The sequence below is a fragment of the Sinohyriopsis cumingii genome, chromosome 6 (assembly GCF_028554795.1).
Source record: "Sinohyriopsis cumingii isolate HCF-2022 chromosome 6, ASM2855479v2, whole genome shotgun sequence".
In the NCBI taxonomy this organism is placed as follows: Eukaryota; Metazoa; Mollusca; class Bivalvia; order Unionida; family Unionidae; genus Sinohyriopsis; species Sinohyriopsis cumingii.
This window is the reverse complement of record NC_142966.1, coordinates 18184798-18328976: the sequence shown is the minus strand read 5'-3', so window position 1 is coordinate 18328976 and position 144179 is coordinate 18184798. Positions and strand designations below refer to the sequence as shown.

The window sequence follows — 144179 nt, the reverse complement described above, 5'->3', positions numbered from 1 at the left end:
GTAGGGCACCTGCAATTGTTCACGGAACACATCGACCTGAAAAACATTCGACAATACGAAGGCTTGATCAAGTGTAAAGTTTTGCCTCCCACGAACCTATACCATCCCGTGTTACCTCACCATTGTCAAGGCAAACTGATGTTTCCATTGTGCCGTACTTGTGCCGAAACGTGCAACCAAGATCAGCCTTGTCAGCACACCCAGGAAGAACGGACCTTGACGGGAACCTGGGTCAGCGTAGAATTGTTCAAAGCTCTGGACATGGGATACCAACTGTTAGAAGTGTACGAAATTTGCCACTTTCCCAAGACACAACAATACCACAAGGGTGATCCGAGTCAGAAAGGCATTTTCGCTGACTACGTGGATGCCTTTTTGAAACTGAAACAAGAAGCCAGCGGCTATCCTTCCTGGTGTCACACTCCCGAAGACCAAATACAATTCAAAGAGAAATACTATGAACAAGAAGGCATCTCTTTAGACCACATCGAGAAAAACGAAGGCAGGCGATCGTTTGCCAAAGTGATGTTAAACTGCTTGTGGGGTAAAATGGCACAACGACCGTGTTTACCCAAGACGGAATATTTGACAGAACCTTCCCGCTACTTCCAGATGATTCACGACAAAACCAAATACATGAAACACGTGGACGTCGTTCGCGAGGATTTGATCTTGGTCAATTGCGACAAAGATCTGGACTTTGTACAAAACTTTGGTTGTAAGCGGATAGCCACCCAGCAGAAGGATGACTTCGCCACAGCAAGAATCGAGTGAGAAACCCGATGAGAACTCCAAGTTCAAACCCTACCATTTTCCAGTCTTCTTACCTGACTATTGTGATTGTGCCCGTCGATTGGACACGTTTCAAGCATGGCCTACGGATAGGAAAGGATTACCTTCTTCGCATATTTTAGCTAGAACAGGATTTGTCTACTTGGGACCTGAGTCAGGATTGGGATATGAAGTACAGTGTTTCGCTTGTGGCCTGAAGTTACGAATGGATCTATGTATCTATAAAGATTCAGCTATTCTGGAACATACTCGATGGTCTCCGCACTGCCCTTACCTTTCTATGGCCTTTTCACCCATGACATTACGGTACAATGATGACGGTACCTTAGAGACGGTACCTTCCAAAACAAGACATAAAAAACGTAAAAAAGGAACGATGTACAAGCTTGAGACTGCATTGCGACTAGTATAAAAAGGGGCTATGGTCAAGATCGATAGTTCACTGGGACTACCAAGACCGAGCGAACAAGATGAATACTTTCAGAGAAACACAAAACAAGTTTAGACAGGCACAATTCAAGTGTGGGGCTTCTGAAGTGGAATGTGATTGTGAGCCTTGCGATGGGTACGATGCTGTACGTTGTGACCTTAGCGATGCCGTAAAGCATCATGGGAACTTTGTTCTCACTACCCCTATCATGGAAAGTGATGCTGTGCGTGTCAAACCTGAGGGATGCGAAAGCGATGCCGCTCGTCCTCTTGGACACTTTACTGGGTTTCGTTTTAAAGGGGAATGTTCACCTTCACGTCTACCCCCCTACGGATGTCATCCAGCCCTGAACAAACTCCTGTTCATGTCACCCAACCCTCATCGAAACGAACCTGTGAAAGACGAATATTCGTTTCCTGTGCGTTTGTCGGAATACTGCGACTTTGAAAATCGTCGTCAATCGTTCAATGGAAAATGACCTAAGTATCTGGGAGGACCGACCCCCGAAGAATTAGCCAGAGCCGGATTTTTCTACTTGGGCGAAGGAGATAAAGTCAAGTGCTTCAGTTGCGGTGTGTCACTTCACCACTGGGAACCGCAAGATTCGGCCTACGTAGAACATGCTCGATGGTCACCGAATTGTCATTACTTACCCTTAGTGGGACCGAGACATTGAAGTAACTTACCATAATCTGTTCATGGATACTTTACACGAGAACATTCGTGCTTTGCCTGTGGAGTTGAGAGAACGCATTTACCGAGAGCTGGTGAAAATACAAGTGAAACGTAAAGAACAGTTGCATCCGTTACGTCACCGGTGTTTGAACCACTGGTACCTGAATGCTATACAAGGACTGATTCAGTTGAAAGTGTTCCATTGGACAGACATTGATCAACGATCCCCTAGTTTTAAAAAGGATTGATTTGCTCTGGATGATTCTATCTACTACATTGTAAACTTACTGCATCGAATTCCAGAGGAAGAGTTAACGAATTACCAACATCTTGTTCACAATGTCAACTTAGTGAAAGAGGAAACTTCTGAACGAATTGTAATGTGTAAATTAGAAACTAAACGATTTAAATTCGACACTGAAGTAAAACCATGTCTGTGCAAACGATACATTTCTTGTGTCAGACAAAAGAGGATTTAGTATGACCTATTCATGGATACTTTGCTAGAGAACATTCGTGCCTTGCCTGTGGAGTTGAGAGAACGCATTTACCGAGAACTGATCAAAATACAAGTGAAACGCAAACGCAAAGTTATTCAACCGTTTTTAAATTATGCTCTGTTCCAAAGTATAAGAAGACTGATTATGAGTGGATATTACATCAGGCACAAAGGTAAACGAGGCTATTGGCCACCACCCAAGGATTCCAAAAACAGTGTATATACTTATGGATACTTTACAAGAGAACATTTTGGGCTTGCCTGAGGAGTTGAGAGAAAGGATTTACCGAGAGCTGGTGAAAATACAAGTCAAACGTAAAGAACAATTGCATCCGTTACGTCACCAGATCTTTAACCACTGGTACCTGAATGGTATAGGAGGACTGATTCGTCAGAAATTCTTTCAGTGGTCAGACCTTGTTGAACACTTTCAGTTTGTGAATGATGAACTAGACGTTAGTAATTTTGGTTACTTCGAGATTCACCTACTGCAACGTATTGAGGAAGACGAGTTAAAGGATTACCAACATTTGTTATGTGGAATCTGCTTAGCGAAAGACGAAACATCTAGACAACTCTGACGTTTCGGTTACAGTATGTAACATTTAAATTCCCTACTGGAGAACGAACATGTCTAGTTAGAAATTACCTTTATTGCTTCCGAAACAAAGAGACTATAAAATCAGGCTGCCATGCCACGGATTATGTCACATATTATTGAACAGATTCCGTGGAAGGAACTCAATGACCATATTCAAACCGTGGATCATTACCATCGATTATTACAAGAACTGTATCCATTCAATTTGGGTCGACAAGTGGTGTGTGTCTTAGTGACTTGTTTTCTGGGATTTCGTTTACCAGCCGATTCTTTGTGGACTCTTTACGATCAGTACTTACCACATCCTCCATGGCCTTAAATGGTCACGAAAAACTCCTTTTGCTCAAAGCCTTGCGTTTTCATCTGGATACTTCTCGACCTCAACAGGAAAAAAAGATTCGTCAACTTTTAGCTACCCAAGACGTGTATGACGATGTGTGTGTAGCTTGTGACTTACATCCCCATTGGACAGATGTCCGTGCCTGGAAAGAATGGGATTTTGAGGCTTGGACCCAAGAAGTGGCCCAGTATGCACGAGAGTTGTTCAAGGAAAAAAGTTACTTTTCAACCCGTGTTAGTGACGGTACCAGAAGAACCCGTCACCCAGGACAGGACTGTCGTGGACAGGCCTGAAAGACCCTTTCGGGAGGACACTTGTGTGACCTTACCCCCTACTATAGAACTGGTTAGAACATTACCCAAAACATGTTGTACAGACACCTGTGTTTATTCCACGTTAATGGTTATCATGTGCATTTTATCCTTGTACTTAAGCCTTTGGCTTTTATGTATTTTTGTCTTTCGTATTCATGTTTGAAACATTCAATAAACGTGTTCTGAAAAAAGTATATAAACTCTCGTCTTGTTTGTTTTCGTGTCACAAGTGACATTTCTCACACTATGGCTACCTCTGCTGTCTCTGCTCCCTCTTCCTCTACTGTCAAAGTCATCGACGAACACATAGATCGTGCCAGTTGGGAGGCTTTGTATCTTCGCCATCCCTTTAACATGCTCATTGCTGGACCTAGCGGTTCAGGCAAAACTGAATTCGTCAAACGTTTGATCGAACATAAACATCATTTGATCGATCGGCCACCTCAGCGGATCGTGTGGTGTTACAAAGAGTGGCAATCGGCGTACAGCCTCTTGCGAGAAAGTCAAGGCGATTCCATCGTGTTTGTGGAAGGCATTCCTAAAGAAGACGACGGCATCGTCTCTGACTCCCGTCAAACCCATTTGGTCATTTTCGACGACATGTTAGGAGAAGACGAAGAAGAAATTTAACTGTGGTTCACGCGCAAAGGGCATCACCGTAATGCCAGTGTCGTTTACATCACCCAAAATTTGTTTCAACAAAGTAAAGCCCATCGCACCATCAGTCTCAATGCGCATTACGTGGTCTTGTTTAAAAGCCCTCGAGATAAATCGCAAGTGCAAGTCTTAGCCAAACAGTTAGGAACGCCTTGGCTAACTCAGGCGTACGACGATGCCACTCAAACTCCACACGCCTATTTACTCGTCGATTTGAAACCTACGACCCCCGAGGATTTGCGATTTCGTACCCACTTGTTTCACCACTGGTGCCAAGACGGAGGGCCTGTCCTGTACACGTCTCCGTCCTCGACTTAATTTCACTCCACAAAAAAAATCTATAAAAACCTCAGACCCTTTTCGTCTGTCTCACACAACGTCAACATGACGTCCTTTCAGTCGCATCTTCCCGTCAAATTGATTCGTGCCTTGTATGGCATCAGTCGAGAAAAAAATCCACAAACACGAGCTCGTGTCTTAGAAGCTAGTCTCAAAGAAGTCTTACGATGGTTCACGGTGACGGCACGTCAATTACTCCAAGGAATCATTCAGATTCCTCATCAAACCAAACGCTTTTTTGATCGAACCAAAGTCGCTTTGGTCCAACTGGCCGATCCCTGCATCGACACTCAAACCAAAAAACAAATCATTTTGAAACCTGGAGGGAGCGGTACTCTAGGAGGGGTCATCATTCGCTCTCTCTTAAGATGGGATCCTAATGCCCCCAAACTTCTCCCCAAGAAAAAAGTCAAACGAAGCCCCAAGAAGAAGAAAAAGACCAGGTCCCCAAGGAGAACTTCTCCAGTGGCGGGACCCTCCTCTTACCAGACGCCACCCCGGAAAAAGAAAAGAAGCCCCCAGAAAAAGAAACAGAGAAAAAGTCCCCAGAAAAAGAAAAGCCCACAGAAGAAAACTAGTCGCAAGAGAGGCACTTCTTCTTCGGCCAGGACGCAACCTTACACTCGCAAACCACGACCTGCCACGGCGGTGACTGCGTCTCCGACAGCCTCACGTTCATCCACTTCTCCGTTGATGACACCAAGAACTGAAGAGTACTTGGAGACGTTGATCACACCAAGAACTTCTCCGTTGATGACCCCAAAAAGAACTTCCCCAGTGGCAGGACCCTCCAATTTAGCGGCAGTGGCTGCTGCTCACAAAGTACCTTCTCCCAAAATCAAAGTCCAAGAAAGATCGGGCATGTTACAAAGTTTACTGGATTTGTCCAAGCAAGAACTGGCTCGATTTAGTCCGTTGCGTACCCCTGCACGACGTGTCATGCCTGTCCTCAAATTGATACGACGTAAAGACAATCAGTGGCGACGCGTTCCAGTATAAAAAAGGTGTGTGACCAAGTAGGGTATCAGTGTTTTTTTGGTGCTCCTGAAGACTCAAAGATGTCACCCTCCAGAAAACATCCCTCTTCTAAACATCCCCAAGGAAAGAAAAGGAAAGGACTGCCTCCTCGTTTGGTCAAACATGGGGACATGTTATCTGTCCTGTCCAAAGCTTCTCCACCTCTACGAAAAAAACTCATTCAATCGGCCTCCAAAGTGGTCATCGATACCGTGTGCGAATGTTGTTTGAACGTCTTGAAAGGCACGATCCCTTTGTCCAAACACCAGAAACAATGCTTAGGCAAATATCGTCACGTTCTTCGCCAAATGGTTCAAAAGAAAATTCCCATTCGTCAAAAGAAGAAGATGTTGGTCCAACGTGGAGGCATTTTACCTCTCTTGTTAGGCCGCTTACTGAAAGGAGTCTTGGGAACCATGTTGGGAGGACTGGTGGGAGCAAGATAAAAAGGCCCTCGGAAGTCCCAAGATCTCAGAATCGACCCCTGACAACCCCATGGAAGGACGAAAACTAGCTTTAGTGCCTTACAAACGATGGATGGAATACCATCGGTGGCTAGAACAACGCACCCCGCATTTACCTCCCAATCCCAATTTGAGCGAGATGTCCCAGTTACAACACGAATTGCAGTCCTTGATGGATCGCCAAGATTTGTCCGAAACAGAAAAATCGCAAAAGTACGGTCAACTCTTGCAACGACTGCAACTCTTTCACCAGAAAGCTTTAGACGAAACAGCTCTACCCACTCTGAAAGATTTTAAGACCTTGATGAAAAGTCCAGCACCATCACCAGTACCAGTACCAGTACCACCACTACCAGTGACCAAGACAGAAAAAGGAAAAGAAGAAGAAGAAGAAGGGTTTCAAACTCCACCAGAAAAAGTACGCAAGTTAACAACACCACCTACCTCCAGAATTGGATGGATTAAAAAGATGATGGCCACCCCTTCTTCATCACAAGAGAAAAAGAAAGTGAAGACAAAAGTGAAGACAGAAGTGAAACAAGAACCGATATCCCCCGCTCAGACATCCTCCTCTTCAACACCTATTGCCGGTCGCACACGCAAAGCATTGCAATCCAAGAAAATACCCCAAGAGAAAAAGAGTAGCATCTTCCAAGAGTGGGTGCCTTATTAACACACAAACAAACACAAAAAAATGGAAAAAGTCTTAGCCAGCATTTACTACGATCCCTCGTATCCTGCAGGTTACGCAGGAGTTCAAAAATTGTATCGTGCTGCCAAAACTCGACTGAAAAGTCTCCGTTTACCTCAAGTGCAACGATGGTTACAAGAACAAGCTACCTACACTTTACACAAACCCATTCGACGCAAGTTTGCCAGAAGTCGCACCCGAGTGGAAGGCATCGATCATCAATGGCAAGCCGATTTAGCCGATGTCTCTCATTTGGCCAGCTACAATCGTGGCTACAAATATTTGTTTTGTGTCATCGACGTCTTTTCCAAATTTGCCTGGGTCGTGCCCTTGACTTCCAAATCGAGAAGCGAGTTAGTGCGAGCCCTGCAACGGGTGTTGAAACAAAGCGGTCGTCACCCTCTTCGATGGCAAACGGACAAAGGCACCGAATTTCTGAACCAAGCTTTCCAAAAAGAATTAAAGAAACGTGACATTCATTTTTTTACCACCGAGAATCCCGAAACCAAAGTCAGCATCGTGGAACGTTTTCAACGCACTTTGAAAGAACGCATGTGGAAATATTTTACGCATCACCACACTCTGAAGTACATCGACATCTTACCGCACCTGGTGCAAGCGTACAACCAATCTTACCATCGAAGCATCGGACGTGCCCCGCAAGAAGTGACTCCCGACAACGAAGTGCTGGTGTTTGAGCGCGTGTTTGGTACGTCCCCGACGAGGGCTGTCCCCAAGAAAAGTGGAGAGTTGGCCGTAGGAGATTGGGTGCACATTGGTAAAACCAAACGCACTTTCGACAAAGGTTACTTACCTAACTGGACGACCGAATTGTTTCGCATCACTGGACGAGTGCATGATCGTCATCCTGCCGTCTATAAATTGGAAGACATGAACGGAGAAGTGCTCAAAGGAACGTTTTATTTGCCCGAGTTACAACGTGTCACCAAAAAAGAAGACGACGTGTACGACATCGAAAGCATTCTCGAGCGCAGAACCCGTAAAGTGGGTAAACGACGTGTCAAAGAAATCAAAGTACGTTGGAAAGGATATCCACCCAGTTTTGATTCTTGGATCGACGCTTCGCAAGTCATCGACTATAAAAAGAAGTGACCATCATGCCTTTTCACACAGACGCAGCTACGTCGACCACTCCTTCACCCAGTTCTTCTGTGCAAGATTTACAAAAACAACCCTTGTGGGTGTGGTGCGGAGAACGTGTGCCTAAAACGCAAATCGTCTTTTTCTGCCAAATCTTCGTGGTGTATTGTGTCATCGGGGCAGCCATCGCCAATTTGAGTTTGCAACAAGGAGACAAACAATTGTGGACCATTTTATTGAGCAGTTGCATCGGTTACCTTCTTCCCAATCGCTCCCTGAAATTCTCTTCGAACGGAAACCACGGGAACCTTGTGTCCAGTGCCAGTGCCAGTCACCACTCCAACAACAACAACAACCCTATTTTGGGCGGAGACACGCCTCTGACGTCCAGTAACCCCTCGGACAGCCACAGAACTCTGGAATTATGAGTCACCAAAACCAATTTTACTTAACCTTACCCAGTGACAGTTCCATGGAGGTGTTTCCCCACAACACGTTGTGCTGTTACACGGCCAAATTACCTCAGGCCATCCCCTTAGATCACGAAGCCCATTGGGAAGTGGCTTTAGTGGAAATCATTCACCCGACTCAAGTCCTCAATGTCCTTCCCAATCAAAATTTTTTTACGGTGCAAGTTCATGACGAGCAAGTGCAAGAGTACTTGGATAAGAATGTCAAATATGACAATAAAACCCGTAACAAAGAAAATCCAAACTGGACCGACTATCACTTGTTCATTCCCCCAGGCTATTATTTTAGTGGTCAACATTTGGTCAACACCATAGCCTCCAGGTTTAATGTCGTGTTTCTTAAAGCTTTGGAGAATGCCAGAAAAAGTGTCACCCTGGAATACCACAAAACAGCTCGTCGCTTCCTGATGAAATTTCCTGAGGGGGGTAAAATCCTGTCCATTTTATTTTGTTCTGAATTGTTTGACATGTTGGGTGGTGACATGGAGATGAAGAAGAAAGTAGAAAAAGAAAAAGGCGAATTACTAGTCATTTCTGACAACGATACTTTTGCCAAGTATTTTCGTACCCCGGTAGAACTGAACCAAGGACTGAATATGATGTTCGTGTACTCCGATGTGGTGGAGTATAACGTGGTGGGACACACCTCTGTACCGTTACTGCGTGTCATTCCTTTCAAAGTGGATTCTGCCACGAACGCTGACGAGGAAGGTGGAAACACTTACCACGTCCACCGCGAATTTGTACATCCTCACTATTTGCCTGTCAGCAAGTCGTATTTGGACACGGTCAACATTGCTATAAAAGGAGATTTGGGACAAAATATTCCATTCACCAAAGGAAAAGTCACGGTGAAACTCCATTTTAGAAAACGGTTCTCTCACGATTCTTAAGTCATGTATCCAGTGTACCGAGGGGTTGCTCGACAGCGAGGACACGGTTTAGGAGATATGTTAAAATCGGCCTTTCGTTCGGTGGCCCCGGTGTTAAAACCGATGGTGACACGTGGATTGCACGCCTTGAAAGATGCGGCACTGACGCAAGGCAAAGAATTTCTCCAAAATGTCATTATCGACAAACAAAACCCTAAAGAAGCCTTCATGAGGGCTGGCAAAAATGTCTTGCTGCAAACGGGCAAAGACATTTTGGGTCACCGAGAAACACCTATAAATGCCCTGCACGCTACCGAGTCAGGCATTCAGCAAGGACAAGGCAGAAAGAGACGACGAAGAAAACACCCTTTCACCAGACTTCACACGTCTAAAGCGAGAAAGACAAAGAAAAGAAGAACCGTTCGAGACTTAGACGTTTTCGATTATTGAGACACAGAGAAAAAATGATGCACCGAGAATCTTGCGCTTGTTCCAAGACGAAACTGGACCTGTTTGTCATGCCCCCTACGATGATGACGATGCAAGAATTCCAATGGGTGGAATTTCACCCCGTCTCCTCTTTGACGGATTCCGCTCCCATCGAGTTTGAAATCAAAGGACAGCCCGAAGATTACATCGATCTGAATAGCAGTTACTTGTACTTGAAAGTCAAAGTTCTAGATAAGGATGGTAATGGAGCAGAAGACACTGAGAATATAGCTCCCGTCAACAATTTCATGCATTCCTTGTTCAGCTCAGTGGACTTGTACTTGAATAACAAACTGGTCAGCAGCAGCATGGATACTTACCCTTACCGTGCCTACCTGGAAAATCTCTTGACGTACGGAATAGATGCCAAGAACACTCATCTCAATGCTTGTGTGCTATGGGAACCTGACGAAGCGACCAAGTTTGACCTACTAGATAAAGCCCATGACGGCTTTGATGAAAGACGAAACAAAATCACAGGTGGAAAGAGTTTAGAACTGATGGATCGTTTGCATTTGGACATGTGGTTGCAAGAGAAATATTTGCTGAACGGGGTAAATGTCCGCTTGAGACTGAATCGCAGCAGTACCGCTTTCCATTTGTTGGCTGATCCTGATGCTACTAAGACTGGCAATCCTAAAAGCAAAATCGAGGAGGCCAAACTCTACGTACGACGCGTGGAAGTGTTACCCAAAGTGGGAAACGACATCAGTCAGACGTTGAGCAGAACGACCGCCAAGTATCCGATACGTCGCGTGGAAGTGAAAACCTTCACCATTCCCAAGGGACAGCGATCCATGATCGAAGATCATCTGTTTCAAGGACAGTTACCCAAACGTTTAATCCTTGGTATGGTCTTGAATACAGCCTTCAACGGAGCCTTCGGTGAAAATCCTTTCAATTTTCAACCCTTTAGCGTGTCCAAGATCGAAGTCAGTCGCGATGGCAAGACCTTGTGTACCCGACCTTTCGAACCTGACTTTACCAAAATGAATTACTTGAGATCGTACTTGTCCCTGTACGAAGCCACTGGACAATTAGGGACCAACACCAGTCACGGCATTACGTACGAAGATTACGCAGGAGGTTATGCTTTGTGGGCTTTCGATTTCACTCCAGACCAAGGCAGCGACGAGGGACATTTCCACCCTATAAAATCCGGCCAGATTCGTGTGGAACTTCAGTTTACAAAGCCACTGGACGATACAGTGAACGTCATCCTGTATGCAGAATTCGATAATACAGTAGAAATCAACAGTTTGAGAGAAGTCATTCTAGATTATTAGAAGCCATGGAAGACTGTTATCCCTCTTTACCTAGTGGAGAAACTTTGGACATGAAATGTGAGGAGACTGTGGAAGAAGAAGTTATCATGATGAAGTCCCGATGGCCAGAACAAGAAGCCCATTTAGTCTCCTGTTTTGCCAAACACTTGGTCGAAAAAATGACGGAACTGATCAAGAAAAATTGCTATGGATGTCAAAACGATCATCCCAGTCAAATTCAACACGACAAATGTCTGATGCTGAGTCAAGAAGAAAAATTGGATGAGCATCTGGACGAAGCTTGGAGTCTCATTTCGGACGAAGTCGTGTTGCACCAGTGGTATAAAGACTTGCGTGAACATTCTTGTCCAACATTAACCACTCAAGAGATCCATCGTATCGAAGCTCTCCTGAATCAGAGTGAGGAGACGAAACGAAGAAACGGTTATTTGTCAGACATTTTCAAGCAAAAAGTCAGGATCGAATTGATGACTTATTATTACCTGTGAAGAAAAAAAAGAAAAAAAAAACATACAAAATATGGATACCTGGGAACTTTATTACCTTTTGAACCACAGTTCGTACACTGCTTCTTGGAATCCTGTCGTCTGTGCTAAAGATGAACTCCCTCATCGCAAACCTCAAGACCATCAAGCTTACGTGATCAACACGGACGACAGTCATCTCCCAGGAACTCACTGGGTAGCCGTCTACTTTCCTCAAGAAGGATGTGTGGAATATTTCGATTCTTATGGATTGCCCCCTTTGGAAGACGATATCATTGCCTTTATGAGAAGAAATGCTCAGACCACCCGATTCAATAATGTGAAATTACAAGGCACAGATTCCTTGGTGTGTGGACAATATTGTGTGTATTTTCTGCATCATCGCAGCCTGGGCTATTCCTTAGAACATTTAGTGACTCATTTTGATCCTCGTTCTTCTTCTAGAAATGATGTGAAAGTAGATCGATGGTTTTGTGACCATTATGCTTATCTTTTGTCTCAAGCTAGGAAACGTAGTGTCCATTAATGGCCTAATGACTTCCAACAGTGGAAATCACAATTTCATTCACAACGTTGTCAGCCCTGTTTAAAGTAGATTGTAAATTGAAAAAAATGTTTGTGATTTGAAAAAAAATGTTTGATGTTATAGGGTTGGATTATTGTTAAAAAAATGTTAGAGTTGATGGTTAGTGTTAAGTGATTTTTGAATAAAAAATGTTGTGTTTTGAAAAAAAATGCCTTTGTCTTTTGTTTGGCTATAAGAATGTTGATTCATGCTCTTTAACTTCTTACTATCCCTCTCATGACACCCATTGAACGTTGCGGCTCGACGTGATGTTTTCCTTCACGTCCGCGCTTTGACTTTAAGAACCGGGGTAGTTTCCAGTCTAACCATCCATTGTCGACTCATCCTCCTACGAAGATGTGCTCCAAACTAGCTAAGCTAAACGAAGCCTACGTGAATTTGCATAGGGTCAGACACAGTCTAATACCGAAAGCTGAAGAGATAGAGAATGTGAGAATGTTAAAAGTCACTGAAGACCTGATAGAAGAGCTCTTCAGAGAAGAAGTGAACAGGGAGAAAGAAGAATGGACAGAGAAGTACAGACTTCAGAGACAGCAGCAACAGCAGCAACAACAACAACAGCAGCAGCAGGAACCTGAACATGACAGAGGCTTTGTCGATTGTCGTATCGACACCAAAGAGTTCTTCTTCTCTTTCCGAAGAAGCAGACCTATCGTCAGAAAGTCTATCCTCAGAGGACGTCGCATTCTTAGAAACTAACAGATTGCCATAGCAAACAAAAAAAAACAGCCCTTTTCAGGGCTACCCAATACTCTAGAAAAGAAATAACAATAGCTTTGCCAATGTGAGTAGGTAGAGTAGTGTGAATATAAACACTAACTCTTTTTTTAATAGTGCGAGTGTATGTGTTTGTGTGTTTGTGTTTGTAACCGCTCACGTACGTTGGTGTGTATAGTAAATTAAGATGATGTTTTTTTGGGCTGTTTGTGGTGTGGGGAGAGTAGATTTTGGTGTTTGATTGGATTGCTTTGCGTATGTGAATAGTATATTGAAGTGATTAATGAAAAAATTTTCAGAATAGGAATGGGTAGTATAAAAAAGTGAGTGAGTGTTTCTTTTAGGTCCGCGGGTTTTTTTTTGGTCATGATCTATTTTATGTTTTTAGGGGGTGTTTTCCTTCACGTCCGCACTTTTAGTATAAATTGAAACTCGTTCGGCAGTCCAGCTACCCTTGTTGATTGATCAACACCAGAATGAACACCAGACTAGCGAAACTGTTGGAACTTCATGTGCATCTGAAATATGCCAGGCGCCTGTTAAACGAACTGGCCGCGGAGGCCATTGTCGAAGAGGGAAGGATGAGAGAGGAGGAGGAAAGAAGAAACAAAGAAGAGGAGGAGAGAAGATACAAAGAAGAGGCGGAGAGAAGATACAAAGAAGAGGAAGAGGAGAGAAGAAACAAAGAAAAGGAGGAAAAGGAGAGAAGAAATTTCAGAATCCCAGAGACAGAAAATTGGGATTCTGAAGCTATTTATCCCGCCACTGCTCTCTCCCCAAAAAAAGTAAAAAGCAACTGGGGAACAAGATGTGTATGTGGCGCCAGGCCTGGAAGGTGCCATCATTAACCAGGTGTCCATGAAGTTCCAAAAAAAACAGCCCTTTTCAGGGCTACCCAATACTCTAGAAAAGAAATAACAATCGATTTGCCAATGTGAGTAGGTAGAGTAGTGTGAATATAAACACTGACTCTTTTTTTATAGTGCGAGTGTATGTGTTTGTGTTCGTAAGCGCTCACGTACGTTTGTGTGAATAGTAGATTATGGGTTAGTTTATTGTTTCTTAGCGTATGTGGAGAGTATAGTTAGGGTTATGTAACGAATCATGTAAGATTGTGTGGATAGTAGATTATGGATTTTGTTTTAATGATTTGCGTGTGTAAATAGTAGATTTGGGGTTTGTTTATTGCTGGTTCACGTATGTGGATAGTATATTATATGACATGAGAAAGTAGAGGGGATGTTTTCCTTCACGTCCGCGCGTTGTTCGGTCATGAACTAGGTAATATCAATTTTATGTCTTGGGGGATGTTTTTCATCACGTCCGCGCTTTTCGTATAAGAACCCACAGTATTCGTCGTTCAAACCATTCTACAGAGAAGATGGCTTCAAACCACCTGGATAAAATGCAAACATTACAAGACGTCCTGGACAATTTGGGCATGATGGAACAAATGCTAGTGAGACTAAATGAAGACCACTATTCTTATAGAACCCATCGAGTAAAGATGGAGATTAATAACTTAAGAAAAGTAAAGGACATGATAAGTGGTGTGATGAAAGAAATAAAGGAGGAGAAGGAGGATGAAGAGGAAAGGATAAGGATAAGAGAATGGAATGAAAAAATTGAAAAAGAAGAAGAAAATGAGAAGAGGAAGAAAGAAAAGGAGGAGAAGAAGAAAGAAGAGGAGGAGAAAAAAAGAAGAGAAAGAGTGTAGGAGAGAAAATAAGAAGTTGGTGGAGAAAAAGAAGAAATTAGAAGCAGAAGAAAACCAAAGGCCCTTTTCAGGGCCACCCACATTTCTCGAAAAGAGAATGACTTTCGATTGCCTACCCTTTTTTTATTTTTTATTTTTTATTTTTTTTTAAAAAAAAAAAATCCCATGTTCAATTTCCCTTGTCGCTAAACAGTCCCACGATTTTTCTCCATGTTAATTTCCCTTGTCGCTCAACAGTCCCACGATTTTTCTCCATGTTAATTTCCCTTGTCGCTCAACAGTCCCACGATTTTTCTCCATGTTAATTTCCCTTGTCGCCAGATTGTCCCACGATTTTTCTCCATGTTAATTTTCCATTGTCGCCAGATTGTCCTGGGGGGGGGGGTCTGTAATGCTAATTCCCATTGTCGCTAGGGTATCCCACTTCACTACTACCGGTTACACTTCCATCAACAGCGACAGTGTCTGTCCCGGTTAGTCCAGTCATCAATGAAGCTGCTCTACAGTGTTAGTCTGATTCAGTGATTGTAAATCTGTCAGTGGGATGCAGATTACAGTTGTCTTGCAAAAGGTATTAGACGAAACCATTACAACGTATTTATATATTTATGAACATGGCTCAGTTTAACGATGTATTATCTGATCCTGCGTTCGACATGGACGCGACTGAGCTGCGAGATCGAAACAATAAAAATTAACAAAATTACTCGTACGGAGTAAGGCATTACAACGAGTAAGGGCCAGTATAATTTCATGTTCATGACACACACGGTATACATTTTTTGAAGTCCAAGGAAAGCTTGTACAAGACAAGAATGCTGAATACATTGTAACGATATAGTCGGATTTGTTGACAACGGCATCATGTCGCTGTTCAACAGTCCGGTCAGTGGAAGTTATCTCATCGATGAAAAGAAGATCAAAGCGATTCTTCACAACGTTGACGTTGCTACAGAAATTCTTGGACTCATCCGTTACAGTGACCATTTCGCAAGGTCTGCTGGCCTGTCTATGATATTCATCAATATATCAAACACACTGGAGATAATATTAATATTAACAGAGGATTTGCATAGAGTCGAATCAAGCTACTTACGCGTGGAGTTTTTCTGCGCGATTCCACTCTTACAAATATTCAACTTTTGTATCAAGTTTCATAAGGTTATTTTCGCAATTGAACATAGTCAAGTTAAATTGAAAGGCAACGCGAATGATGTTATTATGCATGATTTTTGGTATAGCTGACGGTGAAGTGAGCCCATCAGTGGTCAGAGACACTTTCAAATTATTTATGGCGTCTGGCGAAACATCAACAGTTTCATTTCTCGCGATGACCACAGATCCCCACCAAAGCAATGCTCGAGGAGAAATCTCATGGGAATTAGGAGTTCAACAAAGTATTAGCGCACTGTGTCGCATGTTTATAGCATTTGAAATGGCAGATAATAATATCAAAATACCCAAATGGAACGTCCAATGATATTTTCATTAAATATGAGTGAGCGAGGTCTAGCGAAGATTTAAACGATGAACCCAACAAAACCATTTTACTCGACTTTGGCAACCATCATCAGGCTCCTGTATATCAAAGACTGCTAAATGACCTAGATCGAGACCAAAATGCTGATTTCCCAGAACGACCTTTATACGTTGTATCCGATTTATACTTTTACCTTTGACTAGCTAGTCCTGGTTAAACAGACCAGAGAGGACATGTACTTTCTAGCACGCATAGAGCAGATTATAAATGCATTCTTGTAATCCTTTCCGACGATACTATGTTGTTGCAGAGCAGAGAATTATTTACGCCCCTGTAAAATGTTTATAGAATTCATACTTTTAAAGATGCACATTTTTTTTCATTAATAATATTGGATCACGAAGTATAGGTTGACCATAATCCCAAGAAAAAACGAAGCGATTACTGAGGTCACACGGAGGTTTTATCCAGCAAAGTCAACTGGAATTATTCCCGTGTTGTTAACCCAAACACAACCTAATCAGATTAATGTAGCCACAGAAAACACAAACACACACACACACACACACACACACACACAAATAAAACCCAACTCCATGATATCAAAATTATCGCAGTCAGAGGTGACATAAATGAAAAAAAACGGTGGGATATTTCCATTCCTCGCGTCCATTCCAGGGCTGTTAGCAGCTGTGGATCCAGCGGTTGAAAAAGCGGCCACGTTATGATCTGTCGGAAATGCATCCGGGATGGCTCTGAAAAAGGCGAATGGAGGCAGCGTAAATATGGAAAAAGTCTTCGAATATCCAAAGTGGGAATCAAAGGCATCGAGTGGAAGTGGTCTTCGGTTGTGGCCTCGCCCTTGACACGTCCATTGATTAATTTTGTTTTACTAGCGATAACAAAGTCAGTCAAACGTTTCCAAAGTGTCTTTATCGAGTTGAACTTGCATCAGTAATTCCACGTGCAAGGGAAAATGACACCCTCAACCTGAATTTAATAGCAAGACCTTAAACGCATTGTATAGCACACGTAACGACGCTCAAACATATTTTATATTTTGACTCGTATCGACTTGCGTCACTTGGTGAAGCTGTTGATTATTTAATCCGGACGAACGCTGTTTTTATTCAACTTTGAAGTTGCAAACTAGACTGGACGGTCGCGGATGCAGAGATCTTAATAGTATAGCGTTGTGTGCATTGGGCGTTCACCAACTGTTCAAACGCTTATTCGTTTTACCTTGTCACTTAGAGAGTGCACCTAATAGTATACAAAATTCCTATTAACATTTACAGAAGACCAATCGTGTCACGACGCAGCCCTGATATTGATTTCACCAGGTTTCCCATCAAAGCAAATTTGACTGAGTTTACCAGCCGGGTTGTTGTTGACGTCGAGCTTGTGATTTTTAAAAGATTGACCTGGAAAACTACGAACATCGTAGACATTCATGATGTTGTTACAAAGCTGCGAGGCGTTATTGCAAAGGGCCTGGCCGAAATCAACGAACTCGGCATAATCAGAGATTGTGGTGTGTCATTTGCTTCGTGAAAGACTACGTAAATGCAAAGGCCACTCAGGTGCTATCACAACTCCGTATGTGGGAACTTAATTTACAATATACTACAAATTGCTAACCAGCGAAGGAGAGGAAAAAATGGATATAAAAAAGAAATGGTTATTTATTTTCACTGACATATGTGGCTTTGTGTTATGTATAGCTGTTTTTGTAACTCCTGGTGCATGAATTTGTCTAATGTTTGTAATTTTTATTCATTCCTGTAAATTGTATTCGTTATATATAGCGGGATTTGGCGTTCGTGCATAGGGTCCATTTTAAGATATTAAGGACTGGATGATACGAGTCTAGACAGGGTCTGCCTGCCACACAATAATATTATGCCTTTATGTTATTAATAGAATAACTTTGATAGATCATCAAGGTTACCAACTTGAGAAAATAATCGAAACGGAACAACAAAAACAAGATGAAATCACCCAGAAAACCGTGCAACTTGTGAAATACACGCGCATGTGTGTGGTCGTCGATGCTATCTGCAGTATCGCCTAGGCAACCACTGTTGACCTTAGTGTGGCGGGAATCACACTAAATTAGCTATTATCGGTACACTAATAAAAATTGTTATTGGAGACTTATCAGTAGTAATCGGCGTGAATATATTACAGGTACACCAATCAAAATTGTTGTTGGAGTGATATCAGTAGTAACTGGCGTGAATCTGTTACAGGTACACCAATCAAAATTATTATTGGAGTCATATTAGTAGTAACAGGTGTGACTCGTGTCACGGATAATAATCTCGCCACGACTGCATTCGTACAAACATGTATATTTAGAACTTCTTGTGGCAGCACGAAGCAGTCTCATTACAATTAGTAAACTCAATTTGATGGCCGTTGACGATAAAACAATTTACATGGCTGAGTTGGACACCACGTTGGCGGCAATATGTAATTTTCGTAAGACTTACGGGAACATCGTAAGAGTTGGCAGAAATAGAAAACCACTGACAATTACAATCATATATACCAACCCTGGGGTTATAGATTTACCAGAAGTGCAAACCACTGCACTTAGTAGGTTCCATAATCATCAGTCGTATGATTTTGCAATCGAATGATAGAGTAATATCTTTATACCGGTTTTGTTAATTACTGATCTCAGCCACGTCATTCTATCCTATACGATTTTCGTCTTATATGGTACCTGTGGGGAACGTTCACGCGTGGGCAGACACGCGTGATATTAGGACAAAGTTACAGAAGGTTAAAGTCTGTGACCTAGATTATTCAACAGACATAAAACCACTATTATCATGCAATTATTTATATATGCGGCGCCATCCACGTCACGCTGGCAAAATCCAAGCTCCTGGTGGACTCGCAGTACATGCATTCCGAGCCGAAAATATAACTACATGTTTCGTAAATGGACTACATAGTTCTCTTAGCCCGAAGATTCTAGACAAGCTTGGCGCATTCGATAAACCTGCGTTGGATTAGTTCACTATCTGACGCTGATACGTGGATAACCACCAATGTTTCTGGCACCAGCGGATATTTGTTATGGGAGGTGTCTGGTGAATCTCGTTTGGATACTCCAGATCATCTTTAAAGAAGTATCCATATTCGCTGTAGCTGTCTTACTTACGAAAGTGTTTGTGGTCTGTATCATTGGCTATTCATGCAAAGTTTATATGTCAAGATATATGATACAACTGTTTGGGACAGCGGGATCGTATCGATCCACTGGCCGATTGCTGGCTGTAGGGAAGGTGTCGGCAACCTAGCCAAGAGTGTCATAAGGTGGCACGTCAAGAGGTTTTGTGGGTCAGGCGAAGTGCAGCCAAAAATCTCGATTTTAACAGTGTCACTAACTTACTTGTGGAATGCGCTCGTACATTTTGTAATTAATCCGGAATCGATAGTTTTGCCATAGACATCTAACCGTTCCACAAACAGTTGCAGATCAATAACGGTGAACAGTTCCATCTCCACCTTGGTTTTTGACAGCAGTGCATGACACACCATTTCCGGGAACGAGAAGTAGTACACAGTGTCGAGCATGGCTGTATCACAAATCGTTTGAAAGATATTCGCGAGCAGAAGCTCCTTTCTTCTGAAGTACAATTCGTCATAATCGCCAATGTTTTCACAACGAAATGTGGACTAGACATTGTTTGTATTTGCATAGTCTTTTACGGAAATACCTTCTCAAGACAACAACAATCGGAACGACCTATCTAGGATAATTGGGTTTCGGCAGACTTCTTCCAATCGCTATTGTTCATAGTAATATATTCATGTATGAGTAAGCAAGGTAGATGTTCCATCATCAACATCATCACTCTATCGACGAGTAATTGTCAAACGGTCATTGCCACTCGGTGAAAGTTGCTCAATCGTTTCTTAAGGCTGGAATTGAGAAACTGCATGGGGATTACGCGTTTATGTGCATTCGATGCTTTTACGATTGCTTACATTACGTGACCATCATACTCATGCAGGTTATGAAGCACTTCCGGAATTTATGTTTTGTTTGGATAAATTCGAAACTATAGATTACGTGTGCTGTTCGTGGCGAATCGTGGACCGTGAATATGGCAGCGTATTTGCACTTTTTCTTCGGTGCAGCTGAGAGCGCTATCACAGATTCAGATATGACCAGACGCGGAAAGTTTGTGAATGTCATCGTATGTCCTAATCACGTCTGTGTGGGAGGAGAGCTGCTCCCGAATTCATTTCATGGCAACCTCGGGCAATTTAAGAAAGACCTCAACTGAGTCCTGCCTACGATAGAACATTGGTGGCTCAGTCGCTCCATTGGATCTAACTACAGAGTAGCAAAATCCATATTGGACTGGTTTAGAAGCTTGTATTGTATTTGTTTGATTGATTGAAAGCGAAGCTTCCTCTGAAGACTCTGGTCGTTCACAGGAACGTTCAAAAACGGTGACTTCATTTTTCGTTACACTGCTTTAAATTTCAACATATTTCTTATCAGGTACTAGCATTATCGTTCCTCGGTGGTTTCTCGCTGATTCCAACTCAGTACAATTCATGGTCCACGACCACTCCACTTGTTGCGTGCTAAGCACATGCATATATCGTCTGTAGGGAACCTTTTAATATTGTGTTTGCTGAGACGGATTACCATTCGTGGTAAATCTTGTATTCACACATAATTATACACCACTGAACCGTCCCATTCGCTAAACAATAGTGATCAAGGAAGCTACTAATCATTCCTACTAATCATTCCAAGACAATCAAGACTCAAGACACCTCAAATTATGCGGTACAGCTGAAATTCTTTTTCTGAATTGGACATAAATCGTTTAATTTGACCGCTCCGGTGACCTAGTGGTTAGAGCGTCCGCCTCAGATGCAAGAGGTCGTGGGTTCGATCCCCGGCCGAGTCATACCAAAGACTTACATAAATGGTACTAATAGCTGCCTCGCTTGGCGTTCAGCATTAAGAGGTTAGTGTTAGGACTGGTCGGCCCGGTATCAGGATAATGTGACTGGGTGGGACATCATGCAACATGTCTGCGACATGATGCCCCAGTGCTAGACATCACTATAAACTGTCATACTGCAGACATCGTAGCGATATGACTGAAAAATTGTTAAAGCAATGTTATAAAATCCAAATATCTCTCTCTCTCTCTCTCTCTCTCTCTCTCTCTCTCTCACACACACACACACACACACATACACACACAGTCCTTTAATTTAACCCTAAATACCCCAAAATTGAAAATTAAAAACCCAAGAAATATTTTTATAAAGCTGATTACCTAGTCCCGCACAGTGACGATTGTTTGTGTATTTGTGAATAAGAGCGTTAGATCAGGTGTGCACAACCTTTTCCGGCCAAGGGCCAGATTGCATTTTCTAAGACCAATGGAGGGCCGCAAACACTTATTTCTTTAATATAATTACTGTTCACGGGATATATTTCTGTGCTGTTTTAATTTGCCCCAAGGGCCTGACAGAACATATAGATAAACGAATACAAAATGCGCTGCATCACAGATTTTGTAAAGAATGTAGAATTATCAGCTTAGCATAACAGAGTTAAGATTTGTCATACCAGTCTTTGTCATTAAAAATATTCATGTGTATAGTAAATAATAAAAACAAATATAACAAATGAAAAATTTAAAGTTGCACTCTATGATTCTGTCTTGTACGTCGCGCTTTTCACCGTGAATAGTTGATTTGGATGCAGACCTTTATTCGAAACAAACATAAACCGCGACATGAGGGTTGAGTCGCTCAAATATACGGCATTAAACCGTTCGTGAAATTCGATGTTCACAAACCGAAGTTCGTCCAGGTAGTGTTTGTATTTTGTTGATTGATCTTAAGTATCGCTCGCGATGCAGCGCAAGCAAGATAACCCATTCATAACATCGATTCTCATCCTTTACCACCTTACTGACTCTGGTGGAATACTCGCTGGTGTTGGGATATAACTAGTACTAATATTAGTACCCTTAATCCTACCTCGTGGACAAAATTCCCAAGTAAGAGAATTTGATTTTGCTGGGCGACTTCAATTCTAGGGTGAGTGCCGACCATGACTCTTGGCCCTCCTGTCTTGGCAAGTTTGGCGTTGGGAAGATGAATGAGAATGGGCAGCGCCTTCTAGAGATGTGCTCATACCACGACCTCATCATCGCCAATTCATTCTTTCAGACAAAGCCACAGCATAAAGTGTCTTGGAGGCATCCCCAGTCTAAACACTGGCACCAGCTGGACTTGATCATTACAAGACGGTCAGCCATGAAGGGTGTGCTTCTTACCCGTACCTTCCACAGTGCTGACTGAGACACCGACCACTCGCTGGTGTGCTTCAGAATGAAGCTTCAGCCGAAGAAGATCCACCGCTCTAAGCAAGAGGGTAAACCACGCATAGATGTGAGCAAAACGTCATATCCAGACAATGCTGAGGAATTCACATATGTTTTTCTAAGACGTTTGATTCAGAACCTCCCAACGGCAGTGCCAAAGAAAGATGAGAGACTGTGTACAGCACAGCCAAACGGATCTTTGGTGAGAAGCAATCAATGAACAATGACTGGTTTGAGGCTAACTCCGCCACACTCATGCCCGCCATAGAAGAGATTCGCAGTGCTCACCTGCAATACAAGCGATCCCACTGCCAGAAGACACTACAGGCATACAGGTCTACCAGAAGCAAAGTGCAGAGATTAGCACGGCAGTGTCCCAAGGAATACTGGCTTCAGCTCTATCAGAGCATCCAGTCAGCAGCAGATTTCGGAAACATCAGAGGCAAGTACGATGGCATAAAGAAAGCAATAGGTCCCACGAAGAAACTGACAGCACCACTGAAGTCTGCCACATGCGATACCATCCACAACAAGGGCAAGCAGATGGAGCGTTGGGTGGAATATTACTCTAAACTGTACTCCAGAGAGAACCACATGACCAATGATGCCTTCAAGGTCATTGAAAACCTCCCTCTCATGGCCGAACTAGACGAGAAACCTACTGTAGCCGAACTAAAGAAGACCTTAAAGAAACTGTCCTTATGTAAAGCACCAGGGAAGCATGGCATCCCAGCAGAAGTCATCAAGTGCGGATGTAGCGTACTGCTCACACACCTGCACGACCTCCTCTGCCAGTCCTGGGATGAGGGTGTAGTGCCTCAGGGCATGAGAGACGCGAACATCGTAACCATGTACAAGAACAAGGGCGACAGAAGCGACTGCAACAACTACAGGGGCATATCCCTTCTCAGCATCGTGAGTAAAGTTTTCGCACGCGTCATCCTGAACAGACTGCAGATGCTTGCTGACAGAGTGTATCGAGAGTGGCAGTGCGGGTTCCGCGCAGAGAGGTCCACAATCGACATGATTTTCTCCGTCAGGCAACTGCAGGAAACATGCAGAGAACAACACAGACCCCTCTTCCTGGCCTTTATAGACCTCACCAAGGCGTTCGATCTGGTCAGCAGAGACGAAATCTACACAATCCTGGCGAAAATTGGATGCCCTCCAAAGCTGCTAAGCATGATCCAGTCCTTCCACGACGACATGAAAGGCACAGTGCAGTACGATGGCTCGGCATCTGACCCCTTTGACATCCGCAGTGGAGTGAAACATGGCTGCGTCCTTGCCCCCACTCTCTTCGGCATCTTCTTCGCAGTCCTGCTCAAGCACAACTTTGGGACGTCCACATGAAGGATCTACCTGCACACGGAATCAGACGGCAGATTGTTCAACCTTTTACTAGTGACGGCAAAGAGCAAAGTGTGTGAAGTCACCATCAGGGACATGCTCTTCGCAGACGATGCTGATCTAGCCACCCACACGGAAGCTGAGCTACAGCGCCTGATGGACCGCTTTTCTAAAGCATGCATTGAGTTTAGGTTGACCATAAGCCTAAAGAAAACAAACGTAAAGGTTCAGGACGCGGACTCCCCATGCATCATCATCAACAACTACGAACTTGAGGTGGTCAGTCAGTTCATGTACCTCGGCTCTACCATCACCAACATCCTCTTGCTCGATGCTGAGCTCAACAAGCGGTTCGGAGAGGCTTCAACAACTCTCTCCAGGTTGTCGCAGAGAGTGTGGAACAACAGAAATGTTGACCCTGAACACTAAGATCACAGTGTACCGTGTCTGCGTGCTAAGCACTCTCCTGTACGCCAGCGAAACCTGGACTCTATACGCTTCACAAGAGAAAAGACTAAGCGCCTTTCACATGCGATGCCTTAGAGGCATACTCGGGATCACCTGGAGAGATCGAGTAACAAACAACGAGGTGCTTGAACGCGCCAAGATTCTCAGCATGGTCACACTCCTCCGCCAACGTCGCATCAGATGGCTGGGCCATGTACGTCGGATGGATGACGGACGGATCCCCAAAGACATTTTTTATTCGAAACTCCCCTCTGGCAAAAGGTAGATTGGACGGCCACATCTCCGCTTCAAGGATATCTGCAAGCGCGACATGAAAGCCCTTGACATTGATGTCAACACCTGGGAAGAGCTCGCTCTAGACAGATCAAGCTGGCGACATGCTCTGAGCACTGGTCTGAAAGCCGGCGAGGACAAGCTACGCTTGCTAGCTGATAAAAAACGATCGCAGAGGAAGAAGAAACAGCTCCAACCAACACCAGACGCAACCTCCAAGCTCAGCAAGTGCAGAAAGGACTGTCACTCTCGTGTTTGACTACAGAGCCACGGCAGACGCTGCTTAACCACCAACCAGGACATCTCTCATGAGTGTACTTCCATCGTCTCTCAAGACTAACGGATGCGAACAACTCCTACCTCGTGGGCAGGGTACTAACATGAGCATGGAGCTAGCTGGGTGTGATTCACATCCGGCGCTCTTTTAGCCTGATATCAATAATTTGAACAGATTCCTTGTACATAATCCAATAAATTGAATAGTCCTCTTATTTAATACCGGAAGTATCGAAAATCATTGTAGTTGTAAAATCTCTTTTACCTTTCTTATCCGATATTTTCGTTTAGATCCTCCGCCATATTAGTTTAAATAATGATTACTTCCGTTCTCAGGTCGTTTGTTTGTGTGCCATATAAGGACATTGAGGCCTTATTTGGAAACATAAACAAATCATAGTAAAAATTTGGCGCGGTTTGAGTCAGAAATTCTGCGCATTAAAGGTAAATACGGTTTGTCGGCAACTTTGAAATTCCCCCAAGAAGCCATTATTCCCCACTTGATTGATAATAAAAAAGCGTAGAATATCCAAATATGGTCTAGCAAGCCTTACGTGGAAAAGGGGTCACGGCGAGAGTCTCGCTTTATCTGTCATGGCGGACACGGTGAGGTTGGTGTAACCATTGCCCTTTTTTTTTAATCGTGTAAGGGCTTGATAAATTCAAAATAAGCCAAACTTCTTTCACAACATGATTTTACTTATGTAGTAGATTTCTACACTGTTTGTTTTTCTGACTTTAGTGATGATTTTGTTTGCTCCATTACATGATCTGCTATCAGTTCGTAGCATCAACCACAACTAATCAAGTTGAGCCTACGACATCGTAGCTAGAATGCAACTCATCCTATAAACGGTTTGCATAAGAAAATAAGAATCTAAACTTCCAAAACATCTGGTAATCATCCACCCTATTGCAAAGTAAATGACCGTTGAAAGAAATGTACAAAGATATTTTTAAAAAAAAAAAAGAAAGTGACCATTGAATCAAGAACATTACACCCATATTACTATTATATTAATAATGGACCGCCTTGGGGTTTCGGAGTTCGTTATGGGCCATGAATATTAATGGTCCGACTCCGCTATGGGCAAATTGTTCCGGAATCTTAAAATACCGGATTAAGAAAGTAGTTGATAAACATGCATATACATACAAATGCAACTCAAATGCAGTGTTTAATGAAATTAACCTTGATGAACATATATAAATATATTAATTATTAACATACAAAAGGTATTAAATAACGAAATCAGTTCACACGGATTCAACTGCAAGTTTAAACTCTATTTAATTTGATAACATCCATCGTCACTAGGTAAGTAAAACGCTGATAGTTACAGATTATATTTAATATTAATCAATAATATTTGACAAAATATAGCTTCATTTTTGTTTACATACACCGATAATACAATATAAATATACTTTAAGATTACAAATTATGTATTTGAATGTATTTGAGAATATTTGAGTGTATTTGAATGTCCTAATAACTCAGGTATGCCGGTTTTTCGCATGCTGTTTTTTTTTTGGGTATCCTATGCTAACGCGCTAGTTGCCTAGTCGAATCTAAATTGGAATATTAGTATATAAGGGGAACTCGTTGTCGTCCGGTCTTTCCTCAGTGGTGTTGATATCATCGATTATTATTTTGATGCACTATGAAAAATCTTTCATTGGCGATCGTTCGCAAGGTTATAGGGCAAATATCAGAAAGGTCCATTTAGTGTAAGTTATGAAATATCCGACTTTAGTACGATATATATGCAATTGTGTTTAGCAGGTGCAGATCGTTGCTGTTCATTTTTGCCAACCCCGTGTTTCCCGATCACACCACTCCACTACGCTTGGTCCATGCCAACTCTGACGTTGAAATGACAGAAAATTTATTAGTAATATAACTCTTCACAAAGAAGATAGAATTGCTTTGAAAAAAGGAGCTGAGTTTGTGGTTTGTATATACCAAAATTAACGCATTTTCTCTTTAATTGAGAATTAATATCATTGTGTTTTGGTAGATTAAAATGAAAAATATGTCATTAATATTTAATTACATTTGAATTTGAAGATTCGAGACAAATTGGGTTAAATCTCAGTTACTTTTATTGTTCAATGCATTGTCACCTGTGTCGTCCGGCTACCCGCCATTTTTCAGTTGTAGAGGAATTATTTATTGTCGGTCCATGTCCCAAAAAGCACTGATTTAATAATAGTGTAGAATTCCAATTTTTTCTTACTTGGCCTTATATTTTACCATAGAAATGAGCACAAATCCCATTACGGATTTTGATCTGGGGTGGGTGGTTGTGGTGGTAATGTTAATTTAGTTTTTTTTTGTGTTCTCCCACTTCATTAATCCTTTGTAGATTCTGAAGATGATACTTAGAAGCAAGTTTAGCATTGGCATAATAATCTGAATCAGAAAACCCAAAGTTACTGTTAGGTTCACATTTGTGTCACATTCTTTGTAAAGTTAAAATTACTTTCTCTATAGCTAAGTTCCAGATTTAAATAGCATCTCTATGACAACTGTAAAAAATCAGTGATATTTCAAGCCCTTCCTAGACTCAGTGATGCCTGCCACTATTACCCCATGACATGTTTGCTTACAGTTTCAAACTGATTTTATAAAAGAAAATACAAACACTGCAGCTAAGATTTTTGTTGGTTTGTTTAAATTTGAAAGTGCTTTTCACTGATTTTATCCTTAAAACACAAATTGCTATTTTACATTTTGATGTTTTAAGTTTCAAGACACAAGTTGGTATGTTTTCATCTTCAAATGGTATGACTTGTGGAAATTGGGCAGCAATAACTTGCTCAGTAGACATAATGGTCAGTCTGTTATTAAAACACTAATGTGATTATTCAGGAGTTTGTGCGCTTGGTATGATTCTATGAACACCACATGCAATACATGCAACAATGTGCCAGGACTATATACCTGGCTTGGGTGATGGAGCATCTCAAAAGGCATAAACTACTGTCACTCACTGTGAGTCAGTTGATTTGCTTTCATAACAGAAGGCAAGGTTTACATTCATTAGACACCCATTTTGCCAGGTAACATGGCCCCTGCAACTTGCAATTTCTCAGAAATACGAATCACTGTCCATTTGACTTCATGCATGTATGACTCGATTTAACATCATTTAAGTTGCTGGTAAAGTGGCTGCCCTATGCCCACCGCATGGTGGCAGCAAATTCTAACATCTCAATAGGCAATTGACTCTGACCCTACATCCCAACATAAATGTCCAGATATCAGAAATAGGGTGGGAAAGGTAAGGTGAAACTTAGACAATGATTTATCATTTAAATTGGTATAAATGTCAAGCATTATTGATATTAATGGATTTAATTATGAAAAATGGTAAGTTTTCAATTTATTTGTGACATGTTCCACTCAATAGTATCATTGCATTTTTGTCTTAAAATCTATCTAGTTGGGCTTATTATTTTCCAAAGTGCAACTCTCACTGATGACAAGTCACCCATTCAGGCTGATCTTAATTGCAAAACACACCTGGACTTATACGAGGATCAAAGACAAATTGGCTTTTTGTAGCCTTGAAAAGGGGCTGGACTTACTATCATATTTACCTTTGATACTTTCATTGTTTCATTAAGTTTTATTTGCTCAGGTAACTCATGAAAATATTAATTTGCTTGAATATCTGGTTAATCATAAAGCTGCACCATGGAATTTCATGCTTTGGATCTTGCTCTCATTTGACATTAGTGTACACCCAAAAGTCTTGGAAATGCTTAATCATGCATATTTGCAATTCAGGTTTTGTATCTGTGATGCAAAAAATCACTTACACAGGAGTCCTGCATACGCTTGCAGTAGCTGGGCAGTAAACTCAAAGGCTTGCCAGTCCTACTTCAACTGCGTGCTGAGTGGGAAAATGTGTTGATCAGTTGGTCAGCTGTGCAGATATTTACACTGAAAGAATTTACTGGCTGAAAGACCCCCAGACGTGCATGTCATATGAGTACCTCAAAAGAACATGATGCAATAGCTGGGTGTAAAGTTCAAAGACTTAGACTAGCTGCTGAGTGGTGGGAAAATCTGCAGATATTCACAGTGACTGAATTCAGAGGCAGAAAGACTCAATGATTTAAATGTGGTCATTATAAAAGTACATCCAATGAACAAATTTAGCGTATATTTTTGATTTTGTTTCTAAGTGTGGCTGAATAAGTAAAGACACATAGAAATTTAGACAAAATGTGATTAGCAAATCTGAATAAGTATTTTGGAGTTTAACAGCAAATTGACTAGGTGCTCAGCATTAAGTGTTAGGACTGTTCGGTCTGGTGTCAGGATAATGTGGCTGCGTGGGACATCATGAAACATGTCTGCGGCATGATGCCCCAGTGCTATACATCACTATAAACTGCTACACTGCAACATCGAAGCAATATTAAAGAATTTTTTAAAAAAAGCTATGTTAAAAAACCAAATCACACACACATGCATGCACACACACACTTGTCATTATTTGAGCCTCAAAATAAATAGAATATACCTTGCAGTAGGGGTGACTTTTATTGCCAGATACATTGTTTTAAAGTTTCATCACTTTTCACAGCTTTGGCCATTGCTAATGCCAACAGAGATGTGGATGGATATCCACTAAAGAAAAATTGCATTGTATTTTTTTTATTTTTTTCTTCTTATAAATCATGTGCCCTGTCCAAGATTTGGAGACAGAGAACAAAAAATTGTGGTGCAACTCTGCAGTTGTGACATGTTCTTGCAATTGGATGACCAGTATTGCATAAGTTCAAAACATCAGCAGTTGAAAATGATTTCCTTTGGGTGCTACTTCAATTTTCTATTTATCTTCCTTAGTATGTTTGGCCTAGTGTGAAATGCTAAATGACTTTTTGACTAGTTTACTTATATAAACCATGCCATACTTTTTATGACATCCTATTTCATGTTTATATTGAAAATGTAATCTCAAAACTCAAAATTTGGATTTTTTTTGCAAACCACCATCATCAGAAATATTGGAAAATATTAGCTATGTAATCTTTTGTTTACAAAATAACAATTTTTCATGTATGCCTAAAAACTCAATTACTGACCAGGGTCAGTCATACAATATTGATGCATTTTCACAATATAAAATCATGGAGAAAAGCCAGCACACAATAGAAATAAAATAAAACTCAAGGCAGGAAAATTCAGCACTGTAACAATCAGTACTATATTACTGCTATTAAAATGTAGTTGGTGGGAGTAAACTAGATTGAATTATGCTTACCAGCTATTATGACCAAATTCCCTTCTTGTTGCTTACTCTGATGCCCTTTCCATCTCAGTCCAAGTAAAATAAAATGGGCATTCTTCCAAATGATGGTTCTAAGGCATCTTACGGGGAGTAGGAGTCAGTCTCCAGTTACTGTCTGGATTTCACTTTGGACTGGATATAATTGCAATTGACTTTACTCCCCAAAACGACATTTTACTGGGCATTTGTCTTGGAATCAATTAAAAAGGCAGTTCTGGTTGCATTTTTGTCTATTAGTTTGAGCCCAACTTGACCAAAATGTCCTGGGCTAAGTTTTTCATTTACCACATCATTCAGTTTTGCAATTCTCTGTTGCTGGGCTATAACTTAAATACATAACCGATGTTCCATTCTTTTTCAGTCTAAAATATGAGCAAGGGCAGCACTCTTAATACCCTTCTTAATTATCGTTTTGTGAAGAAACCTGTTGCTAAGCTCCAGGTTCATGGGTCAGACTCACAGTCTAGCACAGGAAGTACAGGTAGTGACATAACTCAGCTGCTATCACAGGACAGCACACAACCTCCCACCCCATTTGATGAAAATGAACTAACTCCAAATACACAAGGAAGTTTAACACCAAATTATTCTGCAAGTAAGTATGATTTTTTTTTATAGCTCATTTGACTGTAAGGCCAAAGCTACTAAATAAGAAAGCCTCTATTAATAAATTATAGTAGAACCTATGAATAACTAATTCACCAGATCCGCAGACCAGTATTTGATCAAAATTTAACAGCAAGCATCCTGTTATAAAGACCGTTATTTGTATAGATGAAGCTCACCCACCTTCAATTATGGCTGTCATTACTAGAAAACCCTGTAAAGAACTTATTTTCAAAAACCACTTGGTAGAATTTGATGAAGCTTGACAGAAAACAACATTCCGGGTTGACCTTTGAGATTGGCGCAAATGATGCTGATCCCCCATCAAATATGATTTTTCCTTAATAAGGACTACTGGGAATCTGGTTTGCAGCATTTGGGACACCTTGTATGAAATTCCATCCACCTCAGTGGAGTGATATAGCATAAAATGAATTTGCTGGAAAATGGTATATAATTTAATTACATTCTAATGTTTCTAGGCAGATTAAAATCATGTCAAAGGAATTGGCATATTTAATGGAAGTTTTTGCATAGATTTGTTTTTTTAAAAATTATAGTAATTTCATGCTTGAAAAAAGAAACTTGAGAATGTTTCACCCAAAAATCTGTCATCTCAGTTGAGTCACCCATAGTAAATCAATCTTTGAATAAAGAAAATTTTTGACACAGGGCTGATGACTTTTTAAAAAAAATCACCAGTCCTGACTGAAATTCCACAAACCCAGACTCCATCTGTCCACAATTTCCCCTTTTTTAATAATATTTGTCACATAACCTTTCAGTTGCATTAATTCAAATATAAATTCAGTAGGGGGTTTGAAGGTAATGCAGGTGTTAGTGTTCATCAATACACTTGCTAGAGACTGGATTGTCCTGGTGTTCAAACTTCTCTGCTGGATTCTCTGAGCCAATCCTGCTTTGAACCAAGTTGGCGTATTCAATATGTTGTTTGCAGTATGTGCAAAATGTGCACAGAATTCTTTCTCTCCTCCTCCCCCAACTTTATTTCTTTTTTACTGGCGTGTTTGACAAAGTAAAACTCCATCGACCAGTTCTCAAATTGGGGGGAGGATTTGCTGATGCAATTGGTAGCTATTTGTTTCCTTTAAGCCACTTTAATAATGAATCACACTTGAACACTATTCTGACAACTGAAATGCATTAAAATCTGACTTCAAAGAAACATTGCCACTGTTCACAAACTTGTCAAAAACCTATAATACATATGGCTTAAACATTATCATTCAAGGCAATAATATGTAATAACTTCTGTTCTCCTACAGCATCTTGCATCTCTTTGATTTACCTACTGGATTGTTCCACATCCTGAGCATACCTATGCAAATTAGCAAATGAGCTCACCCTTTGCAGTCTTCAAACACAAAAATCACAAGCTATACTAAGCCAATTAAATAATATATCAAATAGTGGTTTACAACCAGACCTCATTGCCTTTTAATTATTGCTTAAGGATAGTTCTACATTAGCTCCAATCATGACGTTTTACTGTTTATATATACTAAATGTAATGGGTATATACTGATAGTGGTGGTTTTTTTTTCTTTAATTTTCGAAGATTATTGAAAATTGTTTTCTTGAAACACAACTGTGTCGGCAGGTTTGGGAGTACAAATCGTGGTTTGTGGGTTTTTTTAGCATGACATGCCATGTTACAATATGATTAAACTCATATCTCAACTTTATGTAGGACATTGGCAATCTGATTTTATTCAGACTGCACTTTGTTGTGGCAGGTATGTCAAAATACATTTCCACATTTCATCAGCACGATCAGAGTTTTCTCTGACAATTTTGAAGTGGGTTTTTTTACAAGCCTGATGGGCACCTCTATTAGAATACAGGAATGGCATGATTTGAAATTAGAGGTTTCCCAGGTGTCAGATTTGTTTAGCACTGTGAATGCTATGATTGTGGTTTGATGTGCTCATGACATATTTGGTAAAAACTAGGAAATGCAATGGCAAATGAAAATACTGTAATATTTCCAAGGTGTTTTTCCACTAACGCAGAAAGTCCAGAGTATGTTCCATTGAAATTTGGGGTGTGCTAAGTTCATCTTGGAGAACAGATTTAAGAAAGGTATTAGTAAATAATTTTAGGATAGACGGGATAAAGAATTATTTAAGTTCACAAATTAATAAACCTTGGGGACACAATTTAATACCATAATTCTAATTTAGACACTGTCTTTAGTCCCTTTCAATGTTTTGGATGCATTCTAAGGGACTTCAGATTTGAAGGAGCCAGCCTTAGAGGGTTAACCTTTAACATTGATGAAAATTTAGATTTTGTGACATGCAGGTGAAATATTATAATTTTATTCTAAAATAAAGTTTTAAGGACTAAAAAAACCTCCATACATAAATAGATATATGCAATCCACAGATGCCATGTTCTGTTTTATCACTTGTGAATGCTGCTGTGATGAAATAATTAATTGATTACAAAGTTTTTTTCTTCAGTAAATAGAATGTTAAGATTAAACAGTATTCACATAAATTTCAGATTTGTTAATTTACAGTACTTTAGTAATAAATTTTTTTCATCACCAATTAGTTTTAATCCTATGAATGATCACTGTGAATGCTTTGTAATTTTCTCTGCAAACAATACTGCATCTCCATTTCCACCAAGAAACTCAGCCAGTAAACACCTGACATCCCTTTACCGTATATGTAAACTTTAATTACCATGATTAAATTAAAAGAAGGAATAAAACAAAATATACCATGCAGTATGTCTGAAGGGCAGTTTTTCACAAGATAAATGCAATGATAAGGATTAATTGTTAATTAGTCACACTGGTCTTATGCTTGTGTACTTAAGTCTTGCCATTAGCTATTATGCAGTTGAGTCACAGCTGACCAGAACGTGAAAATTGGGGCTTGTCCTGGAGGAAAATAAGACGTATCACAGGCAGAAATGGCGCATCCCATGGGCGCTTGCACATTGGGGCAAGGGAGTCGGGGCAATAGCTACATAGCAGCTTAAACATTCTCATTCAAGGCAATAATATGTAATAACTTTTATTCTTGTACATGCATCTATCATCTCTCTGATTTACCTATAATGGGTTGTTCCACTTCCTCATCCTACTTATGCAAATTAGGACAATGGGTTCACCCACTGCATCATTCAAACATCTCTCTAGCTATTGTCAGCCAGTTAATGTGAAATTTGATTGTCTACCTGACCTCTTAACCTTTAATTGCCACTCTATTTAAACTGCCCAAGGGATAGTTTTATATCAGTTCCAATCATTACAGATTTACGTGGGAAAGCCTGCCAGTAGCTTCTCATGGGTTGGTGGTTCTTCCCTGGGTTTTCCAGGGTTCTTCCTCCACCAGTTATACTGGCTGCCATGTATAGCCTATCTTGTGCTGAAAAATGGCATTAAACCCTAGAACAACAACATTACAGATTACCGTTTATACATACTTCATGTAACGGGCATAGATGGAAAGTTGTTTGGGTTTTTTTTCTTTCTTTTGTTTAGATCACTGAAAATTGAGATTTTTTGAAACAACTGTGTTAGTGGGTTTGGGAGTACAAAATCATATTTTTAGCAAAGCTTCCATTTGATTAAAATCAAATCTCAATTGTATGTAGGACAGTGGTAATCAATTGTGCCGTGTTATGGCATGTATGTCAACATCTTGAAAGTACATTTACTCATTTCATCAGCGTGATCAAAGTTTCTTCATTTTTTTTTCAACAAGCCTGAAATGCACCTCACTTGGAATACAGGATGGGCCCAAACTAAAATTAGAGGGTCCCCGGGCATCTGGCTATTAGATTTTTTGAGCACTGTTAAACTTTTTGTTACCAATATCGTATGTCGCAAAGCTTACACAAAACACGCGTTCAGTTTGCCATGATGGTTACTGTTTCTCCTAATATTTGTCTGTGCATTCCAGTTTACACCAAGTTATATCGATTGCATGTTTAAGTTGGAAATTGTAACTGTTATATAACATCATATTATGGAGTGATAGTGACAGTCTTTTCTCAGCCGAATAAAAACAGGTAACGTAAACATGGTTCATTTTCATTAAATCTTAGTTTTAATCCTATGAATGATCACTGTGAATGCTGTGTAATTTTCTCTGCAAATAAAATTTTACCTCCATTTCCACCAAGGAAATGTTATTCCAACCCACAAATTCAATATTTTTAAAAATGAAAACCCAAAACATTTTTTTTTTATAGGCCTGATAACTAATGAAGCAGCTAAATTCTATTATAGTCCACATATGTGATGTGATTTTCATTTTTTAAGGTAGCTTTAAAAAAAATTCAGTCATATCGCTACGATGTCTGCAATGTGGCAGTTTATAGTGATGTCTAGCACTGGGGCATCATGCCACAGACATGTAGCATGATGTCCCACCCAGTCACATTATCCTGACACCAGGCCGACCAGTCCTAATACTAACCTCTTAATGCTGAATGCCAAGCGAGGCAGCTGTTAGTACCACTTTTGTAAGTCTCTGGTATGACTCGGCCAGGGATTGAACCCATGACCTCCCACATCTGAGGCAGACGCTTTAACCACAAGGCCACTGGAGTGGTTATAGTCCACAGATTCAATACATGTATGAATTTGCTTATACAAACCTACATGTCATTATCTGGACAAGTGCTATCAGATCTCATGTTAAATCAGGAAGTTTGTTTAATCTAGTTTAATCATCTTTTCATAATTATATTGCTGCTATTTTAATGAATCTGAGAAAAGTTGATGTTTTAGAATCACTTGTGTATATGTGGTATAAAGAAACCCATGAGGACATGAAAAAGGGTTTTGACACTCATCTGATGATAAATATTCATAGTATCTCACATCTATACCAAGAAATGAATGCTAATCTTATAATCCAAGAATGAATGCTAATCTGATAATCCAAGAATTTAATCTGATAATCCAAGAAATTAACACTAATCTGATAATCCAAGAAATGAATGCTAATTTGATAATCCAAGAACATTCAGTTTGTTGATTGATCAATAACACACCACTCCAGGCTTTACAGAACTGTAGGATAAATAAAAAGTTTCCTTGGTCTCTTTCACAAATGAATAAATGATCATGTGTCAAATATATCAGATAAATAAAACAGCAGAACATTCTCATTCATGGTTAATTGATCCATTGTTGTATTAACTGAGTAACTGCAGAGACCTTGTTCATGGCTAGATACAGTAAATGATCACTGTAGAAATGGCTGTGTCTTCCATACATCAGGATGCTGACTGTCAAAACCATCAGCAACATGTGTCAGACTTGTACCCTGGCTTAATGGAGTAACTAAATAATCAAGAGTGATTTTATTTTTACATGCAACTCTTCAAAACATGGACTGGACAGCTGAATTGTTTGTAATCTTTCTCATGGAAAATTCGACATTTAACACAGTTTGATGTCTGTTTTATGGCCTGTATTGTGTATTTTGAATTCAAATTGCACTTGATTTTACCCAGTCAAAGTGCCATGGTGACCAAAACAAGTTTGATGTAGATTGTTGAGTCATACTTATTGATTCATGGGGGCAGGTTTCTGATGTAGAATAGGCTTGATGCACTCTCTTGCGTGTACGAAAAAGCAACTAATGGGGTCAGGAGTCATAATGGCTCATTGGTCATAATGAATGACTCATGATCAGCATGATGTGATTTGAATCCTACCATTGTATCTACCATGCTGTTGCCTTGGCACTAATTTACCTTCTTGAATGGATAGTTTTATTGCAAAAGGCATTAATGAAAGGTTAGTCTTCCATATTATTTACTTTTAAAAAGATACCTTGCTATCAGCTATTTTTTTTAATAAATAGGGCAAAAGTAATCACAGAAATTGGGGATGGATGCATGTTTCTTAGCTGCATAATCGTCCTCCATAGTTCCAATCAAATGTCATGACAACTGATTTAAACTGCTAGCTTTTATTAACAACATTTCTTTTCCTAGAAGTGAATGCAGTAATGGAGACTCCATCTTCAGAGTTGACTAGCCCTGGCTCGCCAATATTTCGTAGGAATTCTAAGATGGCAGCAAATGTAATCAATTGCACAGATGAATCCCAACCCTCTACATCTTCCTCTCCTTGGCTTGCCAAAAGTACAGGACATCTGGTGAATGGCAATGTAAAAGACAATGTCAAAAAGAAACAGTAAGCTTGTGATAGATGTGTTTCTAGGTCAGCCTGTCGGCCATTTTTATCATAAAACTTGCATAGTAGATATTGATGGAGAAAAGTAGTTTATGAAGACTTGCATAGTAGATATTGATGGAGAAAAGTAGTTTATGAAAACTTGTATAGCAGACATTGACAGAGAAAAGTAGTTTATGAAGACTTGCATAGTAGATATTGATGGAGAAAAGTAGTTTATGAAGACTTGCATAGTAGATATTGATGGAGAAAAGTAGTTTATGAAAACTTGTGTAGCAGACATTGACAGAGAAAAGTAGTTTATGAAGACTTGCATAGTAGATATTGATGGAGAAAAGTAGTTTATGAAAACTTGTATAGCAGACATTGACAGAGAAAATTAGTTTATGAAGACTTGCATAGTAGATATTGATGGAGAAAAGTAATTTATGAAAACTTGTGTAGCAGACATTGACAGAGAAAAGTAGTTTATGAAGACTTGCATAGTAGATATTGATGGAGAAAAGTAGTTTATGAAGACTTGCATAGTAGATATTGATGGAGAAAAGTAGTTTATGAAAACTTGCATAGTAGATATTGATGGAGAAAAGTAGTTTATGAAAACTTGTATAGCAGACATTGACAGAGAAAATTAGTTTATGAAGACTTGCATAGTAGATATTGATGGAGAAAAGTAATTTATGAAAACTTGTGTAGCAGACATTGACAGAGAAAAGTAGTTTATGAAGACTTGCATAGTAGATATTGATGGAGAAAAGTAGTTTATGAAGACTTGTATAGCAGACATTGACAGAGTAAAGTAGTTTATGAAGACTTGCATAGTAGATATTGATGGAGAAAAGTAGTTTATGAAGACTTGCATAGTAGATATTGATAGAGAAAGTAGTTTTTGACATTCGAAGGCTGTGACACAGGAATTCAGTGCATTTAACTTAGTTTGAGTATGGCTGTGCATTACTACTAATATTACAATATTTTATAGAATCAATGTAATAATAATACACTATGTTGGGATCAGAGATCTCCATAATCTTCTACCAGGTTCAACTCGCATGCAGTTGTAAAAACAAAATTTCATCAAAATGACAGAAATATTTCCTAGTGTAATGTAAAGTGTGTATTAAAAGATAATGTAATATATAGTGTGTGTTACAATAAGATAATGTAATATATAGTGTGTTACAATAAGATAATGTACTATATATTGTGTATTACAGTAAGGTTCATGCATAGATGCAGTTTTTAGTAGCCATGTGCAGGCAGATAGTACTTATGTACAAGAAGCCATTTACTGTTTTCTTTTAATGCATTTGCCTTAAAATATAGCTTTGCATTTTTTTAAATATTTTTTTCAAATAGTATTTGGTTTGGAAATCTTCCTCATGGTGTTATGAAACTCATTTTACAAATACAGATTAAACCTGTAAACAGCAGCAACCCATGATAAAGTGTTAAACTGGCCTTTCTACACATATGACCCTCTAAATGCAGGTTCATTGTTCAAACTTGATTGTTGAACAAAGACCATGCACAGAATTCCATGGTCATTATTATTCTAGGCAACTGACATCATTTCCTATTCAGATATTTCACTGCATACATTTGTCATTCATAAATTCTGGTAGGAACCTGTTTTCACTTATAGATTTCTGCAAGTTATCCATCTGTTCACTTTTCATGTCCATTTTTGCTTTTTTGTATGGCAGGGTGGTAGCAAGCTTAGCTGATTGTATATTACATCTGAATATGTCCAGTGAGTCCAAATTTGCTTCAGGCTGATACATATATTCAGTGTTTCACTAGTTTATTCGAGGATGATGTGTGAAATTTTGCAGAGAATTCTGTCAATCACAGTGCAATTTCTTGCATTTATGTTCATCAAATTGGCACAAAAATTAATTACAGTGCATAAAACTTCCTTTTTTAACTTTCCAGCATCCTCATGTATTGACACGCAGTTGTTTCCCTTTCCTCATCGATAAAGTTTTTTTTTACATAAGTTAATGTTTTCCTTTTTTTTGCATGGTATTGAGGTAAAAGGGGTTGGGAAAATTGCATTAAATTACTGGAAGGTGAAGTGACTTTTACTTCATGCGCATCTTTAGATGAAATGATTGATCTGAGCAACTGTTTTGCCTGAATTTCCCCTTGGACTTTTGTAACATGCTGGTGGTGAAGTTCATAGAATGTCTACTTGCAATGGACTATCTATATAAATACTAGTTGTGGCATCATTGATGCCATGATATCAGTAAGCTTTTCCAAAAAGATTAAAACTCAAGCACAATTAATATTTGGATAAGAGTGAGGAGGAGGGGTAACAACATGAGAACATTTTGCATGAAATATAGTGCATAATTATTATGGTAATTGTGTGCAAGTGTCTGCATTATGTTGTCAAGGGATTTTATATAAATGTCAGTACTTGAATAAGGCAGTAGTCTTGTTTAAATGTAGTGCTTGATAACAAGTGAGTGCAGCATGTGTCAAAATTGTTTTATCATCTGAAATAAACATGATAGAGTTACAGTAAGAGAACCTTTCACAATCATACAAAGATGTATATACACCTTCTACTCAGGCTGAAATGAAAGTAGGGTCACATTGAGATAGCATAAAAATGCCACCAATTCCCACCAGAAAGCGTGAAATGACATTAATATCATTCAACCCAAAGCACCAGGCTTATTACTGTATTTGTTTTTCTCCTTCAAATACATTCCCTGATCACATTGATGTGATCATACAAGTGTTCTTGGAAAAACATAATTTATTGAAAAATTAGCTTTTTCACTAATGTATGCCAGGTTAATGATGTCAGGTCTGTTTGGGTCTCTGATGATTTTTAAAACTTTATTTTGACAGTAAAGTTAGCCTAATGAATTATCACATGAGGATTACAAATTGACCTAACGCCAGTTGTCAATCATTCTGCTTGATTGACCAATCAGCGAGCGCTATTATACACACCTCCAGACACTGTTTAAGTCTGCCATTTTCCTCCGACAAGCTGCATCTGTCGATATCGACTCGGCTATTGTATATATTTACAAATTTCGCAACGGTTCGGAGAAGTCGCCCCAAGGATCATATATAGTATTTCTGAGATATAGCCACATGGTTAAGGCTTTATTTATTGTTGTTTTTCTTCAACTTAATAGCTTATTAAATCTACAAAATTTGCAATTTTTCAACTTTTCCATTTGATCAACTCCGCTTCTGTACTTAATGAAAAATAAGTGTTTTCTGTCCCTTTTGCTCTGCTCTTCAAATCATTAGATGCATAATTATAATTTTTTTTGTCGAGATAGTGTTATCAATATTTTTTATTACATTTACATCTAAAAATGAAACATGCGTACTAGATGCAGTATAAGTAAATTTAATCGTCGGGTGAAAATGATTTAGGCGATCAATCATTTTTTTCAGTTCTTCAGTCGAATGCTTCCAGATCATAAATATGTCATCTAAAAATCTGAACCAAAGAGATGGATTAAACTTTTCGTTTTGAATAAAATCCTTTTCTAATTCACCCATGAAAGGGAAGAGTATATATGAGCCATATTAATACCCATTATCTGTATGTAATTCATATTATTAAATTGAAATTAATTATTTTCCAAGATAAGTTTTTATTTTTTTAACAAATATCTTTGCTAGATAGTGTGCTATTATTAGGATTGTTATCAAGAAAATATTTGCACGCTTTAATACCATCTGCATGCGGAATGTTGGTATATAGTGATGTTACATCTAATGATACCAGGATTTAAATTATCAGATAGATGTGGAATATACTTCGACTTTTTAATCAAAGTAGTTGTATCTTTAATGTATGAAGGAAGTGATTTCATTAAAGGTTGTAAAACACTATCAATAAATTTGGATAGGTTATCAGTATATGAATTACAACCTGATATAATGGGTCATCCTGGAAAATTTAAAGGTAAATTATGGTCAGGATTTTTATGAGTTTTGGGTAATATGTAGAATTGAGGTGTACGTATGTTAAGAGGGATAGTATCAAATTCCTCACTTACGGAATTATTATTTTTAGCGATCTCATTAATGCATGTTGAAATTTTTTATTTAATTTCTAACTGATGTTCAACTTCTTTAACATAATCATCTTGATTCACAATAATAATATTGTTTGACATATCCTTTTTAATCACTATACTGTCGTCATTCATTAGATTATATACAGACTTAATTTCATCCTTATAAATATTACTATGATATTGCTTTAATTTAGTGAATATCTCTTGTGTGATCGCGTATATATATATATATATATATATATATATATATATATATATATATATATATATATATATATATATATATATATGAATCACTTAAAAGATGACTTAATTGTGTTATAAAAAGGTTATTTGGGTGACAAGCTTTGGGATGACTTCTCCAACCAACTGGGCGACTTCTCCAACCATTCTGGGGCGACTTCTCCAGATATATGGGGGCGAGTTCTTCGCATACCGATGTAACTTAGAGAAGTGCAAGCGATGGATAAATGCTCTCGCTTTCTGTCTCTGTCTCAATGTTGCTTCATATGGCAAATATTGCTCACCAATATTGTCTGGTATATCTTTTAATGTTATCACGCATGCCATTTTCACAGAATGTTTGTCGGAGGTTAAGACGTTGTCAAGTCACATGTTCGGTGGGCGGAGCGATCTACCTTCTGGCGTAAGGTCAATTAAATTTGGCATGCACGTTCATTGACTTAAGATGACTATATGAGATTTTCATGCCATACTAAAAAAAAATATCAGATTTTAACAACTTTTTGTGTGGTATCAATATTTTTGCCAACGCAGATCATGAATTCTATTAGGTTTCAAATGAAATCTCTTCATTTTTACAGGAAAATGAAGGACCAAAACGATACTGTCTCATCAGATGAAAGTTCAGAAAATGAGGATTCAGCAGTTGATGAGGTGTATGATGATCATTTGACCAACTTGAGGCAGATGTTTCCTGCAAAAGATGACCAGGACCTGAAAGATGCTCTCAGAAAAACAAATGGTGACATTGACAGTACAATTGATATTTTGATTGGAGGTGTGCACCCGGGTTAATAGTTAAAAAATAATCGGTTGTTAACTCAACTGGTCGTCAACCAGTAGGTGTCTTGGGGTGTCTTTTATCCATTCTTCTGTCCATCCATTAGCACAAGTTATTTAAACTCCTTTTAACTGCATGGAGGATTGCAATGAAACATTTTGCACATTCATTAAAAAAATCAAATTGGTCCTAAATGAAAATTGTGACACTTGGATTTGTACTATGGTTGTCATAGAGGCCATCTTGAAAATCTTGTCAGAGCAATTTCTCTTAAAAAGATGGTATTATTAGCATGGGGTTTTCACTTTAACATTCTTCTGACGTCTATTTGGTTGAAATGAAAATGTTGTAGAGCTGAAGACCAATATGGTCGTCTTGAAATCTTATCTCAATTCCTAAATGCAGGGTTCCCTCCTGATTTTAAGGAGGTCTTGGAATCCAGCTGGAATTTGAATCCAGTGAAAATATCCAGGAAACCTCCTTGAAAATTATTTTTTGTCATAAGATGTCCTGGAAATTGATGTTAGAAAGCTGAACTAAAAAAATTTTTATGAGAACAGTGCTCGAAGATTATCTTTTTTGGACTCAGGCCCCAGGCTGGTGACTTAAATAAACTCACAATCCCTGACTTAAATTCCATAAATCCTGACTCCAATTTCCACATGCCAAAAATTTTCACTTTTTTAATATTGTCACACAACATTGCAGTGACTAAAATTCAAATATAAATTCAACAGGGTTCAAAAATAGTTCAAAGGTAATGCAAGTGCCATTACTATTCATTGCTACACTGGCGTGCTTCACTTATCAAACCTCTATCAACCAAGAGTTCTGAAATTTATTTTTGTTGGGCTTTGCTGATAGCTAATTGCTTCCTGAATCGGCTTAAAAATTGAATTACACTTCTGATAACTTAAATGATCATGCTTTGCATTCTATGTATGCAGTAAAATCTGACTTCAAAGAAACATTGCCGCTGTTCACAAACTTTTCAAAAATATAATAAAAATGACTTAAATATTCTAATTCAAAGGCAGTAATGTGTAATAACTTTTGTTCTTGTATAGGCATCGAGCATCTCTTTGATTGACATTGAATGGGTTGTTCCACATCCTGGTCGTACTTATGCAGATTAGCACAATGGTTTACTCAGTGCAGCCCTCAAACACATCTCACTAGCCAAAATGTGTCCTAAATGAAAATGTTGCCCATTTGACATGTAACATGACCACCATGGTGGCAATCTTGAAAATGTTGTTGCTGCTCCTTCGGAATAAAAGGTCATATCAACATGGGGTTTTCACTGCAAGACTTTTTGTAAAATGTTGATTTCTCTGATTGAAAATGTTACAGTTTTGACTTCACAATATGGCTGCCACAATGGTTATTATGAAAATCGCTTGTTATAAACTAGTCTTCCTGCAAGGATGATTGTTAACAGCTTGGGGTTTTCTCTTGAATTCTTCTTGTAGCATTTAGTTAGTCCTATATGAAAATGATGCTGATCTAACCTCCAAATTAGCAGGCATCTGAACATCTTATGGTTATTTCTAATGACATGTTCTTTTCATGAAAATGTAACAATATGCAAAGAAATAAGGATCTATGGACTAATCCATTCCTACAGATTATTTTTGGCTCTTGAAGGAACTCAAAGTTGGACAGGATGGGTGTGTGTCGCCATCAGTCATGCTGTGTTAGTTTTTTGCAGACTAGTGATTGAAATAAAACTAAACTTCAGGGATATTTTTTTTACTACCCTTTGAGAAAACAGATTTTTGGAGTTGAGATGCACATATTTGATAAAATTACAAAGTTATTCAGTTCTTTCTCAGAAGGAAAGTTTGGATACTTTGTTTCTCAGCATACTCTTCTTAGGGCCTCCACATAGAGACCCCTACAGTAATCACCTTTTCCACCTGCCTGCCAATTCACACATACTTTTACTCCCTAAACTCTCTAACCATTACAAATTTATGTAATTTGACAAGTACTTGTGAAAGTATTTGTTTTTTCTGATTTTCGTGGACTTGTCCATTTTCCAGCAATTTAAAATCTTCACTGCAGCAGATTCTTCTAAACAACATATCTCAGGAAGCATTTAACATATTCTGATAAAATTTGATGTGTACATTATCACATAGGCTTAGATATAAAAGTGTTTCGTTTAAGTTGTCATCTCCACATTGGATAGTTATCGTCCAGAACTTCACGAGAATATCTGTATCTTCATGTGAGAATTTCTACTAGCTGGCACAGCCCAAACACCATTAATACCAACTGGTGTGAGTATTGCCTTATAGACTTGCATGTGCCTTTTAATGTTTTAGTTTATCTACACCTTTTTTGGAGAGTTTTGCCCCTTGTCAATCCAATTCCTGTCTTCACATTTAAACTTGGAATGTCGTTGACAGTCAGTAAAAATCAAGAACCATTGAATATATTCTGATGTAATTTGTTTAAACATTGTTCCTTTGACCTAGATGTGCATATTTATAATACATTGTCCCATTGACCTAGATGTGCCTATTTATAAAACATTGTTCCATTGACCTAGATGTGCCTATTTATAAAACATTGTTCCATTGACCTAGATGTGCCTATTTATAAAACATTGTTCCATTGACCTAGATGTGCCTATTTATAAAACATTGTTCCATTGACCTAGATGTGCCTATTTATGTACAGAATTATGGCCATTGTCAATCGTATTTTTGTATGGGATGTTGCTTGTATTGATGAGGCCTTTAAGGAGTTGAAGCATTGCTCATGTTTATTTATAGGAGCCGTGGCCCCCAAATGGTTATCTTCCAAAACAAGGTCTTTTGCTTAAGGCCCCACAGAGCCAGTTGTAGTGAATAGGGTCCTTTGTGATGTAGTCAATACTAATAGTACTTGATATCATAGTTTAGTCTCAATTAACAATGTTGAATTCTAATATCACCTGATTGGATTGACTTTTTATTTATTTTAGGACCATCTCGAGGAAACTCAAACTTGGCAAAATTCAAAAGAATTAGACAACACAGCAGTGATAGCTCAGATTCAGAGGATCCTCTTCAGAAACCAAGAAAACGCTTCCGTCCCATGCTTTCCAGTGATAATTCTAATGGAGTACCAGATGAGAGCAATATCGAGTCACAAGCTACTGAGTCATACAGTCAAAACTCCTCAGCTAAAAACACCTTCAAAGATTCTCAAGCTACTGAGTCATACAGTCAGAACTCCTCAGCCAAAAATACCTTCAAAGATTCTCAAGCTACTGAGGCCTACAGTCTATCATCTCAGAATGTTGAAGATAAGGATGAAGAAAAGCAGGTTGTTGAGCCATCAACAAAGGAGTCAAAGATCACATTCTTAGCTGATGCCTTTCCTCATCATTCTAGAAGAGTAAGTAAGGAACCCTTTCAAAGACAGAGCTTGAATTTTATCATACTTCACACACATGGTGCATCTTTTTGTGAGACAAAACTACAACACTGAATGAAATGCAGTCTGTTTCTTTTAAGATCGCTTCCTGTCCCAAGTTGCTGTGTAAATGTGCTGTCCGAGATAAGTTGATGCCTTAAAAGACATGACAAAATAGTACATTGTAAGCAGCCCATCAGAATGAGAACAAATAAAAAGCATCAATGTGATGTCAGTGTCAAATAATTTGATAATTTAAAAGCCAGCTTTTGCATGGGTTATTGGCAATACAAACTTAATTACACACAATATTTTGAAGAAAAAGACTAGTAACTAACTTATAACAGACCATAAACAAGAACATTTAGAAGAGTATGGTTGGAAGACTCAGTTAATAGTGGCAAAGTTCTATAAACAGTGGCAAAGTTCTATAAACAGTTATATAACTGGACATGGTGATCTATATCATATCAAGAGTTTACAACTCGAACCCAGTCTATTTTCATACTTGTGCAATATATAACAACATGTATACACCTTTATACTTATATAGCAACATGTATACACCTTTATACTTATATAACAACATGTATACACCTTTATACTTATATAGCAACATGTATACACCTTTATACTTATATAACAACATGTATACACCTTTATACTTATATAGCAACATGTATACACCTTTATACTTATATAACAACATGTATACACCTTTATACTTATATAGCAACATGTATACACCTTTATACTTATATAGCAACATGTATACACCTTTATACTTATATAGCAACATGTATACACCTTTATACTTATATAACAACATGTATACACCTTTATACTTATATAACAACATGTATACACCTTTATACTTATATAGTAACATGTATACACCTTTATACTTATATAACAACATGTATACACCTTTATACTTATATAACAACATGTATACACCTTTATACTTATATAACAACATGTATACACCTTTATACTTATATAGCAACATGTATACACCTTTATACTTATATAACAACATGTATACACCTTTATACTTATATAGCAACATGTATACACCTTTATACTTATATAGCAACATGTATACACCTTTATACTTATATAGCAACATGTATACACCTTTATACTTATATAACAACATGTATACACCTTTATACTTATATAACAACATGTATACACCTTTATACTTATATAGTAACATGTATACACCTTTATACTTATATAACAACATGTATACACCTTTATACTTATATAACAACATGTATACACCTTTATACTTATATAACAACATGTATACACCTTTATAAGTTGAATTGAATGAAAGCCAGTCTACCAACTCACTCCTCCATTTCAATCTGCTTTTGTAGCATTCTCTATGATTATAAGTTGGAATGTTGTTTGGTTTTTGTAGTGAAATCCTGAAAGGTGGGGTTTGTCATTTTCAGTCAAATATATATCTGGTCTTTAATTAACATAATGAGTGCTATATGCCCAAACAACAATGAATGCTTGTTATAATCTTTATTCAAACCATCCCTGTGGCCTAGTGGTTAGAGTGTCCGCCTCTGGTGCGGGAAGTTGTGGGTTCGATCCCCGGCCGAGTCATACCAGAGACTTTAAAAAATGGTACTAACAGCTGCCTCGCTTTGCACTCGGCATTAAGAGGTTAGTGTCAGGACTGGTCGGCCTGGTGTCAGGATAATGTGACTGGGTGGGACATCATGCTACATGTCTGCGGCATGATGCCCCCAGTGCTAGACATCACTATAAACTGCCACATTGCAGACATCATAGCGATATGACTGAAAAATTGTTAAAGCTATGTTAAAAACCAAAATCACATCACGTATAATCTTTATTCAGTTTAGTGTAACATCACATTTAAAATGTTATGATTAATATCCAGGTGGGTGTTGAAACTTCACTTAGTGTGCATAATGAATATATTTTACTTTCATTTAACATGTGATTCGTATATTTTATCCATAAATTATACCTGTAAGGGTGACTACATTTCCCATTTTTCATCCATGTATGTGTGTGTGTATAAATTCCCATGATAACAGGCAGATTTGTTTATTGTATACATGTTAACCTTCAAAATATGTTTTTGAACAAATACCATGCACAGAATAATTATAATAATATTATTATTATTATTATTATGTTATCAATGTTGTTTTATGTGCACTGTACAACAAAATCATAACATCTGCATTTTTATGTGGTTTTTTTGCCAAAAATGTATCACACAAGATTACTGTATTCTGCTCAACTTAAATGCATCCTAAAATTAAATCATCAGTGTCTTAAAATAATCACCATCTTTGTTTTGTGCACCAAGACAAAACAACAAATTTACTACTGATTTATATATAACTGTAAAAGAGAGGGCTCTTGTCAGCCAGCCGTGTAAGTTTCACTTGTCAGCCAGCCATGTAAGTTTCACTTGTCAGCCAGCCATGTAAGTTTCACTTGTCCACACTTTAAAAACAATTAGTCATTTGCTCATCTTCCTGAGATCAAAAGATGGTCAGCTTATGTGAGAAACCTTTGATGAATAGGAAATCCAGTGAAACTGTACATAGTTATTCTCTGTAACCCATGAACAGAAATTTCACTTGACAAGTTTTAAATCCTGAATGACTCATCCTAATGAAAAGAGATGTAACTTGTATCTCTTCTCAAAATAACAACTTTTTGTTGTGTGATAATTCTGATTTGCACGCATATGATAAAGATACTGAACTGTACCTGTTATACTAGCACACTTCTGCTGCATGACAAATTTTCCTACCATTAATCAAATTAATTTTTCAGTCCTCTCCCCTAAGGATAAACACTGCCTCTCTTTTGAATTTGACAAATTGACATCTTTGAGTTACACTGTTATTGTGATGAGAGTACAAGCCAAATAAGAAATGTTTGCACATTGATTCACATGGTATTTCATTATCTAATCAGTACCTTCCATATTAAGCACAAATTTAGTTTGCATAGACTGAGTTTTATACCTTACATTTATTTCAGATATTATCCAAGGCACTGGAAGAAAACAAGTGGGAAGTGGCAGATGCTTCTATTGCCCTTGCAAGTATAGCTTCCAAACCTGACAAGAAAGGTGAGTTGCACTTGAAGAAACAAAACCTTAAACATATATCTCTGGAAATCCATCTATTTGCTGACCATATCCAGTAGATCAAAGAAGATTGTGACTGATTTATTTGCGGAGCAACTGGACATTGATCGTAGAAGTTCTTAACTTGTCTCCAGTTTGGTTATCCATTAGACTGCCAATTAAACACCATAAATAAGTACAGTGTGACCCAGCTATAACACGGTAGTTGTGAGCCGTAGACCCCGACCGCATTAAAGTCCAAACCGTGTTATGAGCAACCAGGTCAGTTAGCTGAAGAAAATGTACCCCCAAAAAATTGGGGGTAGGGTGTAGGTAATAAATGCGGGCGGTAAAATACGTGCTTCATCAGCACAGTTACTATCTTAAATTGATGCATATTAAATGGGAAATACACCTGTAGTGAACACAGAGAAGACATATAATAGTTTACTTTATTTAGAGAACCATGAATTGGTACATATACGTGAATCCTGTTTATATATAAATGTCTAATGTATAGCATGAATAGATTATCAACACCGTGTACTCACCTGTGAACCTCATCACATGCATGTACATTGAATCCACAAAACAAGTGCATCCATGGAAAATATGCACACACACAGAGCTTTAAAATATTCCATAATTTTGTAACAGGTCATATTAGTCTGAATTCAGTGGAAAAACATAGCACAATCACATAACGAATGATAAAGCTCATTTACTTTTCAGTACGTTCCAAGTCCGTGAAAGTTAGTTTGCATTTTAAGCCAACATTGGTAGCGTTTGTAATCATACACTTCTTCCCTACAAAAAGGAAACCTTCACAGCACAGTTAATGTGTTCCAGTCATGTTGGAAAATAAAAAATCTATCAAATTCCATCACTTTTCTTTAAGTTTGGTACTGACTTCCTTTGAAAAAAAATTCTTTCTTCTTATTGAAAGATTGTAGTTGGCTTTCTTTGATGAAGAGTGCATGCGCTATTGAATTCACCGCTAAAGGAAATCTTTTGAGCAGCAAACAAATGCCCATTTTTTATTGTGGCGGCAACATCAAATAATTGTATTGCATGATTGAGACTGGTATGTTTTTCATTTGCCGAGTGCCAAGTATGTTTTCATAACAATCGGCGCTTCAAAGGTAATCCATATCCTTTGAAATTTCAGCAAACTATTGTATCTGGGTACGTTTTTAAAAAGGAATTGGCTGTCATTTGGACTATTCTAGTTACTGTCCCTCCTTGCATATTAAATAAACCAATAAGTAAGATGTATTCTTTATTTTTTTTATACTATTTTACATTTGTGGTAGCAGTGTGATGCTGCCTTCCACGCATGCATCTGAAAATTAATAAAGGGTCAACGGACGATAGTGACATGTTCTGCTGACAGGGATTATTACAGAAAATGTGAGTGTTCTGAAGGATTTAATTCTGAGTGAAAAGAAGAGGAGTTTTACTTACCATCCACATAGAAATGTCAGTCTTTGTAAATATATTAATTACTAGCGAGTGGCCGAAAATCCGATGAAAGATAGATTGTGAGACAATGGCTCGTCTGGTTGATCTCCGTTACCAGAAGTGCCAACAACAAAAAAAGCGGATATTTCACAACATACAGAATTCATGCTAGATGTCAAGATAGGCAGATTATGATATAACAATGCACTGTTTAGATGGTTTGTCAATATGGACAAAGAATTTGTTTATGTAACAATAGATATATTTCAGTGCATTTTATATCCATTTTGCGACTTTCTTTCATGGGGCCTCTGAATTTCTGCACTCCAAACCAATGGTTATGTATAAAAGTTTAAACAGTCAACAATGTCACCAATAAAAAAAATCGCCACATGGTATGTTTTGCAGCCAATAAGGAAAAACAATCCAAGTTTGCGACATTGGCGAAGACATACACAATCTCAGAATAAACTTTGTATGCGTTGTTTTTCGTACTTTTATGTGCGAGAAAAATACATATAAAATTTCAGGAGCCAAGCCACGGTCATCTTGTATAATTCATATGCGATCTCTTCCCCAAAATGATAATAAACTTTTTCCGTTTTTTTTTTCCCGTACTTTTTAAGAAAGTTTTTTTGTGCACAAGAAAAATACATGTATGTGAAATTTCGGGAGCCACACCACGACTGTGTTATATCTGAATTCGTGTTGTAACTGTGCGCGCTATAGCGGGGTCACTGTAAAATTCAAAGGTTACTAGGTCTGGTTTAGAAATTGTTTCTTTTTCAGACAGTCATTTAAGCTGTTGCTGACTAAGCTTTGCTGGACAATTACTTGTGTCGCTGACTAAGATTATTGGTCATTATGTTTTCCCAGGTTTTAATTATAAACACAAAACACTGGACATAAGATGTGTTGAATTTTGTTTCCTGGATATATCAAAATCCTATCGTTGATAGATTGCCCCTATGTCTGTGATATAAATGTTACATCATTCTCACTCCACATGGTTTGTGTTGCAGTGTGCTAGCACATGGTACCTTTAGAACAAATTATGGGGGCCCCGAGTGGCCGAGTGGTCTAAATCGCTCTTCGTTATGGATCACTGCCATCTCACCTTTGTCTGCTTGGGTTCGAGTCTAGGATTCGACCAATGTGGGTATGTGAGAAAGGTTGCCAGTAGTTACTCGTGGGTCGGTGGTTCTTCCCAGGTTCTTCCTCCACCATTAATACTGGCCGCCATACATAGCCTATCGTGTGCTGAAAAATGGCATTAAACCCCACAACAACAATAACAACAACAACAACAAGAACAAATTATGTGAAGGTAAGCCAGAATTAAGAATTAAGAAAGTAAGATATTAACAACAATGGCTAACTTTATTTTCATCCTTCAGGAAAGACTTATTTGCTGACCTGATTAAATAAAACTTTACCAGCCATCATTACCAGAAATTCCTGTTAATTAGGTGTTACATATTTCAAGGTAGTAAGTCAGAATGTTGTCAGTTAATAGGGAATATTTAAAAGTACCACATCCTCAGAAATTCTCTTGTGAAGGACCTATCACACTGTTGTTCAATGGTGACTTTTCTGGGTCTATTCTCCAACCTAGAGAAGTCAGATATTGTCCCTTCTCAGCACTTTATGTATGTGGGGAAGAATTTCCTCCCCAATCATGACAGGGTTTGCCTCCCACTCAACAGGATTGCTTAGATTGTTCCTCATATTTGGTTTTATGCCAAGTCTTCATTGCCAGTACACCTTTACCTCTGTTTCCTTGGAATTCTGAAAGCGGCTGCAGATCAAGTATCCCTTGGTGACTTCACTTGCACCCTCTCCAGTTCCTGCTTTGTAAACCGGAAACAGCACAAGGACCCACAATTAACTTAGATTCATCTGTTATCTGAGTGTCACCACCTGACTTGGTTACTAGATTTGGATCAGTTCACATCACAGGATTACTCCTACACATCAACCTGTAAAGTCTGCACTGTTACACTTGGCTCATCTTAAGTGATCAATCTGTCAAGGCCAGTTTTCGAGAAAGTTTGCCAACTGCTTTGCTCAGGCTAGGAAGGAATCTAGTTATAAAGTTTTCAATGCAAAGTGGAAAATCTTCTGTAATTGGTGCATTTTAAACATGTTGATTGTAGCTGTCCCCACTTTAATGCTGTTGCAGGCTTCTCTTTTTGAAGAATGAGAATGTTTTGACTATTGTGACTATAGGGCAGCCCTTTGCAACATTTGCTTGATCCCTAGGAGTTCTGCCATAGGGTAGGACTCTCATCTTTGTGATTTCATCAGGTTTTTTGAGCTTAAGAGACATGTATCTTGATCATTAAGGCCTAATTGGAACCTTTTATTTGGTCTTTGTGCATTATCTAAATCCTTTTTTGAACCTTTGAGCGAAACTTCCTTTAAGAACCTTACCTTCCTCTTCTCCTTAGTGTCACTGTTATGCAGTCTTAAATGTGTCTAAAGTTCAATAGAAATTATGCCAGTTTGTCTCCTTTGCCATCCGATTTAAAAAAACAACAAAAAACCAGTTTCCATCGATAGCTCCACTCACAATAATATCTGTGCTGGGGATGATCAAGATAAATCTTTTAGTTCAGTTAGAGCTTTAGGCATTTGTTTTTTTTTGGGGAGGGGTGCAGCTTCTAAAAGGAGAAGGAAGAGTAGGAAGTGTATCCCCCCCCATTAAAGGTTCTGCTGATATTTAGTTTCCATCATTTTGAGGTAGATTGCATTAACTATCAAGAGAGAATGTCAGTCTCTTACTAAGAGGGACCTTTCATTCATAAAATTAAAGCCCATGAGATTCAAACCTTTGGTACTTTATGGGCCTATCTAACTTGTTTGTGGAAATGTGTTGAAAAAGCCATATTTTGGTGATTTCGTACTACCTTCTTTCAACTTCACTTACTAAAGCAAAGGCACATTTTCTTTGGGTCTGATTGTCATATTTAAAAAGTGACCCAAGTGGATATCCTCCAGCAATAGTATCTTCTACAGTTAGGAGTATTCCCTGGTTTTGTTTTTGTTTCACCAGTTGTGTGATCATCAGCCTCCCACCTGACAAATTCGGCTATACAGTAGCAACAGGTTATGTATTACAAGTATTAGAATTTTATGGGAGTTGGGGTAAAAGTAATTTTAATTAAGTTATACGTGCCTGGTGCTATTGCCAGATTCCCTCCTCCCACCCCACACTGATGTCCCATAGTTGACTACATAATGAAAATAAAAAGGACTGTGTGCATGTTCATGGTATCTGCAGGTTGGACAGTGGGTGCTCTGGTATTCTAGATGCTTTCATCGTATGGGAGGAAGAATTCTTATCATGTGGTCATGTTGTTTTCCATCTGGAAATAGCAACAGGTATGCAGGGATGGTGCTGGCTTTAAAAAGTTGTCGCAAAAAAAACCCCACTAACCTCAATTTCGTAATACAGTCCTATCCATTTATCTCAACATTCTCCGAACCAAGGTAATATTGTTGACAGATGAAGATGTTCAGATGGGGGGGGTGGGGGGCTGAAAATAAATTGAAATTCTGCATACAAGTTAACTTTTTAAGAGGTGACTTATGGTCAGCAAGTAGGATTTATGCAGAGTAAACAAAAGGAAATTTTGATTACATGAAGGCAAGTCTGAAATACACTTGTATATTGACAACTTACATTTGTATAGTACACTCCACAATGTGTTAAATAGTACACATGCATATGAAAAAATTCATGAATTCGAGTATTCGATCATGTTAGAAAATTTATGTATCTGTCAAATCCCATTAGAAAACACAACTAAAACACATATACAAAAAATGGTAGTCCTTGTTTGATCTGTATCCAGTTGTCAACAAACAGATTTCCCAAAACTCTGATATTTATTATCCTAGTAGTACATGGCCGTATAGTTGTTTATATGCTACATGCACATGTACTTAAATTGGCCTAGATTTTGGTCAGCCAGAGATAACTACCATGATGCCTAGGCTACCAAGGGGATGAGGCTAGTCATTGGGAAATGAAAACATGTGAACAAATAAAAAAAAGTTCCACATTCTTGTGAGAAGTCCCACCTTCATTTAACTCGATGGCCAGATATCTATTGTTTTGAAGTATTGTAATTTTAATTTTAGACCGCCATTGGTAGAGATTTTAAGCATGAACTTTTTTGTTGTAAACAGTAATCTTTCATGGAACCCATATGTTCCAATTGCTATGAAAAATGAAACAATGCTTTTATATAAGTTTGTTGCTGACTTTCTTTGATGATAGGTCTTCAGCTTGCTTTAATGAAGGTTCATGTGTTATTGAAGGCACCGCTAAAGTTGCTCTTTGAAGGACCAAACAAATGGCCATTTGTTATTGCTGCAGCAACATCAAATAATTGTAAAACATTGATGGAGACAGAATTTTTTTCATTTGCTTAGTATATGTACTGAACGATTGGTGCTTCACAGGTAATCAGTTTTCTTTGAAGTTTCAGTATAACTGTTTTTTCTGGTACATTTTTTCATGAAGGAAAAAAGTTGCCATCATCTGGTAGATTGTTTTCATTCAGTTCCCGCCTTCAGAGATGGTCAATTGTAACTAGTCAGGTAGCATGACGATTTTGGTTATATTACAGCACAGAGTACTAAGGCCAGACATCAGCATAAGCAGATTATGATAGAACACTGCAGTGTTTGGGTGGTTTGTTAACATGATGGATTTGTTTATGCAACAAAAGATTCCAGTGCAATTTTGCAGCTTCCTGTCATGGTGCCTTTAAATGTCTCAACTCCAAACCCAATATTGTATATACAATTTTAGCAGCGAAAAATATTGTTGCCAAAAAGATCATCAGATGGTATATTTTGTGCCAATACGGAAAAAAAATCACAATCTGTGACATTGTTATGTATTAAATTATTAAAGCTAGTTTCGCCCCACTCCTCCAACAGAATGTACATTTTCATATCATTACAAGATAAACAAAAACAAAACTAATAATTCATTCATTATTTGCTCTTATCGCAGAGATATCAGGAAAATTAAAATCAAAATCAAAAGTTTTTTGGAAAGTATAACTAGTTTAGTTTTTAACAGGACTTCAATCATTAAGGGAAGAGAAAATAAATGTATTTATAAAAGACCTGACACAAATTATGATACAATTACCAAATGGTAAACAAACAAATTTGTTCAGGAAATTGGAGTATGCAGATGGTGCAGATAAATGGTCCAGTTCTTTTGTTTTGATTAAAATTTGTACCGAAGATACTAAACTGATCAGCTTTAATTTTAGATCTATTCTTTCTTAGAATATTGCCACAAACCAGTTTTTGAAGAAAACATTTTAAGTAACAATGATAAAAGTTCATTTTGTAAGGAAGGAATAAAATTTAGTTTGCAGTTATTCTATTACTGTCCAGTGTCTGAACACTTTTGGAAGTTATTTGTGGAAAGAATCTAACTTATGATCAAAGTTCTAGAATTACGTGATAGGAAACAACAAATTTGGTAAACTTATTAATTTCTTAATATCAGATTTCAAAATATCGTAAACACAGATCATCATAATTTCCAAAACGTCCGCAAACAAATTATCATATAAAAGGCTTGCAAAATGTACAGTGGTCCCCCTCTTATACGGCCTCCTCTTCTGCACCAGGAAAGTGGCCTTATAAGATGGGTGGCCTTTCCAGAGGGGGAGAATTTTTTTTGTGAGAAGTACCTGTATATGTAATGTACATAGTAAGAAAGCTACATACTTAAAAGCATTTAATACCTTCATTTAAAAGTAACATTAATTATTAAAAGGTTATTATTATAAGAATAGACTTATTTCAACTGAATGTACATCAATATTTCTTATTCTTGGCATAAGCATGATATACAAGAGGGTATTGTTGTCATGCACATTGCAAAACCATTCAAAAACATCATTTAAATCTTTGTATATACAGTAGTCCTCCTCTTATAAGGCCATCCCTATTGCAGCAGGGAAGTGGCCTTATAATGAGGTTGGCCTTAATAGAAGGGGATGACAAATGTGAATAGTAAATACATATAAAGAAAGTCACAAGTACATTTAATTCTAAAACATTTAATATTTTCATTTAAAAATCACATGCATGTTGTGAAATAAATGTAAAACAACCTGTTTCATCATTTTCAAAAGAATGTTATCAATACCATTGATATAGTTTTAAAACTGTCTTTATAATTATGTTACAGATTACATCATCTGTCACTTTGTTGGTAACAGTCTAAAAAACAGACCAGTCTCGTCACAATTAAAAATATCCTTGCTGTCATATCCCCTGCATATATTGTTTAGTCTTTTGTTCCAATCTTCGACAACTTCATTATTAACATCAGCTGATTCTCCACAAAGGACAGAACACTTAATATTGTGTCGCACTTGAAATCTGTGCAACCATCTGTTACTTGTGGTAAAGTCATCATATCCCATTTCAACTGACAAAATTGTTGCTTTTTCTTGGATCATTAAACCGGTGAGTGGAATTTTCTTAGCAGAAGCAGTGCAAAACCATTCAAAAACCTTGTCATTCAAATCAGGATACAAACATCTCCTGGCTCAATCAATCTTCCTTAAACCATCCATTCCACCTTCCCACTTTCTGCAGAATTGTTTCATTATCTTTCACAGTATTGTTTATCAGAGTCTTTCCAACATCACAGTTTTCTGCAAGGATCCTCGACCCTACTCCTTTTTGGTCAGTTGAATTACTTTCACTTTCTCATCTATACTGAGAATTTTTATTTTCCTTGATGACATGTTGATCTTTTTGCAGTAAGTTATTCAAGTTGCCAACTACATGACTGATAAAAGAATGTTTTATGCATTTAAACAAATTGCCATGTGTTTTTAAAGGAAGTGATCTTGTCAAATGATTCATTAGTTGCAGTCTTGTACCCTATTGTTTTTATACATTATTTTACACTAAGTGAGAGAAGCCAAAACGGCTTCGTTATGTACCATTAACATCGTGCAGATTTGATCTTGCAGCCGTTAGGATTTGTAATCTTGAAAATTATTGTCAGTAGTAATAGCCACTAATTATCAAAGTGAACAAGCTCAGCATCTTACTAAGGGAAGCCATAAAGGCTATCAGACCATTTTCCTGCTGACTTGTGTGTTGTACATCGATACTGCCACTTCTCAGCTGTTACTGTAACTACTGTTCAATAATTGTAATCAGAGTGACTAAACTGGACATCTCATGATAACACAGCATTAAGGCTAATCGGATTATGTGTACTTACCCTTCTGTATGGATTAAAATTTGAGTCTTTCTCAGCTTTTTGGAATAAATGTGGCTTTTCATGAGGCATAAATGATATAATATTAACCTTAGTGGTACATGTTCTTTAGTCAACACTTATTCAGTAATGAAAACCTGAATGGGGAAACAGAAATCGGATTACTTAACACACTTTATGAATAAAATACTGGTTCTGAATACATATTAAAATAAAATATGGCCACTTGTGATGGGTAAATTTTATATTATTGCACTAATATGCTGGTCGCATTTGCTGGGTGGCCTTTTGTGAGGGGTACTTTTGAACACAAACTCGTTGGTGCCAATGGATTCTGGCCATATGGAACAGGTGGCCACTGGTCGAGGGGGGGGGGCGCGTTCAAGAGGGGGACTATTGCACATAATTTTTTTCCATTTGCTCTATTTTCTCACTGCCGCTGAATAACCTCCTTATCGGTTACGAAGTTGATTATTCTAGTCTTTTCAACATAAAATTGTTTTATTCAACTCTTTTCTACATACAGTTGTTCAGCAAGTCCCCACCTCCCCCCGATGTCAAGTAGAATAACCAACTTTCCTTGATTACTTGATGACAAGTTAATGTTTAGTAATGATTTATTTGGATGTTGCTAACTGTATGTGATTTAATTATGAAGAGAAAACATTTGCTAATTGGACAAAATGCATTCTTTGTAAAGGAAGCCATAAATGTCTTGTCACATGATTTTTCGGTTTTGTCTGGTACTCTGTTTTGTTCAAGCTTAATTTCTGTGTGTGTGTGTGTGTGTGTTAATGTACAAAATCTACTTTTAGCCTATGCCGACCCTGTTATGATAATTACGTCTGGTTGTAATTATCAAAGGGAAGAACTCAACAGATGTGTGAAACCCAAAACTCTTTATCATAACATCATTACGCCCATTTCCTGTAAATGTTGGCTTTTATAGACAATGATAGAATATTAATCCTACTGTTACATGTAATTTAGTCAACACTTCTTTCAGTAACTGAAACTTGACATTGGGAGACATGTATTGATGGTAGAGATAATCTGATTACTTACCTTACGACATGATATGAATTAATTATAGTTTCTGTATACATTTGAAAAACAAAGTGGCCGCTCGTTAGGGGAACATTTTACATTTTTGTGCTAATCTGCTGGTTGCGTTAAAGGGGTGGCCATTATTGAGGGGTACTTTTAAACACAAATTCCAGCTTGAATTCCTAGTAATCAGCAGTTCAGTATGTAAAAAGTTGTGGTCATGCAAAGTTTATAACTTTTTCCTTTGAAAAGTTCCAAAGGCATAGGTTGATGGATCGCAGAATCATACAGTAGCCTTTTGGGCTACTAGAAAAAGAACTTGGTAGCCCAGCTTAAAATGCAATAGCCCAAATAAGACATCTTAAAATGAAACTCTTATCTTAAAAACATTCTTTTTTTTGTTACTAGTCATTTATATTTATTCGATTCTATTAAATATTTCTGAAGTTTCTTTTTAAAATATGTGAAACAATTCAAATTATGCGATAGCCCACTGGGCTGCATGAATTCCATATATTATAACCTGGACCAAGCTTTCTAATGTCTCCTTGTTTCAGGGCACAGGATTTGTCACAGCCAGCTTAACAGTTTTGTTAATGTTTCAGAAATAGATTTGTCAGATGAGGATGAGGAGTATGGCAGTGCGGATGAAGACTACGACAGTGAAGATAGCCTTGAGGTTAGTGAGAAAGTTGAAAATAATGCCCAGCAGAAGTGAAGTATTTAGTGTTGGTATTTAATTTTGTTCATCAAAGAAAATGTTTATGGTGAAGAAAAAAAGATGCATTGGGACCAACCTTGCCTACTTTGAATTCCTGTTTTGAAGAGGCACACCAGTGTCATTATTGTTGAAATAGGATGGTCTACTCTGAAACACTCTGTATTCCCATGATACTTTGTGGTCCAAGTGATGTTAACATTAGACAAGGTGTCACTGTGTTTTCTGTTTGCTTTTGTTTATAAAAGACAGTTTCTTTGAAGTGTTAAATTTTGTATACTATTATTTACATGCACAATCTGTAATCTGTTGTTTCTTAAAGCGCACAGTACATGAAAGACATTTGAGTACTGTACAGTTAAAGTATCTTGCACAAGAGACATGCTGCAACAACACGCCAGGCTAGACTGGATAGAATTTGTACCTGCAACCCATCGTTTGTGTGCATGATGTGATAACTGTTAAACTATGCTAACTTCATGAAACTTGAATTGTTACACTTCAAGTAATAGAAGGGCAATCCATTTTGGTCTTCATATGCACCTACTGCAATTCTGTCCATCCATAATCCATTTCACAGTGGCAGCACCAAAACTTTGGTATAGCCATGAAATTATACACATTGCTATGGTCATGAGCAGATGACTAGATTGCATAGTAAACAAAACTCTTCAACCCAAGTGCACACTCTGAAGTCAAATATTGCTACATTGTGCCATATTTGTTACATTTGCAAGCAGAGAAAGTCAATACATTATTTTTGCTTTTTGTTGCACATTATCAGTGGAATGACTTTATGGATACATTGAGATTGGTTGGTGAATACATGTACTCTTAACTATTTACACTCTATTTACATTGTTCTTAATACATGTACTGGAATGACTTTGATGAATACATTGAGATTGGTTGGTGACTACATGTACTCTTAACTATTTACACTCTTTTTACATTGTTCTTAATACATGTACTGGAATGACTTTGATGAATACATTGAGATTGGTTGGTGAATACATGTACTCTTCACTATTTACACTCTATTTACATTGTTCTTAATACATGTACTGGAATGATATTGATGAATACATTGAGATTGGTTGGTGAATACATGTACTCATAACTATTTACACTCTATTTACACTGTTCTTAATACATGTACTGGAATGACTGATGAATACATTGAGATTGGTTGGTGACTACATGTACTCTTAACTATTTACACTCTATTTGCATTGTTCTTAATACATGTACTGGAATGACTTTGATGAATACATTGAGATTGGTTGGTGACTACATGTACTCTTAACTATTTACACTCTATTTACACTGTTCTTAATACATGTACTGGAATGACTGATGAATACATTGAGATTGATTGGTGACTACATGTACTCTTAACTATTTACACTCTATTTGCATTGTTCTTAATACATGTACTGGAATGACTTTGATGAATACATTGAGATTGGTTGGTGACTACATGTACTCTTAACTATTTACACTCTATTTACATTGTTCTTAATACATGTACTGGAATGACTTTGATGAATACATTGAGATTGGTTGGTGACTACATGTACTCTTAACTATTTACACTCTATTTACATTGTTCTTAATACATGTACTGGAATGACTTTGATGAATACATTGAGATTGGTTGGTGACTAAATGTACTCTTAACTATTTACACTATTTACACTGTTCTTAGGACTATTGTGTTATTGCAGGTTTTTACTGTATTTATGATGGTGGCTTAGTGGTAAGCATGCTTAGCTGAAAGGATGTGGATTAGAATCCTACAGTTGGATCAGCTTGGGTTGGCCTTCAACAAGGCAAAATACATCAGTTGCCTTTTCACTAACTTATTTTGTTACTGTACCATAATAAAAACAAAAAAAGAACTGAAATAATTATTTTAATCTCCTACCTTCTACTGTCAACTCATTATCCAGTAATGTAGAATTGTAATAATAGAATCAAAGTAAACAATTTAATAATCTTTATAATAGCAAGACAGCAAACTGTGTTTAAATTTACCCATGATTGTAGAATGTAATTCATAAACAACATATTACATAGCTATGTTTTGCTCATGAATGTAAATTATAATTTATGATAGTAATCATTTGTAAACATTTTTAATTGGATTTGAGTTTAGGACCTTGGTTTCCCTACAGAAATTTCTATTGTCTAACATTACAAAATTTAGAATGTTATCGAAAGTGAACTTCTTTACAAATTTGAATGGAAAATGACTCACATCCTGGTCCTCATATTGTGTCAGTTTTTTGTATATAAGCTGCTTTCATTAAAATTAGTCATTCCTATCTAAGCATCAGTCTTTGTAGAATCAGTTTTAGTTGTGTTCATTTATAATTTGAGAGGAATTATTTATTAAAAGTATTCATTGGAATTGCAAAGTGCTTGTTGACTTTTGGACTAAAACAATAAATTGAGATTATTGTGAATTCATTCAAAGACATATTGGATTATATCATTGTGATGCAACAAGACTATTGACACATTAGCACATTCAAGATTATTGGTACATCAGCACATTCAAGAATTGGAGTTAATGGGTAATATTTAGGCATTTGGACTATTGAAGGAATTTTTGGACTTTGTGGGATTTAATTCACAATACTGTAACTTGTTCTTAAATTTTCATTTCATAAATTAGAGAATTAAGATATTTGTTAAATTTTATGAACATTCTGGCTTTGCTTTTTCTCTTACTTAGTTTAAGATGATTGAGTCATAATATTTTGTCAAACCCAGTTTGTGGATATATCTGAATAATACTTTTATTGATGCCAGTTACACAAGTATTTTAATGGAGTTTTTGTTCTCTCTTCCCCAAAAAATATTATTTTAGATTTAAATAACACACAGTACATAGGATCAATAGACACTTTATTGTACATATAAAATTATCTTTGGCATAACGGGGGCAAGGCCTGTCACAGCACACTGCACCAGCCCAGCTCTGAATTGTTTGTTTTGTAGGAATAGCTCAGGAAAAGAGACACGGGAGTTTGTAGAGTTGTGAAGTGTATCCAAGACCTGTATGTGGAGCCGCAAGGGGCTTATACGAGGTATATAGGGACACTGATAACCGAAACTCAACAAGTCTGATCCTGAGGATGCCATCAGCTGATACTCCGTGCATCAGAAATACAGTGGAACTGGTTTTTATGAGTTCATCAATAAAGTCAGCATAAGAGTCTAATTCAGGCCTCCTAAACAGATGGACCTCACAGAGAATGTTTTTGTATTTAGAGAAGGCTTTATGAAATTCAGAAATAGTTAGCATGCCTGCCAAACATGGGTCATTCCCTTTCACTACAATTTGGTTGCCACCCTGATCGATAATTTTTTAGTCTCGGAGCTAGAGTTCATTCCCAGTATCAGCAGTAGGGCAAGACTAACGTGCTTACCATTGAGTATATCCTTACGTATATTGCTTGGCACAGTGTCCACCAGCTGGAGTTTGTCAACAGGCACAGCATAATGCAGTGTTTGGGATAATTTGTTGTTGTCATCCCCTGTGCCTAGCAAGTGCCGATTGAAGCTTAAAGTCACTATGCGATGGACATGTATCCGTGGCAGCCAGATTCCATGAAGATTGTGAAGTTGTTTTACCTTGCAGTGATATGGTAGTCATTGTGGAAGATTGTGTCAATGCAGAGATAGATGCTTGTAATTCAGCTAACTGTTGCTTGATAGCTGCCATGTCTGACATGTAGAGATCACATGGTGTATCAGCTGCTTGCAGGTCACGTGACAGGTCAATGAAGACATGAAACACCTGTCTGCTGCACATTATCTCTGTACAGTTGAAGAAGATGCCTTTTTCCAATTGAAACTTAGATCTTGATGTACTTCTCAGCTAACTGTTTAGCCAATTCTGATGCAGTCCAATTTTCTGGAATGTTCGCCCAAGTTGAATTTGATGCAGTGATGGCGCCCTGGTTAGGTTCTGTATTGCGAATGCTGGTCAGACGATTAACAGTTCGTCTTGATCTACAAGAAGCCATAGTGAGTTGAATAAACATATGATCCCCAAAAGACAACATATCTAAATTTATATACTGGCTGCAATGACATCATGTCTCTCAGAGCAATAGTAAAAGAGGGGCCAACAAGGGGCCAGAGAAGGATGCACTGTGCGTTACTCAAACTATATTTAATCAATTAAATTACAATTTACCCAACTTGTATAGGTACACATGGAATATCTCTTAAAAGGGTTGAATGATTTTCTGTCTATGATATCAGGTTCAGAGCTTTGCTCTGCACTTGAGGTATATCATGAACATGTTAACCCCTTACCTCATAACATCTTTTACTGTGTAGGTTGCAAATAAATATGTGCCAAAACAATAGAGTTGTAAATAGAACCTATGTTACCTGTAAAATTTAGTGCAGTGTAGTACTCTTTTAGTTCAACATAAATTTGAACATATTTTTGTTATTTTGGCTGTATAATAGTATTTTCACGATAAGCGAGTATCCGACTTCATTACTTTATATAGCAGATTATGACTAAGCTTAAATAGTGAACATATTATATGACATCATGGTCCGTGTCTGTGGTTCTAGTTGTGGTTGGGGGTCCCCAAAGGTGGCAATAAAGAAACCAGCTCAAAATAGCCTTTGTTTGCTGTAGGCATCAAAATGTGTTTATGTGCAGATTCTGCAATGGTGTCCAAATGTTCTTGTCTGTGAATTGGCATCAAAATATGCTTCCATTGGAATACGGTAGAAGCATCTAAAAGCACTTATGCAGAGCAAATGGTTAACTCAAACATGTAAGGAAATATGGTTTTACTAGATTTGGTATATTGGAAAATATGGTTTTACTAGATTTGGTATATTGGAGTTACTCAACAGTCCAAAAAAAGAAGAAATAATGTGTAATAAAAATTTCTTGGTTGGATGTTTGTTCCAATTACTGGTATATTCAGATTGCAAAACAAATGCTGTGGCTTCTTGAACTCTTGGACTGTTGAGGGCATTCTCAAATACTACAAGTTTGTAGTCAACAGTATGGGGAGACATATCACTTTCCTTTCTTTTTGATTTAGTCTGAAACATTTATGGTAGTTTTCAACAACAGAATTTTCCTAATAATTATTGATATAAGAACCATATATGCCAACCATTACACTTTTGGCATAATCATTACACTTTTTCCACAAAATTACACATTGCGCATAAACATATTTGGACTACGCATTTTCAGTATATCCCCCTCCCAAAAGAATTAATAATTTGTTTTCTCACTTTTTATTAACATCCCATTAATCCCACAGACTGTAGTGCAGAAAAGAAGGCTTCTGTGTAACTACGACATAAGAGTATGCTTGTCCGTAGACTTACTTTCAATTTTTTAACTGTTATGTTTTATTTAAAGCAGCTGCCCTATTTTCAAGAAACATGCTGGTTTCTACTTTCAGACTTTGACCTTTGTTTCTATTTATAGCAGCTGTATGGCTTAGTTAGGAGAGAACAGACTGGTTTTCTAATTTTTAATCTTTGCTCGCAGATTCTTCGTTCTAATTCATATCAGGTACAGAACCAGTCTGGAGGTATTTGGCACTAAAAGTCGTCAGATTTATTATAGTTGATGCATGTGTTAGAGCAAAAATGTTTTTCAGATAATTTAATAGATGAATTAGAAAAAGACGATACATCAATTCAAAGATGAATACATGAATTTCATAATACAGTGTTCCATTCTAGGACAGAGTCACACCCATTGCAGGCTGTGTGGAAAGGATTTTAATAATGGTTATAGTGGTAAAACAAAGAAACCTTGAATTAGCTCGTTTTACTAACTTATGAACTCCAATACTAAGGTAACTTTTTTTTTTAACAGCAGAACTCAATTGTGGAAATGAATTTTAAAAGTGCAGAGGCATTATTTACAGAGTTCTTAAAAGAACACGGACTACCTCTAGCACCGTAGCGGTAGAAGACTACGTTGGTCTTTTGTTTAAACAAAATGTTTCTTGATTCCAAAATTGCAGAAAATATGCATGTGCAAGAACAAAATCATCTAATATTGTTAGGTGTTTAGCAGAAGATACTTCACTTAAAATTGCAGAAGTCATGAAAATTGGGCTGTTTAGTATTGCCACAGACAGAAGTAGTGGTTATGATGACAAAAAGTTGTACTTTGTATAAGAGACTTTGACAATGAAAAGGGCAAAATTAGAGTGCTCTTCTTTCATCACCAGAATTAACAGTAGATTCCATGGGAAAAAAACATTTTTGATTTGCTTGATAATGCTTTGAATAAAAATAAGTTGGCAGAACTGTATGAGCTTTTCCACTAATAATGCATCAGTGATGACTGGAATTCATAAATGAGTTTCATTCTTTATTTTGAAATATGTCTCCATCTGTGTACGTATTAGGTTGTGCCTGTTATTTAATGCACCTTGCTGCAGGAAAGGCTGCCAATAAATTAGAAGGAGAGCTCCTGAAGCATCAAGTTGGCATTCTACCTGACAGCGTACTTCATGCAGACAGAGTTGATGAACAATGGCACCTTATTTCCCAGCTAAAAGACCCAGTAACTGGCAGATATAAATTTCCTCGTCATTGTCAGGTTATGAAAGGAATATTGGTTCTTTACCATTCTAATCCTGACTGAGATTGTTCAGTATTGTTAACAAAAATAAAACTGAATTCAAATCCAGGCTCAGTAACCCGGCACTTAAAACACTACTGGTGTGCAAAACATTCGTAGTCTCGGCTGGTACAGTGTTTTTTGAATCTGTTGTTTTTTAAAGCTAAAAGTGCTACATATAAAAACTTGAAGCAGTAATTGATGTTAAAAGATCAGAGGGGTAAAAAATATGATTTTGTACATATGCTCATTGAATTTTTTGGTGTTATATGTGAATTACTCTTTTTATGCTTGGATTACTCTTTTTGTCCGTTTGGATTAAACTTTTTCCTCTCCTGGGGTTGGCATGTATGAAAAAGTAACAAGGAAATTTATTTTTAGAATAGTGAAAATCACAAATGCTTGCCAATTTATGAGGATAAATCTCCCACAGAATGTTTTTTCAGGTAAATCTTGGGGCTGTTGAAATGAAGGTATTGTTTTTTTTACTACTTGTGTCATTATAGATCTAAAATTTCACACATTTTTCCCTTACCAGGAATGTGAAGGAATGCAGTCAGAGAGGGATACCATATTGTCCTTCTTTGAGGAGTCAACACAAGAAGAATTGGCCACCATGCCAGGATGCTCCAAGAAGAAAGCAGAATTGATTATTTCTCTGCGCCCATTCAAATCTTGGGAGACATTGGTATGAATACACCTTTCAAAAACATATATATAAATATATATATATTATAATACAGTGTTACAAGTGGATTAATTTGACAAATACATTTTGGGTTTATCTGACAGAATCTTTACATGGACATAAAAAGACAAGACCATATCAAATTGCTAGATGTGTGGAATAACTTTTTTTAATACTAAACTACAAAATTTGGCATGATCTGCTCTTGTTTATGTGAAAATTGGTTGATTGCCCTTGTCTTGGATTAAATAAGAAAACCTAAAGACCATGTTATGTCGTGCTTGATTTTAAATGTTATCAAGATTTACTAGTACTTTACAGTGAGTATTAGGGTTTGTGTCATCCTCTTTAATAGTTATGTGGAGTGTATGTCTTTGCTGTAATCAAAAGACATAACATCATAAGTCATTTATGTTCAACAATTGGATAGCTAGCTAAAAATGTTGCATTAATGAATGGAGAACCAGTGTCAGGAATGTTTTATCCATATGAAGACAGATATCAGAACCTGAGACTATCAGTTAAACTTGTAGTTTAAAGTAAGAAAAGAACTGTTTCAGGAATTTTCATTATATAAATGAGAAAGTAAGGTAAACAGTGGTTGAATAAAGTGAAGTAAATTAGTTTTACATCAAACCTGGTTATCTCGATTATGGTGTACGTGCGTGTTTCAAAAAATCATTGACACTACCAGATCTTGAGTGTCAGTATTTATTCATGTCCCTTACTCTTAGCCCTAGAACATTGCCGACAGTCAGTTCATAGTTTTAAGATTAATTATAGCTTTATTTGTGTAGAATATTATTTTGGTAACAGGCGTTGTGATTTCATAACTTTTTAGACAGAGTTCAGACTTCAGCTGTACATAGTAGACAATACACAAAGAACAGTGTTGTTAATAAAGTATTCAAGTGTGTGTACATGTATGTGCACTCTTTGAAATATAGGTACAATATTTACTTTTTCTTTTTTCATTCCAGTCAATGAATATGTTGTAGTGAACATATCAGTTTTAATATTCCTCAGTAAAAAAAATTTGTAACTTTACCTGCTATAGAAATTTTTTAAAAACGAATTTATCTAAACCTGACCACCCCTATGTAAGTGAAACGGATATGCCTTTGTCTTTGCTGATGGGAAAGAAATATAATATACATGTGCCTGTAGCTGCCATGACTCTAACTACAGATGTTATTTAATGCAAATTGATACATGTAATGTGTCGCTATAGTCAAATTATATGGGCTGAAGGCAGAATCTGAATAAAAAATAAACATCTGACCTCACCTAATACATTGTAATCACTAAATGAAATGATCTTTTTTTTGTCCTTCATGTTTTCTGTCTTAGGAAAATTATTATAGTAGTCGCTTATCTGCAGGCCTAGCAAACTTAAACGATGTTACATTATGCCATACGTGCATGAAACCGACAGGAAAATGATTTATTTTCTGATAAATTGTTAGTATTATAATCATTATGTATTCAGTCTGTTGACAGACAAAACACAAATACTGCATTGATGAAATTTGACCTGTTACTCATCATTTGCATTCCCAGTCACATGACTACATAAATCTCGCAACCTACATGTCAGTGGCATCAAAGGTCCAGTAGTCATGTCATGTCAACAATAAATCCCTTTCCAATATTGTTGGACAAAAATTGGAAAATATTTAATTAAAGTCACATATTGTTTGTAAAAGAATGAAGAGACACGTAATTCTCAATATATTATTCTGAGAACAATGACCAGAAACCTGTTGCTTTTGCAGCTACTTGGAGAAAGAATCATCAAGAATAGAGCATATGTCAACAGTGGTTTTATTATATCATGTGATTGTAGCATTTATATGTGCTCTATGCAAAAAGTTGAAGCTCATTATTCTGCTATATTGTCAGTACCCACTTTTTAAGAATTTTGATTTTACAAATATGTAGGACTGTACTTTTTGAAAGTATTTTCTATTGTTAGTGTTGATTTGTGACTAATATCAAATCTGATCAAAATTATGCATGAAAATCTATATCTAATGATAATAATTTCTTGTAAAATTTCGCTGAGATGGACATTAAAAGTTACTATTCATCGAGATAAGTGTGTCCACATGTTACTTCAGACTAAAGCTTATGTCTGACATAACTATGTTATCTCGTTAATGGGGGGGGGGGGCGAGATAAATGGGGGAAAATTAGCACAACAAAGAAGAATTTTTTGTAGGGATGAGACCAAAATACACAGGTTCTCGAGATAACCAAGGTCAAGATAAGTGGGTTTGACTGTATATCATACATGAAATAAATCATTTTTTGGTCAGTTGTTACAGCCATCCCATGTTTCAAAACCATACATATTTTTTAGTTATAATTGTTTGAGTTTCAGATTTGACAGAATGTATTAAATAGAAGCAAAGTTGTCAAAGTTTGGTATCAAAACTATGGGAAAATGGTCATTTTTTTATAAACCTGTCCATAAAGCATGTCAAGGTTTAACATCTTACGATGTTGCCTGTCCTGCCGTCTGTTACCAAATTAGTTCCTTGCAATAACTTGAGTTGTTCACCATCTGTGGTTACCAGATTTTGTGGATGGCTTGCACTTGGACTAATGAAGAAGCAAAGAGATATTTGGGGTCGAGGTAACTAACTGAAAGAAGAAAGCATATTTCTGCACAATAACTCAAGTTCTCCATTGTCTACAGTTACCAAACTTTGTGATAGCTTGCAATAAGGGTAATAAGACGTCCTTTCAAAGTTGGGATCAAAATGTCCGCTGTCATGTTCACTCTGAGTGAAAGAAGAAAAACTGTTTCTTTACAATAACTTTAGTTATGCACCGTCTTCAGCTACCAATCTTTGTGGTTGGTTTGAACTTCGAGGTACAGAAGAACCGTGGTGTCTTGGTGTCAAAAGGTCAAAGACCAGGATCACTGACTAAAAAAATAAAAATGGTTTCTGCACAATAATTTTAGTTCTACAACATCTGCAGGTATAGGGTAATAAGAATCCTATTGAAAAGGTGAATGGTCACAGACTTAAGAAGAAAAGTGATTTGTTTGAGAGTTCTACACCATCCGCAGTTACCAGCCTTTGTATATGGCTTGCACGTAGGGTAAGGAAAGAACCCTGCTGGTTTCAAGCTAAAAAAGTAAACGGTCATGGCTTTTCTGACTAAAAGAAGAAAAATGGATTCTGCATAATAACTTGAGTTTTCCATCTTATATGGTTACCAACCTTTTTGGTTGGCTTGCACTTGGATAAGGAAGAACCTTGAAATCTTGGAGTCAAAAGGTCATAGGCCAGGGTTGCTGTGATATAAAGAATAAGAATGGTTTCTGCACAATAACTTTTGTTCTACATTACATACCTGATCAAAATTGTGGATGGCTTGCACTTGAAGTAAGAATGAAGCATATTGATGGGGTGGGGGATTAAAAGGTCACTGACTGAAAGAAGAAAAATGGTTTTTGCATGGTATCATTATTTCTACATTCAGATCTGGCTAAAACTTTGTGGATAGTTTGTTCTTTGGGCAAAAAAGAAACTTCTCATTTTTCCAAAGTGAAAAGGTTAGGGTCAATTTCTACCTGAAAATAGAAAGATGGTTTCTGCACAAAAATATGAGTCATCTATATAGAGAATTATTAAACAATAGACATGTGTGCCATTCAAGTACATATTTTCATATTTGCCAAGCAGATGGTTCATTAAAACTTGTTTGAAAATATAATTGAAGGGGCAAAAAGTTTACTAAATGAGAGGAGTGAAATCTGTATTGTTGCAGGTAAATAAGTTCACCACTACAAAAGGGCTGTCATATGATGTCATTAGTGGCTGTAGAGAACTGATCAAAATTCGGGTAGTTGTGATTAGACTCATGCAGAAATGTGAGAAGATCTCAGAACAGATGGAGATGCAGGTGGCTCATCTACGGGAAAGGTCCAGTATTGACATCTGTGATAATGACCAGATTACACGACAACCTGCAATTCTCAATAAAGAGTGAGTACTTCACAGCAATTAGAAATAAATCTTAGACATTTTCATGGTATGCATTTTCTTGTACAGTATAGAAGTTTAGCAACACAAAGATTAATTTAGTATTGAATTGTACCCAACTTCCTATTACAAAAAAAAATTAGAGGTTGGAAAAGCACAGTAAAATACATTTTAAAAAATGAGAAAAATGAAAATCTCAGAATAAGATGTGATTATGGATGTGATGGTAGTAATTATGAATGTAATGATAGTGATCATAGATATAATTGTAGTGATCATGAATGTTACGGTTCATTGGTCTAATGGTAGTGATCATGGATATAGTTGTAGTGATAGTGAATGTTATGGTTTATTGGGTGGAATGGTAGTGATCATAGATGTAATCATAGTGATCATGAATGTTATGGATTATGGGTGTAATGGTAGTGATCATGAATGTTATGGTTTATGGGTGTAATGGGAGTGATCATAGATGTAGTCATAGTGATCATGAATGTTATGGATTATGGGTGTAATGTTAGTGATCATGGATGTAATTGTAGTGATCATGGATGTTATGGTTTATAGGTGTAATGGTAGTGATCATATATGTATTTGTAGTGATCATGAATGTTATGGTTTATAGGTGTAATGGTAGTTATCATTTATGTAGTCATAGTGATCATGAATGTTATGGATTATGGGTGTAATGGTAGTGATCATAGATGTAATCGTAGTGATCATGAATGTTATGGATTATGGGTGTAATGTTAGTGATCATGGATGTAATTGTAGTGATCATGGATGTTATGGTTTATAGGTGTAATGGTAGTGATCATATATGTATTTGTAGTGATCATGAATGTTATGGTTTATAGGTGTAATGGTAGTGGTCAAGGATGTAATTGTATTGATCATGAATGTTATGGTTCATAGGTGTAATGGTAGTGGTCAAGGATGTAATTGTATTGATCATGAATGTTATGGATTATGGGTGTAATGTTAGTGATCATGGATGTAATTGTAGTGATCATGAATGTTATGGTTCATAGGTGTAATGGTAGTGATCATATATGTATTTGTAGTGATCATGAATGTTATGGTTTATAGGTGTAATGGTAGTGATCATGGATATAGATGTAGTGATAGTGAATGTTATGGTTTATGGGTGGAATGGTAGTGATCATAGATGTAATCATAGTGATCATGAATGTTATGGATTATGGGTGTAATGGTAGAGATCATAGGTGTAATCATAGTGATCATGAATGTTATGGATTATGGGTGTAATGGTAGTGATCATGGATGTAATTGTAGTGATCATGAATGTTATGGTTTATAGGTGTAATGGTAGTGATCATAGATGTAATTGTAGTGATAATGAATGTTATGGTTCATAGGTGTAATTGTAGTGATCATAGATGTATTTGTAGTGATCATGAATGTTATGGTTTATGGGTGTAATGGTAGTGATCATAGATGTATTTGTAGTGATCATGGATGTTATGGTTCATAGGTGTAATGGTAGTGATCATAGATGTAATTGTAGTGATCATGAATGATATGGTTCATAGGTGTAATGGTAGTGATCATATATGTATTTGTAGTGATCATGAATGTTATGGTTCATAGGTGTAATGGTAGTGGTCATGGATGTAATTGTAGTGATCATGAATGATATGGTTCATAGGTGTAATGGTAGTGATCATAGATGTATTTGTAGTGATCATGAATGTTATGGTTCATAGGTGTAATGGTAGTGATCATACATGTATTTGTAGTGATCATGAATGTTATGGTTTATAGGTGTAATGGTAGTGGTCGTGGATGTAATTATATTGATCATGAATGTTATGGTTCATAGGTGTAATGGTAGTGATCATAGATGTAATTGTAGTGATCATGAATGATATGGTTCATAGGTGTAATGGTAGTGATCATAGATGTTGTTGTTGTTGTTCTAGAGTTTTACGCCATTTTTCAGCACAATATAGGCTATACATGGCGGCCAGTATAACTGGTGGAGGAAGAACCCTGGAAAACCCAGGGAAGAACCACCGACCCACGAGAAGCTACTGGCAGGCTTTCCCACGTACCCACACTAGCCGAGCCTTGGACTCGAACCGATCATAGATGTAATTGTAGTGATCATGAATGTTATGGTTCATAGGTGTAATGGTAGTGATCATATATGTATTTGTAGTGATCATGAATGTTATGGTTTATAGGTGTAATGGTAGTTATCATTTATGTAATTGTAGTGATCATGAATGTTATGGTTTATGGGTGTAATGGTAGTGAAAATAATTATATTGATCATGAATGTTATGGTTCATAGGTGTAATGGTAGTGATCATAGATGTAATTGTAGTGATCATGAATGATACGGTTCATAGGTGTAATGGTAGTGATCATAGATGTAATTGTAGTGATCATGAATAATATGGTTCATAGGTGTAATGGTAGTGATCATAGATGTAATTGTAGTGATCATGAATGATATGGTTCATAGGTGTAATGGTAGTGATCATATATGTATTTGTAGTGATCATGAATGTTATGGTTTATAGGTGTAATGGTAGTGGTCATGGATGTAATTGTAGTGATCATGAATGTTATGGTTTATAGGTGTAATGGTAGTGGTCATGGATGTAATTATATTGATCATGAATGTTATGGTTCATAGGTGTAATGGTAGTGATCATATATGTATTTGTAGTGATCATGAATGTTATGGTTTATAGGTGTAATGGTAGTTATCATTTATGTAATTGTAGTGATCGTGAATGTTATGGTTTATGGGTGTAATGGTAGTGAAAATAATTATATTGATCATGAATGTTATGGTTCATAGGTGTAATGGTAGTGATCATAGATGTATTTGTAGTGATCATGAATGGTATCATTTATTGTAATTGTAGTGATCATGAATGTTATGGTTTATGGATGTAATGGTAGTGGTCATGGATATATAATTGTAGTGATCATTATATGCAGACTGCCAACCTTTGTAATTTGACCATAAGTCTGATGGAAATGACCATTATAATATGAACTTAAGTTCTAAAAGCATAAATTACAGAAATTTATTTTTACTGTAAAATCTGGATACTGGCTTGTTCGCATTTGATTCAGGTCTGGGTTTCATCTTATAGAAGTACTTGCTTTTAAAATGCACCTATATTTTCAATCAAGTCGTTACCTACAGAATTTTATGATAATGACATCCAGTAAGCTATACATACTTACAACAAAAGGGACAATTGACCCTCTTAAAATAATGTGCTAATAGTCAGTACAGAAGAATAAAAAAGAATATTTAGATTATTGGGGGAGCGGGACAGGAAATGCAACAATTATGTTTTTGAACATCATGTGAAGATTTGAGTATTTCTTATGGCAGGAGAGATGACTGCCATCACTACATCAAATTAAAAATACAAAATCTGCGGATTATGTAAGGTTGAGAGATAGCTAGAAACCATTGAGGTCAATAGGCTTTGAAACTGCAGTTTGTGAAACTGTACTGGAGATGATTGAGGTCTAAATGTCCTTTTCAAACTTGTTAGTTGAACATGTTTACTGTAGCTGCCTGCATCAGTGTCAAATGACACTTCTGAACTTTGTCAATGCATGTTTTCCAGTTGGACAATAGCAGTACATGATGTTTTGTTCCACCTTACTGAAAACTGTCTAACTTATGGAAAAAATTAACTGCCTTACTGATAAGATCTTGTTAGGGTTGGCAGGTCTGTATTTGTAATTGTAGTGAGCATGGATCTAATGGTAGTGATCATGGGTGTAAATGTAGTGATTGGGATGTAATTGTAGTGATCAGGGATGTAATTGTACTGATTGTGGATATAATTGGTTGGGTGCTTTTTGTGTGGAGTCAATTGAGTAAGATTATGGATGTAATTGTAGTGAGGATGGGTGTAAATGTAGTGAGCATGGATGTAATTGTAGTGATATGGATATAATTGTAGTCAATACGGATGTAATGGAAGTGAGCATGGATGTAATTGTAGTGATCATGGATGTAATTGTAGTGATCATGGATATAATTGTAGTCAATATGATGTAATGGAAGTGAGCATGGATGTAATTGTTGTGAGCATGGATATAATTGTAATCAATACGGATGTAATGGAAGTGAGCATTGATGTCATAGTGATCATAGATATAACTGTAGTGGTCAAGGATGTAATGGTAGTGTTCATATATATAGTTACATTGGGCATGGATGTACATGTAATTGTCATGAACCTGGATATAAAATTGATTATAGATGTAATTGTAGCAATTATGAATGTAATTGTAGTACTCATATATGTCGGTGTACTTATTATGGATGTAATTGTAGTGAGCATGCATGTAACTTTAGTGATCATTGATATAATAGAGATCATAGATGTAATTATAATAATCAAGGATGCAATGTACTATGTATTGGAGTTGCAGATTGGATGAATTAATACATAGTAATGTGGTATTCTTTAAAAATAGTTTTAATAGGCAGTTTTAGAGCAGTGGACAAAGCAAGTAGTTTGCTGTGTGATATGATTATTGAGGTCATCTCAAAGTGTTAATGATTGAAAGTTTACATTGTAACATATCTCCATGGCCTCGAGTGGCTAAGTGGTCTAAAGCGCTTACTGTTACGGATCACTGCCATCTCACTTCTGTCTGCATGGGTTTGAGTCACAGGCTCAGCCAATGTGGGTATGTGAGAAAGCTTGCCAGTAGCTTCTCGTGGGTTGGTGGTTCTTTCCGGGGTTTTCCTGGGTTCTTCCTCCTCCATTAATACTGGCTGCCATGTATAGTAACATATCTCTCTCTTTCTCTCTCTCTCTCTCTTGTAAAATAAAATAATAAAAGGATGAGCCCTCTCTCTGTTTATTTATATGATACACAAATATACTCATCCCAAATTCAAACCCATTGACAGTTTCATTTTAGTAGGTGATTGTTTGTTGTTGTAGGGTTCAACACCATTTTGCAGCATACGATAGGCTATACATGGCGGCCAGTAATAATGGTGGAGGAAGAACCCGGAAAGAACCACCGACCCACAAGAGTTAGTAAGTGAAGCTTTCAAGGAGATTCATCATGAATAAGTAAGACATATGGATGCACAGACATTGATGGACAAAGCAAACATCATGTATTCCTTCATCAGTCACTATTTTAACACAAAAACATTCAACATTTCTGGTCAGATCACTAAGATCCTGCACAGCTTTGAGAGGCAGCTACTACTTCTGTCCTACTTTACCCTGGCCTTTTGCACTTGTTGTTTGTCCATCTGGAAGTCCCAGCCATCAACAGAGACATTGCAGGACTAGGCCATGCTGTATATACATAGATCAAGGAAACTCTTCCAAGACATGCAACAAATTGTCTGTACAATCATAACTATTGGTTCCATGTTCAGTCTGGTTCCTTTGATGATCTTTCAACAAACTGAGCAATGTCTAGATTCCACAGTTAAGATCTCCTGCAACAGACACATTCATGGCTCATGTTCTAAACAGAGCAGCTCAACACTAACTTTCTAGTTTGGGGCCCAGGGTGGCAGAGTGGTCAAAAACACTTACCATTACCAATCACTGTCATCTCACCTTTGTCCACTTGGGCTATAGTCTCAGGCTTGGCCAGTGTGGGTATGTAAGAAAGCTTGCTAGTGGATTCCTGTGGATCTATGGTTCTTATTGTGTTTTCCTCAGTTCTACATCCACCCAGTGTGCTGGGCGCCATGTATAGCCAATCATGTACTGAAAAATGGAGTTAACCCACAACAACAACTTTAGTTTCATTACTGCTTCAACTGAATAGGGAGGGAGAGACCTTTGTTTCCATGTCCATGCTTCTAGAAAATCACCACAAGACAGCTTTGAGGGGGCCCCAAGTGGCTGAGTGGTCTAAAGTGCTCACCATTCTGGATCACTTCCATTTCACCTCTGTCTGCATAGGTTTGAGTCTCAGGCTCGGCTAACATGGGTACATGAGAAAGCCTGTCAGTAGCTTCTCCTGGGTCAGTGATTCTCCCCAGGGTCTTCCAGGGTTCTTCCTCCACCAGTTACACTGGCCACCATGTATAGCCTATCTTGTGCTGAAAAATGGCATTAAACGCTACAGCAACAACAGCTTTGAGATCCTTCTCCATGTCTTCCAGTCCACTATTCCATGGCTACATAGGGGAAATCAAGAAACAGGTCATTGAGGCCACATGCCCTGCTCATGTCCAGGGTTTTGGGCCTTGTTATTACCCTCTCCAGGAGCACTTTAGGATAAGCTGCCTGGATTCTATCACAAATGGCTGGGATGTATATCTCCTGCCCTACTAAGAACTGAGTGGGATTTTGGTCCCTTCAAGAATGATTCATGCACATCACCACCTGGATATGAAAGTCTTTGTGAATGTCTTTTGATTGTGACAAGAATTTCTACCTGGAAAGGGCATTGTGATTCTTTTGAGCAACTCCGCAATTGTTAGTAATATCTAAAGGCAGTGAAGAACCAGATCCTCAGATCTCTACCTTGTTTTTCCAGGTTTTCTCAAGTATTGTTAATGTAGACATATCAATAGGCAGGTTTAGTGTCCCAGAAGACTCGGTATCCAAACATAATTAAGTGATTTACATAGAATAGTCCATTAACTCCTTTCAGTGATAGTCAAATGTATAGCTGTTGTGGTTGACCCATAGTCGACTTCTGTGCAATAAATTGGAATGCCAGGCTCCCAATTTTGTCTTGACTACCCAAATTCAAAAGTGGCCAGTCATTACCCGTTTAGCTGATTTGGTATGGTTCCTGTGCATGCCTTTCCACTGTCTTTTTTTATCATTAGTATCATCGAGAATGTGCCATAATCTTAGTGCTGCTACTCATGACTACATCCCTTCGGTGGAGAAATCTTTAATAAATAAGCTTCTAAATCTAATAGTCAGAAAAGCCCTGCTCTCTCCATTCCTGCTTGTACCCACATATTTTCCATCCCAGGATAGAAATGCTGAACCTGCATGCTTATAAAAAAGTAACATTTCTACACACAAGTGGTGAACTGAATCACTCAAGTGAGAAGACCCACCTCTTTCAGAGTCTACATGGGGAAGTTTTCTGCCTGTGCTGCAAGCAGAGAAACATAACTCTTAAAAAAAAACTGTTCTGCAACCACTCATTTTTTGAGAAGAAGGTAATCCCAGTCACAATCAAGAACTACCATTCCACAATTTTAGACAGTGATCATTGAAGGTAGCATATATGTCAAACAATGACCTCAGACCATCTAGCAATTTCACCTGCTCCCCTGAAGCCTTGGTCTTTTGTCTGAAATGAAATTTGTTGTGGATTTTGGAATGGTTAAACAAGTCACCCTTAGAACCACTGTCCAAAACCTATCTGATTCACCTTGTATCTATAAGACCTGCTTCCAAGTCACACTAGTCTTAGAAGGTAGGATCAGTGAAATTCATATCTTATTGCTGGAACCAAATTTCTTGCAAATCCACCATGATGGTTCAGTCTTTCATAATGACTAATTCTTTCATAGCCAAGATCAAGCTTTATTCTTTGGATATCAGTCTTTTGTTTTGAAACCCATGTCATCCATGATCTCTTCAGGTCCCATCCATGACATTGAAGTAATACCTGAAACAAACTGAGCTGATCAGAAGAAGGAGCTATTGCTTGTACATAGAAATGACACTATTTCCACTAATTCTTTTTGGTACTTTATTCATTAGGTTATTCAATCTGCCTAAAAAAGAATTAATCAGTGACCGTTTTAATTTTATATGTTTTGCATATCAGCCTTTGAGGTCAGTTGCTATTAGTCTGATGCTGAGCACCTCTGTGATAATTTTTCCTGCTCTACGTTTGCCAGATTTTGTTCCTATCAATGCCTTGTCCCATCATTGTATGTGCTGTTCTTTGCCATTATCTCATGTGAGATCGAAGTAGCTGTTTATACTTCAGGAGACAAGAAGCAAAGCCAACTCTTTGATAATGGTGTGGCTACCTCCAGTTCTTAACTATTGCCCAAACATATGAATGCACTCTATGCCAAGTGCTTCTCACATCCTTATGTGTAAGGTAAGTATCAGTTAAGTATTATCAAAGGATCTTTACTTTAAATAAATTGTTCATAAAAAAATTCACCTATATCAGCAAAAAACATTAAAAAAACCTCATTGTGCAGTTTATTCTTGTACTAAAATTTATTCATCTTTAAAAATTCATCTGTTTACTGCACAGAGTCTTGTTCAGGTGATACTTCCATGATATAAACAGATCTAAATGAAAATTTACTTTAAGAACAATTCAGGACATGGATGTCTCTCATGCATACAAGTTTTCTTCTATTTTTCAGTCAACATTTAAAGCCATTCCAGATTGTGGGTTTGAACTGGTTAAAGATAATGCATAGCCAAGAGTTGAATGGTATACTGGCAGATGAAATGGTAAGAGACACTTATCAAGAGTCAAATGGTATACTGGCAGATGAAATGGTAAGAGACACTTATCAAGAGTTGAATGGTATACTGGCAGATGAAATGGTAAGAGACACTTAATCAAGAGTTGAATGGTATACTGGCAGATGAAATTGTAAGAGTCAGACACTTAATCAAGAGTCAAATGGTATACTGGCAGATGAAATGGTAAGAGACACTTAATCAAGAGTTGAATGGTATACTGGTAGATGAGATGGTAAGAGTCATACACTTAATCAAGAGTTGAATGGTATACTGGCAGATGAAATGGTAAGAGACAGACACTTAAGAGTTGAATGGTATACTGGCAGATGAAATGGTAAGAGACAAAAACTTAATCAAGAGTGATGGTATACTGGCAGATGAAATGGTAAGATACAGACACTTAATAAAGAGTTGAATGGTATACTGGCAGATGAAATGGTAAGAGACACTTAATCAAGAGTCAAATGGTATACTGGCAGATGAAATGGTAAGAGACACTTAATAAAGAGTTGAATGGTATACTGGGAGATGAAATGGTAAGAGACACTTAATCAAGAGTCGAATGTTATACTGGCAGATGAAATGGTAAGAGATATTTATTCAAGAGTTGAATGGTATACTGGCAGATGAAATGGTAAGAGACACTTAATCAGTGGTATCCTTAAAATAGGATCAAGAATAAAATTACCAACTCTGACTTTCTGAAAATGTTGGTTGCATTACAGTATTGTTCAGACATAAAATGTAGGTGTCTGAAGACTGGGGTTAAATATGTTATATTTAAGAACAAAACTTTCACCTGTGATTTATTCAACATATAGGTGTATTTCACTAAATTATCTTGACAGAAACCTTATGTCAAACACCCTTTTGTTAAAAATTACTTCTTACAGTGGAGAATTGTTGATTTACACTGCAAATTTCACAGCAAAATGTTTCAATTCATACAGTGTGATAAAGCTACACAGCAGGGCATTGATGGAAGAGCTTGTACTTGACCTTGAATGAGTTTCAGTTTTAAGATACCGTCGACTGTTATATGAATGGTAATTTGTTACATGGGTATTATTTATCATCTATAATTGAATTACAAGCCTGTGTATTTCTGTCATGAAGTATTTTAGAAAAATGCTTGAAAATATAGGCCTAACTATTATGTATGGTCAGATGACCGTGTGGAGTTATAAAAAATAAACTATAAGGTTTTTCAAGCATTAATGGATTTCTTGGTTGCTTCACACCATGCATGTAATTAACCAAAAATAAATATTTGTAACATAAATGTGTTTTTCTGTTACAGACATATCCATGAATTGACCAGGAAAAATGTAAATTAGTTTGCAAAATCAAAATTTTATATCTGTGCAAATGAGGTCATTAAAGTTAAGATGTAAAGGAGACCATTACAAACTACATTTGGTGAAATTCTGCAGTTTTGTTGCATCTTAATAACATTTGGGATTTATGAAAAAGTGGAACTAATGGCCACATCCTGTAATGATAATCCATGGCTAGTTACTCCATTTTCTACATCATCAAAGAGTTAGGAATATCACATCTGTGTTTTAAAGAGAATTTTCACAATAGGTTGTATAATGAAATTAAAGTGACTAAAGGATATTAAAATAGTTTTAATCTTCTCAGTGTGGTGAATTTGACCCTGAAAAGTGAATTTTTTATTTTTCAGGGACTTGGTAAGACTGTCCAAGCAATTGCCTTTTTAGCCCATCTCTTGGAAGAGAGGGAAGAAGGTCCCCATGTTATTATTGTGCCTTCATCTACTATAGGTATGAAAACACTAAAATGAAGTTCTTTGAGAAAGTGCATATCAGATCCAGTGATTTGTCTGTGGCATTTTCTAAACTAATTCTGGGCCATTAGAAAAGTCAATTCTAACATCACATTTGACAATTTTGTTAGATTTGCCACTTTTCAAGGCACTTAGTATTTCAGTGTAGTAAAATTTCATCACATTGTAAAAAAAATGTTACTTTGGTGTTTTTTTTTAGAATTCCTACCAAAAACAATGTATCTTCAACATCTCTTATTCTTTCAATCCACACATTCCAATCTTGTAAAATTTATTGATTGGGGGATGGGGTTAGACCTGTCATTGAGATGCGAGAACCCTCAAGTCATCACCATTTTTGACTATCTGTCAGGTATTTTATAATTTTTGTGACAACCAAGGTTCTGCAGGCTATCCCAGTAATTGGATAACATTTAGTACGTGACATGCTTCTTACATGCAGATGTACATTTAAGATTTTGTCTCTTAGATCCAAAGTTGATGTAGTTAAAGCCCATTTTCCATTGATTTTAAATTTTCCCTTAGCAGATCCATGTTACCAGGAATCATTCAACATAGATACAGTTGGAGTTGTACCTTGTCTCATAGACCTGGATTCACCATTTATGGGTTTTATCTCGTCAGTTCCACCTTTTGGATAGATCTATGGCCCATGACAATTTCATATCTTCACATGTGATGTTCCTCGTAACCATTCAGTATGTTCTGATGCCATGAATATTGTCCCACAGACTTGCCTATGCCTTAGAGGTCTCCTCTACTCCATTTTGACAGAGTTATGATTCTTGTTAATTGTCCCATAGACTTGCCTATGCCTTAGAGGTCTCCTCTACTCCATTTTGACAGAGGTATGATTCTTGTTAATTGTCCCATAGACTTGCCTATGCCTTAGAGGTCTCCTCTACTCCATTTTGACAGAGTTATGATTCTTGTTAATTGTCCCATAGACTTGCCTATGCCTTAGAGGTCTCCTCTACTCCATTTTGACAGAGTTATGATTCTTGTTAATTGTCCCATAGACTTGCCTATGCCTTAGAGGTCTCCTCTACTCCATTTTGACAGAGTTATGATTCTTGTTAATTGTCCCATAGACTTGCCTATGCCTTAGAGGTCTCCTCTACTCCATTTTGACAGAGTTATGATTCTTGTTAATTGTCCCATAGACTTGCCTATGCCTTAGAGGTCTCCTCTACTCCATTTTGACAGAGTTATGATTCTTGTTAATTGAATTCTTGTCTTCACATGGAAACCTGGACTGTTGATTGCAGTCTGCATAGCTTTAAACATGTTACCAAGATGTACCTTTCATGGGTTTTTGTCTTGTGTATGCTATTTTGGACAGTGTTATGGCCATTTTCAATCAGCTTCTTATCTTTTTCATAAAGATGTGTAACCTTCATAGGCCAAGAATATATTTTGAAGCAGTTTGATCTGAACATTGTTTCATAAACCTAAATGTGCTTTTTATGGGTTTTGTTTCATCTGCGCTATTTTAGACAGAGTTATGGTCCTTGTTGATTAGCTGCATATCAATACATGGGAAGTTTTTGATATCTTCAGGGAGTTTTATTTTAAGCACTCCGTCTATTCATTGGCAGGATTCGTGACCCCAAAATGCCTGCCTTCTCCTAACTTTAGTTTCCCTCATTAAGTTTCCCTGTTTAAGGCCCTGCAGATCGGATGGTAGTGAGCTGAACCCTTTGTGATGCATCCAATCATTAATAGCTCTGGTCATATTATTGCAGATATCGGCAACCTCTTTTACATAGCGTGCCACTTTTTTCCGGATTAACTACAAATTGAATGAGCATGTGCCATCAGTAAGAGTGTGACACTTAAAATCAAAATTTGTGCAGGGTTCATACAGTCTTTGAAGGTCTTTGAGAGTTTGGGAAAAACAAGGTAGCATTTTCTCAGCCTTGAAAGTTGTGAAAATTGAGCATATTACACTGAGGTCTTTAAAAGTCTTTGAAAATTGAAATAAATGCAATTTTTTTAATTTATTTCCATAATTACAAATAAAATTGTCCAAGGTTGTTAGATTCAGATGTATAGTCTGACTATACCAACCCGGTTGTTAATACCCCTCCTTACTGATTTCAATAATGGAAACCTTTAATGTGATAAAAAGTGCAAGGAACTTAGTCAGTTCTTTCATTGATTTATAATTCTAACCTGACTGAGAGTAGAGTGGCCCTAACACCATCATGATCTGCGTGTTTCATGCTTAACAGAAGTTTTCAATATAATAGATGGACATGCTCGAGATCCATTCCCAGTTCCTGGACAAGTCCTATATTCAGCAAAGGGGTGTGTGCACGACTACAGATGTACATACATATGTCATCTTCTTCTGATATTTACAATGTCGAATCAAGCAAAGAAAAAGAATGACAACAAATTTGCCTTTCACTTGGACTTGACAAGCGGTTTAATTTCTGTGTTCTTGTGTGCAATGGGATATAATTCCAAATTCTCAACGTTATGGCAATTTACGGAATTATGCGGCAGTTACCGAATTGGATGAACTTGGTCATTATGTTGTCTGATGGAAAGTCAGTTAAGCATGAAAGGTGCAGTACCATAAATTTTTTCAGCACATTTTTGTTTTTTTATTTCATGGTGTTTGTTTGTTTTTCGTAATCATATCATTGTATATGTTTTTAGTTGTTATTTAAAGTTGTAAAGTGCTTAGAGCTTCTAAAGATTAGGTACTATACTAAGTCCTCATTATTATTATTATTATTATTATTATTATTATTATTATCACATAAAATTGCCTAAGATCGTTAGATTTGCTTGTAGTCGGTTTTTCTGGCTTCTTTCTTTTGATGAATTGTTCAGTTTGATTGGATGAATCCATCAGCTTTGGCCAGTCAAAATGTTCGTTACACTAATTCATGATTTTTTTAAAAACAAGACTGTTCAGCCAATTGAATTTTGGTTACATTGAACCTAGTGCTCACTCTATATATAAAGTGTGCTAAAGTAACACGCTCGAGGATTCAAAATATGTTCAGTCGATTTATGTCTTCAGTTTTGTTTCACCTCATGTTTCAAAATACCAGGTCTTTGCTCTTTCAACAATATCTGGCATGAACAAGAGAAATAAAAGAAATGGCTGAAAAAGGATAAAACATCTAAACGAAAGGCGTTTTGTACATTGTCAGATAAGGAAAAAAGAGAAGGAAAACTCTGTAGTGTCCTCAGAATTATGTGTGAGGCAGGAGGAGAAGTAGAGTCTCGATGCAATTCAATATTGACTCGGTATGGAGAATTAGTGGATGAAGTTATCCAATCAGACAATCATCCCTTCAAATGCTTCAATAGAACAGATGACAGCCTTGATTTAGTGTTTTATTCTGTCCTTTCCAAAAGAAAAAAATACGTTGAACTTTGGAATGTTCTCCAGAACATATTGTTGTTGTCACATGGGCAGTCAACAGTGGAGAGAGGATTTTCTGTCAACAAACAGGTATCTGTTGAGAACCTCAGCAGAGAAAGCCTGAGAGCTCAAAGGCTAATCATTGACACAATGAGAAAAGCAGGTGGACCTTTGGAAATCATCATTAGCAATGAAATGATGACATATGCCTCCTCTGCAAGACATAAGTACCATGCCTATCTGGATTAGAAGAAAGCAGAGGAGTAGCATGAGGAGAAAATCAGAAGAGGAAAGAAACGGGAGTTAGCCATGGATGAAGTAGAAGAACTTAAAAACAAAATTCTGCATCTTAAACCTGACAGTGTCACCCTATATACTTCCTCTGTTCAGAAGGCAGAAGAAGCAGAGTTAAAAGGACTCCTTGTGCTTGTCAATCAAATGCTCTTAGGAGAAGAGCAGAGGAAAAGATGACAGCAGTGGCTTCTCTTTCCAAAATGAATGAAGAGAAAAAACAGCAACTATAATAATGTATTTAAAGCAGTGCTGATGTCTGTTTAAAGAACAATTTATTCTGTATTAAATCTGATGCATAAATTACATATTTCTGAAATAACAATGAATGTTGACCTATTTTCCAGATCATTATAAAGCAATTTTAGGAAATTAATTATAGTTTGAATTTCATCATTAAACAATATTGTAGTATTTTGCATTCATTGTTTTCTCATATAACATAACTTGTATACAAAATGTTAGCGAAAATAGGTCTTGGAAATCAATGTTTATGGTCTTTGAAAGTTTGGGAAAAGTCTTTGAATTTATCATTCAGAGTTCAGTATGAACCCTGTTGTGGCTGCCCTTCACTTGAAACACAAGTTACCAGCCCCAGTATTTGTGTTTTGATATTATAATCCTATCTTCAATAAACTTGGTTTGTAATGAAATTTGTCAGTTAAATATTATTACCTGAGCTTCATGAACAACAAGTTGCATATGAAATTGTTTAAGCTTCTGGGGGTCTGCAACCAGCCTTTCATGCGAATTGCCTTGCTTTGTAAATCCATCCTTTTGTTTCTATCTTGACATTTAAGACTCAAACAGATTTCTGACGACAGATAAGCTTGTATGGTTTGTGAACAGAACTTCAGTTAAGATAAGAACAGGAAGAAAAGGTTATGGCAAAGTATTAAAAAAATTTAAACGGAAAAATACAATTCTAAAACGTAAAATGAACATTTTGATGAACATAGTCTGTCCAGTGGTCTTTTTTCCCCTCCTTTTTCCACAATGGCCAAAAGTGAATTCAAGTATGGTCTCGGTGTTTGAGAGCATGTGCACAAATGTCTTCTCACCACAGTGGTCATCTGTTGAAACCATATTGACCACTAATATTACCACTGAGTAACCTGAACTTTACTAAATCATGTTTAAGGGGACACTTTCAAAACTGAATCTTTTTGGACTTTTTCAATTTGTGTGAAGTTTCAAAAACCTCAGAAAATTAAATTGCTTGTTCAAGGAGCAGTTGGTGAAGTATTGTTACCTATTTGTTGTTGTTGTTGTGGGGTTTAATGCCATTTTTCAGCACACGATAGGCTATACATGATGGCCAGTATTAATGGTGGAGGAAGAACCCGGGAAAACCCTGGAAAGAACCACCGACCCACGAGAGGCTACTGGCAAGCTTTCTCACATACCAACATTGGCCGAATCCAAGACTCGAACCCACGCAGATAGAGGTGAGATGGCAGTGATCCGTAACGGAGAGCGCTTTAGACCCCTCGGCCACTCGGGGCCCCTTACCTATTTGTAATTACAATAATGTAATCGGGTACTCCTATCATTTATAATGAAATTACATTGTTTAGTTTCTAGTGCTTATTTGAAGTAATGGCCAGAAGAGTTTAAGAATATTAGGGTCAACTTGGACAAAGGAGACCACTACTTTGTGAGTAACAACATGCTCAAGTTTACAAAGATAAGTTGGGGGCCCCGAGTGGTCTAAAGTGCTCACCGTTACGGATCACTGCCATCTCACCTGTCTGCGTGGGTTCGAGTCTCAGATTCGGCCTATGTGGGTATGTGAGAAAGCTTGCCAGTAGCTTCTCGTGGGTCAGTGGTTCTTTCTGGAGTTTTTCCGGGTTCTTTCTCCACCATTAATACTGGCCGCCATGTATAGCCATTCTTGTGCTAAAAAATGGCGTTAAACCCCACAACAACAACAACAAAGATAAGTTGAGTAAAGGTTTTACTTTTTCAGTAAGCTACATAAATTTCACATTTTTCTTTATAAAATGTCCACATTTCCCCTAAAATTTTTCCTACTTTAAAAAAAAAAAAATAGCCCTACTTTATCCCTACTTGCTGGAAAGACAATGTTGAAAAGTTCTGAAAAATAATAAAAAGTGAAACATTATGATAAATTTTATTTTAGAAAATGCAGCAGACTTTAAGAAAAGAAGTGAAAATGTTTTTCCTATATATTTTCCTGATAGACAACTGGCTGCGAGAGATGCGGACCTGGTGTACTAGTATGAAAGTCGTTGTCTACTATGGTTCCCAGGAGGATAGGAGGTCCACTCGCCAGTATATCATGTATAATGATTCGGACTTTAATGTCCTCCTCACCACGTATGTATTGCTGCTTGTTTTACTCATCTTGACATGGAGACAAGAAGGTCTTGCTTTCATTATAAATTTGTCTATGGCATGATAGTGCATAGATTGGCTTGTAAAACATGCCAGCAAATGCTTGATCTAATACACATGCATATCATAGACTTTGTCTGGAAGCATTTGGAACTACTTCTACAGAAAGCCTCTATGATGATTTAAATGAACAAAATACAACATTGATCCTTCATTTAGCTGCCAAACTTTTCTCTAATCAGTCTAATTGTGCACCCGATGTTGTCTTTTGGACAAAATTACCAAACCTTGCACATTTATAAGTCAAATTTCATCCCACCTTTTGGCATACAAATTCATCCGTGTATTGAAGCAGGAAAAAGAATTATTCCTGCCAATACTGCAAAATTCTTTGTTCCAAAATCACCACCTTGTTTATAAAAAAGTTTTAAAAATATTTGATGTTTGATAATTCAAATGTCCTCAGCAAGGCTTCTTTTTTTCAGAGTTAGAAAAAGCCTTCAATTTTAGCCATATATCCTTTTACACAGATTGTTTGACAATTGAAGACAAGGTTGTATTTGCCATTGCTGTACCCTATGCCACTATCTGTAGCTGGTTACCAGAAAGAGCCAACATTTTTTTACCACAGAAATAAATGCGATAATCAGATCTTAAACTACAATGAGATTGCACTAAAAATAAATTTCATCATCTTTTCAGATTCTCTTTCCACACTGAAAGCTTTGCAGAACTTCACAAAATTTTTACTTGCTCATACAATCTGGAAAAAAAGTATTGTCTACTCTGTTGACTGCCTAGTCACATTGGTAATAAGTGTAATGGATGGGCAGATAAAACAGCCAAAGCTCCTCTGCAAGTCACTCGTTTCTGAAGTTGAAAGAGATGTCAAAGCTGACATTTAAAATAAACTAGCAAAGCACACTTCTTTCTTCCAATTCATAGTTGGGTTTTATCTATAAGGAAATGATACTTATCCAGTCGGCAAATAGCTGCCTTGATGGCCATCTTGAAAATCTTTTTTATGGTAGCATCTGCACAGATGGTTGTATCGACATATGATTTACACTAAAACATTATGTTGCTGGTTCTGAATGAAAAATGGTGTTCATCTGACCTCCAAATTATCCCCCGAGTAGCCATCTTGAAAATCTTGCATCTTGATATTATGGTCACTACTTTTGACGTGGTTTTTCACTAAACACTTCTTGGAATGTTTAATTGATTCCGAATGAAAATTTTACATTTTTTGCACTTCGTTTTCAAAAACTCCATGAATTTTGCAAAAATCTCAGTTTTTATGTGAGGGTTTACAAAACATTGAACAATAGAATATAATTTTTTAATTCAAATTTTTTTAATGTACATATTTTTCAGAATTAATGAATAAATGTAATTAAAACTGAATGGATCAAAAATCACTCTGCACTGGTAGTTACCAGATAGAGTATCATCTCTTTGCTGTAGGCACAGTTATGTGCTATTCTGTTAGTTTTTATACCTATCAGATATGGGAGTATTTCATTTTCAATAAGAAGAAATACTCCTTTAAAACTCTTGTAAATCCTTGAAAACTTGATTGCATGGTCTGTACAAACCATGGAACAGAATTAAGCAGATTACCATGTGGGTATATCTTGACAATAACATGAGTTCAATTCAGATATCAAGTTCAAGGTCGAGGGCTTTGACAAAGGACTTTGAACTGCACCAATGTGTATCTTGTTAATTCAGACATGTAAGATGGTTGTTACCAAAATTGGTATGTTGGAATTCCTCAAGAAAATCTGAAATGGGTTCAGTACTCATCAGATTACAGAGAAAAAAAACGGACAAAAGAAACCAACCTGTAAATTGCTTGAAATTCGTTTCAGCCAATAGGATGTCAGCAACAGAGTCATGTTACTTGGTATGTGGATACATCTTGATGTGTACAACACCATTTTACGAAACGATTGGGTGGGTTTCACATGTTGGCATGGCTATATTTTTGTTTAAAATTTTTAAAAAATCAATAATAATAATCAGATTATGTTTTACAGTACTTAATAATCCAGGACACTATAATGTTGTGTGGATCATGTTGTGTACAGCATGTTTTGTGGTTCATGTTGTGTTGTTTAGATTTTTTATTTCATGCAAGCAGTCAATTCAAATATGGCAGTTTTGAAAATAATGAAACTTCTATATTGACTATTATTTGGAAATGCTGGCTTTTATGAACTGGTGTTTTTTTTTATATGCAGTAGATATTTAATGCCCCAAACATAAATTTGGCAGTAGATATTTAATGCCCCAAACATAAATTTGGCAGTAGATATTTAGTGCCCTAAACATAAATTTGGCAGTAGATATTTAATGCCCCAAACATAAATTTGGCAGTAGATATTTAGTGCCCCAAACATAAATTTGGCAGGGCATATATCATTAGACTTTTCTCTTTGCTCTGTATGTACATATGGAAGTATGTCCTGAAATTCTCTTGTGTGTGCAACTACCCCTGTGTCTTTCTATTGACTGTTGATGCTTGGCAAACATTGACAAGAGGTAAACATATCCATGAGTTTCTTTTGTCACACTCCATTATGTTTTTTTCCCCAGAGTTATCCCCCTTATTGGTATTAAATAGTCACAGATGTATATATTTCTTGTGTGTGCAAGTAGTCATGTGGCTTTTGGATGAGTTGTCTTGACACTTGGTAGATATTATTAGGTAAATGTGTATATTGTTTTGTTTAATTCTGAAGCATTATGGCAGAGTTGTGCCCCTTTTTATTTTAAAAGGATGTGCTTTATATCTCTTACCGTTTGTGTGTACCTAGATCCTTGGCTGGTCATAAAGCCCAGAAATATTGCTGACATAGTGTCATGAGGTGAACCTATGCATATTTTCTCGCTATACTTTGGTTACTGTTTAAAAGTTATACCTAATTTGTTTTATCGATTGTGATTGTATTTGTCATGTTCATACATTCATTCTCTTATTACTTGCATCACTCATTCAGGCTGAGAGGGGATATGGGCATTCATGTTCTGTGGGCAGTTTCTAGTGTTATCTTTTATTAGCCATTGTGTTTGACCTATACATGCAGGTGACTCATAGCAGGTGTGACTTTGTTAATTCACAGTTTTATATGCCATATGACATACTTATATATAGGGAGAATATCAGCTTTAAAGAACGCTAATCACCTCAAAACAAATTTTAAGCTAGGTTTGAAAAACAAATTGTGTCTACTACATGGGACAGTTATACATGATTGCCTTTTTTTATTAGGTACAATATGGCCACTGGTAGTGTTGAGGATCGGTCGCTCTTCAAGAAGTTTGAATTCCATTATGCAATATTTGATGAGGGTCATATGCTGAAGAACATGTCCTCACTTCGCTTTCAGAATCTGATGAGAATTAACGTAAGTACCTGAAAATAACTTTTGAAATAAAGGAATTTTGATAGCATGACAGTAACACATTAAATATTTAATCTGCTATCCTGGGTTTCAATCTTGTAACCAGTTTGCTTCATGGTTAGTGCCCACCAATCTAAGGTGGGTGGTTTCCTCAATGGTTTTAGGTTTCTTTTACTTTCAGGCCACTTGACACACATCAGAAAACTCTATATAGTCAAGGGACGCAATTATTATTTTAGACAGGTGTCCGTCAGGCCTGTACTTTCAGTGCCATTTTTCTATACTGCACTGAAACATACTGAAGATTCTTTTTCTCATATTTATGATTGAAAAATGAGGTCAAAGTAAAAATGGTATATGAATACCAATGTAACTTTTTAACAGCAGAAAATGAAATAAAAATTTCCTTTCCTTATGATAGAGCTTACAACAAAAAAGCGAGAGTAAACTTTAAATGATATTTTAACACATTTTAAGTGGACAGCTTCGGTGGCATAGTGGTTAGAGCATCTGCTTCGGATGTGGGAGTTCGTGGGTTTCAAACCCTGGCTAAGTCATACCAAAGACTTTTAAAAAATGGTACTGACAGATGCCTCACTTGGGACAAAGCATTAAGAGGTTAGTGTTAGGACTGGTCAGCCTGGTGTCAGGATAATGTGACTGGGTGGGACATCATGCTACATGTCTGCGGTATGATGCCCCAGTGCTAGACATCACTATAAACTGTCACACTGCAGATATCATAGCAATATGACTGAATTATTTTTAAAAGTTACGTTAACAATCTAAATCACACACACACATCTAAATCACACACACACACAACACATTTTAGCTCTGAGAGAAATGTATTTGAAATGGCTCTGGTAATAGCACTACACATCATTGGAATTGTGTACTTCAGATAGCTCGCTTAATCTTACAAATGTGAACAGGTCAAAAAATAAAATCCACTTTTGCCCATAAGATTAATTGAGAAAGACGAAATATAATAGTTCGCAATTAAACTTTGATATAGAATTGAGTTATTCCTCAGAAATTGTAATGAGAATTAGAATTTTTTTAAATTAACATGTACAACAACAGCTTTTTCAACTCACAGTTTAACAAAAGAAGTCATACACATATCTTTGTCAATCGATGTGAAACAGCCTGTGTACAGAACACGTTGCTTCAACCACTGCTCGCTTAATATGTAAATGTCTTGCAATTATTAATTATTTTTATTATTGTGAAAGAATATTCAAGTGATGATGGAAATCAGAAAATGTTTTGCAAGTTTGTATGCATTATGTACAGTCCACAAGTCAGGATAAAGGTCACATGAGGTGAGATAGAATTATAATGCACTGGTATTCTATACTGGAAGACATGATCATGCACATATAGAATTCTTCATACAAACTTGAGTGAGATAGGAAAATCCCACCCAGCGGTTAGAATTTGAATGTGGTCTTATCAAGTTCCTGGCAACAAATTCTGAGGAGCAGTGCATATGATGGATTACTGTCATTTTTAACTAGGATGAATTCTTCGGGGAAAAAATAGCACATCATTGGTATTGATATAGCAGATATGTTTGTGTTATTAGAAAGAGCAGAAAAAAGTGAAATTGCAACATATGTTTTGCAAACAAGGATTACTGTTTATAGACAGGCAAAAGTTCTTAAAATCAGAAAACCTTATGAAAAATTGCAGCTGTTCATGATGTCATAAGCATCAAAAGTATCAATGAGTGCACTCATATACAATAGTTGTACCCCAAATGGGTTTCTCACATGGGAAGATGGTGCCATATATGGTAATGAGAGAAGTATTTGTCATGTGGAGTTTTCATGTGGAAAAACCATATCAAACATGAAAGTGAGAAATAAGAGAGAAAGTAATTTTTCCTTTCCATTTCAGGCACAAAGAAGGCTTTTATTGACTGGAACACCCTTACAGAACAATCTGGTGGAACTGATGTCCCTTCTCTGTTTTGTCATGCCAGATATGTTTATAGGGAAAACAGAGCACCTTAAGAGAATATTCACTGCCATAACTGTAAGTGCACGTTTTACTTTTTTTTTTAATTTCTACACTGAAACACCTGAATTATTTGTTCATTTGCTCTTCTTTTTTTTTTTTCTGTCATGCAAAACAAAACCAGAACGAACACTGTGACTCCACTTTGTTTAGTGGGCTCTCAATTCTGATAAGTCTGCCACAAGGCAGAGCATGTGATGATTTTACATCCATCCATGCATCCATCTACATTTCCATATGTATGTTCATCTATCATTTTTTTAAAGGACCAACACAAACATCACCAGACTTTGTGGGCGGCTTGCACTTTGTGGAGGGCAAGAAAGAAGCCTATTGATTTTGTGATTAGATCATAAAAGGCCACGGTCATTGTGACTGAAAGCAAAAAAACGTTTTTCACATAATAACTTGAGTTCTTATCAATGTACCTTAGCCAAAGTTTGCACTTAAGGTATGAAAGCAGCCTATTGATTTGGGGTCAAAAGGTCAGAGATCAACATTATTTTGACTAAAAAGAGATGGGGTTTTGTTCAGTAACTTTTATTCAGGCATGAGATCTTTCTGTTTTTTGGCAGATTTCACTTTTCCCCTAACATTAAAAGTCTTAAGATCTGCAAAAATTTGTTGCGAAAATGGGAGGGGGGCATTTAATCTTCTCCGAGTGTGCGACTGGACCACCAAGACAGTACAACCTGTAAAGGGCTGAAAATGTTGTGGAACCAATCTGCACTTGTAGCAAGTCAGATTGTTGTTGGTTTTCTTTCCTTTTCATACACAACAAACATAATCTGTATAGATGAAAGCATAAGGCCTCATTACAAGTGAAATTTAGGCTATCTGTAATAGATATATGAATTGGGGGTATCAAAACCAGTAACAACTACTCCACTTTAATCCCTGTATCCAGTAATTGATAGTTTTAATTTTTTGTAACGAATCCCAGTAACTGAATGCAGAAAAAAGATTGTTAAAGATATCCATGGAATATTACAAATGTATGGATGTGGAAATGGATAGAGCTGGATATTGGTGGCAAAATGTTCTAATACTTTTTTCCCAAAAATCATTGTTCTGGGAAAAACATGCTGCATCTTGTTTCTGAAGGATGTGAATTATACTTCACATTGAAAAAGGGCATTTGACAGCTATGTGGGAATGAATATTCACAAGTCAAAACCTAGAATGTTAAACTAACTATGGTCTTCCATGTGAGTTTGAACTTAAGAATTAACATTTAGTTTATCTTTTTTTTATCATGTAATTTTTAGTACTTTCTTTTGATGAGCTTGTGATTAAATTTGAAATCCCCACCCACTCTGACACCAGTTTCACAAAGACATATCAGGAGAGGGAGGACATGTTTATGGGCTGTGTGCTGTAGGGTACACTACACTGGAAACTTTAATGGTTGTATGTTGAATGCAGCATCATCAAGATCTGTATGTATTACTACCCTCTTCTATGGCCATTACCCTGTGTGCTGCACAAATAGTTTGAATGTATCTGTGTGTATTACTACCCTCTTCTATGGCCATTACCCTGTGTGCTGCACAAATAGTTTGAATGGATCTGTGTGTATTACTATCCTCTTCTCTGGCCATTACCCTGTGTGCTGCACAAATAGTTTGAATGTATCTGTGTGTATTACTATCCTCTTCTCTGGCCATTACCCAGTGTGCTGCACAAATAGTTTGAATGTATCTGTGTGTATTACTACCCACTTCTATGGCCATTCCTCTGTGTGTTGCACAAATAGTTTGAATGTATCTGTGTGTATTACTACCCACTTCTATGGCCATTCCTCTGTGTGCTGCACAAATAGTTTGAATGTATCTGTGTGTATTACTACCCACTTCTATGGCCATTCCTCTGTGTGTTGCACAAATAGTTTGAATGTATCTGTGTGTATTACTACCCTCTTCTCTGGCCATTCCTCTGTGTGCTGCACAAATAGTTTGAATGTATCTGTGTGTATTACTACCCTCTTCTCTGGCCATTACCCTGTGTGCTGCACAAATAGTTTGAATGTATCTGTGTGTATTACTACCCACTTCTATGGCCATTCCTCTGTGTGCTGCACAAATAGTTTGAATGTATCTGTGTGTATTACTACCCTCTTCTCTGGCCATTACCCTGTGTGCTGCACAAATAGTTTGAATGTATCTGTGTGTATTACTACCCTCTTCTCTGGCCATTACCCTGTGTGCTGCACAAATAGTTTGAATGTATCTGTGTGTATTACTACCCTCTTCTATGGCCATTACCCTGTGTGCTGCACAAATAGTTTGAATGTATCTGTGTGTATTACTACCCACTTCTATGGCCATTCCTCTGTGTGTTGCACAAATAGTTTGAATGTATCTGTGTGTATTACTACCCTCTTTTATGGCCATTACCTGTGTGCTGCACAAATAGTTCGAATGTATCTGTGTGTATTACTACCCTCTTCTATGGCCATTCCGCTGTGTGTTGCACAAATAGTTTGAATGTATCTGTGTGTATTACTACCCTCTTTTATGGCCATTAACCTGTGTGCTGCACAAATAGTTTGAATGTATCTCATGTAACAATCCAGTGACCATTGGCCCAGTACATTATGGTCACTGTGGCAGCCATCTTGAAAATCTTGTTATCACTGCCCTAGAATGCATAATATCAGCTTGGGGTTTTCACCAGAAGACTCCTTATGATGTCTGCTTGGTCCTAAATAAAAATGTAGTATCATTTATTTTCGTTGGGTTCAATTTCTTGGTTTTGTAATTTTAAAAAAGGCATTTTCTTGGGTACTTAAATATGTGGTTTTGCATTTCAAAGTTTGCATATTAATAGGTATTTAGTTTCTTGGTTTAACCTCTACAAATACCCAAAATAAAGAATACAAAAGAATAAAACTATGACAATGCTAACGGCAGTCACTTTAATGTTTAAAACAATACTACCCCCTGTATGAGCACAAATCAAAGGCCTGGCAAGTTCAATACTTACACCGTGTTTTCCACCAAGTGAATAACATCAGTTGAAGCCGACACACCCAACAACACTAAAATAATACTTCTGTCTTTATGAGCACAAATAAAACACCTGTCAAGATTAATCACTTTGACCATGTTTTCGTTTGAGTGCTCAACATCAAAGGAAGCAGACGCAGCCAACAATACTAGACCAATCGGTTATTAAAGAAGAATTAAAGTCATACTTCCACGAGTTGTATGCTAAACAGGTCATGGATGCCATTACAGAAAAAGATGTTACTGGTGACAATCAGTGCACAGTAACCTTGCAACATCATTAATCAAGCCAATTCACGCTGAATGGATACTTGCAGCTCACGTGACAATGAGTGAAAAATCAGACTGAATTATCAGTGGTTTTGAGAAAGCTGGACTTGTTTAATTCAGCAATTTGGGAATTTTTTTACCTGAGAAGCATTTGTGAGTACCATGAAATATGATTGACACGATGTTGATACAGTGGCTTTGTTCAGAAATATGTGATATGTGAACTTTAATACTCTGCTGTAATTAGTGTATATACATAGTGATTCCTTAATAATAGTGTTTCGAGAAATAGTTATTGTATTTTACAGGATTGTTGTTCATTTGAAGTTTAATTTCTTTTAACTGACTTGTGCTACATGTTTACAGCGCTCAGGTGGAGATGACAGCAAGAGGTCCAAGTATGAATCTGAGAGAATAGCACATGCCAAGAGAATCATGAGGCCTTTTGTTCTCAGGAGGCTCAAGTCTGAGGTATACAAACAACACAACATTATTCCTTGTCTGAAAACTATTGTTTAGTTGTCACAGTGCAGTTTATGTCCACCACTTTCATCTAGCAACATTACAATTGTTCAAGTTATGTTTGTTACTTTGGTAAAATTGTTCATGTAAGCATATATTGTGCATAGGTTTTATCATTGGGATAATTTTGAAATTACAGTGAAATATCTTTATGTTTGATATTTTAGCGTGTAGTATTTTATGCTTACTTTGTCTTGGAAGAGTTTATCTTTTTGAAGTATTTTGCACTTTTAACATTTTTTAAATTTTACTTGCAGTTGACACTATATAGCTACTTTTGTGCTGTACTAATTTTACCAATGTAAAATTCTTATCCATGCATAATTATTTTCTTTATTGTCTGTCTTAATGAATATTCTATGCAAAAAGTAACTACATAAAAAAAACTGAAGAAAGTAGACTGGTATAAAACCTGTAGTTAGAATCATCACTACCAAGATATGCTGGTGCTGTGTCACAAGAAGAGAAAGGGAGATCATCCAATTTGTTTTGGAGTACCTGGACAGAGACAGTATGGCACGGTCCAGTGGTAATGAAATTTTAGTCTATATCTTGATTATTTCATTAGAAACAGCTTTAAAAATTGCCATAATAGCTTTGAATGAAATCAGAAATTAGTATAGTGATAGCAAGTGTCAGGGTATTTTCCCTGTAATTTGTAGGTAATGAGTCAAATGCCTAAGAAGACAGAGGTAGTGGAGCGATGCTGGATGATCCCTAGTCAACAGGAGCTGTATGACTCTCTTGTCCAGAAGTACAAAAAAAGGCTTCAAGAAAGCGAAGAGGAAATCGTCTCAGGTGGAGCAGCCTTACTGATGCAGCTCCGCAAGGCAGCTAATCATCCACTACTTCATAGATCACATTTCACAGACAGGAAGATCAAGATGTTGTCTAAGCTCTTGGCTGAGGTAATCAAGCTTGGATTAAGCTCAACACAGTTTTGTCACAATACAGTTGACTAGTAGCTCTGCAGAGAGGAGTTACAAAAAGCACTTTAAAAAATGATTGGAATGGCAGTAATGTGCATTCACTATTTTTCATGAGGTACCATTTTTGTTGGATTTTGTTGTTAAATATCACCAGTGTAAAGTCTGTAGGAAGTGTAAGATTCCTGACCGTTTTGGTGGCCCAGTGGTTAGAACATCCACCTTGGCTGCAGGAGGTTGTGGGTTCGATCCCTGGCCGAGACATACCAAAGACTTCTAAAAATGGTACTTAGAGCTGCCTCGCTTGGCACTCAGCATTAAGAGGTTAGTGTTAGGACTGGTCGACCTGGTGTCAAGATAATGTGACTGGGTGGGACATCATGCTTCATGTCTGCGGCATGATGCCTCAGTGCCAGATATCATAGCAATATGACTGAAAAATTGTTAAAGTGATGTTAAAAATCCAAATCACACACATTCCTTCCCAAAGTCCCAGTAACAGTGATCTTGTTATATTAAGAGTAAGATTGCTCCCCAAAGTCCCAAAGAAAAATATCTATTTGTAATAAAAGTAAGATTCCTCCCCAAAAGTCCCAAAGAACAATGATCTTCTCAAATTCCTCTGCAAAGTCCCAAAGAACAATCATCTTTCTGTTGTAAAAGTAAGATTCCTTCCCAAAGACACAGATTTAAGTTTGGATGAAAATTACTTTTTTTTATCATAAAACCACAAAGTTTGGTAACCACAAAAATAAATTAATTAACAGTAGCTACAAAAACTTGATGAAATTAGATAGGGGTGAGTATTGCCATTAAAAATCAAGGGAATGAAGATTGGGATGAGTATTGTCATGGAAAATCAGGGGAATTAAGATATGGATGTATATTGCCCTGGAAAATCGGGAATAAAGATAGGGGTGAGTGTTGCTTGAATAAAATCTGGGGAACTAAATGAGGACAAGTGTTCATTACAAAATCTGGGAAACTAGATGAGGACAAGTGTTCATTAAAAAAAGCTGGGGAACTAAATGAGGACAAGTGTTCATTAAAAAATCTGGGAAGCTAGATGAGGACAAGTGTTCATTAAAAAATCTGGGGAACTAAATGAGGACAAGTGTTCATTAAAAAATCTGGGGAACTAAATGAGGACAAGTGTTCATTAAAAAAAGCTGGGGAACTAAATGAGGACAAGTGTTCATTAAAAAATCTGGGAAGCTAGATGAGGACAAGTGTTCATTAAAAAAGCTGGGGAACTAAATGAGGAAATTGTTCATTACAAAATCTGGGAAACTAAATGATGACAAGTGTTCATTAAAAAAAAGCTGGGGAACTAAATGAGGACAAGTGTTCATTACAAAATCTGGGAAGCTAGATGAGGACAAGTGTTCATTAAAAAAAGCTGGTGAACTAAATGAGGACAAGTGTTCATTAAAAAAGCTGGTAAACTAAATGAGGACAAGTGTTCGTTTTAAAAAAACCTGGGGAACTCGATGGTGATTAGTATTGCCAGGAAATATCTGGAATGTATCACGCTGACAGATGTCACCAGGTTTAAGAACTGCTTGTTGGACACAGCTAGGATGCAAGTAATAAATAGTGACAGTGGATATGTCATGCATGATATACTGTCACTCCTGATTTAGGTTTATATTTATTTGGTGTACCTATCATTCCTTCCATTGCATTTTGTCAACTTTAAACATTTGGCAAGCTTAAATTTTGGCATTTTTTAAAAACCGTTTTGAGGTTTGTGCTAGTTCTTTGCAATGTGCTGTTGATAGAAGGTGATAGATGTTGATGCTGTAATGTAATGCCAGATGCATTTTATACCACCTCCATGTTTTTTATTTCAGTTTTAGAGAGATTACAATGATCAACAGTTATATCATTTTTAGTGCTTTCCCTTTTGAATCCAAATTAAGCTCTTTCCTCGGGAGAGAAAATGCTCACCAAGCTACATATTGGATATGATGCTATACCTAATGGAAGATGGATCAATTCAATATACTTGAATGTAGATGAAGAAAAGACACATCACATCCATATTGTTATATTTGTATTGTAATATATCTTATTGGGCACATTATATTGCAGTTTTCTAGTAAATTAGTTTATCATCACACAGGTAGAATTATATACAAGTTGCTCATTCCAGATGAGACAAGAAATATGGAACCTAAGTACATGCTGCTTACATAATTAAATGGCATTATCTTGTTTTATTAATGGCATTTAGGTCAGCCAGGCTCTTCATTTATTTGGACATGATTAATCCTTAGTTTCTATATCAACTGTCTTTTTACCTCTTTCTCAAATGTTTGGTGGGATTTTGACTTGTAACTTTATATTTCGGCATGCTTAGATCTCGGTTGAATATTTTTCTGATGTTACATTTGAATCTGTTTTTGCTGTGTGAAATATGAGTTTTACTTGTGCATGCTTGTGCTTCAAAAACACTAAAATAACAGTGATAAGTACAGTTTTAATTCTCTTGTGTGTGTTCTTTCAGGAATCTTCGCACAAAGATCGTGGTGCTTTACCTCATCTTATAGCAGAAGACATGTCGGTTCTATCAGACTTTGAAATTAACAGTATTTGTAAACATTATAAGGTATGTATAAACAAAATACTTTGCTCTTTGTGACTGTATATGCAGACATTGTTCATGATTGCATAAACATGTATTGCTGTTGATTGTATAAACTGACATAACTGTTGACTTTGTGTAAACATGTATTGCTGTTGATTGTATTAACAGACATTACTCTTTGTGACTGTAGAAGTAGACATTGCTGTTGATGTTTGTATAAACAGACGTTGCTGTTGACTTTGTGTGAACGGATATTGCTGTTAATTACTTTGTATAAACAGTCAGGAACTTGTAATAAATTAAGCCTTTTTGAAATTAGTGTTTTCCAGACACTGCAGCTTTACTAGGTCAAGTGAGCTTATGGACTGCATTTGTTGTGCATCATCTGTCACCAGTTGCTATTTTTAGCTTTTGAAATACCAGCAAGAAGTTTCAGTCAAATGCCTTTCAAGATTGTACAAATTATGTAATCCACCATCATATATGGCCACAATTACTAATAATAAAACAGTCTTTAAATGATTTCATTTGAAATACTGCTGAAAAGAATTACATTACAAACTTTTCAGTTCAACATATTATTTACTCTCACTTCATCAGTTTTGAATACCAAACTTTAAAAAAAATGTTTTCCAACAGCAGTATGTGATATTTTGTTACACATTACTGAAGACTGGTGAAATTTATATAGTCAGGAGGGTGGCATATAACCAAAGTCCAGGTTTCTGTTCCAGATCTTTTGGTGTAGGAAAAGATAAAGGTAGAAAGTTTTGATGAGAGTAATAGCTTCTCATTTACGGTCTGTAGGATCTCTGTTCTCCTGTATTTTGATGACAGTTTGATGCAAATTGTCTTCCTCTTAAAGACCTATCCCATTGATGGCTAAAGGTGACTTGTCTGGATCTTATCCCCCTCCTATGGAATTGGATCTCATCCCTTCTCAAGACTGTTTGTACATCCTGATTCAGTCCAGCAGGATTCGCATTCCACAAAACAGTTCTTGTTCCTCATAGCAGGTCCTATGGCCAAGACTTTATTGCTGCATCACCTTTTCATTTCTCCTAGATGCTTTGAACATGGTTGCATTTCTAGTTCCATTACGGATATGTCACAAAATTGTATGGATCTCTGTGAAACTTGGTACTTATTACGATCACTGATTTGAAGATGTGTATATATACTAATCATCATCACCCCTGCTGTTTTGACTTGCAGGATGTAGTACACATAATTTTTCAATGCGGCTAATCTAACAAAATTTAATTGAATCACGATATAGCTATTTACATGGGTATCATCTGAAGGTGTACATGTTAACATGGACATGTCCTTCCACGATTTTTGTTTGAGTTATTGTTCTTTTTGTCATGTGGTTGAAATGCAGTAAATGACAGAATCTTGTGAAAGCAACAAGTCCAGCAGTTTTTGTTGGGTCACTGTGAAACTGTAAATATTATAGTCATCATCTAAAGATGTTGACAACTATTTGTGTTTCTGTGATTTTTGTAAATCAGTACCCTTTATGATGTATAGTTGGATACAATACATGGCAGAACAATTTTAAATGAGTACATTTGATGGTCATGATCAGAAGATATGCATGTTGACCAGTCATTATACTAGCACTATTTTAGGAAGAGTTATGTGCTGTTCTGTAGGTTTATCTCCTTCAGGGAGGTGGGGGGAGATGTGCGGGTATCTTCACCAAAGGACACTGCTCTTCATCTTTCTAGTTTTTGACATGGTGTCATGCATTGTGATCGGTTATGGACCTCGAGAATTCGGCTTTTATTGAAACACACTATGCTCTAAAGTGCACCATCAGTTGGCTAGAATTATACACTATACTGTGAAGTACACAGTGAGTTGGCTTGAATTATACACTATAATATAAGGTGCACAGTGAGTTGGCTAGAATTGTACACTATACTGTAAAGTGCATAGTGAGTTGGCTTGAATTATACACTATACTGCAAAGTGCACAGTGAGTTGGCTTGATTATACACTATACTGTAGGGGCCCCGAGTGGCCGAGTGGTCTAAAGCGCTCTCCGTTACGGATCACTGCCATCTCACCTCTGTCTGCGTGGGTTCGAGTCTAGGATTCGGCTAACGTGGGTATGTGAGAAAGCTTGCCAGTAGCTTCTCGTGGGTCGGTGGTTCTTCCCGGAGTTTTCCCGGGTTCTTCCTCCACCATTAATACTGGCCGCCATGCATAGCCTATCGTGTGCTGAAATATGGCGTTAAACCCAACAACAACAACCACTATACTGTAAAGTGCACAGTGAGTTGGCTAGAATTGTACATTTTTACAGTAAACAAAGACAGCTGTTGCTATGCTCATTCCATTATTATTATTGATAGTCTTTACTGGATACATGTGTACTTCACTTTTCCATTGCAGGCAGATTTAGGAGAGTTTCAGCTAGATGACTCACTTATTGGAGAATCCGGGAAATTTAGTGTGCTGGAGGGAATGTTACAGACCATGAAAGAACAGGTATGATGTGAATTTATGGTATAATGGAATTTTTTTAAGTCTTTCTTCACTGTGATGGAGATATGAATGGCTCCATTTTCATTTAAAATTACCTTGAATTTACCATGCCTTTGATACATTCATACATATTAACTGACAGTACTGAGTAGAATCAAAGTTACTTTGAATCTTTAAAGTTTAGGTTATTTCTGGTACATGGTATAAAATTTGGAACCTAATGGTAAATTGTTAGAGTTGCATTTTTCCACTCTTGTTCCAAGAAATACTGAGGGCAGTTCCAGCAAAGCATATTCCCCCTGGGAATGACACTTAATAAGAACTTTTGCCGAGGGCTGTTTCAACCTATTTTTATTCTGACACTGGAAGCTTGGTTTGGAATTTCACTTCTGGTGTGGGTGTCAGAAAAATGGATATATCAGCGATTTACATATTTTGTAGAAGTCAGCTTGCCCTGGGCATGCTGACTGAAAATTTGAGCTTCATCCAAGCAAATATCCCGACATGAGCAAAATAATACGATAAAAGATGGTATATTGTAAGCAGATTGCATTGTATTGATCAAAACGTTTGTTTCCTTTGTATCTCTGTTACACCTTACGACCATATGTTGATAGTTAATCTTACATAAAAATATGTAAATAATACACGTAGGTAGAGCTGCAGATAAGATGTTCAAATTCAAACATAATTGGAGGACTAAAACAGATGTGTATGTATATAAACAGATAAAGGTATTGGTAGAATAGATTTTGGGAATAGCTATATTTTGGATAGTGAGGGAGAGAGAGATAGAAATTAAAGTAAGACTGTAATGATTTATTTTTACTCACAGCTTAAGGATTTGTTAACACTTGTTTTATCCAAAAAAATTTATACAGTTTTCACATAGTCACCTTCAAATCAGTGACATTGATTCAGATATTTGAGAATTTACTTTTGAAAATGATTTGAGAAGACTTATTTTTGTCCATTTCATTGTTTGCCATGCAGCATGTATTAAGTCTCCTTTAATGATTACATAAACAACATATCATAACACCATATCATAAACACCATATCATAAACAACATATCATAACACCATATCATAACACCATATCATAATCACCATATCATAAACACCATATCATAAACAAAAAACACCATATCATAAACACCGCCTGTGGGTACTACATTTTCCTAACATAAAATCACTTTTTGAATGAAATCTGCCAGATGGTTAGTCATTAGAGGCAAGTGCCTTTTATTTCCAAACACACATCTGTCAAAGAAATCTCATGAATTGTACTTTCAGCTGTTAACACAGTCACTATAAAAATGGCAACAAGGATCATTACTACCTTTGAAAATCACGGACATACTTCCCTTGGCTAACTTTAGAACCTGAAAGTCAGTGAATCCCTAGTATGTACAGATATTACAGTTACAATTTAACTAAGTTAAAACATAAATATTTATTCCTTATTTGTCAAAACTTGCTTTAAATAGGTAATATTTTTATTATCGCATCTTCTGCATGAGAAAATGCGAGACTGACCTTGACATTGGCTACAATATGGAAATGACACATACAGTAGATGAAAGAAATTGCAGCCAGTTATGCAAAAGAAGAATTCATTACATATAAATGGCAAATAAAAGTGTTGATACATGTATTGTGGCGAGATTACAAGGTTATAAACTTGCAGAACATATAGCTTTAGAAACTAAACACGACCCCTTATCATAAAATTAGCTAGCACAGAGTTGGTGTTTTTTATTCATATGCTGACTTTCAATCAGATTTCTTGCAAATGATCAGGGAAGCAGAGTATTATTGTTCAACCAGAACTTACATAAAATAATAATGCGATATATTTTTTTATTAAAACACATCAGATGGTGGACTGTATTTCTTTAAAATTGCTTCTTTTGAGGTCCGTTTTACTGGAACAGCCCTGAAACTAATCAATTTTGTGTGGCATATGTTTTACCGGAACAGCCCTGAAATTAGTAAACAGTGAAGGGTATATGCTTTACTGGAACAGCCATGAAAGTAAACTGTGTGTGGTGTGTATGTATATATGTTGGTTTTTTTTTTTCTTTAGTGCCCTACCAGTACATAATGTGACATCAGAGCTAGATCTCAAACAGACAGTGTACCCCTGATCTGGCAGAACACAGTATGACAGTGTACATACTGATCTAGTAGAGCACTGTATGCTGGTGTACATCCTGATCTGGCAGACCACTATTAGACAGACAGTGTACACTCTGATCTAGCAGAGTACTATAGGACAGACTTTGTACATCCTGATCTGGCAGATCACTATTAGACAGACAGTGTACAATCTGATCTGGTAGAGCACTGTATGACAGACAGTGTACATTCTTATCTGGCAGAGAACCGTGACAGTATACAGCTTGATCTGGCAGAGCAATGTATGACAGACAGTGTACATCCTGATCTGGCAGGGCACTCAATGATGGACATTGTACACCTTATCTGGCAGGGCACTTAATGACGGACAGTTTACATCTTGATCCAGCAGAACATGCTATGACAGACAGTATACATCCTGATCTGGCTGAGCACACTATGATGGAAAGAGTACAACCATTCCAGTAGAGACCTCTGTGAACGTGTACATCCTGATCTGGCAAAGCACTATATGACAACTCATCTGGACCTTTGCAGTTTACAGTTGTGTTCATTAATATTGTATATTTTTCATTGTAGGGAGACAGAGTGTTATTGTTCAGCCAGTTTACCAGTATGCTGGATATAGTAGAGGTTTTCATGAAACAGCGGAACCACAAGTACCTCAGACTGGATGGACAAACAGCTGTCCCAGAAAGGTTGGAGGAATTCTTTGGATAAAATAAAAACAGTTATCTTAATTATCATGCATAGACCAGTTTCAGGACAGAACTCGATTAACCCAACTGCTGGAGATCAGATATATTTATCTGATTTCTTGAAATTCTCCCAGCCTTTATTTGACATTTGTATGCCTGTAGTCATGTCTGTTCATTTGGCCATCCCACCAGAGAAGATCATTAGCAAGATTGTGAGAAAAAAATTACTTGATGTAGACAAATTAAAATTTGTAAATATATTTGTTTCTATTTGTAGATGACATGGTTAGATTTTCATGCCCTTACAGCAACCTTTCAGATTTTTAAAACACATTTTGAACTTCATTCCCAAAACATTAGTAGCATGATTTAGCACAGCCACTGTCATGTTTGTATTCCTATGTAGATAACCAGATTAGATTTTCAGGCCACTACAGCATTTTTGACATTTTTACAGATTTTTTTAAACGAATGACTAGCTAACACGATATGGCAGATTTTTAAAACTTTTTGGACATAACCTTTTTGATCTGGAACTCGAGGCATATCTCTCTTACAAACCCAGGCCTAGTTTTGCAAAAAAAAAACTAATGTCCCCACCAGACATCATAGAATTGTTATATTGAGGCATTATAGTATTATTATTAGTAATATTTAAAAAAATATTTATATGATAAGTGTAATGAGATCCTAGATTTGATTATGTGTTAGAGAGAGAGAATTATCTTTGCTATCTTAAGAAACATTGCATTTAATTTGGTTCTTTTTAGAGAGTTAGAATGCAAGATTGAGAGGGAACAATTCTTTCTCAATCAAATACAGATAAACAGAACAAGTTTTTCAATGCTCATAGACATTAATAAGGTACGTTTTAGACTTGTTCACAAGATTACATGCTATTAAACACCCTCAGCTCTGATGTTATAAGTACTTTATGGGAAGATTGCATTGGCTACTGACACACTCTTCGGACAATGCACTCAAAATCCATAATAAATGTTCTCACATTGTACAGAAGGCAGTGAATTTATATTTTATTTAGAATAAAGCTGACATGGAAAAATAGAATGATCTCTGTCTAATAATATATTAGCTAATTTATTTATTTGAAGAGATTTTAAAATAGTTTTACTCAATGTGCCTTATATTTTAGGTTGAAGTTGATAGACCAGTATAACACAGATCACAGTATATTTGTATTTTTGCTGTCAACGAAGGCTGGTGGACTTGGGATTAATCTGACATCAGCAAATGTTGTCATCCTTCATGATATTGACTTCAACCCTTACAATGACAAACAAGCAGAGGATCGATCTCACAGGGTTGGACAAACAAGGTAATTACAAGTATCACTGACTCATATTTCCATCATCTGACATATTTTGATTAGCTATAGAGAAAACAAGTCAGGTTTTAGGTTCTAAACCCTGGATGTTACAGTAAATAAGTTGGTAGAATGTCTGACTCAAACAAATGTGTTTGGGTTCAATACCCACCCAGGCCAGCTGCCTCAATCTATCTTTTGGAATGGCTTTTAGCAGCTCTTTCCTCAGTATAATATAGCTAGTAATGTGTTCAAAGTTGCATTAAAACCAATACAAACTATCTAAAAAATTAAAACCTATGAACAAAGTTTTAATAAATGCTGAAATTTTATACTAACCAGAGTTAACATTTTCCTGACAAAGATTTTCTTTTCTTGTCATAAACTGAATTCATGGCAAGTGATATAATGTTTTACTTGTACTAAATTTTCAGCTAGTACATGATTTCAAGGACTTTTTATGTCCTGTTTAACTAGTGGTCATTTGGTATTGACCTAAAAGCCACTTTGTGTTTCTATGAAAGCATTTAACCCCTTGCATTAGTATGGGACATTGTGAAACATTCCATTTGTTTATCCATCCATCCATCTGTTGATTACCACATCTCATAAAACCAATGGTTGAATGTTGATTAAACTTTGATGCTATATTCCCCTTATAACCACCTGTAACAGGGGTGTCATTCTCAGCTGTCACATATTTGTTCCTTTGAAAGGGATCAAAGGTCAGATGTGCAAATTTTTTAATTGCAATAACATTTTCAAGTATTTTCTTACTAAATCTTACATGCTCAGTCATAGTAAGAAGATGCAGTGGATTTCACATTATTACCACTGCATAACTGTCTACGAATGAGGTTGAATACTTGGGGTTATTAGGGGTGCAGAAATCCATTATCCGTATTATTGGAGTTGAAAATTTGTTATTTCGGATGAGCAACTTTTGCAGTGTTACTTGTCCTTGGACAAGTAAATTGTGGCATTTGACTTGAAAGGGGAGTCATTCCTATTTTGTCAGAGTGATGTTTACACGAGCGCCATTTATACTTAGCAGCAAGTGCTATACATAGATTTTACAATACTTGCAGCTTGAAAAAGGTGCTGTTTTGACAACCAATATGACTGCTGTTGTGACATGTTGAAAATCTTGTTATGACTACATCTCTTAAATCGATAGTTTTAGTAACATGGGGCTTTTACTAAAAGACTTCTTATAATATCTGTTTGGTGCTAATGAAAATGGTGCTAATCAAACCTCCAGCATGATGGCCATTGTGACCATCTTAAAATCTTGTTATCATTATTCCAAATAAATGTATGTTTGAAGTAAAGTAAAATCCTTCCAAATAAATTTAAGTGTGAAGGACAGTAAAAACCCTTCCAAAAAAATGTAAATATGCAGTGCAACAAGATAGAATACAAACGGTAATGATGCTAAAGTTGTGGTATATGCAATCAGAGACAAAGGTGAAATGTGTAAATTCCACAATATTTATTTATATGAACTGCATACTGATTTCATATTTGTATTTCATTGAGTTTATGAACAGAAACTTGTACATAGAGACAAATGAATTTTGACAAGACCTATTTATCTGCTTTCACTGAACAATTTGATAATATTCTGTCATTGATTTTCAGGTCACTGTTTATATCTTAGGTTCTCAATATTTCAAACAAGACAACGTATCTCACACTGAAGAAAAACCAATTTCTTATGCCAAAAAACGGTGCCGAATGAACAAGGTGCATGATTTTACCCTTAATCTGGGGGCTTCGAGTGGCCGAGTGGTCTAAAGCGTTCACTGTTATGGATCACTGCCATCTCACCTATATCTTCATGGGTTTCGTTCTCGGACTCGGGCAATGTGGGTATGTGAGAAAGCTTGCGAGCAGCTTCTCATGGGTCAGTGATTGTACCCAGGGTTTTCCCAGGTTCTTCCTCCACCATTTATGCTGGCCATGATGTATAGCCTATTTTGTGCTGAAAAATGGCATTAAACCCTACAACAACAACAACAATCCATAATCTGATCGCTGCGCTTAAACTATGTTCTACATGCTCCCGGTCCTGTACATGGCAGAACTCTGGATTATCTGTAAATGAGTAGTTAAGAATAAACTAGGCATGATGAAAATGGACCCCAGGGTGGTTTAAGGTGCTTGCCTTTACAAATTGTTGACTTCTATTCACATGGGTTCAGGACTCGACAAGCGTGGGTATGTGAGAAGGCTTGCTAATAGCCTCTCATTGGTTGGAGGTTTTTCTTCTATCAAATATACTGGCTGCCATGTATAGCCTATCTTGTGCAAAAAAATGACATTAAGCCCCACAGAACCAAACCTTGATAAAAATAACAAACAAAGTAACAGTTTAAAGTAACAACTACTCCTGTTTTATTAACATTTTGTATTGAAAGATACATTTCAGCACATGGTATGCTTTCTCACACACCTATATTGGCCAAGCCGAGACTCAAACCAACATGAATAAATGTAATATGTCAGTGATCTATAAAGGTGAGCATTTTAGAGCATTAGGCCACCAGAGACCCCTCATTGCACATTAATTATGCCTTTATATTTATGAAGGATATTATCAGGATATGGAAAACTAGGTAAACTCATTATGATAGAAAGGTTTGGAAATTGTTTACATATGACTTGTTATTGCAGTACTAAGAAAGACTGCTCCTGCTTAGTGAAATGCATCAGTTATCTAAGCCAGTGAGCAGTATCAGACCCACTTGAGCCTCCCTTTTGTTTTGCCTTATCTTCAAGTGACCTTGTATTTTGTTGTGAGGGTTAATTTATTTATTTGCATGTCTTTTGACTGTCTTATTATTTTTGTCTCAGGGAGGTAAGGATTATACGTCTGATCAGTCGTGACACAGTGGAGGAGGCCATGCTTCAATGTGCTAACGAGAAGCTGAAGCTGGAAAAAGATCTAATATTGTCAGATATAGGTAAATATATACCTCACTCTTTATTTGCTTTGTACTGCTAATATCTGTTTTACTCACATAGCTGTGTTAATTTATTGAATTCAACTTTTTCTTATTTGATCAAAAGGTATGTATCCGTCTGTCTGTATATATGTCCATCCATCTATCTATCCATCTATACCTCACTGTCTCAGTATACAGATATAAACATCACAAAACGAATACTACCACCTGTATGTGCCCAAATCAAACACCTATCAAGATCAATCACTTACACATTGTTTTCCTTTTGTATGCTCTGCATCAGTGGAAAACATTGCAGTCAACACCAAGCCATTTGGTTATTAAAGTACAGCTCTATGATCTTATACAATATTCCAGACTGTCTTGTAATAATTTAGGATCACTGTACTTGATGACATGAGGCTGATTACAGTTTTACTTGCTGTAATAAAATCCAGTACTCTCCTACACCCACATCTTGTATATGCAAAGACTGATAAATCCACTACTCTTCAGCCCCCATAGATTGTTTATGCAAAGAAGACTGACAAACCCAGTACTCTTCAGCCCCCATAGATTATTTATGCAGTGAAGACTGACAAATCCAGTATTGTACTGCCTCCATAGCTCATTTATGTAGTTAAGACACAAATCCAGTACTCTCCTACCCCACGGCTCATTTACGCAGGAAAGACTGACAAATCCAGTACTCTCATGTCCCACAGCTCCGCTTATTTTTGCAGGGAAGACTGACAGATGCCTACCAAAGGGTACAGTTTTCCCTGGTTATTGGGTTGTGACTCTCACAGATTCACACTGGAGTAATGAAGAATCTGTGATTTATTATATGGATAATGTCATCAGTCCATCTTTGAACAAGCATGTGACCATCTGCACATTGCTGAGTGTAGTCATTAGGCAGTGATAGTATTTGATTTGTTTAGAGCCCATCAGAGCACAATGATGCTGTTCAATTGAAAGACAGCAGAATCGCTCCTTTGTACCTGCCTTGTGTACAGACCAATTTCAATCACTATACTTGACATTAAATAAAAACTACAAAGAAGAATTAACATCACACTTCCACAGTTGTAATGATAAATAAGTCATGGTAGCCATTAGGGAAGAGGAAAACGTTACTGGTGACTATCAGTTAACTGTATTAATATACTTTGAAACCTCATTAATCATGCATAATGGATAAACACAGCTCATGTGACAATTTGTGAAAGATCTGACCTAATTATCTTTGGCTTTTAGAAAGATGGACTTGTTTAATTCTGCAGTTTTAGATTTATTTGATAAGCGCAGCTAAACTACTCTATCAAGTCGCGGTCATGTAAAATGTGGTGTGGCTCAGGACTCAATCCTATGACTTGTCTTATTTCTCTTGTACATGAATGACCTGTCAGTGTATACAGAAACATTGAAACTGATATGTATGCATATGATGCAACATTTTACACATTGGGTTAAGCCAGGCCAAGAAGATCTGCAGCATGATTTTAATTATATCAATAAATGGTATCAAGACAATGGAATATATATAAATACCAAAAAGACCACTGCAATGCTAGTAGGAAAATCAAACAGGTTATCCGTGCTAAAGCCAATTTATTTGTCTGTAAATGATGAATATATTTATCTAATGTTGAATGCCATAAAGTCTATCGAGTGTATGTTGATAATAAACTTGGAAAGGTCATACAAATGATGACTGTAAATTGGAACTTCCAAACTAAAGCTACTACAAAGACTGAAGAAGTATCTACCAATACATGCAAGGAAACCTATTGTATTCAATATATACCTATACATGCAAGGAAACCTATTGTATTCAATATATACCTATACATGCAATGAAACCTATTGTATTCAACATCTACCAATACATGCAAGGAAACCTATTGTATTCAATATATACCTATACATGCAAGGAAACCTATTGTATTCAGTATATACCTATACATGCAATGAAACCTATTGCATTCAACATTTACCAATACATGCAAGGAAACCTATTGTATTCAGTATATACCTATACATGCAAGGAAACCTATTGTATTCAATATATACCTATACATGCAATGAAACCTATTGTATTCAACATCTACCAGTACATGCAAAGAAACCTATTGTATTCAGTATATACCTATACATGCAAGGAAACCTATTGTATTCAATATATACCTATACATGCAATGAAACCTATTGCATTCAACATCTACCAATACATGCGAGAAAACCGATTGTATTCAGTATCTACCAATACATGCAAGGGAACCTACTGTATTCAATATCTCCAATACATGCAAGGAAATCTATTGTATTCAATCTCTACTAATACATGCGAGAAAACCGATTGTATTCAATATCTACCAGTACATGCAAGGAAATCTATTGTATTCAGTCTCTACTAATACAAGTAGGGAAATCTGTTGTATTCAGTATCTACCAATACATGCAGGGAAATCTATTATATTCAATCTCTACTAATACATGCAAGAAAGCTGATTGTATTCAATATCTACCAATACATGCAGGGAAATCTATTATATTCAGTATCTACCAATACATGCAAGGGAACCTACTGTATTCAATATCTACCAATACATGCAAGGAAATCAATTATATTCAATCTCTACTAATACATGCAAGAAAGCTGATTGTATTCAATATCTACCAATACATGCGGGAAATCTATTATATTCAATATCTACCAGTACATGCAAGAAAACCTATTGTATTCAATATCTACCAAGGCAAAAACAAAATCCATGAAAATTAGTGATCGTAAAATATATTGAGTTGTAATTGATCTTTTCTGCCCAGTCCTTACATAATTTTCATATATATATATATGTGTCCTTTTTCATTAAATTTTAGGGTCTTTTTTACCTCTGCAGTGCTTATTTCCCCCTTAGTAGCCATTGTTTGGGTAAGTATTGCCCATTTCTTGCCTCAAGTTGAGAGTAAATACAACCATAAAAAAGCAGCTTGGAATATATGCACCCCTCTTACTTCAAATGCTTTTTGTGTGCATGCATGGGCAGAGGACTTTTTGTACTCTTAGATATGTTGAGGTGTGGGACTTGTATGCTTATAGTGATAGGAAGAAGGGACCTACTTTCTCCTCTTCTTCACTGGAAGGCACCTTCATTGGCAAGAGGGTTCTTGGGAACTTCTCAAGGTAGGGAATTCTCCAGCTCCATTGTCATATCCTGGGGGAAGGAACCTGTCAGTGTCCATGAGGGTGGGATCCTTGGCACCTCCCAATGTAGGGAAGTTGCCAGCATAAGGGAAGCACAGGTTTCTTTCAGCTGTAGTAGACCAGTTTACAGATTGTGTGGGTATCATTCAGTGGTTTAATTAACAAAGAAAAAGGAATTGGGCTGCCTCTTGTATCCTTCAGTGTCAAGAGGGGATTATCAATCCCCATCTTCAAGGAGAGAGCTAAAATGTTGGAGGTAATTGCCAAAGCAATGAGAGCCTCAGCAGCACCAGCCCATGGCCATGGCACCAAGTTCGGCTTTACCAGGAAAGAAATACCCCCAATTGTGAAAGGTCAGTGGGCCCCCCACCCAAATGATTTTTAGCAGGGACCCCAGCAGAACCATTAGACCCAGCTTAAAACTTCCTCTACTTGTCTTTCACACAGCAAAGTGGCCCTAGGGAAAGGGGATAAAATCTACAGATCTTCTACCTTCTTTAAGAAGGAAGGCTGTCAGCTCTCCTGAGTTGCATCCTCTCTTGCCAAGTCTGCTTCTTCCCAATCTCCGAGTAGGTGCCAGACTGATCTTTTTTTGTGGGAGGCCTGGTTGAAACTTGAGAACGAAATGTGGAACCATTACACAATAGTGGAAGGTTACTGGCTTTGCTTCCATTACTCTCCACCTCATTCATAGTCACCAATTTGGTTCCACCAGTGGCATCCTTAATGGAAGAGGAGTGCTTCCTTCTAAGGAAGGGTGCAATAGAGATGGTGAGAAACATCCATAGTCTGGTATTTTATTCCCATATCTTTCTGATTTAAAAAAGGGGAAACATTTTGTCTCCTTATCTATTTTTTTCATTAAATAAATTTCTTTTAGAAGAAAATTTCAAATGTTGACATCCACCTTTATCAGGAATGCCATCAGATCAAATGACAGCTGATCTCAGGGATGTCTACCTTCATATCTCCATCTTCCCAGCCCACAGCAAATCCCAGTATTTTTTTTTTACAAAACAGGAGATCTTTTAGTTTCATGCCTTCTGCCTTACCACTGCCCTCAGAGCCTTTATGAAGGTGATGTTTGTAATAAGGGAGGCTCAAGTGGGTCTGATACTGCTCACTGGCTTAGATAACTGATGCATTTCAATTGAGGTCTAAAATCATCCAAATTTTTAAAAGATGGTTGATGTACAGCATCTACAAGTGTGTGCTTCTTAAATATCTAACACTCTTTCTGAAGATAGTGAATCATTTTAGACTAAAGCCCAACCAAGACAAGTTTAGCCTGATCTCTTCTCAGAATTTCATTGACATGGGGATGATATTCCACACTTAGTAGTAAAGGAATATCACGTTGCAGTGTTTTCATTTTTTGTTGCAAGAAAACTGGAGACAGCACAGAGGCAATCCATCTGCTCAGATTCCATTGCAGATCCAAATGTTGTCACTGTCTGAGTTGGTGGCCAAATTGAGACAAGTTTCAGACCTAAGTTTTCATAGCAGCCCCATAACTTAATGCTTTTCAGTAGGTTAGGATTGAGTTGCTCACCTGGAGTCATAGAGGGTGTTTCTGTATGGCTTGTTGTCTGTGGAAGAATCTTCCCATTGTATCAGGAAACAAGAAATGTGGGCTTTTTTTTCACACCATGGACAAAATACTGGTCATAGTATACCCGAGACAATGAGGGGAGGTTGGGTGATCCTTGGAAAATGGTCTCAGCATGAGTTAGTAGTAAAGGCACTTTTTCAGAAATGCTAGACGCCAGTCATAGAAATATTTGCTACAAGGCTGAAGAACAAGCTACATCTTTGCCTCTCCAGTCTGAAGTGGAACTGCATGTATTCCGATGCCTCCACACTTTACAAATATTCTTTCAAGTTCTTAACTCATTAACTCCTAACGACATATTAATGCATTGGTAAAATATCAGTTCCAAAAATGAGCAATGCAATCATGCAGAATCTAGAAGATGTTTCTGAACTTGAGTGACTCAAACATTTGGTATCAGATGTGTCTAAGATGTGAAGAGAGACACATTTGATCAAATTTCACAATATTTCTATTTAGCAGATGCCACCCAAAATCCACCCAGGGGTTATCCAGGACATGACACAAACTTCACCACGTATGTGAAGTCTTTGACACTGTCAAGGCCAAATGCTTGACCCTGTATGATGCACATCAGAATGTTAGTGCAGTGGTGAAATTTAGGGGATAACTGGGATTTTGACAGTACATGTATATGCCAGACAAACCAGACAAATATGGCAATAAAAAAGGATGTGTTCTGACTCAGAAAATGGATACACCAGTGACTTTTAAAAGTACATGGGAAGAATAGAAGACAGAAGACAGCAAAGGAGTTGAACCAGGCACAAAAGTTGTCAGAGACATGATGTAGAGGCATTGAAAACAGGTACCATATTGTTAACTGTGACAATTATTACGTCTCACCTGAATTATGTTGCATCTTGCTGGATGTAAAATCAATGCCCGGAGTACTTTGCATCAGAATTGAAAAGGATCCCAGTGTATCACTCCAGAAGATGTCGCAGTGGATAGCTTCAAAGGAATCATGTGAGAAACCGGAGAGAAACGAAAATAATGCAAATAGGTAAGCAAATGGCATTGACATGGAAAGACAAAAGTGTGGTGCATTTTCTCTCAGCAGCTGCTGACCCAGTCACTATTCACCATTTGATACTGAGAATGCAGCACAATGGGAGAATTATTCTAGTGCCATGTCCTTGAATCATGAAAATTCACAATGACCACATGAATGTAGTAGACATTGCTGATCAAGTTCAAGCACTGCTCCCTACATACCACACAAGCAGGAAGTGGTGACACTATCTGTTTTGGTTCGTATTTGATCTTTCAGTTCCAAATACATTCATCGTGATGAAATTGATCCCAAACCAGCAGCACCTGGGTAAGCGAAGGAGACCAAAAATGTAGACTATGCTAGATTTTCAGACCAAATAAACACAGCAGTTTTGGGATGCATTTAGAGAAGGGAGGAAAAAATATGGGTGGAGGTGGCAGACCCACATGGAAATTCACTAGGGTCAAAGACAATTAGCAAGGGTAGGCATCAGCAGTGTTCCAAGACACAAGTGAGGAGAGAAACAAAAGTCAAATGTTCATTGTGGAATACGTTTTTGCATAGACTGTTTTGAACCTTACCACAACACAATGCAATAACTTGGATCTGTCCAGCTTTGTGATGAATATAGTTTTTTTTAAAACTTGTAAAACTTGTATGTATAACAATATCATCTTCTGTTTGTGCTTTGGAATTATTCAAGTTGATAGCACTATTTGCCTGCTTTTTAAAATACATGTTTATGTATTTCTTATTTATAGATTATATGGCAAAGAAAGAAAGCCTTTTAATTTTGATGTGATAATGAAAGGTATGCGTGATATTATGAACACAATAAAAACATTTACAAGTAATATGTACAGACTGAATGCAAACTGGCTGTAGTTCCAAAGCTGCTCTCAGGAGGAGCAGCAGAGAATTTGTAATAATGTACCAGGACATAGGGAGAAAGTAATTACCTGGCTGTCTCCAGTACAACATCACCAGGCCTTAATGAGTTAAGAGGCAAGGCCTTGACAACATGGCTCATGCAATAGCACCATGCCATAATGAGTTAAGAGAGGCAAGACCTTGACAACATGGCTCGTGCAGATAGCACCAAGCCACGAGTTAAGAGAGGCAAGACCATGACAACATGGCTCATGCAGATAGCACCAGGCCATAATGAGTTAAGAGAGGCAAGACCTTGACAACATGACTCTCGCAGATTGCACCATGCCATAATGAGTTAAGAAAGGCAAGACCATGACAACATGGCTCATGCAGATAGTACCAGGCCATAATGAGTTAAGAGAGGTAAGACCTTGACAACATGGCTCATGCAGATAGCACCATGCCTTAATGAGTTGAGAGAGGCAAGACCTTGACAACATGACTTATGCAGATAGCACCACAGTGGCTACAGCAGTCATGTTTCACCAAGCTCACTGACATGTTGGTAGACAACCCTAAGAAATTATGGCTGAGGAGAGGGGTTTGCTGTCACAGCACAGAATCCCTCCTGCACGACACTCCTCAGATTCTCCATCTTCATGACAGTCCTATATCACTCTGTACAACGAGATCAGTTTTTAAGCATGGTTGCCAACTGCATTTTCCAGGCTAGAAGGCAATTAATTCCAAGTGGAGAAATTTCACTAACACATTGATCCTATCTGTCCTCGTTAATTACAGTTGCAGATTTTTATTTTTACATAAAAGGACTTCATTATCCACCATTAAGGGCTATAGTGCAGCCCTGTCCATTACTCTGAAGTTACCTGTAAACTCAACAATTGGGTAGGACCCTAATATTTCAGAAAGGATGAAGTACTCCGAGCTTCAAAAACCAGTCCATCATTCTTTAATGCATGTGTGGAACCCTTTGTGTGTTCTTTAATAGTTATCAAAATTTATAAACTGTTGAGTGAAGCATCCTTAAAGATTTACTCTGATAAGTGACATTCATGCCTTATCTGTGGAAAGTTGTTTACAATTTAATGCTAACATTGAGAGAGGGGTGCAGTGCAAGACAATCATGTGGATACAGAATGTCTTGCAGTTTTTAATGGATTGTTATAAAACCTGGTATATATTAATGATCATTAGCCAAAGATATACATGCTGTTTTTAATGGATTGTTATAAAACCTGGTATATATTAATGATCATTAGCCAAAGATATACATGCTGTTTTTAATGGATTGTTATAAAACCTGGTATATATTAATGATCATTAGCCAAAGATATACATGCTGTTTTTAATGGATTGTTATAAAACCTGGTATATATTATTGATCATTAGCCAAAGATATACATGCTGTTTTTAATGGATTGTTATAAAACCTGGTATATATTTATGATCATTAGCCAAAGATATACGTGCTGTATTGAAAACAAATTATGCACTTTTTAGAGGTATAATTCACTTTTTTCTTACATTTGTTACATTGTATGACAGAATGCAACTAGTATTTGCAGTCTTCAGTGGATTGCTGTGAAACATGTATGGGGACCAATCAGTATACTCACATGTATGTTGACCAGTCGGTATACTCACATGTATGTTGACCAGTCAGTATACTCACATGTATGTTGACCAGTCAGTATACTCACATGTATGTTGACCAGTCAGTATACTCACATGTATGTTGACCAGTCGGTATACTCACATGTATGTTGACCAGTCGGTATACTCACATGTATGTTGACCAGTCAGTATACTCACATGTATGTTGACCAGTCGGTATACTCACATGTATGTTGACCAGTCGGTATACTCACATGTATGTTGACCAGTCGGTATACTCACATGTATGTTGACCAGTCGGTATACTCACATGTATGTTGACCAGTCAGTATACTCACATGTATGTTGACCAGTCAGTATACTCACATGTATGTTGACCAGTCAGTATACTCACATGTATGTTGACCAGTCAGTATACTCACATGTATGTTGACCAGTCAGTATACTCACATGTATGTTGACCAGTCGGTATACTCACATGTATGTTGACCAGTCAGTATACTCACATGTATGTTGACCAGTCGGTATACTCACATGTATGTTGACCAGTCGGTATACTCACATGTATGTTGACCAGTTGGTATACTCACATGTATGTTGACCAGTCAGTATACTCACATATATGTTGACCAGTCGGTATACTCACATGTATGTTGACCAGTCAGTATACAGACACTATTTTCAGACAGTTTTTAGCTGTACTGATTATAAACAAAGAAGAATTTATGGAATGGCGTCTTGTCCATCTTGAAAATCTTGTTTCACCAAAAGACTTCTTATAACGTCCAGTTGATCCTAAATGAAAATGGTGTTAATGTGACATTCAATTTGCCATTGCAGCCATCTTGAAACCTTTTTTTCACTGCTTTCCCTAAATGTAAAGTCATAGCATGGGGTTTGCAACAAAAAAATGTTGAATGATGTATAGTTGGTCCTAAATGAAAATTGTGCAGATCTGACCTTCATTATGGGCAGTTTTACTTTTTTTTATTGATGCTCCTCCTTGATGGACAGTCATTTTGACATGAGCTTTTCACTAAAAGAAATTTATGATTTCCATTTGGCCAAAAATGAAAATGATGCTGCCTGACAACCAGTATGGCAACTGTGGTGGCCATCTTAAAAATCTTAACACAGTTTTCACCAAAAGACTTCTTGTGATGTCTTGGTGATGTAACACTTTGATTTTTTTTTTATTGTTCAACAATATCAAGAGATCATATCAACACATAACAGTTAGGAAGAAGACAGTTATATCTTTGATTCCTGGAAATTTTATGACTCTTGTTGGTATAGGCTAATCTCCATCTTAGCTCTAAGGGTGTGTTGCAGCATGAGTTTTGGATATATTTACATAATGAAATTGCTTGCCATTTCTGTAGTTCTTTTTTCTTCATACATTAAGATGTATACTTTGTTTTTCTAGATGGTGAGAAAGAAAATCCAGGAGATGTTGCATTTGTGCTCAGGAAGGCTCTCGAGACTACATACAAATCCTGACGAAAGCTTCAGTAGTACAGAATTTCTTAGTCAAGCCCTTGTATGATATTAATGTAGGACAGTGTAAATTACAAAAATAGTGCATTTCATTTGCATGTTTCATTTAATACATACCTTGTCATATTAAAAGTGTGCTTCGATACAATACAAAATGAATAATAAACATGCAGCCTCAACTGCAATCAATATAGAAACATACTTGCACAGTATTGCCAACAAATTTTATTTCCTGTTTCATTCAAATTGTACAGATGCAGCAAGCAACTAATGATGATGTCATCACATCAATGGCAGATATTAGAAAAATGGTACAGATGGTAAGTAATCTGATCTCAGATTATCATGCACAATTGACCGGAAATTAAGTAGCAGCCTTAAATACAGGTACATAGATGTTCAAATCCATTTACAAAATGCATTTGTGTTCCATTTTCTTCCTTATGTATTTATTATTTTATTTGTATTCAGCATTTCATTTGTCTTTATTCTGCATTCTATTTTCATTTCACTGGAAAAATGACTTCTTTTTCAAGGTTTGTACTTGTGTTAGAAAAAACTTACTGAAATCTTAGGATTGAGATGAAGGTTATTTGTGTAGGATTAGTTTATTCATTGGTGAGTTTATTCAACTTTATTCAAAAACAACAAGACAGTTTAGGGTTGTGTTGTCATCTTTGTCATATCAAATAGTAACATTTTGTCTCAACACAAAAATAATTTTAAACGATCTTTGGAAAGCTTCAAAATTAAAGAAGTGCAGATGATAGTTGGCTTTAAACTTCATTACCCAATAAGTTCTGATTTGATTGAGGAACGTAAATAGTTTGAATAGTTTGGATATTCTCCACCATCCATGGATATTCTCTACCATCCATGGATATTTCCACCATCCATGGATATTCTCCACCATCCATGGATATTCTCTGCCATCCATGGATATTCTCTACCATCCATGGATATTCTCTACCATCCATGGATATTTCCACCATCCATGGATATTTCCACCATCCATGGATATTTCCACCATCCATGGATATTCTCTGCCATCCATGGATATTCTCTACCATCCATGCTAACTTGGATAAGATGATTTCCGTCTACCTCCCTCTTGTATTTTTAAGTTTAAATGACCTGCATTGGTTTACGGGTTGGCCCAGCTTAATTGTTCTGTCTCGATTGACTTTCTAAGTCATATTTATTTGTAACTAGTTGAGAATCAATAGAACATTTTTTATCTTCTTTCTAAGGACCAGGTACTTGGCAGTTTTGGGTCCAGACATGCTATAAACACATTCACATTTTTATGTCTGCTAAATTGTATGTGATAAACATTTTCAGAGATCATTTTTCAAATGGTAAATCCAAATTTCATTTCATTGTTGACCTGATAAAATTAGATGATACAATAAATATTTTGCCACACACACACACACACACACACACAGGCAGGTGATATTGGCTTTGTGCTGTCTGTTTAATTGTTGTCTTGTCAATCAATCCATCACCAGTAAGCAAGATAGCTATAAAAAACTATTGAGCCAAATCACTCCAAATTTGATACGCTAAGTAGATTCCAGTACCTTATTAAGGTCTGGTAACTGTGGCCTTATTTTTTCAGTTTTTACACAAATAAGGAACTTCGAGGACTTTTTTTTAAATAAAAATAGTCAGCATATTTAACCAAACATTACTGGAGGAAGAGCAGTCAAATTTGGTATCAAATAAAAATGGTGCTAATCTTAGAACCAAAATAGCCACGTCGGTATCTTGAAAATCTTATAGTTGCTACTCCTGAAAATGGGGTTTTCACCAAAAAATTATTTGTTTTTAATATCTAGTTGATCTGACATGAAAATGTTGTCAATCCAACATCATGTATGGCCACCATCTTGAAAATATTGGTATCATTACTCCAGCTAAACAGAATGCCATGTCAGTCAGGGGTTTATCCTACTTTTTATGTTGTCTTGTTCATGCGAAATAAAAATGTTGTTGGTCTGACATGAGATATAACAGCCATGGTGGCCATCTTGAAAATCTTGTGATTCATTCTGAATTGGATGGCCATTTCAACATGGGGAATTTTACCAAAAGACTTCTTATAATTTTCAGTCAATTCTTAGTGAGAAGGGTGTCTATTTCACATCCAGTATGGTTTCCATGGTGGCCATCTTGAAAATTTTGTTATGTTATCACTCAAAAATGTCAGTGATAGTATTAGTTAAAAAGAAAAAATGGCTTCGTCTTGTATTTCTAGAAAATCTATTTGGCAGGTAGTGTGGGTCCCTGAGGTACTCTTTGTTTTTATCAATTTTACTTCCACTTACTTGTTGTGTTTCTTTAAACACAGATCACTTTTTGGGGTCCCAAGATTTTAGGCTTCTGGCCTCTATTGGACAGATATGAAATTTGGATGTTTAATGATGCTAATTAAAGACAAGTGTAAAATCCGGAAGGTGGGGTATGTGATTTGGCTTTTAAAATCAAATCTAATGTAGTACGACTAGAAAGATTAAATCTCAGGATAATCTCTAAATATAAACAGCAGAAAATTGTTGTATGTCTTTCTGAGACTGATATACATTATACCAAGTCAAATAAAGAAAATATTATGTCTCTGACTAAATAAAAATATATTAGTTCATACTGAATTGTGCTTGTGAATTTTGTGCTTCATCTTTCATTAGACATTTCAAATGTTGTGCAATCAAGAGTAGATGATTTGTACTTTGTATTTTAGTGATAGAATATAGGTTGCCTTGATTGTAATCCATGAAAGAATTATATTAGAGAAGGAGAGAGAGAATGAGAAAAAATATTTGTATGTAGAAGTTTTCTAAGAGTGCTTGATTGTTGGTTCAGGCAAGGGACCAATCATGTAAATTAGTATTATCTAAGTAAGTGTTGATTGAAAATTGTGTCAAAAATACAAATAAAGATGTTTGATGATATAGACCTGCATTGTAATTTTGATTCTGGTTGATGACCCTTTTTGTTCCACTTTACAACTAAGTGAAAAATTTGACATTTTTTTAAATTTAGATTAGTTTTCAGTGACCTAAAATATTATTGCTTCATCAACTGGTTACTTGTCAGCATTGTAAGAAATGGCATGGAAATTCAATCTTCCTTACAGCGTTGTCCCCCTGTAAGAAATGGCATGGAAATACAGTCTTCCTTACAGTGTTATCCCTTGTAAGAAATGGCATGGAAATAAAATCTTCTGTACAGTGTTGTCCCATGTAAGAAATGGCATGGAAATACAGTCTTCCTTACAGTGTTGTCCCATATAAGAAATGGCATGGAAATACAGTCTTCCTTACAGTGTTGTCCCATGTAAGAAATGGCATGGAAATACAGTCTTCCTTACAGTGTTGTCCCATGTAAGAAATGGCATGGAAATACAGTCTTCCTTACAGTGTTGTCCCATATAAGAAATGGCATGGAAATACAGTCTTCCTTACAGTGTTGTCCCATGTAAGAAATGGCATGGAAATACAGTCTTCCTTACAGTGTAGTCCCATATAAGAAATGGCATGGAAATACAGTCTTCCTTACAGTGTTGTCCGATGTAAGAAATGGCATGGAAATTCAATCTTCCTTACAGCATTGTCCCATGTAAGAAATGGCGTGGAAATACAGTCTTCCTTACAGTGTTGTCCCATATAAGAAATAGCATGGAAATACAGTCTTCCTTACAGTGTTGCCCCATGTAAGAAATGGCATGGAAATACAGTCTTCCTTACAGTGTTATCCCATGTAAGAAATGGCATGGAAATACAATCTTCCTTACAGCGTCGTCCCATATAAGAAATGGCATGGAAATTAAGTCTTCCTTACAGCATTGTCCCTTGTAAGAAATGGCATGGAAATACAATCATCCTTACAACGTTGTCCCATATAAGAAATAGCATGGAAATACAGTCTTCCTTACAGCGTTGTCCCATATAAGAAATGGCATGGAAATACAGTCTTCCTTACAATGTTGTCCCTCATAAGAAATGGCATGGAAATACAGTCTTCCTTACAGCATTGTCTCTTGAAAGAAATGGCATGGAAATACAATCATCCTTACAACGTTGTCCCATATAAGAAATAGCATGGAAATATAGTCTTCCTTACAGCGTTGTCCCATATAAGAAATGGCATGGAAATTAAGTCTTCCTTACAGCATTGTCCCTTGTAAGAAATGGCATGGAAATACAATCATCCTTACAACGTTGTCCCATATAAGAAATAGCATGGAAATACAGTCTTCCTTACAGCGTTGTCCCATATAAGAAATGGCATGGAAATACAGTCTTCCTTACAATGTTGTCCCTCATAAGAAATGGCATGGAAATACAGTCTTCCTTACAGCATTGTCTCTTGAAAGAAATGGCATGGAAATACAATCTTCCTTACAGCATTGTCTCTTGAAAGAAATGGCATGGAAATACAGTTTTCCTTACAGCATTGTCTCTTGAAAGAAATGGCATGGAAATACAGTCTTCCTTACAGCATTGTCTCTTGAAAGAAATGGCATGGAAATACAGTCTTCCCTAAAGTGTTGTCCCTTGTAAGAAATGGCATGGAAATACAATCTTCCTTACAGCATTGTCCTTTTAAGAAATGGCATGGAAATAAAATCTTCGTTGGAGAGTTGTCCCTTGTAAGAAATGGCATGGAAATACAGTCTTCCTTACAGTGTTGTCCCTTATAAGAAATTGCGTGGAAATACAGTCTTCCTTACAGCATTGTCCCTTGTAAGAAATGGCATGGAAATACAATCTTCCATACAGTGTTGTCCCTTGTATGAAATGGCATGGAAATTAAGTCTTTCTTACAGTATTGTCCCTTATAAGAAATGGCATGGAAATACAGTCTTCCTTACAAGGTTGTCCCTCATAAGAAATGGCATGGAAATAGTCTTTTTTACAACGTTGACCCTCATAAGAAATGGCATGGAAATACAGACTTCCTTACAGTACACGCTATTGCCCTGATAATGAAACTAAAAACCGTAAATTAATTTTCTGTAAATAAATCAAAACTTTGTCAGCTATATCCATCAAAAAACCAGAATATTGAATGTTTGAAAGTCATGGCCAATCACTCATTGCTTTTATTGCACATCTTGCATTTCTGCTTTTCAAGAATACATAATGTATAATTTTCAATAGTACATGCAGTTTTAAGACATCAAGATTTTTTTTTGTTTGTAGTTTTTTTTACCGATGAAATAAAATAAAGGCTGGAATAGAAACTAAGCTACGTTTTGCCCGTACTCAGAAATAGGTGATTGTCAGACCTTAAAGATTAACCTAATCATAGCCAACTTCTTGCAGCTCTCCCAGCTTTTTGTCCATTCTACTGGCTGAGAGGGCTTGCAACGGATATGTAATAAGAGTTTTATTTCGCAGACTTGTCACCATATCCTTGCTACTCTGTCAACTTATCTCAACAAATTATAGTCTTGAACTAGTCTGCAGGGGAAAAAAATGTCTTTTTAATAATTCTGTGTTAAGAATCAAACTATACTTTATTTCCAATGTATTGGAAACTCAATTTTCATGACTGAAGACCATCAGTTCTATTTATCATTGACTTTGGGGACCTGGGAGACCGCGTGATCTAAGGTGCTCACCTTTGTAGGTCTCTGACATTTCACCTCTCGTCTGCATGGGTTCAAGTCTTGGGCTTGATCATTATGGGTGTATGAGAAAACTTGCCAGTAGCTTCCCATAGGTTGGTAGTTCTTCCTGGGGTTTTCATGGGTTCTTCCTCCACCAAAGATACTGGCTGCCAGGCAATGCAAAATGATATTAAACCCATACCAACCAACCAACCATAGGTATGTCACTTACAAATTGATTATTCTATTAGAAATGTATGTCTAACATAACTAGTCCTTGATGCACACAAAACATCAAAGGCAGTACATCGCCACAAACCAAAAGTAAAACGACCAGCCAGTATTCATTATTAGTATATATAAAAAAATACAAGAACATTTTCACACTAGTGTTCTTGATTTACAAGCAAGAACATAATGCAACTTAGTGTACCAGGCCTGCTTCAGACTGGCAATGAATGTGTCAGGTGCATCAGACACACATAGGTATTATTTTCCAGACAAGATATTTGGCAAAATGATCTATTAAATCTGCCACAAAAGACTACACTTCTTCCAACCAAAATTGGTCTCTCAAGGTCTTTTGTAACAGGCTTAAAGGATCTGTTTTAAAGGTCAAAATTAAATATTCTTTAAGAAGAACAACTTCCAACAATCACTATATGTATTGTCTTCTTCATTATGATTTTGTTAAAATATTGCATGCATGCATCTGAAAATATTCTTAGACATTATAAAACATTCACATTTATATCTAAAGATGACATGTATTAGCATACAAAGCGCAAAATTAACCCAGGTAATATTTATTTATCTTGTCTATTAGTAAATTTCACTTCTTGCAGTTACATTAACTCTTTCCTCCAGTGTTAGAATTCTTACATTGGAGGTTCTGCCAGTTGTTGTCAAGGTATAAATGATATCATTGTTCTGTTGTATTAATGGCTAGCAGTTTTTATCAGGGTTTATATATATATATATATATATATATATATATATATATATATATATATATATATATATATATATATATATAAGACATGGAGAGAGACGTTATTCATCCCAGAAATTATGGGTTAACTCCAAAGACAGTGTACTTGTGTGCTACACTGAAGCCCATTAAACAGATTTCTTATTATCACACTGCAACAGGATGATCTGGGTAGGGATTACATTATAGTGAAGACAATGAAAGCAATTTCGTGAGTGAGGTATTTATTTCAAAGATTTTTGTGACGCAGCTAATTAGAGAGATTGGCCTATAAATAGGAACCTCGTGTGGATCACCTTTTTTTAGGAAAGGCATGCATGTGCACAAGTTTTCATTTCTCTGGAAGCCTATTTTAATTCAAAGATTGGTTAAAAAGCATTGCTAAGTGGTGCTGCTATTGTTTCACTGATGCCTTTAGCTTTCTTTGACTTACGTCATCAGGCCCAGTGGCTTTATTGACAGAAAAGGAATTAGTATCTTTAATTTATTTTTCAGTAATAGTAATTTTGTTTAGGGTAACACAGCATCTTATTTGAAGAATAGGGAGAGAAACATCTAATTGCTGAAATTGAGGTAAAATGATCATTTAATTATTTTCATTATAGATGCAATCTGAAGCATTATATTTGGATCTATAAGTGGTGGAATAGAATTTGAATGATCTGTCTCTTTTAAAAAGGATTTAGTAATTTTCCAAAATGTTTTATTTGCATTTTTTTCCCCTTTTTTCTTTTTCATGCACATCAATATTACCCAAATATTGCTTTTTAGCACTTTTTCATGATATTTACTTCTTTCCTGATTTGTTTGAATTTGTTCCAGTTTATTGAACAAATTTTCATCCTCTATCTTTTTTCTTATATCATTAATTCTTAATTGGGAATCAAAGTACGGTAAATCGGTTGGGCGAATTGTTACAGTATTGCAAGATGTACACAAAGTTGCGAATTCTAATAGTTTGGTTGTGAAAATATCAGTTACCACATCCAGTGCCTGACCTAGGCCTAAGCTAAACGAGCTACAGCTGAGAGCCTCACAGTCTAAAGGGGCCTCTCAAATTTATTTTATACCAAATAGGGCCTCTACACCTTCCCATAGCTTAGGGCCTTGCTATGTCTAAACCTGCCATTGACCATATTAATAGCGAATGGTGTTAGAAATGGATGTGTCTTGTATTGTCAGAATGTTCACTTTCTTAAAATCAGCTTTATTGTAAATCCAGACATGGCACACGTAAGCCGCTTGGAGTTGACCGTTTAACGCTAATTGCTTTATTCGGAGAATTATGATCACTACATTCCCAATCAATTTTTAAGATGTCTGTGTGAATTACATTTGTATCACTACTTACAGAGATCGGATCAGGCAAGGATTTGGTAGTACAAGTAACTCGTGTGGGATTTGTTACTGTGTTCGTAGACTATATCTTGCCATTAAATTTGCAGAAGTAGAAGGTAGAAGAATTTGATGTACATTTGCCCATAATAATAATAATACATTTATAATTGTCATTAACCTATATAGGCCTCGGGTTAGGTTCAATATCCCCCCCCCCCCCAAGAGTTAACAAGAGTTAAATCATTTAAATGAATGGAGTGTTTGTAATAGATGCTTATAAAGCATACTTAGAGAATTTTGTGATGTTGATTTTCATGGCTTTATCGCAAAACATTTAACGAATATGTTAGAAACAACCCACCCCCCAAGATATTATCCGTGTAGACCACAACAATATAACCTTGATAAATATAAACATTGGTTTAAAAAATGTTCATTATATATATATATATATATATATATATATATATATATATATATATATATATATATATATATATATATATATATATATATATATATATATGCGCAAGAGGAACAGAAACTGAATTTAGGATAATTGCCAATGTCTACGATTTTGTAGAAAAGCGTATATGACCAGTTAGAATAACACAAATAGAGGGAAACCAGTCCTATAGGTGTGCTAATCATTTCTGATGCAAATAAATCAGACTAAGACAATTATCATAATTATGGAATAAGCAATTTTTCAACATTGGTATCATCTTAGGTAAACAAGACTGAATACAAGTATTGGTCATAAAGTGCCCGAAATATTTATTCTTAATAACGACTACAACAGCACAAGAGATAGTAGCAACAAAATAGCTAACACAATAAACATAATGCCAATAAAGGATTATGTCATCGTTAAATTTAAAAACTTTCAACACCAAATTAAATGTTCCTTTTGTTCTTTTTTTGTGATTTTGAAGGTATTATTGAACCAAATAAGCAATTGTAAACAAAGATCAAATATATAATGGATAATAAAAACAGGTAAACACCTATGATCATGATTTCGCTTTACCTTAAATCAATTCACGAGAACATGAAGTTTATGAGCCAATAATTTACAAACGGGCAGGCTTCATAAATATATTTTAGCAATCAGTTGCAGAAACTGTTATGAAGAACTAAGGCCACAAAATGCTTCTAAAATGATACTCATTTGTAAACACAAAATGACTTGTATTTTGTCAACCGTAGATGCCATATATGGGAAAGGAAAATTACTGAAGTTCACTAAGTTACCAGAAAAGACAATACAAGCAAAGTTACAACCCCCACGGTAAGAGATCGTATCACCGAAACACAGAGGTCCTGCAAACTTTTAATGTAATTTAGATCATTAACATCCTAAATTTATTCCACAGTTTACTCATAATTTGTCTAGATGCGATTTTCAAATGATTATCAAAACCTTGGTGAAACGAGCGCGCGCTTACACACATACCAATAAAGAAAACCATTAATGCCAACAAAGACGAAATGTATATTTCGTTTCGTAAGGATTTTATTATCGATAGAAAAAAGTTTTTGTTAAAAAAAAAATATTAAGATTTTTTTTAAATAGAATTATTGGTTTACGGAACACTCCCTGGAACAGTGTACTAAAAGTAATGAGATAATGAATTTACAGAAACAAAATTTTAAAAATATATATTTATCCATAAGACGATATGGGTACCTCTGAAAACGTTAATGTAATTAAATTCCCACTAATTACAAGATTATATTCAAATGTTAGTACATTGACAATTACCGAAAAGGATTACCAGTATGTTTAAGATGTGATACATTTAAACGTATTCTCTTCTCGATATTCGCGACAACAAAAAAAAAAGATATCTAAACTTTTGTAACATTCTTTTTTAGGAATTTATACATGTTTGCATGAATAATTATAAACTAGATCCATCACAATATCTTAGCGCACCCAAACTATGGTTTTTATTTTAAGATAGAGTAGAATTAGTTGTCGTTGTTTTGGGGTTTGTCGTCATTTCTTGACGTAAGATGGGCTATACACGGTAGAAAGTGTAACTGGTGGAGGAAGAAACCGGAAAAAAAGGTAAATGCCGCGGACCACGGAAGCTACTGGCAAGATTTTTCACACACCCACACCGGCCGAGCTAGAGATTCGAAACAACACGGACAGGTGAGATGGCACCGAGTGCTTTAGACAAATCGGCCACCCGGACCACAGGTGACGTTTTTAATTGTTCACATATTGTATTTAAAGACTAAATCTGGAATTAAACTATCAATTAGTATGGTTCCGAATAGAGATCGGAAAGCAAATTATAAGCGGTAGTGAAACAATGGAACAAGGTTTGGCAAATGTCAAAAAAAAAAAAAAATGACGGATAATACGATAAAGAAATGATAATGCCATTGTTTATATACTCAAATGGCCCAACAGTTTGAATGGTGGTATCATGCGCCAAAAATGTTCTCAAAAACTTTCAATAGGTACCGAAAGATATAAAAAAAAAAAAAAAAAAAAAAAAAAAATGAATTGAAGATGTAATACTTGAAAAGATGATAAAAGGTTTGGTGGAAATTTAAAAATAGATTTACACCGCAGTCGGGCTATTCTGTGCATGTATGGTTTCCGTCACCAATATCGGCGCAAAACGCATACCGAATTAGTCTGATTGACGAACATAAATACTGCAATGCTTACCATTTGAATTGGCGAGACAAGATGGATTCAGTCTGGACAAAGTAGACTGATGACAGGAGAGATGCTACTGTATTCAGGACATAGGAAGATGACACGCCTCATACACATGGTGTGTGGCTCATGCTGTCGAAGCAATTATATAATGCACTGATAGGATGGGAACCACACGGGCCCAGAATCCCCACGGCAACATTTAGGACCAAGAGTGAGAAAATATAGATGAACGTCATACAGTGATATGCTCCAACAAATGACCGCGAAGGAAAAGATAAGGACCAGTTTTACAACAGATTACAGAACATAGTAGAGAACTTCCTAGACAAAGACATCAACATCCTTATAGGTGACTAAAATGCCAAAGCTGGGTCAGACAACACACGATACGAACATGGGATCCACAGCCTGGGCGAGATGAACGAAAATGGAGAGAGATTCACAGACCTTTGTGCACTGAACAACCTGGTCATCGGGGGTACCATCTTTCCCCACAACAGAATCTACAAGAACGCACGGATATCACCAGATCATGTGACGGAAATTCAGACTGACCACATCTGCATACCCAAGAAGTTCAGAAGATCCCTGCAAGATGTAAGGGTGAAGATGGGAGCAGATGTGGCATCTGACCTCCACTTAGTTGTCGCAAGGTTGAAACTTAAGCTGAAACAGAACTGGATGGCACAAAACAGAAGAAAACAAAGTATAACATCAGCCTGTTGAAAGATGCAAAAACTAAATAAGAACGCAGACTGACGCTTAACAACAAGAACCAAGTCATACAAGGGCTTCTTGAAGATGAGGAAGACAATGCGAACAACATATGGCAGAAAGCTAAGGAGGCAGTAAAATCAACATGCCAAGAAATACTAAGCCCCATGAAGCACTAGCAGTAAGAATGGATTTCAGCCGAAACATTACGCAAAATCCAGGAGAGGAAACAGAAAAAGTCAGCAGTAAATAGCAGAAGGACAAGAACTACAAAAGTCAAGGTACAAAAAGAGTACACTGACGCCCACAAAGAAGTGAAAAGAAGCATCAAGATAGACAAGAGAAATTACGTTGAAGGACTGGCAGCAGAGGCAGAGGAAGCGGCCGGAAAAGTAAACAAGAAGAAGCTGTACGACATAACCAAGAAGCTGGCCGGCAAGTACAGCAAAACAGAGAGACCAGTAAAGGACAGACAGGGAAAGACCATAAGAAGTACAGAACACCAAATGAATAGATGGGCAGAACGTTTTAAATAACTGTTGAACAGGCCAGCACCACTAAATCCCCCACAAATCCACCCAGCCAACGCAGATTTCCCCATAGGCTGTGAGAATCCCACCAGAGACGATATCAGGAAAGCCATCACCAAGCTGAAGAACGGCAAGGCAGCTGGACCTGATGACATCCCGGCAGAAGCCATCATAGCAGAACTAGAAGAGATGATATACACCCTCTTTGAGAAGATCTTGGAAGAAGAAATACCGACTGACTGGAAGGAGGAATACCTCATCAAGATCCCAAAGAAAGGCGATCTAAGCAATTGCTCCAACTACAGAGGAATCACACTCTTGTCAGTACCGGGAAAGCCTTCATCCGGGTCCTCTTGGAGAGGATGAAGGAGGCCGTCGACCCACAGTTACGAGACGAGCAAGCGGGTTTCCGGCGGAACAGCTAGTGTACGGACCAAATAGCTACTCTTCGCATCATAATCGAGCAATCGTTGGAGTGGAATTCTTCGCTCTACATCAACTTTGTTGATATGAGAAGGCATTCGACAGCGTGGATCGAGAGACACTCTGGAAACTTCTTTGCCACTACGACATCCCAACCAAACTGGTGAACCTGATCAAGAATGCTTAAACCGAAATGTCCTGCAGAGTCATTCATGCAGGACAGCTTCCTAGTGCGGACTGGCGTGAGGCAAGGCTGCTTGCTGTCGCCGTTTCTCTTTCTTCTCCCCATAGTCAGCATCAAATGCAAGACAAGGAATACGTACTGGCAGCCATATCAGCACAGGTTGGCCTGAACATCCACAAAGAGAAGACCAAGATCATCAAGATCACTTATATCAGTAACAACTCAGTCTCACTGCATGGAAGTCCCCTGGAAAAGATGGAGTCCTTCACGTACCTGGGCAGCGTTATCAAGGTGGCAGAGACGCAGACGTCAAGGCAAGGCTCGGAAAGGCAAGAGCAGCTTTCATACAACTCAGAACATCTGGAGCTCCAAAAGAAATTTCCTTGACTACCAAGATCAGTCCATTCGTCTCCAACGTGAAGTCAGTCCTACCGTATGGAGCAGAGACCTAGATAACCACAAAGTCGACCGTACAGAGAGTTCATACCTTCATCAACAGCTGCCTAAGAAAAATTATCCAGATCCGCTGGCCAGACACCATCAGCAACACCATTATGTGGCACAGAACCTCCCAGCTTCCGGTAGAAGATGAGATCAAGAAGCGAAGATGGGGTTGGACAGGATACACCCTACGTAAGCCACCAACCAGCATTACCAGACAGGCATTGAGGTGGAACCCTCAAGGCTAGCGGAAAAGGGGCCGACCAAGAAACACCTGGCGACGCGACACTGAGGCAGACATCACTAAGATGGTTCACTCCTGGAGTCAGCTCTAGGGGATGGCACAGGACAGAAGTCTCTGGCGATCTTTTGTGGGTGGCTATACCCGGCAGGGGTGACGGCAAAACTGAACTGAACTTACCATTTGAAAAGCAGCAGATGTCACCAGAACATTTTTTTCAACATAATACTAATTATGGACACACGAGATACTACCCATGTGTTTTCATGACTCGAGATATATAGGCTTATTCTGCGCATGGCTTTAAAAAATGTAATGTTAATGCATCGGGCTATGGAAATGAAATACATTACTTTAGACTCTTTCTGTCAGCATTTCAGCCGAGGAACTATGTCAGGTTTACAGCTGGTTGTACAAAATTCAATGTAACAATGCTACTAAATGGCAAGAGCTATTAAGCAAACTTCATCAATCTTGTAAAAAGAAAGTTTAAAGTTCAACATTTTATAAATAAAATAAGCTATTATGTTGAAGATAAACAACAACGAGTATGATAGAATGTGTTTATAAAATCTCATTTATGAAATAAAATATACTAAACAGACTATAAACGCAACAATTTCTTGAAAATGTGTTCGTGCAGGATGTTGAGAAGTTGGATAGCAGGTGTTGGACAACTTGAAAAATTAGAAACTTGGATTAAGATGATATATTTGTTCTAGGTAAACAGTTCTATCTTTTAAATAATGTTGTTGTTGTGGGGTTTAACGCCATTTTTCAGCACACTATAGGCTATGCATGGCGGCCAAAATGAATGGTGGAGGAGGAACCACCGATCCACGAGAAGCTACTGGCAAGCTTTCTCGCATACCCACATTGGCAGAATACTAGACTCGAACCCACGCAGACAGAGGTGAGATGGCAGTGATCCGTAACGGAGAGCGCTTTAGACTACTCAGCCACTCGGGGCCCCCTTTAAATAATGTAAGTATTTGTGTGATTCTACAAGAGAAATAATAGATTTCTCTGGCTTACAAGTTAAAAAAGCCAATGGAGTAGGTCTTCTCGTTGAGATTAAGAAATCATACTTTCATATGCATTTATAATAGAAATACGGGATATTTTTGTACACCGTATCAATATCACTTTCCCCAATTAAAGGACGATCGTTTTTTCTTTATACAAATTGGATTTTCGACCAAAAACAAGACTTGATCCAATGATTATAGAAATTACGTATTGTTGCGTAGAATTACACGACGCGCAGAATAGGCCGACATGGTGAGATAGTAGTACCAATACACTTAAATGATTAGTTCAAAGCCACTTATCCCGCCTCTGCTCTCCCCCAAAAAGAGTGAAAAGAGACTGGGGAAGAAGATGTGTGTGTGTGGTGCCAGGCCTAGAAGGTGCCATCATTAACCAGGTGCCATGGAGTTCAAAAACAAACAGCCCTTTTCAGGGCTACCCAATACTCTAGAAAAGAAATAGCAATCGATTTGCCAATGTGTGTATGTAGAGTAGTGTGAATATAAACACTGACTCTTTTTTTTCTTGTGTGTGTGTGTTTGTTTGTAAGCGCTCACGTACGTTTGCGTGGATAGTAGATTTGGGTTTAATTTTAATGCTTTGCGTGTGTGAATAGTAGATTAGGGGTTTGTTTATTGATGCTTCACGTATGTGGATAGTAGATCATATGAAATGAGAAAAGTAGGGGATGTTTTCCTTCACGTCCGCGCTTTAACTATAAAACTAACAGTGTTTGCCTTTGGAGCCCCGACTACCGGACCACTGTTCAATCTACACAGCAGAATTCTGGGCAATACTACAAGCACTAGAATGGGTGGAGAAAAACAACCCACCCCAAACAGTAATAATAAGCGACTCGCTAAGCGTCCTTACAACCATTCTAAATAACAGCACCAACAGCAGAGAAAATTTCCTAAATAAAACCAACTTAATACTAAAGAAACTAAAAAGCAATAAACAACAAGTAGAATTCCTATGGGTCCCATCCCACATAAACATACTAGGAACCAATCTAGCAGATGACTTAGCTAAACTAAAACTAAGCGAGCTAAACCATGTACCACTGGCTTACAGTGCTAGTGAAATCTACAGCCTAATCACAGTCATGATAAATCAGAAATGGCAGGAATATTGGGACAATAGCAAGACAGGCAAAAAACTACATACCACACTCAAAGAAACCACTAGAAATAGGAAACCGCCTTTACTTAAAGGGAAAGATCAAAAAGTAATAAATAGAATTTATACAGGAAAAACCAAGTTGGCCAACAGCTACGGAAAACACATAGGACCAAAACCTCACAACCCAAATTGTTACTACTGTCGGGAGCCTGAAGACCTGCACCATATCTTTAACATATGTTACAAATTACGGAAAGAAAGGGAAATTTTCAAAACGGAACAGAATGAAATAGGATCGACGAGTACATATCCAGAATTCCTCAGTAGCACAAACCCCAACTTAAACACCACATACAACAATATCATTACCTTCCTTAAAAAAACTGAAATTTATACAAAAATTTAAATATAATTAATTAGGAACTGGGACGGCCGGATAGGTCTGGTGGGTTCACAGCCTAACACGACCGTTCAGGGACCTGATAAACTAAAACAAACTAAGGAATTACTTTCATTAAAAAACCGAACTTTATACAAAAATTTAATTACAATTAATTAGGAACTGGGACGGTCGGATAGATCTGGTGGGTTCACAGACTAACACGACCGTTCAGGGACCTGATAAACTAAAACAAACTAAGGAATTACTTTCATTAAAAAACCGAACTTTATACAAAAATTTAAATACAATTAATTAGGAACTGGGACGGCCGGATAGATCTGGTGGGTTCACAGACTAACACGACCGTTCAGGGACCTGACAAACTAAAACAAACTAAGGATAAATCCAAACAATTATAAGCAAAACAAATCCACTGGCTGATAAAACTTTACAAATAACAAGAATAAAATAAAAAACACCAACCTTAAAAAAAAAAAAACAACTAGTACAAAAACCAGGAAGAAATGTACAGGGGGGTAGGTGGTGAAAATAAAATCCTACTCCACTCCTCCTTACCTATCCTTCTCCTAACATCCTAACCAACAGCTACAAAAACTCTTTTCTCTATACATAGGTGACAGCCAAGATAAACCTAGATATAACTATGTAATCCCAAAAATAGAACGCATAAGGTGGTCGCAAGAATAGACCATCAGGAATACCCTTATTAAGACCCCAAAACTTACACATATGAGGTAGTCGAAAAATCCAACGACTATCAGGGCCGGCGGCACAATGCTGCAAATATAACAATAACATAGAACAATACCCCAAAACATTACAAGCATAAGGTAGTCAAAAAACCCAATGACTATCAGGGCCAGCAGCACAAGGCTGCAACCAAAACTTATAACTAGAAAAATAGGACCCTAAATAATTACTCAATAAGATGGAAAAAACACCAATTCCATCCAGGGCCAGCAGCACAATGCTGCAAAACAAACCAATCAAATTGCTGTCACCTATTAGCTAACATCTACCTCAATAAACTCTACCTCTCTTAAAAACAGCACAGAGTTTTTTATTCAAATTCCAAAAGACGGAAATTTAGAACAAATATCCTGGATCGGAAAAACCCTGCTAACCTGTGGCAAGACAACTCCGCCCGAGCCCGACCACTTTCACCCCTTACCACGGACAGACATCAAAACCCACACGTGCAGTGCACGCATCATAAATTAAAACGCGAACTAGATCGGGTCCAATCCCATTGGTCGCTCATCAATGCAAATGAATGACAGAGTGCGTGCTGGGTCCAATCCCACTCTTACAAATACAAACAAAAATATAGGCCTTACAATCAGGTCGATATGTACACAAAAGTACTTCGACCTGACGGCCCAATCAAAAAGTGTTCTGTGAACACATAAATGCCTGGAGGAAGTGGCACCATTCCTTCCCCCAGGAGCAATCAAAAAGGTGCCTGTGGCACCACAAACCAGTGGTACATGCTCATTGCGAGCGCACACCACTATAATCCAACTCCACAACAACAACATTGGAGTCCATTCCACGGAATAAGCAAACAAGAAGATGCCAGCAGCTTCAGCTTTGTATAACAACCTTATGGGAAGTTGGTACTGGATGGTGGATGGATTGAATGTAGCAGAAAGGCTTGAACAGGAATGGAGGCATGCAGTGACAAAAGACTTCGTCTCAAGACAAGTAACCAGCCTCCACTTAGCAATCGATATTGTGAAAGAAATGATAGAGGATGAGGAGAAAAGAATCAGAGGTTTCATTAACCCACCGTATGTGAAAGTGGGCAAGTTGAAAGAAGCCATAGTTTATGTGACGAGTGTAAGGTGTTTTTTAGAAGACATTGTAGAATGGACAGATTGGTCTTTTGTGAAGTGGGGCTTAGACAAGTTTAAGAAAGCGGAAGAAGTAATGAGGAAAGTGCTGACCGAAAAGGTCAAGAACATCAAAGAAAAGTGGTCAAAGGAAAGAAAAGAAGAAGAAAATAGAAAGAAAAAGGAAGAACTAGAGAAACTAAACGCTAACTGGATGAAAATCCAACAGAAGTTCCGAGCCATGGGTCACCCGGACTGGATACCGGAAACAGAAAAGAAGAAGAAGAAGAAAGGAATGATGGAAAAAATAAGGGGATGGATAAAGAAGTTAAGGAGTTAGAAGAAGAAGAAGAAACCCAAAGGCCCTTTTCAGGGCCACTCCAATTTCTCGAAAAGAGATCTACTTTTAATTGCCAACCCCCTTTTTTTATTTTTATTTTTATTTTTTAAAAAAATCCCATGTTAAATTTCCCTTGACGCTATACAGTCCCACCCTGTTTAAATTCCCTTGACGCTATACAGTCCCATATTCCCATGTTCAATTCCCCTTGACGCTCAACAGTCCCAAAATATATTTCCCATTATAATTTCCCTTGACGCTAAACAGTCCCACGATTTTTCTCCATGTTAAATTTCCATTGACGCAAACAGTCCCAGGGGTGTCTGTAATGCTAATTCCCATTGACGCTGAATCGTCCCCATTCACTACTGTTGACATTTAGAAATCATACTTTCAAATGCATTTATAATAGAAATGCGTGATATTTTTGTACACCTTATCAATAGCACGTTCCCTAATTAAGGGACGATCGTTCCTTCTTTATAGAAATTGGATTTTCGACCAAAAACAAGACTTGATCCAATGATTATAGAAATGACGTATCGTTGCGTAGAATTACACGACGCGCAGAATTGGCCGACACGGTGATATAGTAGTACCAATACACTTAAATGATTAGTTCAAAGGACCAGAAAAATCTAATTCCTAAGAAGTTTGATTTACCCTCATACTGAAACAATAAACAGCCAATAACGATGAAACATATTTATTTAATCTGATAAATTAATGATGTTTTCGGAAACAAATTGAAAATTCAAGAAAGAAAGTAGATGCAAATCTATGTACTAACGAAAATAAATATTTTAAAGATTAAAAGAATATTTCATTTGGAAGAAAAACAATACCAGATAAAGACATGGTATTAGTCTATTTCAAAAAAAAAAGAAAAAAAAAGAAAAAAAAAGAAAAGAAAGTAAAGGAAACCAAGTCCTGTCATGGCGGCTTTATATTGCTTGAAATTAAGCAGGACTTCTTCTACAACAAGCCTAATAAACTAATAGTGTGATAAAATGAAACTTTTAATTACCGATACAGTTTACTTAAATCTTAATGAAGACATATCATTTTTACATTAATATGAAGAAGAAAAACATAGAAATTCAGTTTTGACACAGCTGACTACTAAAACGATTGAACAGAAGTTGTATCAGATTGATAAAAAGATAACGGCCGCCTGAAAGATTTTTCAAAACGGAATTCCAATACAATAATTCTGTGCAAGCATATGCATTTTCAACTGAAGACGTTGAAAAGTACAAAGAATGCCTATTGAACCAAACTATAGATCACCAAAAATTAATTTAATCAGATCCTACCGTCACAAATATATGATATTATGTTAAATGAGGATGTCCTTCACCTTGTGACAGATACTAAACATGTAACGGAAAATAAAATACTTTGCTAGGCTGGTTACTTTCTTTTATTTTACATTTAGATTGTTTTTATAGCTACTCACCTTAACTTTGCTAGGCTGGTTACTTTCTTCTTTTTTTTTTTTTACATTTCAATTCGCACAATCGTCTTTCAATAACGAAGTGTTAGTTTTCTGATATATACTAATAAGTCATTGTAGCCTTTATCTAATGTACTACGATGATCGATAACAACTAGTCTCGAAGAGACCATTTTCTGGTGGAAGTTTTACTGTGTATGTTCGATCAACAATGACGATAAAATACACAAATGTACTTAAAATCCGTTTCAATCAAATCTAGTGCAAACTCCGTATTGGCACATTTCTTACTACCACTTATAAACATATTATGATGTTCGTTTAAGAACAGTATTTGAATGTTTGTTGTTTTTTTTTAAAAATATCGGCTTTCTTGCTGTGATAAAGAAGGTTTTCAAGTAAATTCTTCCTTGGGAGTTGGCTGTGGTTTCTTGCTATGATAAGGAATACCTCCATGAAATAAATAATTTCCTCCCAAAGTGATTGGCTATGATTTAATTGTATGGGGTTTGGGGTGATTTTGCAGGTGGGCCTAAATCAAACATAGAAACTATGGTATGTGCAATGAATGAAGAGTTGAAGTTTTGATCGCCATATTTGACATATATAATAATAATAACAAATACCATACCACAGTCATATCTTGACTTGTAAAGACAGAATAATAGTTCACGAAATCACAACATTCTGAAAGACACTGACATAGTTCAATTATGAACATGTAATATTTAGGTCGTGGTGTAGTCATGCGACTTGTTCAGTTGTTTCTGTTTTAAATCTGATGATATGACAAGGTCAAGGACAAATCGTCATATGCTATTAAAATCCAAAAACTGAAAAACAATAAATATCACAACACTTTGTTACCATGCAATCCCTTACCATATATGATTTAAATTATATTTGCTAAATAAATAATGTAAATTGAAGTATACACAAAAATCACCAAACAATTTACTATGCAACATTAAGTTCTGCTGTTATTTGTTGCCAACAGAATGTTGTCAGAAACTCTATTAAACTTTACGACTAATAAAACTACCAACCATTTTGATATTGAAGAAGTTGTAAATTTAATCATTCCAGTTTAATGCATTCATTTTACAATATGCTGTCTTATAGCATATGGACTTCTTCTTCACAAAATGCTTACTCAATAAGTGGCTACTGAGATTCATTTTCACCAAAATCTTTGCTAACCAAGATTACGATATGTTATCCTAAATAAACATTTGGCGGATCGATTAGATATTTCAAGTCTGTGTATTAATTGGCAAACCACCGTAACCTGTCAAAATCAAATTTGAATACTATTCCTACTTGATCCAGGCAAGGTGAGCTCACGACTGGAATGAACTCATAAATAAATAATTTTCCACTCCCTGATACTCAGTCATACTTTTAAAGCGAACAACTTACAAAGTATCCGTTTGAAGTTAACTGCCTTCACCATTTTTGGCCCATGTACAATGCACAGCTGTTACACTTTATTGGTAAGATGGTATTACATTTTAAGGGAGGCAACTCGTGCAATCCAATAAATGTCGCTCGAACAAAGCACTGAAATATCTGATCGAACGCTAGGGTGTAGATGGGTTGACATATCGGAACCTTGCCTCGCTAACATGTATCAGCAAAGGTTATGAGTTTTCTGCCAACAACAGACCTTAATGTGCCGTTTCCAACTCAATAAATGGAAAGTTATATTCAGTCTATGAACTCTGAGAAGTACAGCTCCGGTGCCCCAGTGGTTAGAGCGTCCTATTCAGATGAGGGAGGTCACGGGTTGGAAACCAGACACCATGCCGTAGACATGTAACATCGTGTCCCACCCAGTCATGTTATCCTGATACCACGTCGACTAGTCATAACACTAACATCTTAATGCATAGGCCAAGCGAGGCAGTTGCTAGTACCATTTTTTAAGTCTTTGGTATGACTCGGCCAGGGTTCTAACCCGCGACCCTCGCATCCGAAGCGGACGCTCTAACCACTTACAAGAAACCCATTTAAAAAAAAAACATTTTATATGTCTTCGTTCATTATAGTCATATATTTATCACAATTAAGATCTGTCAAATTTTATCTTTAAATTGTGCTTAGCTTGTTTTTGTGGTAAGCGAGTATATTTGAAGTATTATCGAAGTATTTCCTGCAGGCTCATAAGTAAATCTTTGTAATATGAATTTCACTCCTGACAACAAAGTTGAATCTGTTTTGGAAACCAGTTCTATTATTTGGCTATAACTGTCATTGACACTAATAGCAAATTAATAAAAACTGATTTCTAAGATGGAGGAAATTCGGTCTAGCCTGATAAATGTACCGCGACTTGCGACTATGTGGCTCAGTGGTTAGTCTCAGAAACTCAAAACACAAAAGGTGTGGATTCGAATCTTATCATTGGATCTGCCTGGGTCTACTAGTTTGGTGTGTCCTTGGTCAAGCACTTTACTCCAGCTACATGGATACTAAATAACCTAGTTGTGTTTTTGTGCCATAAAAACTCCAAATCAAACAAAACCAAACTCTTTGAAATGAAAGCGCGAGAAACTTATTTCAATAGTACGATGAATATTTTATTTTAAATTAGGCCTTCCAGCCATCCCATATTTTCTATAAATCAATATTAAATACCGCCAGTTTCATCAATATTGGAAACCCCACATTAACTTTTCTGTTTCAAAAACCCCATATCTCAATATTTTTTGTTGGAAAAGCAGATACCAGTTTTTATTACCAATTTATTGTTTTATTCAAAACAGGATCAAAAGGACACATTGATTTCTAATAATGGATGTATGTACTCAGTATTATAGAGAAAAGAAGTGACAGTCAAATTATTATATCAGTGTGTTGTGTTATTAATATTACCTAAATTGTGTATTCAAGTACTTAAAATGTGACACTGACCATACATTATTAGCTCGTTTTTATAAATATATTTTATGATTTCTCTTAAAATTCTCATTATTTTCCACTATATATTTCATATCCCCATCGCTTTATAAAATCCCTATGATTTTTTTTTAAAATGTGGTTGGGAGACCTGTACATTACCAAATTATATTTTGACTCATTTCCCGTGCAAGCCTGCGAGTATATTTACATGACATGTCAATTTCAACGTTTGTTGTCCAAGGTTGACATCGCCGGAGTTTGAGTGGGAGACAAGGGCCCCACTCCTCCAGAAATGCCCCATACGGCTTGCGTCTCTGATCGCCTCTGTCAACTAAAATCCAGCTCGTGGCCTTCGCGAGTGGCTTAGCTTCGAAGTCCGGATGACCATGTTTCCAATACCAGGAGAAGGGGTGAAGGCGGGCCACTGGCTCCTTAAAACCAATCGCTTCGGGTAGATGGGACTCGTAAACCTTGGATGGTAGCTGATCTAGGAGAAGGAAAACTCCGATTCCAAACCTCTGCGGCCTTGCGGATATACCCACTCATGGGAATGACTATGGGAGTAAACTCCGACAGAAAGTCCGGAGACGGAGTTCCTAAGGCGGTCTGACATTGACTTCAACGTCATTCCGACAACTCCTGAGACGCCGGTGGTGCCAAGCTGTATCGGCATTCGTCGTTCCCTTGGGTGCACCAGCTGCGTGGAGAGGGAGGATCTGCTGCATGGGCAACAAATGATTCTCCATTCCACCTCAAGCTGGGCAGCCCCCAGTCAGTAAGGTGCTTCCCGCCATGGCCTGCCTGCTTCACTGCGTGCGTGAGCTTAAAGAGAACCATCTCGACAAGTGGGCCACAAACTCCGCACCAGGAAAGATTCAGAGAAGAAATAAGAAGACTCCAGCTCTTCGTTTTGCAAGCTGGAACATCGACGATACAAGGAAGACTGCCGTCATTGACAGAGAACTCTCCGACTGAACATCGACATTGCCTGCCTCCAGGAGACCCGACTGGCTGACAGCGGCACCATCAGGGAAGCCAATTACACCTTCTTTTGGCAAGGGAACCCTCGGATGAACATTGGCAGCACGATGTAGGCTTTTCCGTAAAGAATACGCTAGTCTCCTTCAATGAACCTACGTCATCAGGTACTGAGAGAATCCTTGCCCTCCGGCTTTCAACATCCTTAGGCCAGGTCAACATATCCAGCGTGTACGCCTCAACCCTCTGCTCCACCCACGAGGAGAAAGACAAGTTCTATGAGGCTCTGGATCAGGCAATATCCAGTATCCCCAACACTGAAGGCCTCTACTTACTAGGAAACTTCAATGCTGGAGTGGGAGCTGACCGTGAGGCCTGATCCACCTGTCTTGGCTTTTACGGAAGGGGCAAGATCAATGAGAATGGTCAGCGACTGCTGGAGATGTGCTGCTCCCACAGCCTATCTGTGACCAATACTTTCTTCAAATGCATAGTGATCCACCAGGTGTCATGGAGACACCCATGTTCACGCCATTGGCACCAGCTAGACCTCGTCATCACCAGGCGTGCAGAACTGTCCAGTGTCCTCCTCATCCGCAGCTACCACAGTGCCGACTGCGACACGGACCATTCCCTCGTGGCCAGCAAGGTGCGAATAATACCCAAGAAGTTTCACCACTCCAAGAAGAAGGGTCGCCCACGCATCAACACATGCTGTGCAAACTGTAGGAAGCTCTCACCAAAGCGACACCTGATGACACCATAGACTCCAAGTGGTCCCACTACCGTGACTCTGTGTACGATTCAGACATCAGTGCTTACGGGAAGAAGGAGCGCAAAAATGCCGACTAGTCTGAGGCTAACTGGGAGCAGATGGAGCCGGCAGGTCAACAGTAGACATGATCTTCTCACTACGCCAGTTGCAGGAGAAGTGTCACGATCAGCAGATGCCCCTCTACGTTGCCTTCATAGACCTGACGAAGGCGTTTGACCTGGTCAGTCGGAGTGAACTCTTCAGACTCCTGCAGAAGATCGGCTACTCCCCACCCGACTGCTTGCTGTCGTCACGTCTTTTTACGAGAACATGCACAGCACAGTGTGCTTCAATGGCGCAACATCGGAGGCCTTTGCAATCATCAACGGAGGCAAACAAGGCTCTGTCCTTGCGCCGACGCTCTTCGCCATCTTCTTCTCCATGCTTCTCCAGTACGCCTTCAAGGACTGCAGCGAGGGAGTGTACATCCATACCAGGGCTGATGGCAAGCTGTTAAACATCGCCCGTCTTCGTGTTAAGACTACAGTTACAAAGGTACTCATCCGTGAACTGCTCTTCGCCTACGATGCAGCCTTTACATCACACACGCAAGATGGACCGCAGCAGCTGGTATGCCGCCTCTTCCTCGCCTGTAAGGAGTTTAGACTGACCATCAGTTTGAAGAAAACGAACGTCATGGCACAGGACGCAGACTCTCCTCCCTTCGTCACCATCGATGGGTACAACTTGGAAGTTGTTGAAAACTTCACATATCTCGGGTCCACCATCTCCAGATCACCCTCAATTGATTCCGGGGTGAACGGCAGGATTGCCAAGGCAGCAGCAGTGATGGCCATACTTAACCAGAGGGTCTGGAGCAACCCCAGCCTCACTGAGAAGACCAAACTGAGTGTCTACCAGGCATGCGTGCTCAGCTCACTCCTCTACAGCAGCAAAACATGGACCACCTATGCGAGACACGAGAGGAAACTCAGCAACTTCCAACTGAGATGCATGTGGTGTATTCTGCACATAGAGTGGCAGGACAAAGTACGCAACACAGAGGTTCTGGAACGCGCCAACATGAACAGCATGTTCTCTATTGTCAGAGAGAGGCGCCATTCCCAAGGACCTGTTATACGGGGAGTTAGCAGAAGGTGCACGACCGACTGGACGATCATGACTGCGCTACAAAGATGTTTGCAAGAAGGACATGAAGACGGCCAACATCAATGCCAACGACTAGGAGAGCTGTGCTAACGATCGTTCCACATGGCACCAAGTTGTCAAACAGGGCGTTCAAAAAGCAGAGGAAGACAGAAAAATAAAGCAAGATGAGAAGAGAGCTAGAAAGAAGAAGAAACAAAAACTTACTCTGGAA

General features: G+C 37.3%; 1 protein-coding gene and 1 pseudogene across 3 annotated transcripts; both read left to right on the top strand.

Annotated features, from left to right (window-relative positions):
• Positions 1 to 26611: 26611 nt before the first annotated feature.
• Positions 26612 to 121777, top strand: LOC149796443 (SWI/SNF-related matrix-associated actin-dependent regulator of chromatin subfamily A containing DEAD/H box 1-like). Of its 3 annotated transcripts, none has more exons than XM_089961124.1 (22): positions 26612 to 26726; positions 30443 to 30676; positions 36679 to 36880; positions 41766 to 41926; positions 44940 to 45355; positions 48422 to 48512; positions 58902 to 58975; positions 66190 to 66339; positions 70123 to 70340; positions 78688 to 78778; positions 80481 to 80580; positions 86484 to 86619; positions 89915 to 90050; positions 91953 to 92090; positions 95717 to 95821; positions 96535 to 96780; positions 99308 to 99409; positions 101792 to 101887; positions 104606 to 104724; positions 105878 to 106060; positions 108905 to 109014; positions 118751 to 121777. In XM_089961124.1, exons 2-22 carry the CDS (start codon positions 30451 to 30453, stop codon positions 118822 to 118824), a joined length of 3174 nt encoding a protein of 1057 aa, XP_089817250.1. In that variant the 5' UTR covers positions 26612 to 26726; positions 30443 to 30450; the 3' UTR covers positions 118825 to 121777. The 3 variants fall into 3 exon arrangements, with proteins under 3 accessions (XP_089817250.1, XP_089817248.1, XP_089817251.1); XM_089961122.1 differs by having other exon boundaries at positions 41766 to 41962; XM_089961125.1 differs by lacking the exon at positions 30443 to 30676 and having other exon boundaries at positions 26685 to 26726; positions 41766 to 41962.
• Positions 121778 to 129867: 8090 nt separating this feature from the next.
• Positions 129868 to 131688, top strand: LOC149796442 (uncharacterized; annotated as a pseudogene).
• The last annotated feature ends 12491 nt before the right edge of the window (positions 131689 to 144179 follow it).

Excerpts from the sequence above, each read along its gene's own strand:
- LOC149796443 (XM_089961122.1), top strand. The coding sequence starts at position 30,451 with ATGAGCAAGGGCAGCACTCTTAATACCCTTCTTAATTATCGTTTTGTG. Across the intron at positions 92,091-95,716 it reads GAATATTCACTGCCATAACT|CGCTCAGGTGGAGATGACAG; the intron begins GTAAGTGCACGT and ends ACATGTTTACAG. Across the intron at positions 101,888-104,605 it reads TACAGACCATGAAAGAACAG|GGAGACAGAGTGTTATTGTT; the intron begins GTATGATGTGAA and ends TTTTCATTGTAG.